This window comes from Megalobrama amblycephala, linkage group LG15, assembly GCF_018812025.1.
Source record: "Megalobrama amblycephala isolate DHTTF-2021 linkage group LG15, ASM1881202v1, whole genome shotgun sequence".
Classification (NCBI taxonomy): Eukaryota; Metazoa; Chordata; class Actinopteri; order Cypriniformes; family Xenocyprididae; genus Megalobrama; species Megalobrama amblycephala.
The window spans coordinates 12,046,970-12,186,253 of record NC_063058.1 but is presented as its reverse complement, the minus strand read 5'-3'; the positions used below and the strand labels follow the sequence as shown (position 1 = coordinate 12,186,253).

At 36.8% G+C, this 139,284-nt stretch overlaps 2 protein-coding genes and 1 long non-coding RNA gene across 4 annotated transcripts; 1 reads left to right on the top strand and 2 right to left on the bottom strand.

Annotated features, from left to right (window-relative positions):
- Nucleotides 1-30,874: 30,874 nt before the first annotated feature.
- Nucleotides 30,875-86,129, bottom strand: LOC125246754. The gene is made up of 3 exons (XR_007179961.1): nucleotides 86,022-86,129; nucleotides 81,054-81,284; nucleotides 30,875-32,136 (listed from the first exon to the last, which is right to left on the bottom strand). It is a non-coding gene; the product is annotated as an uncharacterized LOC125246754 (long non-coding RNA).
- Nucleotides 85,905-119,647, top strand: stra6 (signaling receptor and transporter of retinol STRA6). The gene is given in 19 exon segments (XM_048157751.1): nucleotides 85,905-86,066; nucleotides 92,923-93,011; nucleotides 93,970-94,036; nucleotides 95,937-95,999; nucleotides 96,001-96,020; nucleotides 96,119-96,252; nucleotides 99,997-100,163; nucleotides 100,679-100,804; nucleotides 102,986-103,056; nucleotides 107,179-107,255; nucleotides 107,736-107,797; nucleotides 107,925-108,087; nucleotides 108,784-108,859; nucleotides 110,272-110,405; nucleotides 112,723-112,840; nucleotides 113,076-113,177; nucleotides 114,353-114,516; nucleotides 114,885-115,022; nucleotides 118,698-119,647. Coding segments are annotated over 18 exon segments (2,016 nt in total). The 5' UTR covers nucleotides 85,905-86,066; nucleotides 92,923-92,931; the 3' UTR covers nucleotides 118,952-119,647.
- A 706-nt stretch (nucleotides 119,648-120,353) lies between these two features.
- On the bottom strand, nucleotides 120,354-138,960 carry LOC125246750 (immunoglobulin superfamily containing leucine-rich repeat protein 2-like). 2 transcript variants are annotated; one of them, XM_048157750.1, is made up of 2 exons: nucleotides 138,861-138,960; nucleotides 120,354-123,322 (listed from the first exon to the last, which is right to left on the bottom strand). In XM_048157750.1, the coding sequence occupies exon 2, from the start codon at nucleotides 123,311-123,313 to the stop codon at nucleotides 121,202-121,204; it is 2,112 nt and encodes a 703-aa protein (XP_048013707.1). In that variant the 5' UTR covers nucleotides 123,314-123,322; nucleotides 138,861-138,960; the 3' UTR covers nucleotides 120,354-121,201. The 2 variants fall into 2 exon arrangements, with proteins under 2 accessions (XP_048013707.1, XP_048013706.1); XM_048157749.1 differs by lacking the exon at nucleotides 138,861-138,960 and adding an exon at nucleotides 123,914-124,169.
- Nucleotides 138,961-139,284: the final 324 nt, after the last annotated feature.

Below are 139,284 nucleotides of genomic sequence, written 5' to 3'. Positions count from 1 at the left end.
TCATGCTGTTTTAATTGACACATGAGGGCTGGGGGAAGAATTGTTTCCTGTGAGAGGAGATGCTGCCTGGTCCAGCCGAAAAAAAAGGCCAATGGATGGTCTCCATCAACCGGCTATCCACGCTCTCTTAGACTATTTGAGAGCTGCTGTGTGCTGGAAATGGCTCACCAGACTCCAAACTAATGTCATTACCAGCGGATACGCATCAGCAGGACTAATCCAGATGTTCCGCACAATTACATTACGTTACATTTGGGCTTCTTCGTCTAATCTGACACAGGTCTGCTGGCGCTGATCCATGGCATTGAATGGAGGATTTTCCTGTGTGTGAATTCTTAATTCAGTTATTTTGGAAATAGTAAAAATTGGGTGAATGCAGGAATGTTGTTCAACTGATAAAGTAACACTTTGTTTAATGTATAATGGACCTGCATTTTTTCTTGTTTTACTTGGATATACGTCACATTAGGGAACAAAAGACTATCGTTACCATTTCATGCCGACTTTAAAATGGTTTTGTGTAAGAGTCTAAGCTATTTGGCATCATATTTTAAAGCAACACCAAAAACAAATAATTAGAAAGTGTATTTTTACTTGTATTCACCTTACATGTTTTGTTGTTTTGCTTTGCGTTTCTTTATTTTATTGTTTTGCTTTGCCTTGTTTTTTTGTTTTTGTTTTTTTGTTTTTTTGCTTTGCCTTGTTGTGTTTTGCTTTGCTTCATTTGTTATTTTGTTTTATTTTGCCTTGTTGTTTTTTTGCGCTGAAACCCTATTGCTATTGTAAGGATTTTTATTTATTTACTATTTATGTATTCATTTATTTATTGTTGTTGTGTTTGTTAAATTGCTTTTTTCTTCAGATCAGTTTAATTTTAATTAGTCAGCTAAACCTGAAACTGTAAAAAGTTAAACCAATTCAAATGACATTTTTATAAAAAATTCAAAAATTAGCATTTGCACACAACCCCATATCGTGCTTGTATATTTTGTGCATTATTAAAGAAAGAAGATACAATATAGTACAAAGGTGGCCAAAACAGTAATAATATTTTAAAATAAAAGTAATAATGAGTATAAAAACAATTAAATTGCTGTTACAGGGAATACACATTGTGCTAATGTCTATTCAGATGTTTGCACCGCAGTGTCCTCTTTCATTAAGCCCAGCAAATCTAATCATAACCATTCAAGCATTCATTCTATCTCTCTCCCTACAATTTAAAGGTCTGCCGTGCCCATCTCCGCCCATGGCCAGGAACACAACTCTCCGATCGCTGGGGTAATGAGCGAGGCGAGACAGAGTACACTAAACTATGCACAGTCACACACACACAGTTTCCCTTTACTTAAGATTTGATCATTCCTAATGCATCCGTCGTCCTCCACCTGAGCGCTTCTCCCCAAACACACACAATTGACCTTCGGCACCAGCTCTGTCAAAAACAAACGACCAAGGTGCAAAATCATTTATCACAGTCTGGTTGGTCAGGCGCTCAGATATCCCTAACAACACAGAGCGTGGGTGGACAAGTAGTTATGCAGATTCTCGCTTTATACTTAATTTCTATCCTCCCACACACTCACACACATATCGTCTGATATAACTCCCACATACACTGGCGCGTGTTATCGTCAGCATTCGGCATACCCATATAATGACCAGAATGTCTCTCTTCAGTGAAGGCAGGCAACCAGTTGCAGTGATTCTGGGAGCTGTCCGTGGTGCTGAGACCCAACAAAAGCATCAAAGCCGGGCTGGACTGCTCTCGAAGGGTGTGGGGAGGAGGCACCATGTGTACTTGATTCAATTAGTGAGTTCTAGAGGCCTCCCCTGGGACAGTGAGTGCAGAAAGGGGGATGGTGGGGACCAAAATCTAACAAAAGACAAGATCCAACCCCCTCCATGCCCTGACTGGGTCCAGCTCATTAGTTGAGCAAGTGGGTGTGCATTAAACATATGCCTGTACGCAGGAGCAAGTGTATATGCTCGCACATACATATTCGTGTACTGAATCAATGCAAACATAAGCGTACAGTGTATGCATACACAATAAGACATATAAAAAGACACCAGGGTATTGGCCATGGCATTTCTGCTGCATGCTCAACAGAAATAGTCTCTAAAGCTCATCAGAGCTGCATTTAACTGAATCCGTTCAAAACTTCTCAGCAATATCAAATTCACAGGTTGAGTTCTACGGAAGAAAAATATGATGATTTGAGACCCTTTCAGTAAAGTCACATGTAAAGCTAAAGCACTTTGGGTAAGTTTCTTTGGATTAAAGCCTCTGCTAAGTGCCGTAATTTTAAACGTAATGTTTCAAACGCCTCAAAGCTCCCTTAAATTTATAAACAAACCCAGAAAATACATTTTTACTTTGAGCAAGAATATTTATTTGTACATTTCTCTGGATTAGATTAGATTGTCTGCTAAATGCCATAAATGTAAACATAATGTTTCAAACACCTCAAAGCCACAAAATGATTGTTATATTTTATTTATAAACAAACAAAGATAAAAGCTTTTATTTTGAGTAAGGTTTGCTTTTAAGTTGCTCTGGATAAGGGCACTGTTGTTATTGTTAACTACATTATTTTTAACTATCGAAAATATTTTTTGTTGATTGAAATAAGGCTGAAATAAAATATAAATATAAATATTAGATGAAAAACTTAAACTTAAAAAAAATAAACAAAAATGAGTTCCCTTGCTGACAAAAAATAAGTTAAAGTGCTAAAATGACTAGAAAGCTAAATATTAGGGGTGTGACGAGATCTCGTGGCACGAAATCTCGCGAGACTAATATGTGACGAGATTGGCGAAAAGTAGTCTCGTGATGTTGTCATGACAGAGTGTTAGTGTGATTAGGAAAGAATATGCCACCGCTTCATTTACATTACGCCTCCACTGTCATTTTGCTTTGTATTTGAATAAAAAAACTTTTAATTCAGTTGGATAACGGTCGCCGCCGCTCCATATTTACAGAGTTACGCGCGATCGTGAAAGTGAAAGTAAACGCGAGCGCGCATTCAAACGCGATGTCAATACCCCGCATTTTGAAAGCGGCTCCCTGATAAATGCAAATATCTCTCAATATGAAAGCTATTTTAGGCTGGGCAGTGTAGTTGTAACCATCTCTTAGCTCTGTATCAGAGAAAAATTTGGTCTTATTTGCACTTTGAATATTGAGAGAGTGTGATTATGGTTGCACTTATTGTAAGTGTTACCATAAAAGATGAATAACAGTTTTCTCTTAATCTTACGAAGCACAAACAATAAGGTTTCATTTGCTAACATTAGTTAATGCACTGTGAACTATCATGAACTAACAATGAATGTCTATTTTTATTAACATAAACAAAGATTAATAAATACTGTAGCAGAGATATTGCTCATTGTTAGTTGATGTTGGTTAATACATTAATGTTAATAAATGAGATCTTATTGTAAAGTGTCACTTATAGTTTTTTTTTTGAAAACTAAAAAAATATACACAGTAAAAATAAAAGCTTATTCAGAATATCAAAAAATATATAAGAGTACATAATACTAAAATAACACTAAAGTATCTGCTAAATAGTGTAAATGTAAAATTGTGTCCTAACCTTCTGTGTATATCTGAGTTTTTGTACTACTCACTTACAGTTACAAAAACTACAATGAGCAGCATTTTTTTTTTTTTTTATCACTTACGCTGCATCTGAAATCAAATACTTCCCTACTATATAGTATGCGAAATAACAGTACACCAAAAGAGTAGTTTGTCCAAACACATGATATTCGAAAAACATAAGTCAAAAAGTCCCGGGATGACCTACTACTTCCGGCAAGATTCTGAAGTGTGCATCCGATGGACACTTTACTATCCCATGAGGCCACGGGAGAGGATTTATGAATGGAAGTGAAGCGACGCAACGGTCACGTGACAGTAACATGACGGATGTAGTATGTCTGAATTTCATTTATACTACCCATATTCATCCTATATAGAGCATCCCTTTTTAATGGTCGCAAAGTAAATTCAAATTCAAATGTAGTATGGACTGTTTTCACCGAGCAGTACGGTTCAGTATATTACAGTACAGAATTGCCATTTCCATTGTCAGAAGTTGTGAATGGTACCCTAATTCTGAACCGTACCATACCAATTTTTTGGAATACTTCCATTGGGGTAGCTAGCACAATAGTACCAATAGTACTGGTAGGGTGGAGCTACACTCACTGCAGAATGTTGATTGGCTAACAGAGAATCGTCACTTGCACATGCTATAAGGGGAATGACAACACAATACCATTGCAACACAATGTGTATTTTTTGGCTGTTTTTCCTTGCATTCTTCAGCATTTGCTCAAACAAAACTGCTATATGTCCTCCATTGTTGTTTACTGTGAATGACGTCGATCGCTACTTTCCAGCATACATGCAAGCCGGATCAGAGTTTACCATTCTGAATCGTACTGTACTTACTAAACCATACCGCTCGGTGGAAACTAGCCATTAGACAGTATGCGATTTTGGACGCAGCACTAGTTCCTATTTCTGTGGAATCACTGGGTAGCACCGCCCACTCTGAATTCTCATTGGTTCAAAATTCCAAACTCCACACAACAAACATCTTCTGATTGGCTGTTATTTTGCAGTTTAGCTTGCAACATGTACAAACAAATCACTTTTGTCTGTTTGAACTATCCCTTTAACTTATTGCGTTGCGCCAATGTTAAAGGGTTAGTTCACCCAAAAATGAAAATAATGTCATTAATTATTCATCCTCACATCGTTCTACACCCGTAAGACCTTCGTTAATCTTCGGAACACAAATTAAGATATTTTTGATAAACTCCCATGGCTCAGTGAGGCCTCTATAGCCAGCAATGACATTTCCTCTCTCAAGATCCATTAATGTACTAAAAACATATTTAAATCAGTTCATGTGAGTACAGTGGTTCAATATTAATATTAATTATAAAGCGATGAAAATATTTTTGGGGTGCCAAAAAAAACAAATAACAACTTATATAGTGATGGCCGATTTCAAAACACTCCTTTAAGCTTCGGAGCATCATGAATCTTTTGTGTCGAATCAGCGTCACGTGATTTCAGCAGTTTGGTGGTTTGACATGCGATCCGAATCATGATTCGACACAAAAGATTCATAACGCTCCAAAGCTTAATGAAGCAGTGTTTTGAAATCGGCCATAGTTTTTTTTGGCGCACCAAAAATATTCACATCGCTTTATAATATTACTATTGAACTACTGTACTCACATGAACTGATTTAAATATGTTTTTAGTACATTTATGGATCTTGAGAGAGGAAATGTCATTGCTGGCTATAGAGGCCTCACGGAGCCATCGGATTTAAACAAAAATATCTTTTTGCGTTCCGAAGATGAACGAAGGTCTTACGGGTGTGGAACGACATGAGGGTGAGTAATAAATGACATTATTTTAATTTTTGGGTGAACTAACCCTTTAAAGTAAACTTAAAACACTTAAACAAACAAAGCTTATGGTTTGTTTATATTCCTATTATTTTTAAACCTGCCAATAAAACAACCTTTTATTTTGAGTTTCGTTATGTAGTCAGCATAGTACTTGACGTTTATTGTTGTAGAGTCATGTTACGTTTTTTAAAATTCTTTACAAATACACAGTTGAGAATATAAATAATTGGGGGGGAAATATAGCTTGTAGCTTTGAAAAATGGTAAATGTAGTTGTAAAAGTGTCTGCAGGTGGTTTTCCTGTAAAGCAGGACCACACAGAAGAACCTCCGAGATTCTACACCGTATCGCACAACAAACACCTGTCCGTAGCCTTACATCTGTGTCAGCTGTTGAATCCCTATCACTGCCTTCTCTATCTCAAACCCCTCAGATCCTGTTTCCATTTCTGTCCCACTGTATCTCTATTTCAAAATGAAATGATGAGTTTATATTCCGTATAAATCCAGACTGGTGCTTCACAGGGCCATGGGATGTGGAGACAGACTTGAGTGACTACATTCGCATTCAAGACTCACCCTGCTGGCTACTTCACACACAGCAGATGTCTGTGTTTCTGCATTTGTCAGGCTGTCTGGATCGGTTTGGAAATGACGGCTGAATTTAAGAAGGCATGGGAGCATCTGTTCATCCATTGCGGCATGGCTTTATGCTAAAATATAGAGTCAATAAAGATTCAACGTCTACTGATAAATCACATTGAGCTTAAATATTTTCTTCTTAATACATATAATATGAAGCAGCAAGGCAAGATGAAACTACTTTCTTATAACCAGTGTTGCTTGAGAGCCAGTATACGTTATAAAAGTGCATGAGGCATGGCTGATTAAGTACAGATGTGCATTTAAAACATCTGGATGGTCCTCAGCAGGGTGATGTATGATTATTGGTCTCAATGGAGGACGCAAGGTGCCATGACTGAATTTCTCATCAAGCCATGAATCCATCAGTGACAATTTTGTTTTAATGAAATGCTGGTTTTGATTTGTAAGAGGTCTGTAGAGCTTGAAATAATTTTCAAAGCAGGTGCGCACACACGCACACCTGCCCTCCCGTGGTCTCCTGGTCCTCGGCGGCAATCACAGCGACGGCAGTTGCCAAAGAGATAATTACATAGCGACTGAAGCGCGGCGATCTGTTCTACACTGGATGTGTGAGGAAAAAAAAATGTTATTACAGCGCAACAAGCCTCTTTATTTCAGCGACCAACCAGAAAAAAGGGTTTTGAAAAAAATCATTTTGAGTTTTCAGGCCCACACTTCTGAATAATGGATCTCCCATCCCCCATAATTCTCGGTGCTCTGTTGGTAGGGCCACGAGTATCGATTCACTGTGGGCAGGTGCATGATTTTCGTCCTCTTTCAAATGCTCACATTTAGAAGTATGGGGAAAATTCATACATACATAAACATTAGAGAAGAAAATGGTGGCAAAAGGTTGAAAAACACTGAACAAGTGGCATTTACACCGAGAGTAACATAACCTGGATTTCTTTTCTTTTGCAGAAAAATTGCTCTGTGTGTGTGTTTGGGGTCTAATGGTGCATGCATTCGTCCCGAAGTTACAGGCTATCCACATTCCAATCCAGAAGGGGGCGCGCGCGGTAAATGTATTGTAGCCTAACCACTTTTAACCAGCATTAACCAACAATAATCGCAGTAAGCTCTGTGTTTTGTTATTTTCGATAAGAAACAAAGTGTCATCTTTCAAATTCTGTCGAGTTTATCACGAAATTAAAACAATAAATGCCGTTTTGACGCTTTTTGATGTGGTGTAACAGATGCCATAGGCGCCTCAGTTCTAGCGGCAGCGCGGATCGCGACGCGAGTGAACGCGTTCATCCTTTCCTCTACACTACTAGTTACAGAATGAACATAAATGAACATCTGAAGGTATGTTGAAAGATACAGTACAGCTTACTGAAACTATCATACCTCGTGTAATCGCTCTATCAGTGTTTCAACCGCGGAAAGACGTCAATAAACAGCTTGTAAACAATGTCACGTAGTACATTTACCTCGCCTTTCAGTGTTTACAGCTTGTTACAGTTCGCAAGAGAAATGAACTCTTTCGCTAAAACTTTGCTCTATATTAGCCTATATATTTTACTCAACCTGTTAGGGATGTCTTAATTATTTAATATGTTTAAATAAATCCGTCATGAAAACAAGTTATGACAGCCACTGTGTAAATTATTATATTTCAACAACGAATTGGAGAAACATCATTTTTAAATTAGATATAGAAGTTAATGCAAAAAAATTGCCTCATTTTGCAATTTACATGTTTACACACAATTTATTATTATTATTATTAATTAAGTGTTGATGATTCTATCTAAAAATTAATAGCAAATTAATTTAATAGTCTGGGCTCTGTTGTTAAAGGATTAGTCCACTTTTAAATACACTTTTCCTGATAAATTTACTCACCCCCATGTCATCCAAGATGTCCATGTCTTTCTTTTGTCAGTCGAAAAGAAATGAAGGTTTTTGAGGAAAACATTCCAGGATTTTTCTCCATATAGTGGATTTCAATGGCTACCAACAGGTTGAAGGTCCAAATTGCAGTTTCAGTGCAGCTTCAAAGGGCTTTAAATGATACCAGACGAGGAATAAGGGTCTTATCTAGCGAAACGATCGGTCATTTTTGAAAAAAATACAACCGTTTATGCTTTATAAACAAAATATCGACTTGAACGTACTTTCCGTTTCCGCATTCTTCAAAACACTTACGCTGAATGTTCTACGCCTTCCCTATTCTACTTACGGAACTTCGCAGTTTCGTTCGAAAGTACGTTCAAGGCAATATTTTGTTTATAAAGCATAAACGGTTGTATTTTTTTTTTTAAATGACTGATCGTTTCGCTAGATAAGACCCTTATTCCTCGTCTGGTAACGTTTAAAGCCCTTTGAAGCTGCACTAAAACTGCAATTTGGACCTTCAACCTGTTGGTAGCCATTGAAATCCACTATATGGAGAAAAATCCTGGAATGTCTCTCTCAAAAACCTTCATTTCTTTTCGACTGACAAGAGAAAGACATGGACATCTTCGATGACATGGGGGTGAGTAAATTTATCAGGAAAAGTGTATTTAAAAGAGGACTAATCCTTTAATTGTAACCTTTAATATTATAGTAATGTGCAAGTAAGGGCTCCCTATATAGTTTACAGCATTAGCAGAGAGATTTTTTATCCTTAAGAACATTTTAATTATAATTGAATGAATTTAAAGACAGAGACACAGTTTGTTCAGTAAACCACTGTTTATTAAAAAAAGAAAAAAATACGTTTACGTTTTCTCACCCTGCTGAACCAAACCCGTACTGAACCGTCACCTAAAAACCGATTAATCACGAGTTTTGTATAACTTTTTGTTTCATGCTTTTATTTTAAAGCAAAAAAAACAAACAGAAAATTCAAGATATGATTTAGAGCTAAAAGGAACAAATATATATTTTTCTTCTGCAAAACTAGACTTTTGCTTACACCACAACATTTTCTAGTGCACTGCATTCCAATATAAAATTCCATTTTTTCTCCCTTCGTCCAGAATCCTGTGACACATCTTAAAATTCAGAAATTCCCATGTGTCCTTTCTCTCTCATCTTCCTGCCCCAACTCCACTAATGATGAAACACGCAAGTCAGTGCCCCCCGCCCCTCGTTCCTGGGGGTCTTTGGCTCCTGGGGGCCACGTCTCTCCCTCCCCCCTCACTCTCAGCCAGCAGCAAAGGCTTGAAGTCTCCACAGTCATCTGCTCTCCACAGTTCTTTGTTCATCCGATCATCTGTGTGATATCAGAGCCAGCATTCACATGCAATTAACACCCCGGCACCCAAACCCACACGGTCTCATCTCGCAGGCAGAGATCCGTATTTACCCACTGCACTTGTCGATGCTTGTTATTTTTATGCAAATCACAACAATAATGATATATAAAGAAAGAAAGCAGTGGTAATTTGAAGGGTGTTCCCCTAATTAGTGCTGCTAATTAAGAGAGAATTCAGTGAACAGCTCCTTCATGATAAATACTTTTTGTATTTTCTTCTGGGTGGTTGCTAGGGCATTTCTAAGGTATTGTGGGTGGTTGTTAAAGTGTTGCTAGGGTGATCTGACAGGCAGCTGCTAGGATGTTTTACAGAAAGGTGTTTCCTATGGTGCTATGAATTGTTTCTTGGGCTGGGTTGTTGTTAGGGCACTGCTAGGGGGTTGCTAAGGTGTTCTATTGTCATTACCAGGGCGTTTCTAAGGTATTTTGTGGTTGCTAAGCAGTTGTTAGAGTGCTCTGGAGGGGTTCTAGGGTGTTGCTAGTTGGTTGATAGAACATTTCCTGTTGTGTTCTGAATTGTTGCTAGGACATTCTGGGTGATTGCCAGGATGTTGCTAGGTGGTTTCTAATGTGTTCTTCATGGTTGCTAGGGCAGTGCTAAATGGCTGCAAAGCAGTTGCTATGGTGTTCTGGGTGGTTGCTATGATGTTCTGAGTGGTGGTTACAAGGGAGTTGCTGGTGGTGTTTTGGTTGGTTGGTATAGTGTTTTAGGTTGTTGTCAACATATTACTATGTGGTTGCTAGCCAGTTGCTATAGTGTTCTGGGTGGTTGCTAGGGCATTGTGGGTGGTTGTTAAAGTGTTGCTAGGGTGGATCTGGGTGACTGACAGGCAGGTGCTAGGATGTTCTGGGGATAGGTGTTTCCTATGGTGCGATAAATGGCTTGGGCATTCCTGAGTGGTTGTTAGGGGACTGCTGGGTGGTTGCTAAGGTGTTCTGCATTGTTCCTAGGGCAATGCGAGTTGGTCATTAGGCGGTTTCTATAGTGCTTTGTGTGGTTAATAGGGTGTTGCTAAAGTATTCTGGGTGGTTTCTAGAATGTTTTAAGTAGTTATTAGGGAGTTGCTATGGTGTTCTGGGTGTTTGTGGGGGAATTTCTAAGGTATTTTATGTGGTAGCTAAATTGTTATAATAGTTGTTGCTAGGGTGTTGCTAAGGAATTCTGAGTGGTTGATAAGCAGTTTTTAGTGTTCTGGTTGGTTGGTATAGTGTTTTAGGTTGTTGTCAACATAATGCTATGTGGTTGCTAGCCAGTTGCTATAGTGTTCTGGGTGGTTGCTAGGGCATTGTGGGTGGTTGTTAAAGTGTTGCTAGGGTGGATCTGGGTGACTGACAGGCAGGTGCTAGGATGTTCTGGGGATAGGTGTTTCCTATGGTGCGATAAATGGCTTGGGCATTCCTAATCCGAAATATTTCTAAGGTATTTTGGGTGCTAGCTAAATTGTCACTGGGGGTGTTCTGGATATTAGAATGGTTGTTGCTAGGGTGTTGCTTAGGCATTCTGGATGGTTGATAAGCAGTTTCTAGTGTTTCCTAAGGTGTTTTGAATGGTTACTTGGGTGTTGCTAGGTGGCTGTGATGGTGTTGCTAGGTGATTGCCAAGATGTTCTGCATGGTTGCTAGAGAATTTTTGAGGTATTGCAGGTGGTTGTTAAAGTGTAGCTATGGATGTTCTGGATGATTGCTAGCTGTACAGGGAGTGCAGAATTATTAGGCAAGTTGATTTTCCGATCATATTTTTTTCCCAAGCACATTTTACCAATTCCAATCCACATCAATCTTAATAACTACTATTAATATTGTTTTTAATCATTTATAAGTGATATATAATTGTTCATGAAGGCTGGAAATGAAAAATGCCTTATATTCAGGTGTGCAGAATTATTAGGCAAGTTTTCTTTTACAGGCAAAATGAGCCAAAAAAGAGATTTAACTCAGACTGAAAAGTCAAAAATTATTAAATACTCATGAGAAGGACGCAATACTAATGCAATACTAGAAATTGCAAAGTTAAAGCATGACCAAGGGACAGCAAAATGCTCATTGGGTCAGCGGGGTCAGACAAAAACAGGTGGAAAATAAAAGACACATGTTAACTGCAAAATAATTAAGAATTATGTGTGAAACCATCAGGAACCCTTTAGTCTCCAGCGCCACCATTTTCCAGAACTGCAACCTACCTGGAGTCTCCAGAAGTGCAAGGTCTCAGGATCTCAGAGACTTAGGTTAGCTAAAGAATCCTAAAAAATGACCCGCACTTGATAAGAATCACAAGCTGAAGTGTTATAAAATACATGAAGACTGGGTTTTTATAGGCCTTATAAACCGACAGCTTGAGAGTGACTCCTGAAGGACCAGCACCACATCCTCTTGTACCACTGTTTGAAGAATTTATCTTCCAAAATCTGGCAGTAATTTTTGGAAGATCATTTTTAGTCCATCTCTGCAAGACAGACATTTCAGGATAAGAGATGGACTAAAAGTGAACTCAAACACCTTACTGCCAGATTCTGGATAAATTCTTCAAACAGTGGTACAAGAGGATGTGGTGCTGGTCCATCAGGAGTCATTCTCAAGCTGTCTGTCTATAAGCCCTATTAAAACCCAGTCTTCATGTATTTTATAACACTTCAGCTTGTGATTCTTATCAAGTGCAGGTCATTTTTTAGGATTCTTTAGCTAACCTAAGTCTCTGAGATCCTAACACCTTGCACTTCTGGAGACTCCAGGTAGGTTGCAGCTCTGGAAAATGGTGGCGCTGGAGACTAAAGGGTTCCTGATGGTTTCACACATAATTCTTAATTATTTTGCAGTTAACGTGTCTTTTCTTTTCCACCTGTTTTTGTCTGACCCCGCTGACCCAATGAGCATTTTGCTGTCCCTTGGTCATGCTTTAACTTTGCAATTTCTAGTATTGCATTAGTATTGCGTCCTTCTCATGAGTATTTAATAATTTTTGACTTTTCAGTCTGAGTTAAATCTCTTTTTTGGCTCATTTTGCCTGTAAAAGAAAACTTGCCTAATAATTCTGCACACCTGAATATAAGGCATTTTTCATTTCCAGCCTTCATGAACAATTATATATCACTTATAAATGATTAAAAACAATATTAATAGTAGTTATTAAGATTGATGTGGATTGGAATTGGTCAAATGTGCTTGGGAAAAAAATATGATCAGAAAATCAACTTGCCTAATAATTCTGCACTCCCTGTATTTAATGGTGGAAATATCTGGCTTGGCAAAGGAATTATGTATAATTGCATATCTTGTTTGGTAAAGCACAGAATGATAAGAATGCACAAAAAACATGGTCATGTGACAGATCATATTTGGGAATTTAAACCATAAAGCTGTAACCACTACCAGCTGGTTAGAAATCATCACTCAGACAGAGGAGAGGGATGAGAGGAGGGAGGGAATGACAGACAGATGGAGATGGATACTACAGCTATGAGTGCTCCAGAGAGAGCCAGTAAACCATTCCCTGTCCCCTTCAGCCAATAAAAACTGCTGCATTAAGATAATAATGCTGTATAGCAATTATTAAAGGGCAATAAAACCGCTTTAGAGCCCTCTTCAGGCTATGAACTGTGTGTGTGTCAGTGTGTGTGTGTCCAGCTATGAGGCAGAGATGGATTTTCAAACATACTGAGATATTTTGTAATCCAATAACTGCTTTAGGAAATCTTGTTATCCTGAGGACTGGAGCTTTTATAAACCAGCTAGTGATCCTACTCCAAATCCATTAGGCATGACTAAGAGTGAAATACGACTGGATATTGCATATGGGTCAGTAAAAAGGACTTTAGTATCATAATGAGCTTATACATCGGTATGTTAATTCTTGCTATTTTGGTATTGTTGTAAGTGCAACAGGTTGCAAATCCCCCTCTTTTTTACTGTTCTGCAGCAAATAAAAATAATACCATATACACATATAGACGTTCTGAAAATCTTCCTTATAAAAAAGGGATTCAATTTGAGCTGTTCACTGATTGGTGGAGGCTGCTAATGATCACTAACCTCTGAGCCAATAAGACGAATCACCAGGCTGACAGTGCGCTGATTCTCTGAGGTGGTCAGGAATGAGCAGCCCTAAGCAACAAAGAGTGTTAGACTGCATCAATACAGTGTATTGACAGCGATGAAGAGTTATCATCAACTGTGCATACAAACAATGGGAGCTGCTTATCAATTAGTATAACAGCATATTTCCAATAACGAGACTTAGAAGCATAGATGCATATTATTTAACCATAAACAAACCAGGTAATTTTACTCTCTAATACGATAAAACAACAAAAGAATAAACATTAAAACAACAAAAAATACTTTTAAAACAAAAAATAAAATAAAACAAAACAAAAAATAAACTGTAAAACCAAACCAGAACAAAACATACAATATGCAATAAAACAAAACAAACAAACAAACAAACAAAAAAAAAGAATCAAAAATAAAATGTAAAAAAACAACAAAATAAAATGAAACGTATAGCAAACACAATACATGGCAGATTGTTTACTTCATATCTTAGCCTGGCCATATCTACAACTAAATTAAATTCATCCTTGGCTCTAAGAGTATAAAGACTGCGGTCATCAACAGTTGGCGTGGTTGTTGTTGCCTGCTGAGGGCAGTGTTGTTGTGCAGGGGCTGAAGGTGCGAGTATGCATGGCACCTGCCTGCTGCTCCACGGGTGGAGTTGGCGCTGTTAGCAGATGGCCATACCCTGAGGGCACTCAGAAAACCATGCTTCCTGGCAGTATGCCCTGAAGATGAACTGAGGCTGCTCGCAAGAGTGAATGAGGGATAGTTACTGTAGGTCAAAGGGTATGAGGCAAATCAATGAAAGACCAACAGGCAAACCAAAATTAATAAAGACAAAGTATAATTTTACATTGATGCCAAAACAGGTATCAACTAACAATAGTGGTAAAAAACAACAACAACAGTGCTTAAAACTACACAGAACCTTAGAAACCGCATAGCAACACCCTAACAACCACATAGATCACCAAGCTTAGTGATAAAAACACATAAAACCTTAGCAACCACATAGCAACACCCTAACAACAACCTAGATCACCAAGCATAATGATAAAAATGACACAGAACCTTAGCATCCACATAGCAACACCCTAACAACCGCCTAGATCTCCAAACATAGTGATAAAAAACATACAGAACCTTAGCAACCACATATCAACACTCTAACAAGCAACTAAATTGCCAAGCATATAGTAATAAAAACCACATATAACCTTAGCAACCACATATTAATACCCTAACAACCACTTAGATCATCAAACATAGTGATAAAAATCACATAGAACCTTAGCAACCTCATACTGAAGCAACACCCTAACAACCACTTAGATCAGCAAGCATAATGAAAAAAACACACAAAACTTTAGAAACCACATAGCAACAATTTAACAACCACTTAAATCTTCAAGTATAGTGATAAAAAACACATACAGTACAGTCCAAAACTTTGGAACCACTAAGATTTTTAATGTTTTTAAAAGAAGTTTCGTCTGCTCACCAAGGCTACATTTATTTAATTAAAAATACAGTAAAAAACAGTAATATTGTTAAATATTATTACAATTTAAAATAACTGTGTACTATTTAAATATATTTGACAAAGTAATTTATTCCTGTGATGCAAAGCTGAATTTTCAGCATCGTTACTCCAGTCTTCAGTGTCACATGATCCTTCAGAAATCATTCTAATATGCTGATTTGCTGCTCAATAAACATTTATGATTATTTTCAATGTTGAAAACAGTTGTGTACTTTTTTTTTCAGGATTCCTTGATGAATAGAAAGTTCAAAAGAACAGCATTTATCTGAAATACAAAGCTTCTGTAGCATTATACACTACCGTTCAAAAGTTTGGGGTCAGTAAGAATTTTTATTTTTATTTTTTTGAAAAGAAATTAAAGAAATGAATACTTTTATTCAGCAAGGATGCATTAAATCAATCAAAAGTGGCAGTAAAAACATTTATAATGTTACAAAAGATTAGATTTCAGATAAACACTGTTCTTTTGAACTTTCTATTCATCAAATAATCCTGAAAAAAAATATTGTACACAAATATTTTGTACAATTGTACACATTAAATGTTTCTTGAGCAGCAGATCAGCATATTAGAATGATTTCTGAAGGATCATGTGACACTGAAGACTGGAGTAATGATGCTGAAAATTCAGCTTTGCCATCACAGGAATAAATTACTTTGTGAAATATATTCAAATAGAAAACAGTTATTTTAAATTGTAATAATATTTCACAATATTACTGTTTTTTTACTGTATTTTTAATTAAATAAATGTAGCCTTGGTGAGCAGACGAAACTTCTTTTAAAAACATTAAAAATCTTAGTGGTTCCAAACTTTTGGACTGTACTGTAGAACCTTGGCAACTGCATAGCAACACCCTAACAACCACCTAGATTGCAAAGCACAGTGATAAAAAAACACACAAAACCTTAGCAACCTCATAACAACACCCTAACAACCACCTTGATCTCCAAACATAGTGAGGATAATCACACAGAACCTTAGCAACCGCACAGCAACACCCTAACAACCACAGATCACCAAGCATAGTGATAAAATCCTTAACAACCTTAGCAAAGTCACAAAACAATTATTATTATTATTATACATTATTTACTATTTTTAAAGAACAAATCAAGTTACTCAACCAGGCATAAAAAATTTAACAATGCTCTACCAAAATGCAGCGAATTCGTGTGAGTGTTGCATTCTAGTTCTTCCTAAAGCAGCTGAAATTGGCTTGCAAACAGCAGAAGGGCAGTCACAGATGAGCACTGCTCCCCTGAGATGCTCAGCCCTAAAATGTCATTGGCACTTTGGTCCCTCAGTGCACACAAAGGTCAATAGTGACAGAGATTCCTCACGTCTGCATCGATTCAGTCTACAGCACAATTACACATGGCAATTACGCAGTCAACTGACATTCTAATTATGGAGATTCATGCAGATTCAAAGGATTTGGCTTTGGCATCCAAATACTGTGCAAATATGACTTCTTTAAATCATCACTAATACAGGCAAACCAAGAATGCATTGAGAGAAGTTCAGTTAAAAAGAAATATTTCAAGAAATGCTGATTATTATTCATTCCTTTAAGTACAATAAAAAACAGCTCAATCTATATATATATATATATAGTTTGTGTGTGTGTGTGTTTAATCCACAAATATGTTACATGTAGATATGTAATATGAATCAGGGTTGCTATATGACTATCTATAGAGTGCTGCACATGGAGAGATGCCACCACACTGACTGGGCACAGATGGCACCAAAGCAGAATGGCTGAGCTACTGTATCTGCTCACCTCCACATGCACATGGACACATACACACATGCGCATGTAAACACAAACACAGAAGTCCTACGAGGCATGTCTATATGGTTATCTACGAAGATAATTTTTAAAAAGCAGAAAAAAGAGAAATAAGCACAGATTACATGTTTAAAACTGCGAAGAAGAAAAATATGTGTATTGGCAGGAAAGAGGATGGATGGATGGAAAGGTGTGATCGATGCGGTCAAAGCAGCCCTGGGTCTCGTGGGATACGCTTTAGCTACGAATGACTGAAGAAGATGACACATCTCCACTTAGACCAGTCTGAGAGCTTTGTGTGTGTGTGTGTGTGTGTGTGTGTGTGTGTGTGTGTGTGTGTGTGTGTGTGTGTGTGTGTGTGTGTGAGATGGCAGAGGGAGAGCGTGTGAAAAAGTGTGTTGGCAAAGTCTCATGGGACATGACAGCAGAAGCCTCTCCTCAGCCAGGAAAAGCAGGAAAATGACACAGTTACACACATGGGCAAACACTCCACTGTCATCTAAGAGATGCCAAAACCTGCTTCACTGGAGCCTCTGTGACTCTACCTGACGCTTGCCTGTCCATCTGGCTGTGTGTGTGTGTGTGTGTGTGTGTGACTTCAAGGAGAACTGAATTAGGCTTTAATTAGTTCATTTTGTAATACAGTTCTGGCTAATAAGCCTATAATTATCTTCATGTTATAGCTGATATTAAAATACTATACTATTGACTCAAAAACAAAGCAAAAAAAAACAAAACAAAATGAAACAGCATAAAATAAAACACACACACAATAAAATTCAACAGCACAACACAAAAAAACAAAATGAAAACAGCACAAATTGAAGAAAACAAAAAAAACAAATTCACAACACAAAAAAACACAATGAAACGACAAAAAACTAAAGCAACACAAAAACAAAATTAAATTAAAGCTGCAAGCAGCGATGAAAGGGCCCTCGCACCCGGGCTCACCGCCACCCGTTGGCCTTAGGAAAACAGTGAACAGTGGTCGACATGCATGTAAGCGAATGAATACAGGAGAATTATGCCATTAAGTCATTTTGAATTGCCACACTTCCTGCTGCCAACAGGTGGCACTTTGACTATAACCAAATATTGCGATATAGATGTGTTCAGACCAGGACTGTTATCACGTGAAGTTTGGAGCAGATCGGACATCATATGCCTGAGTTACAACAACTTCCTGTTTCATGGCATTAATCGCATACATTAGCACTTAGCCAAGTGTTGCATGATTTAACGTGTTTCTAGTATGTTTGGTACTTTGTGGCATATTGAAATGTGGTTCTGGGAGGGAATTACAGTGTAAAGCATGCCATTTCCTGTTGCCAGCAGGTGGCGCTATGACTAACTGAATATTGGCATATAGATATGTTCAGGCCAGGACTCTTATCACACATGTGAAGTTTGGGGCAGATCAGACATTGTATGCCTGAGTTACAATGGCTTCCTTTTTCATGGCGGAACAACAGACTTTGTCATGCCGCCACGGACACGCCCTTCAGCGAAAACTCTAGATCTACGCAAATTAACGTCACAAAGGCCTTTAGATTAGACTGACAAAAAATGACATTGATCTGATTAAATCTCTAGGAGGAGTTAATCACAGTGTAAAACATGTCATTTCCTGTTGCCACCAGGTGGCGCTATGACTGTAACTGAATATTGTTATGAAGATGTCTTCAGGTCAGGACTCTAATAAAACATGCAAAGTTTGGGGCAGATCAGACATTGTATGCCCGAGTTACAACAACTTCCTGTTTCATGGCGAAACATCGAAATTTGCCAGGCCGCCACAAACACGCCCTTCAGCGAAAACTCTAGATCTTCGCAATTTAACATCTCAAAGGCCTTTAGATTAGACTGACCAAATATGATGTTGATCTGATTAAAGCTCTAGGAGGAGTTCGTTAAAGTACAACATGTGGAAATGGCAAAAACTGCCAAAATTTTGTAGAGAAAATTAAAAATATCTCACTTCCTGTTGGGTTTACAAACTTTGCACCCGGGGGCTTTTTTGTAGGTATTGGGCTGTTACATCTGTCTACCGAATTTCATAACTGTACGTGAAACGTAGCACGAAGGGCGCTTAATTGAAATTTTGTAGGTGGCGCTATCGAGCCATTTTGCCACACCTAATTCTGAAACCCATATCAAATGTAAATTTTCACCACTTCTGACGCGTGTGCAAAGTTTCATGAGTTTTTGAGAACATTTAGGCCCTCAAAAATGTGATTCATTTTGGAGAAGAAGAAAATTTTGGCTGAGCAATTCCAATAGGGTCCTCACACCATCGGTGCTCGGGCCCTAACAACACAAGAAACAAAGCACAACAAAAAAACAAAATGAAACAAAAAACAAACACAGCACAACAAAAAAACTATTAAACCAGCACAAAAAAATCACAACAAAAACAAAATGAAACAAAAAACAACACAAAACAAAAAAAAAACAGCACAACAAAAAATATAATTAAAACAGCACAAATAAAAACCAAATGAAACAAAAAACAAAAACAGAATGAAACAACAAACAGCACAGCAAAAAATTAAATTAAAACAGCACAAATTAAAAAAACAAATTCACAACAAAAAATAAAATGAAACAACACAAAACACAAAAAACAAACAGCACAACAAAAATAAAATTAAAACAGCACAAATTAAAAAACAAAACAAAAAACTAATTTACAACAAAAAAATGAAACAAAAAACAAAAACAAAAAGAAACAAAAAACAGCACAACAAAAAATATAATTAAAACAGCACAAATAAAAACAAAATGAAACAAAAATCAATACAAAAACAAAATGGAACAACACAAAAAAACAAACAGCACAAATAAAATTAAAACAGCACAAATTAAAAAAAAATCACAACAAAAACAAAATGAAACAATGCAAAAAAAAATTAAACAACAAAAAACAAACACAATGCAATAAAAAAATGAAACAGCATAAACAAACTAAATGCAACAGCACAAAAAGCAACAACAAAACAAGAACAAAAAAACAAAACAAAATGGCACAAAACAATTGTTTTAAAGATTATATTCATATATATTATTTTTCTAATGTGCATTTTTGTCTTTTTTTCCATTAAAAATATTTAAATGATTAATTTAGCACAAAGTAAAATAAATAATTGAAGTTGGGATGCACAATAAATCGAACCATATCAGTTATCTGCTGATATAAAATATTTTTTTAATTTATCAACATACTGGATATTTGTTAGTCGATTTTGGTTATTTAACTGTGCTAAATTGATCATGCTTTAAATGTTTTAATATATTTATAGCAGAAAAAATAAAAAAAATACTCAGGAATATATCTAGTTTGCGGTGTAAATGTAGAAGCACCAGTAATATGTATGATATGGATAAGGTTTAACAAATGGAGTGGAGGGATCTGGGTCAGACAGTTTTAGGAAGTAATGTAAATTTGAGGTCTTTTGGTAAAAACATGGTGAGACAGTATTTAATTTGGCTTGTGAACCTGTGTTCAGTAGTGTGCAGTGAGGGGTGGAACTGTGAAAGCACCATCAGGCAGTTCAGGAAACCAAAGCGAGCTCACGCAGGAGCCTGCAGCTCTGGGAACATGTAGCACTGTGTTGTTTCTAAATGGAGAGCCAATGACAGTATGTTAAAAATATCCAAACCATATTTCTGTGACTGACAGAGACACAGCCTCCATAAGATTGGCTGAGTGTCTTACCATCTCTGCCACACACATGAAGAATTGAATACACGAGAGAGGACAGACCTCCAGCCCTTCAGTGATTACTGTTACAACCTATTCTGATGAAACCATTTGGGAAAGGTGAAGAAGATAAATAAAACATGGATTCATGCTTCCATTTCTCTTGCCTTGGCAACATCTCCACTATTATTAGCAGCATGGTGTGTGTGTATGTGCATCTCAAGACCTGCTGTATAGGGATGGAGACATCAGAGCCCACCTGTGTCAACATCCACACCTTCTGTCTGTGCTGTGGATTGCACCATTATTAGTTTGAGAAAGGGCTTTTGGGCAGCAATAACCCAATACTGTTGTTAGTGTTTAGTATATGATTTAAACAACCTGCTAACCCTGAACGTTGTCGTGTACAGCACCTCACCTACAGACATCGCAAATCATGTGGCTTGATAAAGAGAGGATGCAATTTTTCTAAGAAATCATACTTATCATTTTGACTGGTGGGTGATAAAAAAGGTTGAAAAACACCCTAGAAGCTGAAACAGGGAACTGATCTATGTCTGTCACAAATGGTTGCAGCAAGGATGAGTAGATGCAGGATCTAGAAACAAAAAAACCAAACACTCACAAGAATATTAGCCCACAGGAACAGAACAACCAACTAATACAGATATGAACCGATAAAGAACTGAACAGAACCAGGGGTAAAAAATACACAGGAGGTAACAAAAGAGCTCAATTAGACACAGGTGGTGATAATCAGTAACTAAGGGAACAAACTGGCACACACTAGAAAACTAGGGCTGTGTCCGGAATATTGAAAATGCTGCTTTCGGTGGGTGGATTGCAAAGTAGAGTAGAAAGGCATCAAGGCATTTCTGAATCCAATTTTAGCTTCACTTCCTGTCTCCTGAGATACCTTCATCTAATCGATTTTTGAAGGCAGCATAGATGTATCCTTCGCTGCCTTTGATATCCCACAATCCTGTGCTTTCCATTCTGTGACAGTTAAACTAGAAAAATAAATATGGCATCTGAAAGTTTGTGTGTAAATGTACGCTTTTGACCAACGTTTTCCACTTTTGATGTCATTTCTAGTGAGGAATGACTATTGTAGTAAATAAATATTTGTTTAGTTATTACCAAAGCTCACTGTATTTTGTTATAGATCATGAAACCATTAAGCTGTCTCAGAAGTCTGTCAGAAATAAGTTTCACCTTTGTGCACAAACGCTGCCTGCAAAGTCATTGCCTGATAGGGCAGCGAGGCAACAAATGAGCTACCTAAGTTTTCGGATGCAGCCTATTTCAACCTACAATGACAGGGAACACAGGCAAACAGGAACAGGGAAAACAGAACCAAAACAAAATGAAACTAAAAAGACATAGAAATATCCCTTACAATGTGTAGGACAAGACTACATTGTAATCACCTAGAACATCCTGACAACTACCCAGAAGATCTTAACAACCAACTAAAACACCCTAACAATGACCCAGAATATCTTGGTGACAAGTTTTGCGCAGAAAAAGCAACACTAATTTCAAAATTCCAGCTCTAAAACCTGATTCAATGTTCATAGTGTCTGTGAAACAGCACACCTATTAATATATGTAACAGCACATAAATAGAATTTTATCATTTATATTTTTATTAATTTATTAGTTGCTATATTTCCTGGCAACTGTAAATCACCTACATTTATGCTAATAAAATATGGTAGATGAAATGTTAATTGGGAATATTTCTATAAAAGAATTTACTGATAAACTTCTTTATTTACAACTGTTTTCAAGCTGTTGTCTGTATTTATAATACTCTGTAGGGATGTGCCCAAAGCCGAATACTATGTTTGGAAATAAAATGACGCATTCTACAGAGCCCTCGTCTATCATTCATCGACCTCAAATGTGGCTTATTATCCAAAATGTGGGCTATTCAAGTGTTTGTGCTGAGTGTGAAAGTTGAATAGTAGCACACTTACTGCATGATAGCTAACATGGAGGTGCCGGCGCGATCACTTGCACTTAAAATATTCCGTCACTTTTGGTCATACAGATAAGAGTAATACATCTTTTGAATCTGTGAAGAGTCTACTTTTGTAACGAAGCAGGTCTCAGGGTAGGATCCATTTGCAAGCTTTTATTAAACAGTGTTTGTAGTAGACAGGCAATGGTAGAGCAACAGCAGACAGGTATGGCAGAGAGCAGGCAGAATCGTAGTCGGAGAACAGACAATAGGTCAGGGCGGGCAGGTAACAATCATAAGTTCAAGACAGAGCAAATAATCCAAAGGGCAGGCAGCAGAGAATCATATACAGGGAACAAACAGGGTCAACAACAGGCAGGCAAACAAGATAACAGACGCTCAGAAATGTAACCATAGTAAACAAGACCTCGCAATGAGTGTGAGGAAGTGAATGGCTTAAATAGTCCAGATAATGTGCTGCAGCTGGGTGTGGTGATTACTGATTGGTGAAGTGAGTGCAGGTGATGGCCAGGGAGGATTATGGGAAATGAAGTCCGGGAATGACTGCTCCTGGAGGGCCACTGTCCTGCAGAGTTTAGCTCCAACCCCAATTAAACACACCTGAAACAGCTAATCTAGGTTTTTAGGCATACAGGAAACTTCAGGCAGGTGTGTTGTGGTAAGTTGGAGTTAGTGGTCAGTGGTCCTCCAGGACCAAGTTTGGAGACCCCTGGTCTATAGGGAGCAGCAATACTCATTGCACATTTTACAAGATAAGATATTTGTCAATGATGCTCATGATCTGTTGCACACCAAATCCTCCAGCATCATCTTTTCAGTCACTATCTGCATGTGATTAGTGAAATCTGATGTACTGTAATGTTACAGACTACCGTAGCAAGCCTAACCGCATCCCTTTATGGACTCTGTAGAATGCGTTACTCATTTTCCGTGCCTTTCCGAATTCAGATTTAGGCTTCTGGTACATCCCTAATACTCTGCACCTATTAAATGGTAAAATCACTGTAACAGCCTGTCTGACTTACTGTTTATCTTAAAATCTTCAATGTCAAGAGGATTGTGAATTTTACAGTAAATACCTCAATAAAATAATTAAGTCTGGTCTGCTAACTCACACTCACACTCATTAAACAACCCACCAGAGTCTTTTGCTCTGCTACGACCCCTTCCCACTCAATCTCAGATGGAGCTTTTAAAGTGCTATTTTTAGAATGTGGTGCTGTGAGCATTATCTCTGTTAACTAGCATCATGGGTTTTAAGTGCATTAGCATGTGACACCGTAACACGCATTCGATGCAACTCTGACTCCAACTCTGTTAGCTAAAAAGCAACAATGCAGATACAATGACCATAATTATGGCACTTATGCAGGTACGGTGTGCTGTGCTATTATGCATAAGTCATAATCAGCAACTATGCTACAATTAACAAAACGACCAGCTGGATCTCTTAACGTTATGTCAATTGACTGCATCAACACATGGAAATGGAGAAACAGAAAACAGTTTTCATTTTTGGCTAAACTATTCCTTTAAATGTCAGATTGTATGTCAGACTCATTCTTAACACAGAGCACGGCTGCACATCTCCAGACATATGCGGCAACACGCACCGGCATTTTAAGCTCATCTGCTATTCAATACCTCCTGGCATGGAGTAGATCAATGGAGAGATTGGGTTAATAGGAAATTGTGAGAGGGCATGATTAAGTTAGATCTTCTATCGCAATAACAGAGGGGAGCCCGAAACAGGAAGATGGAGATCAGGTATCTCAATTAAATGGGATCTAATTAGCACAAAATATTTTTACATATGTAATTAAGTCTGGAATTCATTATTATCGTTGGTACAACACAAACAGTTGCAGAATATGACAACTGAAATTCACTGCAACTGTGTGAATGTGATATGACTAGGTGAGTTGTAGCTCAGAGGCAGTGAAGGAGAAGCAGGGTTGTCTGGGTAGAACAATGAGTTTACGCACCGCGGTGGCATAGAGACGCATCCCGGAGGATGCTGCACTGGGATGCTAGGAATAGAAACACAGAGGAGTTGTTTTAAGAGACCTACAAATCAACACGCCTCCATTCAACTATATTTGCATGCTCATTTTTAAGATTTATTTTTGCATAGTGTTTAAGTTATAATAATCAGAATCTGATATATTTAGGTGTAAATATAATGTTTTTGCACATGTACAATGTTATTCTAAGTACATTTTTGAAGTACCATGTAAATACTGTTATATAAATCATCATTTAGTACTACAGTATATGGACAAATCTCACAAAACCAGTCAAAAAACTTTCTAGATTATAAAAGAAAAAAAATGTTTTTTTTTTTAACACATTTTTTTTATTAGTAGTACTACTTTTCTTATTACCAAATGTTACTAAAATATATTACCAAAAATTCCACTCTCTTTTCTGTAATGCAAAATATAATAATAATAAAAATAATATTTAAATGACAAATTATTTAAAACAATTAATTTTACATTACATTCATGTATAATTATACTTTATACATTCTAAAAAATGCTGGGTTAAAAACAACCCAAGTTGGGTTGAAAAGGGACAAACCCAGCGGTTGGGTTGTTTTATTGTTATTTATTAAGAAGTTTAATGAATAATAATTAGAAAATAAACATTTATTAAATTGCTTATTAATAAATGTTCACATTTTGATTATTATTGTTGCCTCTAGTAATTTTGTGTCTGATTTTTAATTTCCAACCTATTTTGGGTTCATTTTAAGCCAGCCATATACAGTAGTACTTTTTAAACAATAGTTGCATTAAAAAATGAGTATGAATAATGGGAATTACAAATAACAAATAATACAAGATCTAGATGCATTATGGTAATAATTTATTGTTTAATAATTTGGGTAAAGTATGCTTGATTGTCATAAAGAAAATAAACACTTTTGCTTTATGACATTATTTTTTAAGCAAAATTTAATTTTATGATTTAGGACTGAAATGTTACTTTTTCACTATATTTTCATTAATTCACTAATATATCAATCACGTATCATGGTTTTACCACCTGATACCATTACTGTACCATGGTATCTCCACCAAAAATGAGACAATGCCTCTACACTGCTTCAGTTTGAAGTAAATAGTTGTCAAATGCCTTATTCACAGAAGCAGAACAGTATATAAACCCTTAAAATATCACCCACCGTATAACAGAAATGATTGTTGAAACACAGTTCCTTATCTTGTATGTGTGTACATCTGTATGCATGTGTGTGTCTGTGTGTAGTAGGTGACACAAGGCCATTGAGCATTTGTGATTACAGCTCAGTGCTCTCCTGAGTGTCCTCCATTAAAACAACACTGAGAGGATCAATGTTTATGAGAGTCATAAAGCATCGCTGGCGAGGGTGGGAGAGCACAGCTTATTCATCAGAGTCACGTTCTCAACCTTGATTCATGACTGGCTACGATTATTCTGAAATTCACCCAATCAATAACTATTCTTTGAGGAAAATATAGAATAAATTATTTCTGTATATGGTATTATTTCTGGTTATTATCATTAACTAAAACTATTAAAAACATTTCTGTTAATTACAAAATATTGCAGTGTCTGCTGCATAAATAGTTAATGTCTTTCAGTCTACGGTCTGTGATGAAGGGAGCTATGAAGAGAGAAGTGCAGCCCAATCATGTGTGAACACATCCGCGCTCTCTCTGTGGGTTTTGGCTAGACGCTGACAGCTAAAGGGCAAAACTCAGAGAGAGAGAGAGAGAGAGAGAGAGAGAGAGGCAGAAATAAGACCTCACAGGACTCAAGAGCTGTCTGTCCTCCTCTCTTTCTGTCTGTCTAGCTTCTCTTGTTTATTTTTAACCAGTCTGCTTTTTTCTCTCTTATACTGTAACTCACAACACAGCACTATCTCTATTTCACTGTCGAAAATTCCTTGCAGACAAAAGCACAGATCTGTTTCCACCATCCTGTCTGTGGTCCTCCACACTGATCAGGTGCTGCCGTATCGGTATCCAACCATAGTCAGTGCTAAATTAATGTAATTCCATCTTCTTTCTGATTATATTTAGATGAGCTTTTTGGTCAATTGTGGAGACTAAAAATTCTGATAGAAATGTTGAATTTGAAGTGTATCCTGCACAGATCTCTAGAGTAAATACTGTGAACAAACACATGCTGGAAGGGGTGCCTTTGTAATGTGAGAAAACACATTTTAAAAGGTGAAAAAATATGCAGAGATTGTAGTTAGAGATTGTGGTTTGGATATATATATCCGGCAAAGCAGAGAGGCTGACGGACAGGGTGACATCCACGGCCCGGAACCCCAAGGTGGAGCTGATGGCTTGTGGGACCGAGGCGGAGACGGGGCATGGCTGACCGGGGTGACAAAGGAGGGAAGGAGAGGCCCGGTGGAGCCGAAGGAGTGGAGGTGCAGCCAGAGATCCAGAAGTCCATGGTGGAGGCAGAGCAACGACTGACCAAGGCTGATCTGGATGGATGAGAAAGGCCGGAGGAGTCCCAGGGCTGGTGGACCACAGCGGAGTCAAGGGAGCACAGAGCTGGTGCGGAGCTGACGGGCTGACAGGTCGAGGTGGAGACAAAGGGCCTGGAGGCCTCACGTCGATCTGGTAGACAGGAGGCCCAAGATGGAGCCACGATCCACATGGAGCAAGTGCTGGGGGCAGAGCCAAGGAGCAGGATGACACCAGCCACTCCAATGGATCCAGGGAACTGGACAAAACCAGCGGAGGTGATGGGACTAGGAAGTCAGGCGGGGACATCGAAAGAGGATTTCCAGACGGAACCGGAGCATCCAGATGGCCGGATGGGACCATCATGGAAGGCAAAGGCTCAAGGGTGGGGACTCGGGAGGGAACTGGATCTGTGGACCACGGATCTATCAGGCAGTGGTCCACTCCAGGCTCTGAGATTGCTTCGGCTTGGGGAAGACCCAGGAAGCTGGCGCCCTGTTCTCGCAGGTGATGAGCCTCTGCAAGAGTGTTAAGTCTTGTTAACTTTTTTAGGTCGGTCATTCTGTCACTGGTCTTAGAATCCAAAGAGACTTGAAACAGGAAATCTCACAAAAGAGTTCTTTAAAGGAGACATATCATAAAAGTCTGTCTTGTTCCATGTTTAAGTGCTATAATCGGGTCCCTGGTGCATCTACTAACCCAGAAAAAGTGAAGAAGGACAACCCAGTAACTTTGTTTTGGTAAGCCTTTCTCTGCAAGCATGTGAAAAAATGAGCCACTCAGATTTCGCTCCCCTAGTGACGTAGGAAGGGGATCTTATTATAATACACTGCTCCTTAATCTGCACGTTTCAACCCATGCCATTTTGTTTTCGCAAGGGACAACTGTGGACCAGTTTTAATGCCATGCCCAGTCAATTCAATGCTAGTTTTTATATTATATTATATTATAATCTATGATCTTATATTATTATTAAATTATCTGGAAATTGAAGCAATAACACACCACGTCTTTATTTTAGAATAAATAAGTAGAAAATTTCAAAGCTCCTCAGTATAACTTCACAATTATTTTGGTGCACCTATAATTAATCAGGATAATATCCCTCTTAAATGGATAACTAACATTCAAATGTAATTAAATTGCAATGCCTAATGCTGAAACAGAGCTTGACTCTTCTGTCGGAGGTTAGGCAGAGGAAATATGCTTTATTCATGCTGCTCTCTGAGCCCCACACAGACTGCGTTTGATGAATTGTGCCTGAGGCGCCTCCAGTCGCTCAATACCGTCAGAGCTGCAGGTATCCTGCACCCTAACCAGGGCCCATGGCGGGGATGGTGAGCTGTGTTCAAATCCTTTGAATGCCTTGGCAGCCTGCTGTTTCCCCTCACTGTAGTGTGTGCTAGGGCTGGATGGCCAGAGGTGAACTCACTGCTAAATGTCAACAGCAGGATTGTGAATTGTTTTATGGTTATATTATATCTGTGTTGAGGTGGTTTCTAGAAGGAATTGCTGCAGTTTTGACTCGCAAGTGAGACGTCTGACTTTCACCATTAAGTCTGGTGCATATCACAGCTTATTCTGGACAAAGACCCCACATAAGGTGTTTTTTGAGAATTTCCACAGGTAAAATCCAGTCATTTCAATTGGAATTCACATGATGGTGAATTTTGCGTAAAGATTTCGCCACAGGTTTCTCAACAGGTTAAATTCGGTCATGCAGATTCACACTGACTTCTGTGGGAGCTGTGCTTTACATCACTACACTAATGACGATCAACAATGGATCTTTTTGCTAATGTGACCGCACCTTCAGGAAGAGACTGTCTGACCGACATATACACAATAACCACATCAGTTTGTGCACTTGATGCACAGGGGATTGTATCTGAAATCAATCATACCACAGTTATAGCATGCTGTGCTGTAAAGTGGTCCATTCAAGTAATGGTGCAGCAGTCTATGCAAGAGCTTGGACAAGAAACGCAGAAATTAATGGAATATGTGTGTAAAGCTGGTCAAAATGTCCTTCCATCCAAAGAAATCATTTCACTGCCGCAAGCAAATGAGACTGGACTGCTGGATTTTACCAGCTCTGTGAATTAGTAAAGAATGCGATTAGAGAGGCGTGATTGGGTAAATATTAATTATTAAAAAAAACAATATAATTAATATTACATAATAATATAAACATTTATAATATTTTATAAATTAATATTTAGTATATTTATATAAATTATGTACATTTATTGTATAAATATTTATAATAAAAATTACAAATATAATATAAATTTATATACTATTTATAAATTATATAAGATGTTTATCGTATTATATAACTTATACTATAAAAATATAATTTGTATAGATAAACAGTTTATATTCTTATTATTATTTATAGTAATAATAATGCTTATCATTATTATTAATACTTATTATTTTATTATTTATTATAACTTATTATTTCTATTATTTATTTAACATATTCAGCTATCAAGCTCATGGGAGACCCAGTTTCAAATCTGGCCCAGGTCCAGTTCCCACCCCATTCCTCTTTCTATCCCAGGGATTTCCAATCCAATTTAAATGTGCTTGGGTATGGCGCGCGCAGGGTGTTCAAGGAGCTACATAGTTGAAAAGTGATCATGTGAAGAAAGATTTCAGAGATAAGAAGGTATCGTCATAATTTACATGTGAACCAGGATAAAAATAGCATTGAAAATTGACCATCTACAGGTGATAGTGGTGGAAAGGCTCCAAATGAGACACAGGAAGCCGATAGTGTCCAAGAAGCTCTTTGGTTCGACCATCCACCAAACTGATCAGTCAGTGAAAGAAAAATTTGTTTCTCAAAAAATAATAAACTGCCCACCTTGACAGCATACTTGGGCATCCATAAAGGATACCTGCAATATTTCCTAAAATATCTTGGATAATTTAGTAAGAATAACAGCCCTCTCTCACTATGATGCCCAAAAGTTTTGCAAGTAAACTTACAATAGGATTTAGGCCAGTGTGTTGCACTCAAATTGAGAAAAAAGAGATGTAAACGGTTGTGACAGGCTGAACTAATTCTGTGTTGACTGCATGCAGCTGTTTTGAGGTTTTCCAGCTATTAAAAAGAAGAGAAAAGAAGGCTGCTACAGGACTGGCTTCCCCATTAGTAGCTGCTTTCAGCACTGTGTTTTTTTTACAATGTGTCAAACTGGCTTTGGCTCGATGTGCTCTCTGAACTGAGAGTGAACTCTTGGATTTGTAGCGCTCCCATTTGAATCTCCTGGCTCCACAGACAGAACTGGTCCTGTCTAAACTTGCCCCTTTTCCTTGTTTTTTCCCCCTTCATGTTTCTGAAAGTTGGTTGTACCACAAGACATATTTGGTCGCACCATATGACTTTGTTATTTGCACTGTATAACAATTGGTTGCAACATATTACTGTGTTGGTCACACCATATGACATACAGTTGTTTGTTGTATCATATGACTTTGTTGCCCGCACCACTTGACATAGTCGCACCATATGACATACAGATGTTTGTTGCACCATATTACTTTGTTGGCCACACCATATGACATAGTTGCATGACTCAGCCAGCGCAGCTTCTCCAGAGCAGCTGCATGAGCGCTGATGACAACACAGCTGTTTCACGATTGGCCGGATTCACCACATGACAATGATCAAGTGTGTTTTGTGTTTATTCTGACACCTTCAGTTCCACTAATGCACACAAATCTGTTTTTATAACAGTTAAAGCTCTTTTCATGTTGTCGTAATGTTATATTGTATCATGTTTATCAAAATAAAACCACTTCAATGGTGTTTAAATAGTATAGGCTCATATTAAACTTTATTCTTGTACAAATAGATGCTTTATTAAGCAGTATATAAAGTAAATGAATAAAAACGTCTCAAAAACGTCTTTGTGGTTGAAAAAAATTGCATTTAATTCACTTCATCTGTGATAAAGTATACAAACACAGCTCAAGCATCACTATGGACTGCATGCAATTTTTTTGTATTTTTGAATATATTAATAGATAATGACATTTAAAGCATGAATACACAATGATTCAATGTCATTCCCTAGTTTTAGCTTCAGGTCTACCTCTGACAAGACAATCCATGCCATCTTCTCCTCTTATTTCAAGGCAAAATCCTCAGCGGGAATCCAGGAACCTGTTTCCAGACTCCACAGCAATGTCTTTCATCTTATATATGCCCACCAATAACTGACTTCATATTCAGCCAATAAATTTCCTTCCTTCTCTGGTGAAGTTTGGCTCACAACCTATGAGAGAGTGGCTAGATGACACTTAAGAGTACAAGAGATGTTTCGGATTCCTCAGCAACTTGCTTGGACAACTCGATCAGAATTCCACAGGCATCCAGAGCAATCATCCCGTCCTCTCTCACTCTTTCTCTTCAGGAGAGCCATTAAGCCCAGTGTGTAATTATTCTGTCACTTAACAGAAAGCATGTGGCTGGAATAATCAGGCCCACACTCCGCAATTATCATCAACACATGGGCCCTTTCAAAACGCTGCCTCCCAGAGCAGGGAAAGCAATTTCAAACGGATAGATTTTTCTGTCATTCTTTCCTTTTTTCTTTCCCAGCACATGGCAGAAAAACAAAAAAGCTTGTCTATTAGAATTCAGTAATGGCCAGTCAAGCACAACAGTGGTTTCCGAAAAAGCCACCGCATTTTTTGTTTTACTTTATATGTAAAGAAACCTAAAAACAAAAATGTAACCACGAATGAAGTTTACATGTAAATAAAAGTAAATAAATATTATATTTGTTACACTTCATTTCTCCCATTTATTTTTTAAGTGGCTCATCCCCTCCTTATATTGCCTCTGATCTGATACACAAGTGCCTTTCAATGTCAAATAATTTCCCAGACCCATTCTGGAAGTTTATTTCTCTAAAAACGTTGCACTGTCAAAAGAGTGCAGAACAGGGTTATGGGTGATGCTTCTCAGCAGACTTATTGTTTCTGTCTTTTTATCCTTTCATCCTGTGGTGTAATATACAGACTGCACCAAAGCCCACACGTCATGACACAATCATTTTATCCTATTTGCTAGTGTTAGCTGAGCAGCGGCTCACTGTTCCCAGAGGTCTCTGCCTTCCCGGAGCTGAACTGAGAGTTTCTCCTCCCATGAGGGGTGGTGTGTAGGTTGCGGTGGGCAGCAGGTCATGGCGTGGCTCCTTCTGTCAACGGGGCCTGTCTACTCCACTCCCACTTAAGGCAGAAAAAATTGAGATTACATTAATCAGTCTATACTTTTAAAATTTTAAATATCTTAAATATAATAATAATAATAATAATAATAATTAATTAGATATAAGTAGTATAATTAATATAATATAATTAATATAAGTAGTAGTTGTTGTTGATGTTGTTGTATACAATTAATTCTTATAATAAATTAATAATATTAATATGTATAACTGGAATATGTATGGAATATGTGGTATATGTATAACTATATTTAAAATAATAATGTAATTGTAAAAGTGAATGATAATTATAAAATAAATATTATTTAAAATGTATAAATTATATAATATTACACAATTGGAAGTAGTAGTAGTAATAGAAGTGGTGGTGGTGGTGGTGGTGGTAGTAGTAGTAGAAGTAGTTGTAGTAGTAGTCGTGATGATAGTAGTAGTAGTAGTAGTAGTAGTGGAAGTGGTAGTGGCAGTAGTAGTAGTAGTAGTAGTAGTGGTAGTGGTAGTAGTAGTGGTGGTAGTAGTAGTAGTAGTGGTAGTGGTAGTAGTAGTGGTAGTGGTGGTAGTAGTAGTAGTAGTAGTGGTAGTGGTGGTGGTAGTAGTAGTGGTGGTAGTGGAAGTAGTAGTAGTAGTGGCAGTAGTAGTAGTAGTAGTAGTAGTAGTAGTAGTAGTAGTGGTAGTGGCAGTAGTAGTAGTAGTCGTGATGATAGTAGTAGTAGTAGTAGTGGTAGTGGCAGTAGTAGTAGTAGTGGTGGTAGTGGTAGTAGTAGTGGTAGTGGTGGTGGTAGTAGTAGTAGTAGTGGTGGTAGTAGTAGTGGTAGTGGTGGTAGTAGTAGTGGTAGTGGTAGTAGTAGTGGTAGTGGTGGTAGTAGTAGTGGTGGTAGTGGTGGTGGTGGTAGTAGTAGTGGTGGTAGTGGAAGTAGTAGTAGTGGCAGTAGTAGTAGTAGTAGTAGTAGTAGTAGTAGTAGTAGTGGTAGTGGCAGTAGTAGTAGTAGTCATGATGATAGTAGTAGTAGTAGTAGTGGTAGTGGCAGTAGTAGTAGTAGTGGTAGTGGTAGTAGTAGTGGTAGTGGTGGTGGTGGTAGTAGTAGTGGTAGTGGTGGTAGTGGAAGTAGTAGTAGTGGCAGTAGTAGTAATAGTAGTAGTGGTAGTGGCAGTAGTAGTAGTAGTAGTAGTAGTCGTGATGATGATAGTAGTAGTAGTAGTAGTAGTAGTAGTAGTAGTAGTGGTGGTAGTGGCAGTAGTAGTGGTAGTGGTAGTAGTAGTGGTAGTGGTGGTGGTGGTAGTAGTAGTAGTAGTGGTGGTGGTGGTAGTAGTAGTGGCAGTAGTAGTAGTGGTGGTGGTGGTGGTGGTGGTGGTGATGATGGTAGTACTAGTAGTGGCAGTGGTGGTGGTGGTGGTAGTGCAAGTGGAAGTAGTAGTAGTGGCAGTAGTAGTAGTGGTGGTGGTGGTGGTGGTGATGATGTTAGTAGTAGTGGTGGTGGTGGTGATGGTGGTAGTAGTAGTAGTAGTAGTGGTGGTGGTGGTGGTAGTGGAAGTGGAAGTAGTAGTAGTGGCAGTAGTAGTGGTAGTGGTAGTAGTAGTGGTAGTAGTGGTGGTAGTAGTAGTAGTAGTGGTAGTGGTAGTAGTAGTGGTAGTGGTGGTAGTAGTAGTAGTAGTGGTAGGTGGTAGTGGTAGTGGTAGTAGTAGTGGTAGTGGTGGTAGTGGCAGTAGCAGTAGTAGTAGTGGTAGTGGTAGTAGTAGTGGTAGTGGTGGCAGTAGTAGTAGTAGTAGTGGTAGTGGTGGTAGTGGTGGTAGTAGTAGTGGTAGTAGTGGTAGTGGTAGTAGTAGTGGTAGTGGTGGTAGTGGCAGTAGCAGTAGTAGTAGTGGTAGTGGTAGTAGTAGTGGTAGTGGTGGCAGTAGCAGTAGTAGTAGTGGTAGTGGTAGTAGTAGTGGTAGTGGTGGCAGTAGTAGTAGTAGTAGTGGTAGTGGTGGTAGTGGTGGTAGTAGTAGTGGCAGTAGCAGTAGTAGTAGTGGTAGTGGTAGTAGTAGTGGTAGTGGTGGCAGTAGCAGTAGTAGTAGTGGTAGTGGTAGTAGTAGTGGTAGTGGTGGTAGTAGTAGTAGTAGTGGTGGTAGTAGTAGTAGTAGTAGTAGTAGTAGTAGTGGTAGTGGTAGTAGTACTGGTAGTGGTGTTAGTGGAAGTAGTAGTAGTGGCAGTAGTAGTAGTGGTAGTGGTGGTGGTGGTGGTGGTGGTGATGGTAGTACTAGTAGTGGCAGTGGTGGTGGTGCAAGTGGAAGTAGTAGTAGTGGTGGTGGTGGTGATGATGTTAGTAGTAGTAGTGGTGGTGGTGGTGGTGGTGATGATGTTAGTAGTAGTAGTGGTGGTGATGGTAGTAGTAGTAGTAGTGGTGGTGGTGGTGGTGGTGATGATGATGTTAGTAGTAGTAGTGGTGGTGATGTTAGTAGTAGTAGTGGTGGTGGTGGTGGTGGTGGTGGTGATGATGTTAGTAGTAGTGGTGGTGATGGTGGTGGTGATGATGTTAGTAGTAGTAGTGGTGGTGATGGTAGTAGTAGTAGTTGTGGTGGTGGTGGTGGTGGTGGTGATGGTAGTAGTAGTAGTGGTGGTGGTGGTGGTGGTGATAATGTTAGTAGTAGTAATGGTGGTGATGGTAGTAGTAGTAGTAGTGGTGGTGGTGGTGGTGGTGGTCGTAGTGGAAGTAGTAGTAGTGACAGTAGTAGTAGTAGTAGTGGTGGTGGTGGTGGTGATGGTAGTAGTAGTGGCAGTAGTAGTAGTAGTAGTGGTGGTGGTGGTGGTGGTGGTCGTAGTGGAAGTAGTAGTAGTGACAGTAGTAGTAGTAGTAGTGGTGGTGGTGGTGGTGATGGTAGTAGTAGTGGCAGTAGTAGTAGTAGTAGTGGTGGTGGTGGTGATGGTAGTAGTAGTGGCAGTAGTAGTAGTAATAGTAGTATTGAGCTGTCAGTCTCATGGGAGATCCGGGTTCAAGTCTAGCCCAGATTTGACTTCCTGTGTTTCTACTATTTATTAAAAAATATTAACTTATTTATTTATTAACTTATTTATTTTAATTAGTTCATTAATTAAAAAAGAAAATGACAAAAAATATATACAATTATTATAGAAGCTTAAAACATCAATGAAAATTAATTTAAAAAGATATGTCTTCACACAACTTTTGAACTTTTAATCCATGGAGTTTATCTGTAACGGAGGCCAGCTAGTAGTTGCTGTGCGAGTAAACGTCACTTCTCTGATCTCAAGAGATGCTCTAGCGACTGATGCTAGACGACTCCCACGCCGGAGACCCAGGTTCGTGGCCCGCGCAGAGCGGGGCGAGTAGGACCTGAGTGAGGGGTTACATATCTAATTTTAATTGGTAAAATGCTCCAGATTTTGGAAGCGTAATGCCTAAAAAAAAGCTTAATCCAACCTCATTCTGCACCTATATGTTTGTATAAGAGATTAGATGTTAATGCAATTCGACCATCATATTTGAATAAATATTTCAGTTTATTTTAATTTTGCCATTACAGAATTAGCCGTCTCAATCCTCTTTCGGGATTATACACCGAGATTGGCAGGTATAAAGTTTTGTAAGTATCCCTTTGCCCTTTCCAGCTTGCCATGCCCACAAAAACATTCATTTGCCTGTTACAAAACACACAGAAAGCTGAATGCAGTCGGCTAATGCTCGCTAATCACACAAATCCGTCCTCTGAAACCTTTGAACTGTTTATTAAAGAAACTCACACACTCCTTTTATAAACTCAGTTAAAATCAGAGGGAACATATACATAAATAAACTGTGTGACAAACCCATTGTAATTTCTTCAACCAGATATCATGTGCTCATGCATATGGTTAATCTGACAAGCACTGCAAGGAACTTCAATGAAACACCCAATTTAGATATGTACACACGCGGCATTGATGTGTGAGCAGCGTGCAGTGGCTGGGATTAGAAACGGGCCAATCACAAAGACAGCTGGGAGATTTAATGAGCCTGATTTCTGCCTGATCAGTTAGACTTAATGCAGGGCACACATCTGAGACAGAAGAAGAAAAGAGGGAAAAGAGTCTAAGTCAGCATCCTAAATGAAAAAAAAAAACACCTAATACATGACTGATTTGGAGAGCATTACACAGGCAGCATCTCACTCCTCACGTGAGACTCTACTCAAAATTGATTTTAATGGACTTTGATGATAGCATGTTGCTAAGCTAACATAAATATTATGCAAAATACTAATAGTTTTTGATGTAATAGTATAATACATTTGTAATAGTATTTGATTAAATATATTTATAATCAGCATTTCTCTTGAGTTGTCCACCATCTTGGAAGTGTTTTTTACTCTTAGATTCTATGATTGCTTTCTCAACAAAGAATACATGCTATGCTTCCTTGTGCAAAGCGTGCATTTGTATTTTAACTGTTGAAATTGACTTTTTCATCTTCTAATCATTTATACAGATGCCATGACGGGGAAAAAAAAAAATCATAGATTTAACAGTTTTGTTCCTATAATGTGTGTGGAGTGCCACGATGTGACCAATTCCATTCACAAACAACCAGAGTCCCGACTGTGAACACGAGAAATCTTGCAAAATCTCTCGTGGTCAAACGTGACTTTAGAGTAAACAAACATGGCAGATGACGGGAGAGAAAAAATGGTGATAATAGTGTTTGTCCTGCTTGATCTATCTAATCAACATGCCATCAGCAATTATCACATCCATCCTATCAGCATGAGAGGAGGCCTATATACACCGTTCAGGCATAGCATTATGACCACCTTCCTAATATTGTGTTGGTCCCACTTTTGCTGCCAAAACAGCCCTGACCTGTCGAGGCATGGACTCCACTAGACCCCTGGAGGTGTGCTGTGGTATCTGCACCAAGATGTTAGCAGCAGATCCTTTAAGACCTGTAAGTTGTGAGGTGGAGCCTCCATGGATCGGACTTGTTTGTTCAGCACATCCCACAGATGCTCAATTGGATTGGGATCTGGGGAATTTGGAGGCCAAGTCAACACCTCAAACTCGTTGTTGTGCTCCTGAACAATTTTTGCTTTGTGGCAGGGTGAATTATCCTGCTGAAAGAGGCCACAGCCACCAGGGAATACCGTTTCCATGAAAGGGTGTACATGGTCTGCAGCAATGGTAGGTAGGTGGTACGTGTCAAAGTAATGGATGGCAAACACATGGATGGCAGGACCAAAGGTTTCCCAGCAGAACATTGCCCAAAGCATCGCCGGCTTGCCTTCTTCCCATAGTGCATCCTGGTGCCATGTGTTCCCCAGGTGCCACATGCACCCGGCCTGTCGCCAGTTCACCATTATTGCTTCCTTGGACCACTTTTGATAGATACTGACCACTGCAGACCGGGAACACCCCACAAGAGCTGCAGTTTTGGAGATGCTCTGACCCAGTCATCTAGCCGTCACAATTTGGCCCTTGTCAAACTCGCTCAAATCCTTACGCTTGCCCATTTTTCCTGCTTCTAACACATCAACTTTGAGGACAAAATGTTCACTTGCTTTCTAATATATCCCACCTACTAACAGGTACCGTGATGAAGAGATGATCAGTGTTATTCACTGCACCTTTCAGTGGTCCTAATGTTATGCGCTGATCGGTGTATATCGAGGGTATGCACGTAACGTCACCGTCGACCGTTAAGACTGAGGTCACGACCGCTAAGTGGCAAAAGGCTAAGTGGCAAAAGACTGAGCGGCAACATTGGTTTTCAGCGTGAATGTCACGAAACACACACAAAACATCCAAAACGGAAAAGAGATTTGTGATTGACTGTACAAATAGCTTTGACCCAAATATAAACACATAAAACACATATAAATGTCAGGAAACACAACTCCTGGCTGCATGTCAGTATCCATGGATTAGGTTTATTTGACAAGTTGTAAGGAACACATTCAATTACAACCTTTAGTGTAATTCGTTAGTTTTACTTGCGTTTTCGCAGTTTCCCCTATTAAATCCAGTCACGCAGCAGGTTCTTTTGCCACTCAGTCCAGCTGAGGGAGCGCATTTTCTGCGGGAAAGTGACGTGGATGCATACCCTCTATACACAGTCAACTAACCTACGTTCCTCGACAGTTTTCAGCATCCCTCCACCACCCCAACTCCTCACTCTTGGCTGGTTCCTACTACAGCCAGGAATATGGGGAGAGTACTCTGGGTCGGGGCCAAATACTGAGCTCGGAGCCCTCTCCTCGGAGAGCATGCCAAATAAGCATACCATTTACTCTATATGACTTACTTGTAAGTGTGAACTTGTGAATAAGGTGTTTAAACAACGATGTGTGTTCACAGTGTGTGAGAACAACCAGCCTATAATGGTAAAAATCCACTAACTTATTTTTTATAATTCCCATAAATCAAAAGCATTTTCTTCAAATGTGCTGATTCAGATTCCCCCCTTCAATTATGTCATTGTAGGGAGAAGCCCCGCCCACAGCCAGTGATGATCTTCCCCATTAGCATAGACAGCAGTAGTTGTACAATTTCTGCACCAAAAAGGCATTAAGTGTTGTGATTTGGGATGTAGCAATGCTCATAAGAGTCTCCATAGACTCCCGCCATCTGAGTTACTGAGGACATTGTGGTTAAATTTCATTTTTGAAGGAAACGTACCGAAGAAAATCTCAAGAATCTTATACATATGCGGCAATCATTTTGAGCCGGACTGCCCCACAAATGAGGGTCTTTTCAATGCTGGATTTTCAAAAAAGTTGATCCTGAAAGATGGGTCAATACCAACGCTTTGTATGCAAACTTCAGATTCAGACAAAGTAAGCATCACACGTCATGCTGTTGCGAGTCCTACCAAATTGCCATTCTGAAAGAGCTTGTTGGCACTCTGTATGGCTAATGTTGCTAAAGATATCATTGCCTGTTTTCACTGATGTAACATTCACATGCTATCAGAATTATCATAAATGTGATTTTCCTAGTTAAAAAGTGTACATGAATGCCCTTGAAGTTGCCCACTTGAATGTGATGTGCTCCTAATCATGACTTCAGAAGTGGGAATTATGACATTTCTGATAGCACATGAAGGCACCAGGTGACCAGAGCTATGTCGTAATTTTTATCCATGCTCACCTTCTGTGTGATTCATAAACACAAATTTATTATGCACAGTACAGTCAGATGACAGATGACTGAACATATAAGGCTGAACACTGCTACTGACAGTTTCTGACATTTTCAGTGTGTGAGATTGTCCAGTTTTGTTGTTGCCAGTATGCTGGAGTACAAGCTCTTGAAGCTCCGCACTCTTCTTGAAAATATTTGTCATGACTAACAATATAGAGGACTAACATAATAGATCCCCTTGAAAACATCTCACACCTCACTCCACATGAAAATCTGATAAGATAAACTGTAGAACCATCATGATAATAGATTGCCGAAAGGGGAGAATTGGGCCCAAAATTGGCCCAATTATCTTGTAGTTAAAGGATAAGTCCACTTTCAAATAAAAAATTCCTGATAATTTACTTACCCCCATGTCAACCAAGATGTCCATGTCCTTCTTTCTTCAGTCGAAAAGAAATTAAGTTTTTTGATTAAAACATTCCAGGATTTTTCTCCTTATAGTGGACTTTAATGGCCTCCAAATGGTTGAAGGTCAAAATTACAGTTTCAGTGCAGCTTCAAAGGTATTTAAATGATACCAGATGAGGAATAAGGGTCTTATCTAGCGAAATGATCTGTCATTTTCTTAAAAAAAAAAAAATTATATACGTTTTAACCATAGATGCTTGACTCGAACTAGCTCTCTTCTTCTTCTTCTTCTCAGTTAGAATTCCAGCAGTGTAGACGCTGCTAAGTGTATTACTGCCCTCCTCAGGTCAAAGTTTGAACTAATTGTTATATACTTGCACTAGCATATTGTATATGACAATTTAGTTCAAACTTTGACCTATGGAGGGCAGTAATACACTTAGCATTGTCTACACTGCTGGAATTCAAATAGAGAAGAAGAAGAAGAGCTAGTTCAAGAAGAGCGTCAATGGTTAAAACGTACATAATTTTTAATTTTTTTTTTTAGAAAATGAAGTCCACTATAAGGAGAATAATGCTGGAATGTTTTCATAAAAAACCTTAATTTCTTTTCGACTGAAGAAAGAAGGACATGGACATCTTGGATGACATGGGGGTGAATAAATTATCAGGACATTTTTTTTTTGAAAGTGAACTAATCCTTTAATGTAGTGTGTGGGTGCCTTTAGACGTCATATAGAATTTAAAGAGACTGTGAGGGATAGACATACATTCTTTACAGTGGCACACTGTATAGTGGTCCCTGTATAATCTTCCTCAACTTACAACTTTTAAAACTGTTTCATGGAGATTTTGACTACTGAAAGTTATTATTTTTTTTCGCAAAGACCTATCAACTGAACAACTGGTATGTTGTTAAACAACAGTACAACCTATTGAACGCACTGTAATTCTTCCCCTCACAACCTTGTTTTCAAAAATTAATCATGGCGCTACCCTGACAAGGTCTATTGCTCAATAAAAACGTCAGTAAGAGGCTCATATTCTGCCGCAGAATTTAGAGGGTTTAGCGCAGGTTATCCAGGTGCCATTAAGTGACTGTAGCTGCTAATCCACTATACGCTATGCAGGTACCACTTGAATCACCTACGCAAATGCCAAAGAGGACTTTGCATTTCAGTTTAGAAAGATCACTTCTGACGTGTTGAATAATCTGCTTCTCTCAAACCCACTCTTTAGATTTGCATTTTTAAGTTTGAAATAACAAGAAAAACAACAGTAGGCGTACCAACAAAATGATTTTCTTTTCAAAGGAAGATTTTTTTTTAATGGGACTTGCTAAAGCATGTGTTGCTATTACTATTCCTCATATTTAAAGTGATAGTTCACCTAAAAATTAAAATTCGGTTATCATTTACAAACCTGTATGACTTTCATTCTTCTGAACAAAAAATAAGATATTTTGAAGAATGTTTTAAATATTTCAGTACGTTCAATGAAAGTCAATGGGGTCCAAAACGATGCTGGACAAAGACTAATCATTCTATTGATTAAAAAACACTGAGACATTAATCAAAATATGCAAATAATGTAAGAGATTTTTCACATGCTGGATGACAAAATCCCATAGACTTGATGTGGCCTCTTTTGACTTGGGTAACCATTCAGAATACTCTAGGCAACCAGCTAGCAACATCCTAACAACCACCTAGAAGACCCTAGCAACTGTACAAAATTAATAACCATTGATAACAGAATTGATAACCATTAAAAACTGTTAATAACCATTCAGAAGCAATCGTACAGCAATGCCCTTGAAAACAATCACATCGTGGCTAAAACAGTTTTGCAGGCAAAAAACTCTCACAAATGTTCATCTTTAAACAAAATATATTTTAAGTAGTTTTTATTTAATTTGAACCTTTGTGCTACTTTTATTAATAGTAGGGAAAGAACTAAAAAAAAAAAATCATGACTAACTTACAAACTAGCATGTGTGCTAACCGCTAAACCACGACTATGACAAGAAAACACGTTTAATGTGCTAAAAACATTCATTTTTGGAACTCAGTGCCACAAAATGACTTCAGTAGGACATTGTGGTTATAAGCCTCATGTGTAATGATTTAAAATAAGTCTGATCAACAGTGAAAGCACTCGTTAGATATGTACACAACCATTTTCATGCTCCAGTTCGCTACGCTACAAGGATGATTCTGGATAACTAGTCATTAAAAGTCTCTCAGGAGGTACAAAAACCAAAAACTCCAGCAATTACTATACTATAAAGAAAAGCAAAAGTTATCGGGCAACTTTGTGAACCGGAAAACAAATACATTTACGAATGTCAATATTGGTGTCACACAACTGCTAGCGACTTACTAGCTTACAACAATAAATATGAAGTCAAGTCTTGTAAAAGCTACTTTAGTCATTGTTCATAAGGGAGCAATAATGAATCACCACAAATAGATTCAGCTTCACATCAAGTGCAGCTTTTAACAACTTTAATTCTTATTCTTCCTCTGCTCTGCTCCCGTTGATGCTGGTTGTTTTAACAAGCCCGCAGCAGTCAGGGCACATTAGCGTCAGAACGAAAGCAGCACCCGGAGGATTTGGCGGTACTGGGAAATCTCTCATTAAAAGTGTAGGCAGTCAGAAGAACTCCCACTGAGGGAACTGAGATGGGGAGGGGCAGACTGTGAGACCACTCATCTCTGTGATTTAGCTCAAATATAATATAAGAAATGCGATAGAGCACCATTATACCTAGATTATTGAGGTTATGATGCATGTATGAATGAAAGTTAAGCAAAAACTGAACTTTTATAGCCTATGACCCAGGTTACTGGATCATAAAGAGATATTTCAGACTGAACTGATATATGAACTTGATAAAATGCCCACAAAGATTAGTTTTATTTGTGTTTGGAACTTTATATAGCTAAATGAGCCAAGGTTGATGCAAAGTTCAAGCTAACAAATGAAACGCTGAATTCTCATTGGTCATAAATTAATTATGGCTATTGACTTCAGCTCAGAATTACATCCATTGCCTTTGTTTGCAGCATTTGAGATTGAAGGCTGGGCTTTTTACGCCTTCATTATGTTAAAATGCTTTTTTTGGATGTGAATTCTAGCATTGCAACAGATATCTGGTTCTATTATTGAGAACTGTGAACAAGCAATTATTAGGAAGGGCAAAATCCTTCAGACGTAATAAGGTCATATATTCTGTTCTCACTAGTGTGAATTCAGGGATGAATCATGAAAATAGAGAAGCATGATACAGTCTCTGACTGTACTGGCTTATATTCACTTATCAGTAATGTTGTGTATTCACATATCAAATGTCATAGTTCAGTCTATCTTTCATCCACTGTCTGGCAACTCCTCCACATGGTTTTTCATTTTTCAAATACCCATCATGAAAATGTAATCAACAGCCCAACATTGTTCCTTACAGTGTACAGAAATTAATAAACACTTTTTACAGACTGTGATGATGAGTTGAGAAACCTAGCTATATATATATATATATGAAGACTTCAGATGTAAAAGCCTCTAAGTGCTGTCTGAAATTTTCTTCTAAAATGAGCATTTTTATCAAGCTTGTATGTTTAGGTTCAGTAATTTCACTTTAATGGCAATTAATAGGTCATTTTCACTTTAGAAAAGGATATACAAACTGTTTTTGACATTTAATTTCAGATAACACTGATTGAGCCAGGATGTGACTTTTGCCATAACATCTGTTAACTTATTGCAACCTTTTCTGCATTTTTACCATGTGTTAAAAAAGTAACTGTATCATCAGCATACATTATGCTATTACATTGTTTACACATCATGGGTAAATCATTAATATACATGCTAAAGAGAACTGGGCCCAATATGGACCCTTGGGGAACACCAGTTGATAGACATAGTGAATTAGATTTATAATTATCAATTTTTTCTTTTTTTTCAATGTAGGTTATTTGAGTGCTGTTTCTCTCACAATAAAGAGATTATACTTACGGTTCAAAATATGTTGCATCCACAAAGATTAGTTTATATGGATTCTATATAGTTAAATCAGCCAAGGTTGATGCAAAGCTTAAGCAAACTAATATAATGCAGAAATTAATATAAATACCAAAACAAATTAACATATAAATAAATAAAATGTAAAAAACACACAAAATAAATAAACAAATAAATAAATAAATGTAAAAATGCATAAATAAACAAATAGAGTTTTCTTAGTTAGGTTTTATATATCACTTAAAGTTATTTTAGCGCTGTTTCTCTCCCAATATAGACTTAAAAAAAGTTTAAAATATGTTGCATCCACAAAGATGAGTTTATATGATTTTGGAACTTAAAATAAAATTTCCATATGAACACATTTATAAATAAATACATACATTTTAAAGGTGCCCTAGAACCAGTTTTTACAAGATGTAATGTAAGTCTAAGGTGTCCCCTGAATGTGTCTGGGAAGTTTCAGCTCAAAATACCCCATAGATTTTTTTTAATTAATTTTTTTAACTGCCTATTTTGGGGCATCATTAAATATGCATCGATTCAGGCTGCGGCCCCTTTAAATCGCACTCTCCCCCCGAGCTCTCAACTATAATACAGTGCATTTACAAAGTTCACACAGCTAATATAACCAGAATGATCGTCATGCATACTGCATGCATGCGTCGGATCATGTGAGTAAAGTATTTATTTGGATGTTTACATTTGATTCTGAATGAGTTTGATAGTGCTCTGTGGCTAAAGCTAACATTACATACTGTTGGAGAGATTTATAAAGAATGAAGTTGTGTTTATGAATCATACAGACTGCAAGTGTTTAAAAATGAAAATAGCGACGGCTCTTGTCTCCGTGAATACAGTAAGAAACGATGGTAACTTTAACCTCATTTAACAGTACATTAGCAACATGCTAACGAAACATTTAGAAAGACAATTCACAAATACCACTAAAAATATCATGTTATCATGGATCATGTCAGTTATTATCGCTCCATCTGCCATTTTTCGCTATTGTTCTTGTTTGCTTACCTAGTCTGATGATTCAGCTGTGCACAGATCCAGACGTTAATACTGGCTGCCCTTGTGTAATGCCTTGAACATGCGCTGGCATATGCAAATATTGGAGGCGTACATATTAATGATCCCGACTGTTACGTAACAGTCAGTGTTATGCTGAGATTTGCCTGTTCTTCAGAGGTCTTTTAAACAAATGAGATTTACATAAGAAGGAGGAAACAATGGAGTTTGAAACTCACTGTATGTCTTTTCCATGTACTGAACTCTTGTTATTCAACTATGCCAAGGTAAATTCAATTTTTAATTCTAGGGCACCTTTAAATTAAGCACAGATGATTCTTAAGTTGGTTTTATGCATGCATAAAATGCATAAAATGATTTTAGTGCAGTTTCTCTCATAATAAAGAGATTATACTTAAGATTGTTTAAAATATGGTGCATTGAGACTCATTGCAGTAAGTTTGACATCAATGAGGTGTCAGATGGCATTAGTTTTCAAGTCATCATTGACGACAAATGTTTTAATGTGTAATTCAAATGAATGCAAGTGAAAATGAGCTACAGCAGAAGGAAAGATTTAAATAAATCAACAGGGAAGATTTAAATTAGTATTAATTTTAGAAAGTCATACAGGTTTGACACAACATGAAGGAGTAAATAATGCCAGAATTTTACTTTTTGAGGTGAACTATCCCTTCACTACATCTCACTGAGGGCATCTGGCAGTCACTTTCTTTCTGTCTTGTAGTACATCAATAGCATGAGCCTCCTCTTGCTGTCCAAGAGATCACAGCTTCTGTTCTGCCCCGGTTTACTTAAAGAGAAGAGGCCGGGAGCATCCAAACAAGGCTGGGGTATAAACCGCTCTTTGTTCTTCTTCTGTAAATAATAATCTTGTTTTCTTTCGTTCCGTCAGCTCCCTCCCCCTCTTGTTTTCTCTGTCTTTTGGCTCCGAGAGCCCAGGTTTGTATAGAAGCTTTCGATTTGCCCCCCCGACTGGCCTTCCCCCTTCCCCCATCTGCCTCAAAGCCAGATGCAGATGAAAAATTTATGGCAAAGTGCCTTGAAAAAGCCCCCTTCCACTCTATTTGAAGTGAAGCTCTTCCTCTGAAGTTGCCTCGTCTGATGACGGCCATCTTTGCTCTTGTTTTCACCCCTCTGCGCGTCAGTCTGATACAAGGCGAGAAGGGTCATCCAGCTGGCATAATTTAGGGAATTGATCCAATCGACTATTGATTGGGTGTCTTTTCAATCAAGTCAGTCGTGATTATTATTGGGTTTATAATTAGTAATGGAAGCAAATCCCCAAGTAAATTTACATAGATAACTCTTCCCACTTCTCCGATTGCGGCCCACTGCATCTCCCCGCAAGGTCATACGGAACGATCCAGATTTATTATTCATAAGCGTCTCATTATTTGGGCATCAGATCAAAAGGTAGAGAAACATTAGCACAGTGTCTCTGTCTTTCTCTGGGAAAAGCCTCCAGCTGCCTAAATGGAGAACAACACTGAGATGGATTTACAATTCAATGTTACATTTCAAATTGAAAGCACTCAAGGCATTTAACGTGACACTCAAAGGGCATTTTTGCATGTAATGGCATGTAATTTTTTTAAAACTAAAAAAAAGGTAAAATGTTGACATCCTTTGCTCTAGCATTTAGAAAAAGATCGTCTTTTATAGAGCTCTGCTGTAAGCAATCTAATTTTAAAAAGAGGTAAGTAAGGGATAATGTACATTCAGACGGTTGTTATCGCAAAATAAACCCTGACAGGGTGATCAGGACCCCAATGCGAAGTGGAGACCTTTTTTTCTGACACCAACTTAAGATCTGACAGTTTTCCTGCAAAAACATTTAGAGCAAAGATCAGATGACCTCGTAAAACACACCCTAAAGGCTAAAAAATACATGAACTGTCAATGTTAGATGGTCTCATCTAGTTCACTGTGAATCATTCATAAGTCTATGCACACAGACGTAGAAGCTGGAGCATCTCTTTCAAGAATTCATGTGCCCAGCCTGGCATGCAGATATTGCCCAATGTGGCATGAATCTTCACTCACACCAGATGCTAAAAGCACCATTACACAGATCACTCCAGGTGGAGGTCAGGTTTATTTCATGACAAACTGAGCCATCATGCTTCAAAAAGCAAAAACAATTACATTTAAATGACCATCAGTTGGTAGTTCAGCAAATTGTTCTTTCGCTAGTCAACAAGACCATGTTTCAGTGGTTCATACAGACCGGTAAGTCTTTCCTCAGATAATATGTAATCTATATTACTAAACAAAACATAATTTACAAAGGGGCGGGGAACGTGATGGCTCATCAGCCAATCAGGAATGAGGAAGTTTATCCAGGTTACTTCAAAGGTCAATAAGGTGTTTCCAAGTTTTCCAACCTTCTCCTTACATAAAAAAGAGGTTGTGGCATTGTATAGTGATTATATTTCCATGGTAAATTAAATGCACCATAAATCAATTTTACTGTATTATCATGTCCTAGTAGCCTGGTAGTGGCATGGTACATGTCTAAAAATGTGCTGTTTTTTACTATCATCATCATCATGATAATATGTCTAGAAAATATGGAAGCTTGTTTCCACCACAGAATTAAAAAAAAAAAAAAGTTAATTGTAACTTTTTATCTCACAATTCTGACTTTTTTTCTTGCAATTGCAAGTTTATATGTCGCAATTCTGACTTTTTTCTTGTAATCGTAAGTTTGTATATTATAATTGTGACTTTTTTTTCTTGCAATTCTGACATTTTTCTCACAATTCTGACTTTTTTTCTCATAATTGTGATTTTGTATTTTACAATTGTGACTTTTTTCCTCACAATTCTGACATTTTTCTCACAATTCTGACATTTTTCTCACAATTCTGACATTTTTTCTCACAATTCTGACTTTTTTCTCGTAATTGTAAGTTTGTATATTACAATTGTGACATTTTTTCTTGCAATTCTGAAATTTTTCCTCACAATTCTGAATTTTTTCTCAGAATTCTGACATTTTTCTCGCAATTCTGACTTTTTTTCTCGCAATTCTGACTTTTTTCTCGTAATTGTAAGTTTGTATATTACAATTGTGACTTTTCTTCTTGCAATTCTGAAATTTTTTTCTTGTAATCCTGATATTTATCTCAGAATTCTGACCTTTTTCTCACAATTCTGACTTTTTGTCACAATTCTGAAATTTTTCTCACAATTCTGACTTTTTTCTTGGAATTCTGACATTTTTCCTCACAATTCTGACTTTTTTTCTTGCAATTGCAAGTTTATATCTTGTAATTCTGACATTTTTCTCACAAAAACATTTAGAGCATTTATATCTCGCAATTAAAACATTTATATCTCACAATTCTGACTTTTTTCTCAGAATTCTGACATTTTTCTCGCAATTCTGACTTTTTTCTCAGAATTCTGACATTTTTCTCGCAATTCTGACTTTTTTCTCGTAATTGTAAGTTTGTATATTATAATTGTGACTTTTTTTCTTGCAATTCTGAATTTTTTTCCTCGTAATCCTGATATTTATCTCAGAATTCTGACCTTTTTCTCACAATTCTGACTTTTTCTCACAATTCTGACTTTTTGTCACAATTCTGACATTTTTCTCACAATTCTGACTTTTTTCTTGGAATTCTGACATTTTTCTCACAATTCTGACTTTTTTCTCATAATTGTATGTTTGTATTTTACAATTGTGACTTTCTCGTAATTCTGACATTTTTCCTCACAATTCTGACTTTTTCTCACAATTCTGACATTTTTCTCACAATTCTGACTTTTTTCTCACAATTCTGACTTTTTCTCACAATTCTGACATTTTTCTCACAATTCTGACATTTTTCTCACAATTCTGACTTTTTTCTCATAATTGTAAGTTTGTATTTTACAATTGTGACTTTTTTCTTGCAATTCTGACATTTTTTCTCACAATTCTGACATTTTTCTCACAATTCTGACTTTTTTCTCGCAAATCGTTACTTTTTTCTTGTAATTGTAAGTTTGTATTTTACAATTGACCGTTCACAAAGACCCGCCCCCTTTAGTTACTGTTGCTATGTCTGACAAGCCATGCCACTCTCATGCCATATATCGTGTTCTCAGAGTAAAAAATACATTGCGGAACACAGATGACACTAACAACGCATCGACAGACAAGACAGAGCAGGTTACTTTTGATATGAAACAAAGTCTCAAATTTTGTAATTTTTAAAGAAATTTAAACAATATACAGTTTTGTGGCTTAATGTGTCATGACAGATCGCTGTAGCGCCTCAGTTCAAGCGGCTCATGAACCGATCATCTCTTCCTACTAGTTCATTTATAGCATCAAATAAACATGAATGAACATGAGTAGGAATGTTGTTTCAATCACGGAAAGACATCAGTAAACACCATTTTTGAAGTTCAAGTCTACCTACGTTATTTTGCTAAATCCCCTGACTGCTTTGTCTGACAAAATTGTGCTTTTTGATTGCTCAGATCGCCTGTCAATCAAACTCCTGGCGAAGGGTCAATTGGGACTTTTTTCTCGCAAATCTGAATTTTTTCTCATAATTGTAAGTTTGTATATTACAATTCTGACTTTTTTCCTCAAAATTCTGACTGTAACAATTCTGAGGGGAAAAAAAAGTCAGAACTACGAAATAAAAAGTCGCAATTACCTTTTTTATTTTTTATTCAGTGGCAGAAACAAGCTTTCATAAGAAAAAGCATGATATTATCATGATCATTCATTCATTCAGTGATACCATTTCAGTCGTATCCAACTCTTGGTGATTCTATGGGCCTTCTTCCGCCATACATGAGAGACTCTCCCATGAATTATTGCCATGAATGTCCAAATAAATATGGTATTATCATGATACTTGTCCAAAAAATAATGTATTAACATGATCCAAAAAAACAAAACAACTAATTTTAATTTTAATGTCCTTTACATGTGATATGAAACAACTGTGTGTTCACACATCTAATATACTTTAATACAAAGAGCTTAAATATTCATGAGCAGCTTATTAATTATTCTATATACAGCCTGTCTAGTTGTGGTTAGACAGATGGCATCTCCAACAGAGCAAACTCATTAGGAGAATTAGGAAAAAGAGAACCTTTACACTGATGGTGACCTAAGATCTTATGAATAATGCTTTAAATTATGACAAACATATCTTGAGGTGACCTGTATTTTGGAAACCTATTATCTCACCCAAACACATAATTATGAAAATAAAGATTGCTTATTCTATATGACTCTTGTCAGGCAGTGTTGAAAGGAAAGAAGTACAGGTACGATTCATGTTGTCTTGAGCAGTGGGGTAATTATGGGGTGTTGTTACTCACACAATAACAAACGGCAGTGGGACGCCTCTGTCACTCAAGGAGGGCAGGATGATGCTCAATGTCTCCGCCCTGAGCAGGCCACACTGAGATCAGGAGAAAGGGATTGGGTGGAGCCTGGTTCAAAACACAGTTTTACTTTTAACACATTAAAAATACCAAGATTTAATAGCTTGATTGTCTTTGCAAGATCATCAGTGTTTACAATCTACTCAAAATATGGAAACTCTAAATTGTTGCTAGGGTGTTGCGTGTCGTTGCTAGGGCATCGTTATTATGTTATGGGTGATTTCTGGGGTCAAACTTTACATAAAACTAGATATCATGGGTGGATGCCAGGCAGTGTTATGCGGTTCTGAAGGTGTTCAGATTTTTTCCCCCATAATGCTAGGCATGGGTAGTTTCTATGGTGTTATTAGGTGGTTGCTAGGGTCTTCTGAGTGGTTGTTAAGGCATTACTATGCAGGTTCTAGGGTGTTATGGCTGGTTAAGGGTATTGCTATGGTAAACTGCATGGTTGCTAGGGCATTACTATGCTGCTGCAAGGGTGTTTTCAAACATTACATATAAGACTCTAACTAGATAATAGGGTGCATAGTTAGTAGTTGCTAGGTAGTTGTTAAGGCACAATTCTATGTGTTTGCCATGGTGTTCTAGGTGGCTGTTAGGGTTACTATGCAGTTGCTAGGGAGTTATGGCTGATTGCTAGGGCCTTGCTGTGCATTTGCTATGGTGTTCTGGATGGTTGTTAAGACATTTCTATGCTGCTAGAGTGTTCCCTTTCGAGGGAACTCGAGCTACGTCGAAAGACGACTCTTTGGGGAATGCCTTTGCATGATGGCGTCTGTAGCACATGTGAAACTAGTCCAATCTTGACTGGTGCTGCATCATGAGGTAGCATGTGACTGTGAACCTCAAGCTATAAAGGGATACTGGAACACAACAGCTTCTGATCTTCAGTAAGCGCTCTGTGTGTGAACTTGAATGTCTTATTTGGCGTTGTCTGTTCCGATATATACTGTATATTTTACTGTTACTGAGCATTTTAAGCTGTGTGTGCCTCCCTGCCCAAGATACATCAAGGGTGGGGACACACACAAGCTTTGTGTTCATTGCCTGGGAGTGGAGCATGCACAGGCAGCTCTCAAGGGGGAGCAGCTGCCACTCAGAACGCTCTGCTGCTGCATAGCTCTGTTTGACCAAGCAGAACAGGCTCATGCTCCTTGCGGTTTGGGGCTGCAGCGTCTCAGATTGTGGGAGCTGGAGCTGGCTGAGGAGCTTGAGATGGCTTCAGCCTTTTCTCAACCCTCACTGGCCAGCTCCAGCACACTCGCTCAGGATACGGAAGCCCGCTTCTTCCACCCAGAGTGAGAGTCCAATGCTGGGATTGTCTAGCTCTGAGGAGATAGACGTCCTGAGTATTGAAGTGGAGGGTTTTGAGGACTCACCACCACTATCCCCATCATATGAGGAGCTGTTGGAAGCTGCGACTCGTGCAGTGGCTAAATTATTGATTGGCCATCTGAGAAGCATGAACCCTTAAAAAGAACAAGCTCGAGGAGAGCTTCTTGCGAAGCAGAGTGCAGCCTCCAGGTCGGGGCCTTGCATTCTTTCCTGATCTCCATGCTGAGGTATTGACATCATGGAAAAAGCCATTCTCCTCGTGTCTCTCTAGCCCTACAGCTTATAATTACTAGTCTATTTTGGGCACGAAGGAGAATGGCTATGGGAGAATGGCTATGGGATGATGCCACGGGTTGAAGACATATCTCTCACCCGATGTTGCCTCATTCCTCAATGCCCTGATACTGCACACCAACCCCTGTAGAACAGCATCCGCTTTGGTGGTCAAGGCATATATGGCAGCGGGTCAGGCTGGTGTGTGCATGCACACTATGTCCATCATGCAAGTATACCAGCCCAACCTGCTTAAAGACCTAGATGAAGGCAAGGGGGTTTGGCCCGACGATATTAAAGTGCTACATCAGGCCACAGACCTGTCTCTCCTGGCCACTAAGGAGACTGCCCGTGCCATCTACCGCTCCATGACAGCATTAGTGGTTGTGGCGAGACTTCTATGGCTGAACCTCTTGGTTGGCCTTCTGGCCTGTTCGGTGACTCCAAAGCAGCAGTCAGTTGCTTTTTAAGAGGTTCATTCCTCACATCTCTAGGTCACGTGGGGCTACTGCCAGGGAGCATTTAACCAGCTCCTCATATGTACAGCAATAAAAAGAAAGTGTTGCCTCTCGAGCCACCATTCAAAAGCTTGGGGGTCGAAGCAACATTCTTGAGAGACTGACCCCCTTACTAGATTACATAGAAGCATGGAAGCTCCTACCCAATGTATCTCAGTGGGTCCTGCGTACAATGGAAAAAGGGTACAGGATCCAGTTTGGGTCCCATGCACCAAGGCTAAACGGTATCTTCAAGACTGTTGTAGACCCCGAGCAGGGTTGGGTACTGGAACAAGAAGTTCAGTCCCTCTTTGCGAAGGGGGCGTAGAGCGTATAACTCCTCCCGAGAGGGAGTCTGGGTTCTACAGCCATAACTTCATTGAATCATTCTTTGAGGAGATTCAGGTTCAAGATGTTAACAATCCCTTTGATTGTGAGTAAAATCAAGTCTGAAGACTGGTTTGTAACAATAGATCTGATGGACGCATACTTCCATAATTCCATCCTTCCAATGCACAGGAAGTTCCTGAGGTTCGCTTTTGGGACAGAGCATTACAATATCAGGTTCTTCCATTCGGCCTAGCCTTATCCTGTCGCACCTTCACAAAATGCATGGATGCAGCACTGGCTCCGTTGAGACTCCAGGGCATTCATGTCCTCAATTATATGAACGACTGGCTGATTTTAGCTCAGTCGCAGGAAATGGCAATTTGGCATCGAGATGTGGCCCTTGACCACGTAAGGTGCTTGGGTTTGAGACTCAATGCCAGGAAAAGTGTGTTATCCCCTCTGCAGGAAACTACGTTTCTGGGGGTGGTGTGGGACTTGACTACGATGCGGGCACAATGGTCTCCTGCTTGTATCGAGTCTATCCTGAATCCTGACTGCAGTTTCCAAGATCAAGCTAGGCCAGGCCATCACTGTAAAGCAATTCCAGAGACTGTTGGGGCTCATGGCAGCAGCGTCCAATGTTGTATCCTTTGGCCTGCTGTACATGAGACCCCTGCAGTGGTGACAAAGGAACAGGGGGTTTTCCTCAAGATGAAACCCGTTCCATATGATCAAGGTTACATACAGATGCCTATATGGAAGAAATCATGGATCCTGTCCCAGGGAGCGCCTTGTCATCAGAAAATAGTGACAACAGACGCATCGCTCACAGGCTGGTGTGGTTAGAGAGGGCTGCTTCAAAAGGGGTCTGTAGAAAGCACACATAAATTGCCTGGAGATGATGGCTGTACTTCTAGCTTTGAGATACTTCCTCCCAGGCCTCAGGGGCCATCATGTTATATCACTCAGGTTGCGCTCTCTGTTCAGACTGGCGCATCAGGTCCTGTGGTCCCAGGGCAATTTGCTGTTGCTCAGAGCGATGTACAACCCGACTTTCAAATCACATGAGCCAATATTTTATTCACAATAGAACATAGATAACATAACAAATGTTTAAACCAAGAAATATTACAGTTTTATGCACAAAATCATTTTTGAGCTCATTTCAAATTTGATGCCTGCTACAGGTCTCAAAAAGTTGGCATGGGGGCAACAAATGGCTGAAAAAGCAAGAAATTTTGAAAAGATTTAGCTGGGAGAACATCTAGCAACTAATTAAGTTAATTGATATCAGGTCTGTAACATGATTAGCTATAAAAGGGATGTCTTAGAGAGGCAGAGTCTCTCAGAAGTAAAGATGGGCAGAGCTGTGAAAGAGTGCGTAAAAAGATTGTGGAATACTTTAAAAACAATGTTCCTCAACATCAAATTGCAAAGGCTTTGCAAATCTCATCATCTACAGTGCAAAACATCATCAAAAGATTGATGAAACTGGAGAAATCTCTGTGCGTAAGGGACAAGGCCGAAGACCTTTATTGGATCCCTGTGGTCTTCGGGCCCTCAGACGACACTGCATCACTCCTCGGCATGTTTGTGTCAATGACATTACTAAATGGGCCCAGGAATACTTCCAGAAACCATTGTCGGTAAACACAATCCGCCATGCCATCTGCAGATGCCAACTAAAGCTCTATCATGCAAAAAGGAAGCCATATATGAATATGGTCCAGAAGCACTGTCGTGTCCTGTGGGCCAAGGCTCATTTAAAATGGACTGTTTCAAAGTGGAAAAGTGTTCTATGGTCAGACAAGTCCAAATTTGACATTCTTTGTCATTCCGTGTTCTCCGGGCTAAAGAGGAGGGAGACCTTCCAGCGTGTTATCAACGTTCAGTTCAAAAGCCAGCATCTCTGATGGTATGGGGGTGCATAAGTGCATATGGTATAGGCATTGGAAGGCACTATGAATGCTGAAAGGTATATAAAGGTTTTAGAGTAACATTAAATGAAAAATATGTCAAAGACAACCACGAACTCTTCAGCAGCTGGAAACCTATATCAGGCAAGAATGAGACCAAATTCCAACACCAAACCTCCAGAAACCCATAAACTCGATGCCCAGACGTCTTCAAAATGTTTTGAAAAGAAGAGGAGATGCTACACCATGGTAAACATGCCCCCGTCCCAACTATTTTGAGACCTGTAGCAGGCATCAAATTTGAAATTAGCTAATTTTGTGCATAAAATTGTAAAATTTCTCAGTTATTTGTTATGTTATCTATGTTCTATTGTGAATAAAATATTAACTCATGTGATTTGAAAGTCTTTTAGTTTTCATTTTATTCAAATTTAAAAAGCATCACAACTTTTCTGGAATTCGGGTTGTATATACCTGGGAACCAGAATCTGGGGGCAGACATCCTGTCGAGACAGGGACTGAGGCCCGGTGAATGGAGACTCCACCCTGAGATGGTGGAGTTGATTTGGAGGAAATTTGTCCAAGCAGAATTCGATCTGTTCGCGTCTCAAGAGACCACCCACTGTCCGCTGTGGTTCTGCCTCGTGCATCCAGCTCCACTGGGACTTGATAACATGGTACAGGCATGGGTGTGGCGCATCTGGCTATAACATTACATATAATCTATAACACACTCTTTTACATTTTGGGAGGAGTAAAATTTACATATGTGGTTTCAACAACCAGATGCATTTACACTTGTCCAGTATTGTCTGGAATGCATCTCAGACCACCTCCTGAAATTGGATTTAAATCCATCTCGAAAGCATTTCGGAGGGCATTTACACCTGGACTTTTTAAGATGGAATAGCTATCTGATCAGAAAAAAAGGCATAAAGTGCCCAGGTGTAAAGAGGCCTTAAAATGATTTAAGTCCCTCCTTCAACAGCATTTTCACCAGTTTTATCACCCACCAGGTGAAAATCATAAATCTGAATGCGTAAAAAGTAATAACACACCTCTCCTCAACCCACACCCACTCTCAGGACAAACTGTGTGGGATGTGATACAAGCCAAAGCTTAATCCTTAGGGTTAGGGGTTTGTTCAATGCAAGTACCACTAATTATGCTAAACGAAGGTTTCTTTGTATAAAGAATTACAAGGAGACCTTGGCTAAGCAAGAACAGATCCATTCAGTCATAATGGTTTCTAAGCAACAGGTAATTTCACAATAGACGCAGCTGTAGTTTAAATGGCTATTCACAGTGGGAGTCGTATGCAGCTCCTCTGGAAGTCAATCTACCCCTGCATCATGCAGCAACCTTGACGCAGTCCACATTCTTCACTGCACTGTGGTAATGACTATCACTTTTCAACCTGAAATAAAAGATAATGAAATCACATCTCTCGCATTTCCCTGAGATTCTCTTAAAGAGAGGCTGGTTCAAGCACAAATCTAAAGTTCGATGGAATCAAGTTTTTTTTCAGGTCTGCCTCAGTTTTTTCATCTTCTTATGAAATAAGCTTCTTAAACGAAGGCAGGGCAAAGAAAACAGTGCTAAAGCCCAACAGTATCAGTAAGCCAGCTGCTACAGTCCGAACGCAACTAAACTAGAGCTCCATTCAAAGTTGCTCAACCCAGAGACGTAATCAGATGGGGTATTTTGCAGCTGAACCTTGGCTTTTGGGTCATGAATCGCCTGCTTACAACATCATGCTCAATGGTCATGTGATCACTTATGAAATGTAATTCTTGATTTCGATTGGTTGATATCATTTCAGCACATTCTTCATTCTTGTGTCTTGCTATGAACACTTTATGCAGACACGTGGTCAAATAAGCCAAATGATTGACTCCGGACTGTTGAATTATTGAAAAATGAATGCATTATACTTTACATTGTGGCCACATTATGACCCTGGGTGAATGAAATCATTTTTAATAATTCAATGGTCTGTTGTCAATTATTAATTTCTTAATATTAATATTGGGATTTCTATTAATCCTCAAGTACATAGAATACATTTTGTAGATATCTGGATGATGGAAAACATTTGTCACAGTTGAGGCTGTAATATTTGACACACCATGTTCAGTTTTCACTGTCTTGTTTAGTTTTAGACATCACTGTCTAATATTAAACCATTTTAATAAAAATCATTATGTTAATTTGTTTTATTACAGGAATGTGTAATAGTAACTTGTACAAGAACTGGATATTAAAACCAACAAAAAACTACCATGGGTTATGTTAGACATTGTACCAGGGTAACACCATAGTGTTTTTGGAGATTTGTTAGCAGTTTTGTACCAAAGAACAATAGTTTTGGTACTATGGTAACACTTTGGAGACTAATATGATGGAAATATCATGGTATTTGTTAAAAGACCACATATGGCAACATTACAGTATGCATGTATTAAAATACTATGGTATTAAATCAGTCAATCAATCAACCAATCAAATAATCAATCAATCACATAAACTTAAAAAAATATCAAACCATTTTGGCAAGTATCTGAGATATAAGATACCCCATCTCTCTTATTTCCTCCTTCACCAAAAATCTCATGTTTCTATTGACAGAGACATGTACAAACACATCTCAAAAACAGTAGAAAATTATATGATTATCAAGAACTCCAGACAGACATTGAGAAATATCAGAGGAAACGTTCTTATCTGACTCTTTCCACTGGACTGATTGTTATGGAGGACGGGTCTGCATTCTCTTCAGCGGTTCAATACAACCCAACATTGACTCAAGCTATCCACGTTCCACGATCTCTTGAGACTTCAGACTAGTCAATAATTCAGAAGCCTAGGCTGAAATGATCTAAGCATGAACAGACAGCAGGAAAAGAAAGAAAATGTGGAGAAAAAAGAAGCGAAAAGGGGTCGTTTCGAAGTAAACAAAGCAAGATATACAGTAGACGATAGACCATGAGCATAAAATAAGTTAATGCTGCATAATGGATATAATTTATAACACATATGAAAAATGAAAAAGAAAACACCAGTCAACGTGATAAATAACCGTCTAATACTCATGATAAATAACCGCCACCTTTAATTTGGTATCCAGCTGCTGACAGCAGTAATTTGAGAAACGAGACATTGTACATGTGTAAGAGTGATGATGTGGATAATTATCAGCATCTACACTTATCAATGCTGCATCAGTTATTAGATTGAGTGGCTGTAAGGCTGGCAGACAAACTTCATTTACTGTTTAATTATTCCACATGCAGTATTAATCCCAGATACAGATAACACATGTAATTTGTTAAATCCTAATTGTTTGCTTAATGTTCTATTCTTGTGTGGTCTGTTTTGCTTGACCATATGAGTGAATAATTAAATGTGTAAGGCACAGCTGGTCTATTAGGGAGGATTTATTGTATTGAGTTGGTGGGTGAATGTCATAAACATGTCAAGAACACATCCAGGTCATATTATCATCATAACCCCCCAAAATATAAGAAAGAAACAAGACAAGGAAGTTTACTTTTAGGAGCATTGAGGAATTTTTTGCCTGGAATTGTGATAGTATTTGCATGAATAAGCATGATTTCACAAAATTATTAATATGACAATGAATAATAATAATAATAATTAAAACTAGATTATTGCCTAATTTATGCTCATTTTAATAAATAATAAATAATTCATTATTATTATTATTATAAATTACTTATAATTTACTAAAATTAGCATACATTTGGCAATGATAGTGATATATTTTAATATATTTTTTTATCATTATTTTTACATATATTTTGATTTAATTAAAGGTGCCGTAGAACGTCTTTTTAAAAGATGTAATATAAGTCTAAGGTGTCCCCTGAATGTGGCTGTGTAGTTTCAGCTCAAAATACCCCATATATTTTTTTTTATAAATTTTTTTAACTGCCTATTTTGGGGCATCATTAAATATGAGCCGATTTAGGCTGCGGCCCCTTTAAATTGCTCACGCTCCCTGCCCATGGAGCTTGCGCTTGCCTTTAACAGCATAAACAAAGTTCACACAGCTAATATAACCCTCAAAATTGTTCTTTACAAAGTGTTCGTCATGCAGCATGTCTAATCGCGCAAGTATGGTATTTATTTGGATGTTTATATTTGATTCTGAATGAGTTTGAGGCTGTGCTCCGTGGCTAAAGCTAACATTACACACTGTTGTAGAGATTTATAAAGAATGAAGTTGTGTTTATGAATTATACAGACTGCAAGTGTTTAAAAAATGAAAATAACGACAGTCTTGTCTCTGTGAGTAAGAAACGATGGTAACTTTAACCACATTTAACAGTACATTAGCAACATGCTAACGAAACATTTAGATAGACAATTTACAAATATCACTAAAAATATCATGATATCATGGATCATGTCAGTTATTATCGCTCCATCTGCCATTTTTCACTATTGTTCTTGCTTGCTTACCTAGTCTGATGATTCAGCTGTGCACAGATCCAGACGTTAATACTGGCTGCCCTTGTCTAATGCCTTGAACATGGGCTGGCATATGCAAATATTGGGGGCGTACATATTAATGATCCCGACTGTTACGTAACAGTCGGTGTTATGTTGAGATTTGCCTGTTCATCAGAGGTCTTTTAAACAAATTAGATTTATATAAGAAGGAGGAAACAACGGTGTTTGAGACTCACTGTATGTCATTTCCATGTACTGAACTCTTGTTATTCAACTATGCCAAGATAAATTCAATTTTTAATTGTAGGGCACCTTTAATATATTTCTTCTTATTGTTGTTGTTGTTGTTGTTATTATCATCTTTATTATATTTGTTGTTATTAATAATTAGTTTTTATTTACCAAAATTTGCATACATTAGGCAGCGATATAGTGATATATTTTAATACATTTTTTCTGTTTATTCTCATTTTAATTATCATCATTCTCATTCTTATTAACTAATTACGAAAATTATCATACCTTAGGCAGTGATATATTTTAACATTTTGTTTATTATTAAAATAATAAATAATACCAATAATAATAATAATAATTTATTATTATTATTATTATTATTATTATTATAATATATAAATAGAAAAAAAGATAATATACAGTATCACCGCCTAATAAATGCCCATTTTAATTAAAAATTATTATATTAAATCATTGTATTACAGGAATGTTTAATGCAATGTGTACATGCACAACCAGAATGAAGGGAAACCAAGAGAGCCAAAAGTTTCCCAAGTTTTATACATTTACCTAATGTAAAGTTATTGTTGAACTCTTGATATTAGAACCAACAAAAAATTAATTATGTTAGACAGTGTACCAGGGCAATATCATAGTGTTTTTGGACATGGTACTATAGTAACACCACAGTTTTGAAGACTAACATGATGGAAATACCATGGTATTTCTTGAAGCACCTTACAAAGACCACATATGGCAGCACTACAAAATGCATATATTAAAATACTTTGGTATTTTAATCTGATCCCATCACTGACCACGGGGTCAAACTAACAGATTATAGAAGATTACCAGATTGTTTGAAGGAGATCCTCTGTTCTCTGATTTTATAGTAGTAACAATGGATCTGTTCAGTTTGTAGGTATTTAAAGACAAACAGAATTAGCTTTGTCAAGCATTGGTATTTTGGTAGGAACTATGGCGAATTTTGCTGAAGAATCACTGCAGTTATTGCGAGCTGCTGCATGTAAAGAATCATGACTATGTAAGAGTACAAAAGTAAACCTTAAAACAAGAAAGGAACAAGATGCTGAGGCATTTAGCTGTTGATAAAAGAAGAACAAAGCCTGATCATGCTGAACACACTCGACAGCGCAGCGCTTTTGAAAACTTGCGCAAACAGCCGAAGGGCCAGAGTGACAGAACGCGACTGACTCGATAAAAGTGAGGCAGACTGAGGCGGTTTGAGCTCCGCGCCTCACGTCTCCAGAGGAAAGAAGTCTCCCAGCAGGATTTAAAAGCCTCGTCTTTATCAGGCTCCTCTCTGCGTACCGTCTTTGAAATAAAATGATACTCGTTTGCAAATCTCTCTGTGAAATTTTCAAATGCCACAAAATGCCATTGAGAAGATATCTTGTAGGGAAGGTTTTGGATTTGTATAGCAGAAAGCTTTCAAAGGGATTTGCTTCTTTTATTGCCATGTTCTGTTCATTAAAATCACACTAGTGGAAATATGGGTATCAGAAACTTTATACTGTAGCAGGCCTTAAACAGAAACAAGAATGAAAGTTACAGTAGTCACCGATCAGGCAAAACATTATGACCACCTTCCTAATATTGTGTTGGTCCCACTTTTGCTGTCAAAACAGCCCTGACCCGTCGAGGCATGGACTCCACTGGACCCCTGAAGGTGTGCTGTGGTATCTGCACCAAGATGTTAGCAGCAGATCCTTTAAGTCCTGTAAGTTGCAAGGTGTGGCCTCCATGGATCAGACTTGTTTGTTCAGCACATCCCACAGATGCTCGATTGGATTGAGATCTGGGGAATTTGGAGGCCAAGTCAACACCTCAAACTCATTGTTGTGCTCCTCAAACCATTCCTGAACCATTTCTGCTTTGTGGCAGGGCGCATTATCCTGCTGGTATTGCATTTAATCTCATTTTTTAAGCCATTTTTCACTTTCAGCCTTTGTTAACAATTAAATATCATTAAAGGAACACTCCACTTTTTTGAAAATAGGCTCATTTTCCAACTCCCCTAGAGTTAAACAGTTGAGTTTTACCGTTTTCGAATCCATTCAGCCGATCTCCGGGTCTGGCGGTACCACTTTTAGCATAGCTTAGCATAGTTCATTGAATCTGATTAGACCGTTAGCATCTCGCTCAAAAATGACCAAAGAGTTTCAATATTTTTCCTATTTAAAACTTGACTCTTCTGTAGTTACATTATGTACTAAGACCGACGGAAAATGAAAAGTTGCGATTTTCTAGGCCGATATGGCTAGGAACTATACTCTCATTCCGGCGTAATAATAAGGAACTAATAAGGAAATAATAAGGAACTTTGTTGCCGTACCATGGGTGCAGCAGGCACAATGATATTACGCAGCGCCTCTCACAAACGTCTCCATGGTTGCAAGGCACGCTCCCTATGCAAGCAGGGGGTCACAACCGCTGCGTAATATCATTGCGCCTGCTGCACCCATCTTAGAAAATCGCAACTTTTCATTTTCCGTCGGTCTTAGTACACGATGTAACTACAGAAGAGTCAAGTTTTAAATAGGAAAAATATTGAAACTCTTTGGTCATTTTTGGGCGAGATGCTAACGGTCTAATCAGATTCAATGAACTATGCTAAGCTATGCTAAAAGTGGTACCGCCAGACCCGGAGATCGGCTGAATGGATTTGAAAACGGTAAAACTCAACTGTTTAACTCTAGGGGAGTTGGAAAATGAGCCTATTTTCAAAAAAAGTGGAGTGTTCCTTTAATATTAACAGTAGTTATTAAGATTGATGTGGTTTGGAATTAGTAAAACATGCTTGGAAAAAAATATGAACAGAATATCAACTTGCACAATAATCATGCAAACACTGTATTTTGTTTATAAAGCCACAGTTTCAAACAAAAGCATCAGAGAAAAGCATGATGTGAAGGAAATAGACTGATAATGGCAGCGTTTAAAGTGCTGGAGTCTCTTTGTTCATGAAATAACACCAGTGGGGATTAAAGCTGCAGATCATGTCTCAGAGGAAATGGCACGTTTGTAACTAACACATTTGGTGGCGGCTCAACAATACGTGCTTGTCTTTCATATCTGAAACAATCTTGTTTTGTATTATAACAAGCAAATCCACTGGCTCAATGCTGTTTATCAGAGATTAAACAACTTTCATAAATAATTTTTTTTCTCCACGGGGGAGCATTAAATATGAGACGGCTTCTGACTGCCTTAAAAACAACAGCAGACGTGACCTCATCTCCATTAGTGGAAGTCACTTCAGATGCTGAAAGGCAATCAACACCTTGCATATAATTAGCAGCAATATGAGTGTTTTACCAATGACTTTCTCTCCAAGGCCTGTTCAGGATCCAGTATTAAAGGGTCATCATCCCCAACTCTGAAACACACACTTTCTCTCTCTCACACACAGCCACACATCACGTTCCTTCCTCTCACAGGGACCTGCGCATGCAAATGACAATCTGTTATGTTACTAATGAAGGGGCTGGGTCATGTGACGTACTCGTATCCTGAGGGTGAAGAGTCCCTGTACGGAGATGGGGGAGGTGCTGTGAATAGGATTGCCTTTAATCCCTACAATTAGATGAATCATTCCCACCCAATTTGTTTTCATAAATGTAAATTTTTATGAACAGATTTACCAAGACTTAATTAAAAAAGCTTGATAAAAGAATAACAAAAGTAGTTCATAAAACTTGAACTCAAAAGCTTTATGTGAGGAACAGAACCAAATTTAAGTGAATACCACATACATTTTCAGACAGACATGATAGATAGATAGATAGATAGATAGATAGATAGATAGATAGATAGATAGATAGATAGATAGATAGATAGATAGATAGACAGATAGATAGATAGATAGATAGATAGATAGATAGATAGATAGATAGATAGATAGATAGATAGATAGATAGATAGATAGATAGATAGATAGATAGATAGATCAAGTCTCTGCAAACTACTGAGTAAGCACCAATCAGAGGCCGCGATTTTATGATGTCATCATGTAGACTTCTTACAAAGTATTTTACAGTATCACCAAACTTCTGTATTTTTGTATTTTGAAAATACTACAAAAATATTTTACAAGGGAGCTGACATTTCTTTGCAAACCTTCTATCAATTGGCCAATTTGATCTATTCACCATTTTGATTAAGATACAAAATACAAAGCCATTTTCATCAACCCTATCAAATTCAAATTACAAAATACTATTTTGTATTTGAAATACGTAATTGAAATACATGTATCATAAATACTGCCCATGCCCTGGCCACAGGTGTATAAAATCAAGCACCTATGGTATTTTGATACATGCATTTTCATCAACCCTATCAAATACAAATTACAAAATACTATTTTGACTGCTTCTACAAACATTTGTGAAAGAATGGGTTGTTTTTCAGGGGTTGGGCTTGGCCCTTTAGTTCCAGTGAAAGGAACTCTTAATGCTTCAGCATACCAAGACATTTTGGACAATTTCATGCTCCCAACTTTGTGGGAACAGTTTGGGGATGGCCCCTTCCTCTTCCAACATGACTGCACACCAGTGCACAAAGCAAGGTCCATCAAGACATGGATGAGCAAGTTTGGTGTGGAGGAACTTGATTGGCCTGCAAAGAGTCCTGACCTCAACCCGATAGAACACCTTTGGGATGAATTAGAGCGGAGACTGTGAGCCAGGCCTTCTCGCCAACATCACTGCCTGACCTCACAAATGCTTCTAGAAGAATGGTCAAAAATTCCCATAAACACACTCCCTAAACCTTGTGGAAAGCCTTCCCAGAAGAGTTGAAGCTGTTACAGCTACAAAGGGTGGGCCAACTCCATATTAAACCCTATGGATTAAGAATGGGATGTCATTAAAGTTCATGTGCACATAAAGGCAGGCGTCCCAAAACTTTTGGCAATATAGTATAGATAGATAGATAGATAGATAGATAGATAGATAGATAGATAGATAGATAGATAGATAGATAGATAGATAGATAGATAGATAGATAGATAGATAGATAGATAGATAGATAGATAGATAGATAGATAGATAGATAGATAGATAGATAGATAGATAGATAGATAGATAGATAGATAGATAGATAGATAGATAGATAGATAGATAGATAGATAGATAGATAGATAGATAGATTTTTACAATGGATAGATTTTTTTTTTTTTACAATGTTACATAATCCATCTATTACTTTATTATGACTGTTTGATAAAACAGACTTCATTTATTTGTTAATTTGCATAATGTCATAAAATGTCTCTGGGGAGAGTGGAAGAATCATGTAACATGCTTCCTGTCATCGATTTCCACGCAACAACAGTAACAAGAAGGTATTATGTTCAGTCATTAGTAGGCTATCCATTTCATAAATGAGAGATTTCACATAACAGTCTGGGTGCCAGCTGTATCATGGAATATAAAGTTCTTCATAAAACCACAAGAGCACATCTGTCCCATGTCCACTGGGCTTTCTGAGATGCCTCATGTCCGGTCAGAGAGATGACTCAGAGACTGTATCATCCACCAACAAAACAATGAGGTCACTCTATAAAGGAACTGTTGGAAACTGTGTATTGAACCAGTCTTTGCCATCTTTCTGAATAAAATGAGTTGTGATTGATATAAAAAAAATTACTATTTCTGCAAATCCTGTACAACAAAAGTAAACAATTTTATATGAATTCTTGTGGGAAGAAAAAGAGTGAGAAAAGCTGCGTCAGACTGTGGGGGATTTATACCGTCACTTTGAAACTTTTATCAGCGAGGCTGCGGTGGGAGAAGTCAGTCTTAAGCAGTTATTCATAACATTCTGTTGCTACTGTATGAACAGTAAGACTATGCTAGGGTGCATTTCCCAAAAGCATTGTTAGCCTAGCATCATAGTTCAATGAGTCGGTGTTTCCCGAAACCATATTAGTTCCAATGAACATTCGCAAAGTTGTGCGGTTGGAAGGACATCTGTGGTTAGAAGCATAGTTTCTTGTTTTTATGACATATGGACTTAATAAATACTTATCTTGAGCTAAATAAGCAAGCTGACATGCAGTACAATGTATATCTTTTATTTATATGCAAATGTCATTTACATCTTTTATTTTTTCAAGATGTAAAGCACCGTTTTTGAAGAGTGCGTATGTATACGCACTCTAGTACGCAAGAATGAGCCTATGATTGAAGCTGGAAATAAAGCAAAATAACTGAGAAAAATGGCAATTAGTCCTCAGATCACAAGTCTGAAATTTATAGCAAAAAATCTAGCATTAATTCAATCTCAAACAGATTCATTATTACTCCACCACCTGCGTGACATCATTAAAGGCACAATATGTCATTTTTCGCCACTAGAGGTCACCTATTCAAAATGAAGGCTTAGCTTGTTGATGCCAAAATTGAGCGTGGAATCATGGGAGATGTTGTCTTCAGCCAGAGGAAAAGGATCCGACTGGACTCGGGCAGAAATCATGTTCATGGATGAGATTATTAATGTTATGAGGCAGCTGGAGCGATTGCTAATGAGAGACAAGCGCGACACATGGCTTGAGAGCAGCCGAACTTTTATTATGCCCCAGTCGCCACTTTCACTTCTTCAGATCAAGTGTATGTGGGGTAAAGCAGCACTGTTTATCATATTTGATACATTTGACTGTGTTGAAAATTATGTTATAACGTTACTCTGAGCGTTCGCTCGGCAGCTGCAATGAGACACTTGTTGCACACTGCAGTAAGCTACAAACCCGATTCCAAAAAAGTTGGGACACTGTACAAATTGTGAATAAAAACAGAATGCAATGATGTGGAAGTTTCAAATTTCAATATTTTATTCAGAATACAACAAAGATGACATATCAAATGTTTAAACTGAGAAAATGTATCATTTTAAGGGAAAAATAAGTTGATTTTAAATTTCATGGCATCAACACATCTCAAAAAAGTTGGGACAAGGCCATGTTTACCACTGTGTGTCATCCCCTCTTCTTTTTATAACAGTCTGAAAACGTCTTGGGACTGAGGAGACAAGTTGCTCAAGTTTAGGAATAGGAATGTTGTCCCATTCTTGTCTAATACAGGCTTCTAGTTGCTCAACTGTCTTAGGTCTTCTTTGTCGCATCTTCCTCTTTATGATCACGGGCATCCAGTATGGTTTTCCGGCCTTGACCCTTACGCACAGAGATTGTTCCAGATCCTCTGAATCTTTGGATGATATTATGCACTGTAGATGATGATAACTTCAAACTCTTTGCAATTTTTCTCTGAGAAACTCCTTTCTGATATTGCTCCACTATGTTTCGCCGCAGCATTGGGAGAATTGGTGATCCTCTGCCCATCTTGACTTCTGAGAGACACTGCCACTCTGAGAGGCTCTTTTTATACCCAATCATGTTGCCAATTGACCTAATAAGTTGCAAATTGGTCCTCCAGCTGTTCCTTATATGTACATTTAACTTTTCCGGCCTCTTATTGCTACCTGTCCCAACTTTTTTGGAATGTGTAGCTCTCATGAAATCCAAAATGAGCCAATATTTGGCATGACATTTCAAAATGTCTCACTTTCAACATTTGATATGTTATCTATATTCTATTGTGAATAAAATATAAGTTTATGAGATTTGTAAATTATTGCATTCCTTTTTTATTCACAATTTGTACAGTGTCCCAACTTTTTTGGAATCGGGTTTGCAGATCGATATTAGAATATCTACAAAATATCGAGGGTAATCGAGAATGATGTTATTGACAGGATACGCACTGACATGGCCTGTGTCCTGGTTAAAATAGCTTATTTCTCTGTATTTAAACATTCATGGAAACATCTGGGATAATGTAAGTACACAAGTCAACAAAATATATAACACTGTTCTAGTAGTTTTTGGATGTTTTAATCCAAAAAATCTGGTAACACTTTATTTTACAGTGTCGTAGTTACACATTACTACATGTACTTATATAGTAATAACAGTAAATTAAGCATAATTACAAGTAACTAAACCTAAACCAAACCCTACCCCTAACTGTAACTCTATAGTAAGTACATGTAGTTAATTAATAGTACTCAGTACTCATTTAAGTAATTACAATGTAACTATGGCACTGTAAAATAAAATGTAACCAAAAATTTTACATATCGTGCCTTTAACTAACATGGTTGAATGACAAATTTGCAAAAATACGGTTTAAGGAGACAGTCGTGACTAGTGTCAGCGATGCATTGTACTATGGTAGTTAAGCAGCAAGTTACGTCATTGTACGGGAAACGGTCCCCTGTAGGCCTCATGGGTGACGTACACTGTAAAAAGTAATACGCTTTATCTACTCAAAATTGTGGCAACAGATTACACGCAATATTATGAATTAAACTCACCATATAAGAATTGAGTTAGAATTAATCAAATTAATTCCTTAAAAGGCAACCATTTAAAATGTGTAAAATTAGCAAACACCATTACAAAAACCACAAACTGACATAAAAAGCAACGATTCAAACTGCCAAACTAAATGAAACACTGATCACCATAATAGTGACCAAACATTTTCAATAAAATCAACATCAACATCTAAACCTCTGTTAATTATTGTGTTTCTCTTTCCTTCAGTGATTCTGCTTGTTATCATCAGGTGTCTTCAATATTGGCAATAAAAAATAAAGAGTTCTTAATTCATCTTTGACATCTGTCTGTTATTCAGATATTTGTTTAAATTTTACTTAAATTTTACTTGTTTTAAATGGTTGACATTTAAGGAATTAATCTGACTAGTTGTAACTCAAAAAAAATAAATAAATAAATAAATAAATAAATAAGAAAACACAACAAAATATTTACACAGTGCCCTATAGGGAAATACAAATAATGTTATATAGAAAGATAATGTGTTTTATCTTTAGTTGCAACTTCATAATAAATCCTATCTTTTTTCTATTGGGAAGCCATGTAAAACAAATTACCATTTTGTAATTTTGTATTATCTAAAATTCCGATCAGATGTTACTAATTTCAGAAAAGTTCTGGGCTCATTTGAAGCTGCTCCCAAAACAAGCTTTTACTGCTGTACTGTGTTTATGTGGTCTGGCCAAAGCCGCAGATCGGATTTGTTGCCAGGCATATCTCTGCGTGATCTCAGTCAGGGAAAGGGAAGGAATAACACCATGCAGTTTTCCTTATGCCTGACAAAAAATAGTCTGAAATTACTCAATTCACACATTACCACAGTTATTAACTGCACTGTGCATTAGGCCTACTTTACTTCCAGGAACTACTATTGGGATTCAAAATCAGTTTCTTAATTCATTTTAATATATTTTCTTATCTTAAAAATGCCTGTATATGCTTATACTAATTAAAATATATTATTTATTTTTTTATTTTTTTGCATTTTTTGACCGTATTTCATAGCAAAACCAAATTGTATGGCTATTTACCATAGTAAACACCATGAAGTACCTTGAAAATACAATGACATATCAATATTGCCATTAATATACCAAGGTATGTATCAAAGCAGTATATCACCTTTTCACATCTGTATTACTACAGTGTCATTGCAGTACTTTTCAAATAGTAAGGTGATAAAAACACTTTGTTCATCTGCATGTAAAATAAACACTGACAAATTATGACCATTTGCCCTCAGTCCATTTACAACTTGTGCAACCAGCCATACGGTGACATCAGTGTGTGTGAGTATTTGTCAACGTGTGTCTTTGTTTTCACAGAGTGGGCCGTAATGGAGGACCACAGTCATTGATCTCCGCAGGGGGTTGAAAGAATGGAAGGTGGGACTCTCAGATGAAACGCATCAGGCTGTCGGGTCATTTGTATCGCGATGACGTTCACAAACATCACGCTGACTGTTCACCGGCTTCAAAGCATCGGTTTCACGTCTGAAAACAGCTGTCCAGGGCTTCTCATGGTCAGACGATTTGTGTTATATTCCTAGTTTTCTGAAGCCATATGATAGGTTTGTGCATGAGTTTTGCTTTTGCAGACTAAAATTAGGCTAGATGCCATTTCAGTCAGAGTAAAATTGACTAAAATGAATAAATATAACGTGACAAAAAATATATATTTTCATCAAAAAGATAAAAGTACGACTAAAACAATCACTATATACTTTCCGCTGTATGGAAAAGAGCAGCGTGAACACTGTTCAAAATATCTTCTTTTGTGTTCTACAGAAAAAACAACGAGTAAATGATGAAAATTTAAATTTCTTGGTGAATTAATCATTTTATGATGATGAACTTCATCTTTAGTCAAGTCTATGGGAAACTCAACAGATTACAATTATCAGTTTATACAGAATTATGTAGTTTCAATCAATTGTTCCTGCCGTCTAACCTTTGTCTGAAGTCTGTCTGAAGACGATAAGCTCCTTCCACAAGGAAAGACTTACACAACACTAGCTTTCTGAACTACAGAAAATTACAGCTTTATGGCTGGTGTCGAAATCCCACAGAGATAAGACGCACACAGCCTTATATCGCCACGAAATTGGGTCTTCTTCAAACACTGACAATAAACTCACAGCAAATTGATGCCAAGATTTAATTCTGACCGTCCCAGATGGCCAAAACAGAGTCCACAATATTGTGCCAAATGAATCATATAGCAGTCATACGTCCAGCCTGCATTGCCAGTGGTGTAAATGAGATTTTGCAAAACAAACTCTTTACAATATTTAATTTGTCCTCTTGCTGGCCTTTTGAATCAAATAAAATTTTATTCTGTTATCATTCTCTCATTATAATGTTGTTCCCAACCAATATGACTTTTTACAGAACACGAAAGAAGATATTTTAAGGAATGTCTCAACTGTTTTTGTACAGTACCCTGACAGCAACATAGTGTTGGCCCAGATCCGGCCCACATCTGGTACATGTGGATTACACGCGGACCAGATGTGGGCCGGACCTGGGCCAACAGTATGTTGCTGTCAGGGATACATACAACGGAAATAAATGGGGTCCAAAACAACAATGGATCCCATAGACTTTCACTGTATGGACAAAAAAAATACTTCTTTTTATTTTAAAGGTTCCTAATTTTGTTTAGGAGGTCTGCTACAATATATTTACATGCAACCATGGTCAAAAACACTTTAATTTTCTCACCTAAACCCCTACTTTCCTAAAGCCTACTCTGCTCTGATTGGTCAAATGGAATGTGTTACAAACCTAAGTAGGTTTGAGCAGGAAGTAAGACTGGAATTACTGACGACTTGCTTCAGGCAGTTTAGAATCCGTTCTTTCTTTTACATGAGGTAAGTAATTTACATAAAACATGCCCAAACCATCTCCATATAAGGGCATTGCGCTTTTCTTTAGTCACTCATCGTCATTGTTGTAAAAAAAAAAGATATTTTTTATCACAATAAAATAGCATCTCTTGCCAGGCTCTAATGCTGACAGGGCAAACCCTAATTAGTGAACATACTCCAAATCCTGCAACAATGCTTCTGTCTCCCTGGTGAGTGTCTGAATGTTCCCGACAGAAATCAGGTTACTAAGGCGCACTATTTCCATCTTGCTCTCTGCCTTTCCTTCAGCACTTAGGAAAAAAAGATGGCAGAGAATGTATATTAGATGGCACCAATACATACATGCAAACCTTGATATTCCATAACTGTACTAATGAAAATATGATAGGTTGAAAAAATTCAGGACTCCCACATCACATACCATGATGATGAACCATGATGAATCTCAATAAGAGGAGCAAAACTTCACATAAATCTCAGATTTATGCTGTCGGAGATGATTAGTGTTTGGATTAGCCCAGTTGGACATTAAAGTTGGCATGAAACAGAAGTCGTGAAAGTCTTTTCTTCCCTATTGTGACGTATATCTGAATGAAACGGCTTCTCAAACAAGAAAAAATGTAGGGCAGGACTTGATTTTGTTCATGGGTAACACAAAAACTCATGGGTAACACAAAAACGTCTGACCCAGGATCTGGGTAACACAAAAACTACCCAAACAATGGGTTATTACGTCTGACCCAGGATCTGGGTAACACAAAAACTACCCAAAGACTGGGTTGTTATGTCTGACCCAGGATCTGGGTAACACAAAAACTACCCAAACACTGGGTTGTTACATCTGACCCAGGATCTGGGTAACACAAAAACTAAAACTGGATTATTACATTGTGTTACCGATCTGGGTAACACAAAAACTACCTAAACACTGGGTTATTACGTCTGACCCAGGATCTGGGTAACACAAAAACTAAAACTGGGTTGTTACGTCTGACCCAGGATCTGGGTAACACAAAAACTACTCAAACACTGGGTTATTACGTCTGACCAAGGATCTGGACAACAAAAAAACTAAAACTGGGTTATTACATTTGACCCAGGATCTGGGTAACACAAAAACTACCCAAACACTGGGTTGTTACGTCTGACCCAGGATCTGGGTAACACAAAAACTACTCAAACACTGGGTTATTACGTCTGACCAAGGATCTGGACAACAAAAAAACTAAAACTGGGTTATTACGTCTGACCCAGGATCTGGGTAACACAAAAACTACCCAAACAATGGGTTATTACGTCTGACCCAGGATCTGGGTAACACAAAAACTACCCAAAGACTGGGTTGTTATGTCTGACCCAGGATCTGGGTAACACAAAAACTACCCAAACACTGGGTTGTTACGTCTGACCCAGGATCTGGGTAACACAAAAACTAAAACTGGATTATTACGTTGTGTTACCGATCTGGGTAACACAAAAACTACCTAAACACTGGGTTATTACGTCTGACCCAGGATCTGGGTAACACAAAAACTAAAACTGGATTATTACGTCTGACCGATCTGGGTAACACAAAAACTACCCAAACAATGGGTTATTACGTCTGACCCAGGATCTGGGTAACACAAAAACTACCCAAAGACTGGGTTGTTATGTCTGACCCAGGATCTGGGTAACACAAAAACTACCCAAACACTGGGTTGTTACGTCTGACCCAGGATCTGGGTAACACAAAAACTAAAACTGGATTATTACGTTGTGTTACCGATCTGGGTAACACAAAATCTACCTAAACACTGGGTTATTACGTCTGACCCAGTATCTAGGTAACACAAAAACTAAAACTGGATTATTACGTCTGACCGATCTGGGTAACACAAAAACTAAAACTGGATTATTACATCTGACCGATCTGGGTAACACAAAAACTACCCAAACACTGGGTTATTACGTCTGACCCAGGATCTGGGTAACACAAAAACTACTCAAACAATGGGTTATTACGTCTGACCCAGGATCTGGGTAACACAAAAACTACCCAAACACTGGGTTTTGTACGTCTGACCCAGGATCTGGGTAACACAAAAACTACCCAAACACTGGGTTGTTACGTCTGACCCAGGATCTGGGTAACACAAAAACTAAAACTGGATTATTACGTCTGACCGATCTGGGTAACACAAAAACTACTCAAACACTGGGTTATTACGTCTGACCAAGGATCTGGATAACAAAAAACTAAAACTGGGTTATTACGTCTGACCCAGGATCTGGGTAACACAAAATCTACCCGAAAACTGGGTTGTTACGTCTGACCGAGGATCTGGGTAACACAAAAACTACCTGAAAGCTGGGTTGTTACGTCTGACCCAGGATCTGAGTAACACAAAAACTACCCGAACACTGGGTTGTTACGTCTGAACCAGGATCTGAGTAACACAAAAACTACCCGAACACTGGGTTGTTACGTCTGAACCAGGACCTGAGTAACACAAAAACTACCCGAACACTGGGTTGTTACGTCTGACCCAGGATCTGGGTAACACAAAAATTAAAACTGGATTATTACGTCTGACCCAGGATCTGGGTAACACAAAAACTAAAACTGGATTATTACGTTGTGTTACCGATCTGGGTAACACAAAAACTACCTAAACACTGGGTTATTACGTCTGACCCAGGATCTGGGTAACACAAAAACTAAAACTGGATTATTACGTCTGACCGATCTGGGTAACACAAAAACTACTCAAACACTGGGTTATTACGTCTGACCAAGGATCTGGATAACAAAAAAACTAAAACTGGGTTATTACGTCTGACCCAGGATCTGGGTAACACAAAAACTACCCGAAAACTAGGTTGTTACGTCTGACCCAGGATCTGGGTAACACAAAAACTACCTGAAAACAGGGTTGTTACGTCTGACCCAGGATCTGGGTAACACAAAAACTACCCAAACACAGGGTTATTATGTCTGACCCAGGATCTGGGTAACACTAAAATTACCAAAACACTGGGTTGTTACGTCTGACCCAGGATCTGGGTAACACACAAACTAAAACTGGGTTATTACGTCTGACCCAGGATCTGTATAACACAAAAACTAAAACTGGGTTATTAAGTCTGACCTAGGATCTGGGTAACACAAAAACTAACCGAAAACTGGGTTATTACGTCTGACCCAGGATCTGGGTAACACAAAAACTACCCAAACACTGGGTTATTACGTCTGACCAAGGATCTGGGTAACACAAAAACTACACAAGCACTGGGTTGTTACGTCTGACCCAGGATCTGGGTAACACAAAAACTATCCAAACACTGGGTTGTTACGTCTGACCCAGGATCTGGGTAACACAAAAACTAAAACTGGGTTGTTACGTCTGACCCAGGATCTGGGTAACACAAAAACTACCAAAACACTGGGTTGTTACGTCTGACCCAGGATCTGGGTAACACAAAAACTACCCAAACACTGGGTTGTTACGTCTGAACCAGGATCTGGGTAACACAAAAACTACCCAAACACTGGGTTGTTACGTCTGACCCAGGATCTGGGTAACACAAAAACTACCCAAACACTGGGTTGTTACGTCTGACCCAGGATCTGGGTAACACAAAAACTACCCAAACACTGGGTTGTTACGTCTGACCCAGGATCTGGGTAACACAAAAACTACCCAAACACTGGGTTGTTACGTCTGACCCAGGATCTGGGTAACACAAAAACTACCTAAACACTGGGTTGTTACGTCTGACCCAGGATCTGGGTAACACAAAAACTACCCAAACACTGGGTTATTACGTCTGACCAAGGATCTGGGTAACACAAGAACTATACAAACATTGGGTTGTTATGTCTGACCCAGGATCTGGGTAACACAAAAACTACCCAAACACTGGGTTATTACGTCTGACCAAGGATCTGGGTAACACAAGAACTATACAAACATTGGGTTGTTATGTCTGACCCAGGATCTGGGTAATACAAAAACTACCCGAACACTGGAAAAACAACCCAAAAAAAAGGCTCAACCCAGGAGTTGGGTAGAAAAAATAAAATAAAAGATTTTTTAGAGTGTTTATAATAAATTACACAGCAATATTAAGAATTGTCAATTTAAATTTCATGTTGATTTTAATATCATATGCAATACCAGTGAAAAAAAGTAACATACAGTGGATGTAAATTAACATAATTAACAAACTCAGAAAAAAAAATATTGCACAAATTATCATACCATTTTTTGAGTCTTTAATCTAAAAGCAGTTATATTAGACACACAACATGGAGCAAATCTTAGCAGAAAAAGAAGTTGAATTTTCTCCAAACTGGAAGAGGCAGGAAAATCAATATTCATAATTGTCCCTGTGTGTGCATGCATAATGTTCCTTATTTGCATAAACATGTGAATATTTTGTTGCTGCTGCACTAGAGAAATATCACTGCAACTAATTTAACTGATGTAGAATGAGTGTTTATGAGTTTAAATGTGAGCAGAATATGAGATTAGCAAAAATCCCAAATGTCACATCTTGATTTAGCAAATTGATTTGCCATTTTCAATATCCTGCATGTTTACTTTTTTTTTTTTGAAAATCAGCAGAGGTATACAACTGCAAACTTAGTATCATTATTGCTAAAAAATAAATTAAGAAAATGCATTACTAGTAAAGATAGTGATATTGTGTTTCATAATTCTCAATTTAACATGTTTAGATTTTTTAATTGAATATTATTTTCTAGTAAATACATATTTTTTTCAATTATAATGATACAGAGTTTATTTTTCAGTACATTACTCATCATTTTTATAATGTAACAAATTAGCTTAAATGACCACAGATTTACCCCCCAAATCTCTCCCACACACGTTCACAATAAAACCCAAATCTATCCATCCATCATCAGCGTAAAACTAAATGCACTAATGGCAAAGGCACATGCAATCAGTCCTCGGCACAGTTTTCACACAAAATACTCCCTGAGCTACAATAAATTTCAGCCATTAATTACAGTACTAATTTGCTGGAGTACATCTTTACAGCCTGTGTATACGCAGCCACAGAACTCTGCAGAAACACCTATAGATCTGATTCTATTTAGGAAAGATCTTATTAAAATGGCTGCAAGCTGTGTTCGAAGGAGCTTAAAAACAGCACCACAGGCCAAGGTCGAGACGACCGTGAAAACGCAGCAAGAGATGGACAATCACCTTACAGAACACCCTCAGTGCTGTAGAGGACGGAAGATGAATGTAAAAAAGTACAATTGACAGGAATTTATATACTCATATATATATATATATATATATATATATATATATATATATATATATATATATATATATATATATATATATATATATATATATATATATATATATATATATATATATATATATATATATATAATGTTTGTGTGTATGCAAGTATTATTTTGGCTTACATAATAGATATTATTAAATAAAAAAATTATGTTGATTAATTAAAGATATTATCATAAACAAATCTAACATAAAATATTTATCTAACAAAAGAATTGTCAGCTTTACTTTAATAAAATTAAATAAAATATTTTAGATATTTTCATAAACAATGTTGCATGTACGTTGCAAGTATGAATTCAGCTTAGTCAAAATAGATATTTTCATAAATAAATTATTCCACTAAACAAAATAAAATAGTTAAAATATTTTTTATTTGAATATATTTTAAATATTAAATAAAATAGTTTAAATGAATTAAAAATAAATACTCTCAAACTAATAACACTACATCAAAAATATTTTAATTTTCTTATTTTAAAAAGTGTAAATATTGAACAGCTATTTTCATAAATGATTCTACTAAAATAAGTTCAATTTTTTTTATATATTTTAAATATTAAATAAAATATTTTAAATAAATTAAATACAAATATTTGCAAACAAATAACACTACATTAAAATATTTTAAATATTTTTCTTCTTTAAATATTGAACATTTTTTAGATATATAACTTTAAATAAATGACCATACATCTAAAATAAAATATTTAAATTCATTTTCATCTTTAGTTTAAAACATTTTTAGATATCCTCAAAAAGATCATTTTAAAATGTGTGTGTGTGTATATACAGTATATACAGTATATACAGTGTATATATATATATATATATAGTGGGTACGGAAAGTATTCAGACCCCCTTAAATTTTTCACCCTTTTGATCTAATACAGTAAATAAAATAATAAAATATAATAATAATAAAATATGACAAGATCTCAGAGTTAAACTGTGTCAGAAAAAAATAACCTTAATTATGTCAGATAACACTTAAGCAAAACATGGTCAGGTCAAAGTGTCTGAATAATTTTTGGCGAATTTTACTGGTAGTCCACTGTATGAAGATTATTTTGGTATAATATGTCACAGTTTACTTGATTTTGCTATCCTCCCTTACACAAATGAACTATAGTGTCCTGCACCCACTAGTAAAATTATATCAAAAATATCAGAATAATTTTTGGTTTGACTGTGTATATATATATATATATATATACGCAAAATATATATGCAAAATAAGTAAAGTCCTTTCTTTGAGATTGTACATGGTTTGAAGTGATACAGTATCTGTGTAGCATGCCACTGTTTTTAATTAAATTCGGCTTGTTCCTGTCATAGTGTCATCATGGTCTGTTTCCTGCCAGTAAGTCTTGGCACAGCAGACGGCATGATGTGTCACACACAGCTCAACTGTATTACAGACGAGAGCCGTGAGTTTACAGGGGGCCCGAGTACACAGCCAAGAACAAAGAGTAATTAAAGAGAACGTCAATTTCAATGTTCTTCAGGCTCTCCTTGTTAAAGTACCTTAACCTCACACTCGGACCATTCACGTGCATTAGAAAAACACTTTCCCTGCAGGTTACCTCAATTAAATTGGTATTTATAGCTCGGTAAAACACAATTCGCAATTTGTGTCAATAAGCAATAATAATGGAATCAAGTTTTTACAAAGCTCTTGTTTGGATATGCTCTAGGAACATTGAGCTGTGGTGCTCATTTGGGAAAAACAGATTCGAATCCAGCATGCAACGTATCATAATCTGATTGACTGTTTAATTATTTCTTATCACCTATCAACAGTCTTGCTTACGCTGAATGTCCTACGCCTTTCCTATTCAACTTACGGAAAAAAACTAAACTGGCGCCGCGTTCGTTCCGTAAGTAGAATAGGGAAGGCGTAGAACATTCAGCATAAGCGTTTTGAAGAATGTGGAAACAGGAAGTACGTTCAAGGTGATATTTTGAGTTTATAAAGCATAAACGGTTGTATTTTTTTCAAAAATGACCGATCGTTTCGCTAGATAAGACCCTTATTCCTCGTCTGGTATCATTTAAAGCCCTTTGAAGCTGCACTGAAACTGTAATTTTGACCTTCAACCGTTTGGAGGCCATTGAAATCCACTATAAGGAGAATAATCCTGGAATGTTTTCCTCAAAAACCTTAATTTCTTTTCGACAGACGAAAGAAAGACATGAACATCTTGGATGACATGGGGGTGAGTAAATTATCAGCAAAAGTTTATTTTAAAAAAAGTAACTCCAATATTTTGTTTACATTTAAAGGTAATGGATTACTCATTACTTGAAAAAAGTAATCTGATTACACTCTCAACACTGCCTATCAACAAAATGGCAAAAAGTCCCCAAAAATGCATCTATAGCACAAACTGAATAAAAATGAGGAGTCTGACATCTCTATCAGCCCAAGATTTAGTAAATCAGGGTGGTAGGCCTACTTAGACAGCAAGATGTGTGCTGTGTTAGTAAAAGAAGCCGTCATATTCTGACAGTGAGAATATGACAAGAGCTGCGCTGTCACACGTCCACGAGCGAGAGTAATTGTGTGCGTATGCCTCTGTGAACGCAGACTGCTGCTGTTTTAATAACCAGCGGAGTGATTTGTACATGTCAAAGAGAGTCTAGTCTGTAGATTCTGACCCAGCTCAGGCTTCATTACACAGCGGTGCGATAAATCCGCACTCGCGCTCTCTGTAACAATGCTAAATCACAGAACAGATCATCCCCACTGACTAAAATTGATTTCCCCTCTTTTATGTCCAGTCACCATTTGTGAAAATCTAATCAACCTTGGCTGTCAAGGCAGCTATATCATGTCTGAAAATCTCTCTATGCGGTTTTAAGCAAAAACAACCACTGACATAGACTTGAACATTAAGATATTTTATATATTCTCTGATGCATTTATCAGTCATATATTAAAACAAAAAAGTAATATTACCACAGTTGAGGATTGTGGTTACACATAATGCAAAGTGGAGTGCTTAAAAATATTGTTTTTAATTGAATGGCAGCAACCACATAATAAAAGACACTAATGTTCAATAAATAATTACATTTATTAATAATAATCACCAAAAAAATCTTCCAGAAAGTAAAATTGCTCATTAGCCTAAAGTTTGTGGTAGCTAATAAATTATATTATATTATATTATATTATATTATATTATATTATATTATATTATATTATATTATATTATATTATATTATATTATATTATATTATATTATTTGAGGTTATAAAACTAAAACAAATGAGATTATAAAACTAAAATAAATATATAAATTATTTATTAAATTTTTTAAAATGAATTTAATTCATTTAATTTAATTTAAAATGAATTAAATCATTTATAATTAATAAAACTATATAAACATACGAATAAAAAACACCTTAAAAATATTGCTTTTAATTGAATGCCAGCAACCATATAATAAAAGACACTAATGTTCAATAAAAAATTACTAATGTTCAATAAATAATTATATTTATTAATAATAATCACCAAAAAAATCTTCCAGAAAGTAAAATTGCTCATTAGCCTAAAGTTTGTGGTAGCTAATAAATTATATTATATTATATTATATTATATTATATTATATTATATTATATTATATTATATTATATTATATTATATTATATTATATTATATTATATTATATTATATTATATTATTTATTTGAGGTTATACAACTAAAACAAATGAGATTATAAAACTAAAATAAATATATAAATTATTTATTAAATTTTTAAAAATGAATTTAATTCATTTAATTTAATTTAAAATGTATTAAATCATTTATAATTAATAAAACTATATAAACATACGAATAAAAAACACCTTAAAAATATTGCTTTTAATTGAATGGCAGCAACCATATAATAAAAGACACTAATGTTCAATAAAAAATTACTAATGTTCAATAAATAATTACATTTATTAATAATAATCATGAAAAATAAATAAATAAATAAAAAATCTTCCAGAAAGTAATACTGCTCATTAGCCTAAAGTTTGTGGTAGCTATTATATTATATTATATTATATTATATTATTTAAGGTTATAAAACTAAAACTATTATAATATATATATATATATATATATTCAGTACTTAAAAAAAGGTTAAAATATAAAAAGTCAACATTTTATTTTAGTTCTATTTTTCATTTAATTTAACTTAATACTAAAATAAAACTAAAACTAAAATAAAATTAATAAAAACTATATATAGACATATTTTAAAACATACTAATAAAAAAACTCCTTAAAAATATTGCTTTTAATTTAATGGCACTAACCATATAATAATAAGACACTAATGTTCAATAAATTATTACATTTATTAAAAACAATCACCAAAAAAAAAAAAAAATCTTCCAGAAAGTAATATTTTTCATTAGCCTAAAGTTTCCAGTAGCCATTCTATTCTATTCTATTCTATTCTATTCTATTCTATTCTATTCTATTCTATTCTATTATGTTAAAATATAAAAAGTCAACTTACTTTATTTCAGTTCAATTTCTATATTTCATTTAGTTTAACAAGTACTAAAATAATTAAAACTGAAACTAAAATAAAATTAATAAAAACTAAATAGACATATTTTAAAAAAAAAAACTAATAAAAATGACAAAAAAATACTAAATTAATTTTAAAACTACTACACTTTGTAAATAGTATATTAATGATACTAAAATAACACTGATACATTCTCTAAAATACCTATATAAGCTGCAGATTTTATATATCCAGATTACATATATTGAGAATAATTTCTCAAATTATTGTGACAAGGAATGTGTGGAAGTGGTGTTTATCCTGACACAAGCAGCAGCCGCTTCAAGCTCTGTGTGTTACACTTGTCGACAGTAATAATCTGCTCTGTCTCCTCAACTGAACAGGGGACTGACAATTCCACCAGCAACACGCATCAATCCAATTAAGCCCTAATTGAGTGTTGCAAGGTCCATTGATTACAACTGCTGCAGAGTAATAGAACGAGCAAGCGCCGAGACGACCTCAGAAATTAGGCACACGACCCTGGAGGTTTCAGGGTGTCAGGTCGTAATGTTGGGGCCAATGAGGGTGAATCTGCTTTGGGAGCCCTGATTGCTTTCTTCTGTCAAGACTCTACAATCATTCAATGTCACATAGATAAGTACCTTCAGAAATGAGATGTTCTGAAGCTGTAAATGAAAGAGGACAGAGAATGATACTTACATGGGTGTGTAAATGTGGTGGTGCGTATTCTATTGGAAAGACTGGCTTGCCACGCAAAAAGGGGTAGGGAATGATCCCGGGTTGTTTTGTAGGTGAAAGAATTTCACTTTGAGGAGAGAGACGAGGACTGTCATCGGAAGTGTGTGATTTAACCTCAAGATCTTGATCTGGATTATCTGCGTTCACACTCTCCATATGGTCTGAATCTGGATCAACCAGGTCCACATTGTCCTTAAAAGGCATAAAAATAGATACTAAATTATAAAATGGTTTATTGTATATTATATTTATTGAATCCATTTATTTTGTGTTTTTGAAAGAAGTCTCTTATGCTCACCAAAATTTGATCAAAAATACAGTAAAACAGTAATATTGTGAAATATTTTTACAATTTAAAATAACTATGTTCTTTGTTAATATATAGTAAAATACAGTTTATTCCTGTGATCAAAGCTGAATTTTCACCATCATTACTCCAGTCTTCAGTGTCACATGATCCTTCAGAAATCTATCAGAAATTCTAATATGATGATTTGCAGATGAAAGAACACCTCACCTGCTTTCGTTTTTGAATCGGACACCCTTCAACTTTGAGAAGAATGTCATGATTTTTGTCATTCTGGCAGTAAACTATAAAAATGTAATGAAATATAGTGACATGTCCAAAATTAAGAAAAGGAAAACTATTAAAAATCAAGTTCTTAGAAATTAACTTTTTGCATTAATGTCAGTTTCATATGGTTTTGAAAAACTTTTATATTATATTTTAAGAAATTTAAATGTAATGACTGTAAAGTGTCATGTGGTGTGAACCATCAAGTAAAAATAACTGTTTTCTTTTTACTATGAATGCATGTGTACACACCTTAATCATAATATTTAAAAATAATGTTAAAACATTTCATGAATTACTAATTCTTAAATATAATTACGTTTTTGGAGAGTTGCACCACATGGCATTTTACACCCTGAACTAACCTTGGCTTAACATAGAAAGGTCTCCATGTACGGAAGAGGATTAGGGCCAAGCAATAATAAAAAAATAAAACCATCTCGAGATTAAAGTTGTTAAATTTCGAGAAAAAACTTGTTAAATTTCGAGAAAAAAGTCGAGATAAAATGTTGAGAATAAAGTTTTAAATTACAAGAAAAAATTTGTTAAATTATGAGAAAAATGTCATTAAATTTCGAGAAAAAAGTCAAGATAAAATGTTGAGAATAAACTCATTAAATTACGAGAAAAAACTCGTTAAATTTCGAGAAAAAAGTCGAGATAAAATGTTGAGAATAAAGTTTTAAATTACGAGAAAAAAGTCGAGATAAAATGTTGAGAATAAACTCATTAAATTACGAGAAAAAACTCGTTAAATTTCGAGAAAAAAGTCGAGATAAAATGTTGAGAATAAAGTTTTAAATTACGAGAAAAAAGTCGAGATAAAATGTTGAGAATAAACTCATTAAATTACGAAAAAAAACTCGTTAAATTTCAAGAAAAAAGTCGAGATAAAATGTTGAGAATAAACTCATTAAATTACGAGAAAAAACTCGTTAAATTTCGAGAAAAAAGTCGAGATAAAATGTTGAGAATAAACTCATTAAATTACGAGAAAAAACTCGTTAAATTTCGAGAAAAAAGTCGAGATAAAATGTTGAGAATAAAGTTTTAAATTACGAGAAAAAAGTCGAGATAAAATGTTGAGAATAAACTCATTAAATTACGAGAAAAAACTCGTTAAATTTCGAGAAAAAAGTCGAGATAAAATGTTGAGAATAAAGTTTTAAATTACGAGAAAAAAGTCGAGATAAAATGTTGAGAATAAACTCATTAAATTACGAAAAAAAACTCGTTAAATTTCGAGAAAAAAGTCGAGATAAAATGTTGAGAATAAACTCATTAAATTACGAGAAAAAACTCGTTAAATTTCGAGAAAAAAGTCGAGATAAAATGTTGAGAATAAAGTTTTAAATTACGAGAAAAAAGTCTTTAAATTACGAGAACAAATTTGTTAAATTATGAGAAAAATGTCGTTAAATTTCGAGAAAAAAGTCGAGATAAAATGTTGAGAATAAAGTCATTAAATTATGAGAAAAAAATCGTTAAATTATGAAATTCACAAATTCATTAAATTACGAATTTGTTCTCATAATTTAACAACGTTTTTCTCGTAATTGAATGACTTTATTCTCATAATTTAATGAGTTTATTCTCCACATTTTATCTCGACTTTTTTCTCGAAATTTAATGACATTTTTCTCATAATTTAACGAATTTGTTCTCGTAATTTAATGACTTTTTTCTCGAAATTTAACAACTTTAATCTCGAGATGGTTTTATTATTTTATTATTGCTTGGCCCTAATCCTCTTCCGTACTGACATCATTTCCTGTTTTGATTTTTTTTTTTTTCCCTGTATGTGTCTGCATGTCAGTCGAACCATATTACTTTGATATGGCAGACAAAAGTATCTCAAATATATTTTTTTTCTAAGAAATAAAAGACTACTTAATGAGATTTTCTGGCTTTTTCATTATGATATCAGGACAGTTGTACCACCCTAATATTTTTATGTTTTGCCCCTGAAAAATATTTATATTCATTTTAATTCAGAAATTAAAAACAAACACTAGAGGTCAAAAGTTAGAATGGTTTCTGAAGGATCATGTGACTCTGAAGACTGGAGTAATGATGCTGAAAATTCAGCATCACAGGAATAAATAATATTTTAAATATATTCAAATAGAAAACAGATCCGCGAAAATGACTAAAAACGCTGTATTATTTATGCCAAGCCAGTAGGTGGCGATGTCACATTGTAAGGAAAAACTATGCCGCCTATAGACTGAACATGTAATACGCATGTGCATGACGTTACTGTTTTCACAAATTCACGCTTTTGTAGTTTACACAGAGCTGTGAGATGTCGTGTAAATGAATGTTTTTAGTTGAAACAACATCATCTTCAAGTCTTAGGAGCTGTTTATATGAAACTTTTCAACTAAAAACGTCAAAAAAAAAAAAAAAAAAGTTATCTCTGTATAAACTACAAAAATGAGAATTTGTGAAAATGGTGACGTCATGCACATGCGTATTATGTGTTCAGTCTATAGGCTCATAGTGTTTCTTTACAAAGTGACATCGCCATCTACTGGCCTGGCATAAATAATACAGCATTTTTAGTCGTTTTTGCGGATCCATGTGAATGGGGATAGTTTTGACACAGTTTTGTTGTCTGTGCGCGAAAAATGAAAATAAATTCTTTTCCATTTTTAGTACGTTCCTTGATTCTCTCTACACAATCAGAGAAGATAAAGAAAAACAAATGTGGTGAGAAAAGTTTACATTAATTAATCCAATTATTGCTGGTTTGTAATGCATATATAGAACATACAGTGCATATATAAGTTTTGTTCTGTTGCTATAGCTACAGTCAGAAGGCCAATCTGCTTGCCTTAAAGAGTAAACAGATGTTGCAAGGTTATTTGTTCCCAGAGACAATTAAAAGGCACTATAAAGCTTCATCCTGTGGTCTATATACCATGTGTTTGTGTTCAATGCAATAAAATACAAATGTTTTGTACAGTTTGTACTTCTGCACAGAAAACTTTAATCCAACTATATCCAGTACTATGTGAATGCAGAGCAAAGAATGTATCAATTTCCCTTGGTGATGTTTCGTATCAGTGATCAAAGGCCACTGCTTTGAACTTCAGCCAAGAGGTGTCCTATCTTACAACAGCACTTTCCTTGTGTCTTTTTTCTTTCGAAGTTCGTTACCAAGATATTGTGGCCACTGCAAAAAAGGGTCAAAGTCTGCAGAGGCATGTAGTGTTCAGACAAAACCTTATCCACTTTCATAACATTGAACAAATGGTTATTGCAAAGTTAAAGTGGGAGACCCAAGTGTGTGATACATACAGTATAAATACGCTTTGCTGAAGAAACTTACGGAATATACTGGATATAGAGGAATTTTGCACTGCAGAGTGTCTCAAGGTGGGAGAGAACTTTGGGATCTCTTGGAATCAAGGTAAAGAGTGTGTGTTTTTTTTGTTTGTTTGTTTGTTTTTTTTTAATTGAAAAAAAATATTTTTGTATAGTATTTTTTTATATACAAATTTAAAAAAGGAACAGATTGGATATTGGGAAACTTGGAAAATGTAAATAAAAAAAAATACTTCCTTACAAATAATATAAAAAAAAAAGCTAAATAAATGGATCTGTGTGTGTATATATATTTAATTAAAAACTAATATTATGCATTGTAAATTATGCAAAATTACAGCATTTCAATGGTAGTGTGTTCTTGTTTTATATATTTAATATGTTTGTGTGTGTATATATATATATATATATATATATATATATATATATATATATATATATATATATATATATATTATACACACACACACACACACACACACACACGTCGAAATATATTAATGGCAATGAAACAGTTGCATAAATTATCGATTGTCTTGTGTATGCATGCACGTGGGCCATTGACCAAAGATGCACAGTATGATGGATCAGTTCACACAATCATCCATAATTGTTCGTAAAGGTCAGGTGAAAGAACGTGTGCGCACGCGCCATCTGATGTCTGGAGATGGTAACAGGTAATTTGTTATCAAAATAATTTGCATTTCACACGAGCCATTGAAAAACACGCTAGTAAAAACCCTTTACTGCGCCATTCATTCATAAAATGCGTTACTCAACTTTCGATGCTAATAAACATAAGATAACAAATACAATGCAATCTTAACATCCTCAAACACTTGTTAATAAACAAAGCAATTGCAACGTTTGGGCGTGTAACAAACCCCTTGCACCTTGCATGAGCCTCGAGAAGATCTAGATAGTGGCGTTTAACTATTTCACACTCTGAACTTTGGCGTCGCACCGTTTGTGCTACAAACTCAAATGATGATCGAGCTATTACTTTTCTAAGGGATCACACTTACAATTTTCGACGATGAAACGTTGAGAAAATCCCATGCACGGCGAAGGTGGGACCTGAGCCATATCTCCAAACTTAGGGGTTGGCTTTTTGTGACTTTGTGACAGAAAACGCCACCTTAAAGACGCCCGTGGTGAAAATCAATTTTTAATGTTGTTCATATGTCTATCTGGTGTTTTAAACATGCTTTAAGACAAACCATGTGCAAATTCATGTCAACACAATTGCTGAGTATTTTTTTTAAAAACTGCAGTAAACCAAAGACAGTCTCAAACCCGCGATTTGAAATCGCTGGTGTTTCTGACATCACAAACTACCTTGTAACCAATCACATCAACGTGCTGGTGGGCTTTAGCATATCATTAACTGACCGCACAAGGGAGTCTCAAAAGAAGGTTATCCCGGTATATTTTTCTGTTGATATGAAAAATCGGGTAGATTTAGCAATATGGCGGATGTATGCTGCATTTTACGATGTTATGATGCCTTTCTCCACAGACTTTCTGAGTTGTTTAAAGCGTTTCTAAGGACACTGATTGATAAAAGACAGCTGTCTGCCTTGTGAATGTGAACATGGTTTGTGTAACATTAGCAAACTCATAATTAGCTGTTTGATAATGTAGTGAAGCAAAACACTAATCATATTAATTACAGTTATGTGTCCGACCATGTAAAAAGCGATACCATTATGCAGTAAGTTGACCAAGTGGATCTCATCTGAGCTCGTGCGAGTGAGTGGAGGCGGGGCTAATTAGCATATTCATAGCTCTGTGTATATTAAATGAGGCAAGGGTGTAGAGTTACATTAAAGCTATTTTACGGTATTAAGATATTTTTTTACAGGGAAAAAAAATTTAAATATGTAATTTTGGTGAGCAAAGATGAGTTTTAAGGATTAAAATCATTGACTACAGGGAGACTTTAACACTGCATAGCAACTTGCTAAAAGCCTCTCAGAATACCTTAGCAATGTCCTGGCATTGTGGCGCCAGGTATCATTAGAAAATTGCATTTTCACACAAGATGAGTCCAAAACAATAGTATGCTTGTTTGTAATTTATAACACACATATTTTGCAATGAATATGTCAAGAATGAAAATTTAACATGCTATTTGAATTAAAAAATTAATGCGATTTGGCAGATTGTCAAGTCAATTTTATTTGTATACCTTTTCTCAATACACATACTGTTTCAAAGCAACTTTACAGAAAATCATGCTTTAATAGATATATAATATCTTCATTCCTTATAATCACATTTAGCAGATTAGAGCTTAGCGATACTAGTGTACATTTTGCAATGATATAAAGAATCATGCAGTTAAGATTTGATATAGACTAGCTATATATGTTTTATCACCTCAGGATAGGTTTGACATTCTATTTCTAATGCAATTATGTAACAATGACATCCATTTTTTTTCTAATTTTTTCAAAAAATGAATAACGATAGCAAATCATTGTTGATGGCCTTGATGTAAGCTAAAGCCTATTGGCTATTTTAAAAGGGGGAGGAGCTGTCCGATATTTTCTGTTTCCGATAGTAATGGTGCGTTCAAGTCCTCCTGGGAAGCTCATATTTATGAGTTGGAAAGTTGTAACAAAGACTATAGATTAACACAAAACGCATCACTCGTATTGTTTTGAATAGGCGAAAGTGCAACGCGCAATATGGCGGAATAAGTCCTGCCTTCTAAATAAGAGCCAATCGCCGATTGGAAAAGTCATTGCATCACTGCAGCGGTCGTTAGAAGCTCCGGTTCCTATAGAAACAGTCAGACTCGCGCCTCCGAAATGAGGCACAAGAGACCCATACTTAGGTCTGCGTATGCGCATTAGCTTGATCCAGCCTAAAAAATACATTTTTTTTGTCATGATTTGAGTGTTTAGAAACAAAATTTATGAGATGTTGTCAGATTTCAATGGTGATTTCAAATATGAAATTTAATCGAAAGCTTGGCAAACAGCTTTGGAGAATTTGATGTTTCCCCATACAAAGGGATAGGAGCTGCACTTGAATGCCCGAGAGACGTTTCAAAGGTGACCGTCGAGTGAAATGACTTGTCTTAAAGGGACTTTGGTCGTAATTAGGATATCAGGTGCATTCAAATCACTCTGGTCTGCGGAAGATGGACAATGTGCCTTTTCTACAATAAAAACAGCAAGGTTTTTTATCTATACCTTTACAAAATGACAAAATAACTAGCATATTTTGTACACAGACCTTATTGTAAATTTAAAGAAATGCACATTAATTTCATACATTTCATTTTTGGGTGGCGTTTGTGTACGTTCAATTTGTAAATATGATCTTTCCAACATGATTTGAACGCGCCATAAGTAAACAGAAAAAAAAGACACTTCAGATAGGCCTATTAGTTGGTGAAAGCTATGTGGCCCCCTTTTATGATTTAAAGAAAACAAACAGTTATATTATTTCTAATATAGGGGTAATGAGTGTGTTTAGATGTGCCATTTTCAGTTCTCTCATGTACTTTATCTTCATCACCTCCAACTGCGTCTCTTTTGTATGTATATTCAGTTAGAAATTCATTGTCAGCCAATGTAATGGCAGTCTCGGTTGTCACCTGACCTTCTTTATCATCTAAAAGCTTTACCGTCAACGGCACGGTCATGTTAGCACCATGGAGACTGTTTTCTCTGTAAATGGTGACTGGAGGTTTTCCCCAGAGCCCTTGAGCGATGGTGGCTGATATGAAGTCATTACAGGCAGCATCCATCTTGTGTTGTGTGCTCCATGGCGTTGCCTCCTAAATCAGTTTCATCCTTGTTAAGAGCTCCTGTGGACACTGACAGGATCCCATTTAGGTTTAACCATGCCAGAATGAATCCTCTAAGCACACTACACCATTTCAAAGGCCACCCACAATGGTGGTCCATGATATTGATGGGCTTTGCAGTGTAATTCTGTTGGGGTCGTTTGTTACAATAGCACCAGTCCAGTATGTAATATGGTGTGAATGGTGCGGTAGGAGGGATATCACACAGATCAAGCTTCTACATGTGTCGCTATGAAAATAAGTATAGCTGTGAGATGGCTTCATGGCTCCAGTGAATGGTGCACTATATCTTTTTCTTTTTGGAATAGCTGCGTTGGGTTCTTTGAAATAAGAGAGGAAAGATTGAAAATCTAGGAAAGGAATTAGCCTCATATCTCTCAGGTAGATCCAGGCAGATTCCGTAATCCATTGTCTTTGTTATTTGGAAATTAGATGCGTCAGAACCTTCCACACAAAGGCGTTTAATGGAAATAACCGTTGACCTTTTCCCAACCAGATATAAGCAAACTTTCAGGCACATTTCCATGATGTAATCAGAGCTCTTCAAAGCATTCTTTGTTCTGCAACCGTTATTTGTCAATCCTGCTTTGTTTTAGTTTATTTCCTGATGGACGAATGTGGTTTGAGAAGTTCTCAGCATTGTTAAAAATGGATTTGTGTTTTTTTTTTTTTTTTTTAACCGTCTTTGACTGTAATCCCTGCAAAATGAGTGAAACAATGCAGCCGAAGAATCCCTCATACTCGTGAAGGGGCGTGGTCAGTTTGTGGGTGGAGCAGTGGGTGTGACAATACATCTTACATCATAGCAGAGCAATCATTCATAGAAGAGCTTAACTGCCGGCAGTGAACACAGTGAGATGGCACAGTGAACTCTCTTTGTAGTGCATTAATGCCTAAATTGAATTATATAATTAAAAATTAAATGTGGATTGTGCATCTAGTTTGATCTTTAGTTTCATTCACAATCCCAGAGCTCTTTGAAATGGATAAAAGTGGTAGCTAAATATTATAAATAAATTTTTTGAATCTGACAAAATGATCTGTGATCGGTGTTTGTATGCACGTTCATATCATAAAAGTGGTCCCATACCACATTGCATCTTATTAGCTCCAATAATATGACCTGAAAAATGACAATGCAGTGGATTTAGCCATCTTAAAGAGTTAGTTCACCCAAAAATAAAAATTAATTTACTCCAACTCCAACTTTCATTCATGTTCGAGACACAATTTAAGACATTTTTAATGAAATCTGACAGATTTCTGATGCTCCAGGCAACCAAAACTTTGACGCAACCAAGACTTGTACAGATTGTAGTACTTGAGTAGGGTGGAATATTAAAGGGATAGTTCACCCTAAAATAGAAATTAAAGGCCCACAGAAGTGTTTTGAAATGCGTAGCATTATTCAATATGTTGACGTAATTTCCACTGAAACAGGAAGACAGGGTGGGAAATATCAAACAGCTCCTCCCCTTTTTTTAAAATAGCCAATAGCGTTTTGTTTATATCACAGCTCAGCCAGAGCTGTTGAACTTGGTAAAGCCTCATTTTCCTTCTAATTTCTAACCGTTTCTCCTCTTAAGGTATACTCACACTAGACACAGTTGCCTTGAACCGAGCCCGAGCATGATTTTCCCCTTCCCCACTCCCCCACTGTCCTGCACTCACACTTCACTTAACGTTCCAGGCCGAAGCACGCTTACGTCATATGCGATGCAACTTTTTGAATGGAAGAAAACAGGAAGAAATGCGCTTTCGCTAAGATACTGCCTAATATATAGGCTATTTATAATTTATGCCGCACAGCGATTTTCAATAGTATCAGAGGATTATTACAAAGGCAACCGACATTAAGGGAGGAAATTGTAGCTTTACTCGCAAACTACAATTCCTGTTCATCAATAAGGTGAGAATCAGATCCGTTATAAACCCAAATACACTTGAATTAATTACATGAATTGATAAATGTACTATCAAAGTAGTAATAAAGATGTTTGCCATCATAATGATGACAGTAGCGCACACTAAAGTAGTAACTGTTCCGTGCTCTGGCATGGTTAGCGCTCACACTGCATGCAAACCGCACTCGAGCCCAACCGAACCGCGCTCTGGCCCACCTCTTTCAAGCCGGCCAGGGCCGGCTAAACGAACCGCACCCGGGAACGGAACGGGCTTTGGGGTTCAAACGCGCTCGGGCACGGTTCAGAGCGCCTAGTGTGAGTACACCCTGATTCTCCTCCATATGGCTTTAAAATATAGCAATCTGTGAAGAATTCAAATAGCTCCGATGCGTTTCGTGGTCTGTGCCGACTCGCGCATATGATCCGCTCTGTGTTATTGTGTCTCTGGACTGTGTGCACGCTGCAGCATTTTCGTGACACTAATGTGAAACCAGATTTCATTCACCTCAATGGAAAGCATATTTACACTGTCTGAATCGTTCCGAATCTCCTATATAGTATGTGCCATTCACCATGTAGAAAATAGTAAATGAACAAGTGATCGATATTTAGCTTTGTATAATGTAGGGGGCGGGACGCTTTAGATTCTAGAGAGCATTTGATTGGACAGAACATCTGATGAGAAGCTGAAGTGCAGATTTATCCATATTGGCGGAAGTGAGAGACTAAGTTTTGAATGCTTATATCTTCTAAATACGAATTGTGTCATTGTTTTGGAGCACACCAGCTTATAGATAACAGTAAGACTTTAACGGCAACTTTAAGTCATCATTTACTCACGCTGGTGTTGTTCCAATGCCCTTCTTTCTTTTATGGACCACAAAAGGAGAATTTTTAAAAAATGTCCATATAATGGTAATGGATAGAAACCAGCATCAAGCTTTAAAAAAATGTTCTGGAGGTATACAATATGAAATTTAATGTATTATTTAACAAAAATCCTAACCTTGGTCGTTGGTCTTCTCTGCACGGCTACGTGACATGCTCGTTTGTGTGACTCAAAACAGATTTTCGCCCAGAAAAACAAAAAATTTGTAAGAAATCAAGATGCACAAAAACGTCAGAATACTTGGAATTTATGACACTTTTTTAAAAGCTTGATGCTGGTTTCTATTAACTGCCATCATATGGACGAGTGCAAGCAGGACATTTTTAAAAATTCTCCTTTTGTGATCCATAAGAGAAAGAAGGGCTATACAGCATTAGAACAACACCAGGGTGAGTAAATGACTTGATTTTCATTTTAGAGTTAACTTTAACATTATACTGTATCATATTAATTAAATATTCTGGGTTTTTTGTTGTTGTTGTTGTTGTTGTTGTTGTTGTTGTTGTTGTTGTTGTTGTTGTTGTTGTTTTCAGTTTTTTTAGTGCTGGCAACTACAGCTGCTGTTATTTTACCATAAATTTTTACAGAGTAATTTAGAAAGTGTAACACAAACTGCACCTGACTTGATTCTTCACTTGCCTGTCAGTTCGTGTGTGTGGTTAATGGAAATGATTTCCTTATACCTCACACTTTGAGTCACCTTTGGGAATCTCCACAGCCTGATAACTAAAGCTCACACACATGAATTTCCCTGTTATCACTCTGGAATATGTCAGCATTCGGCTCCCACACAGTTCCAGCCTGCTTTGGCTCAGTTTTATAAGTCCAGCACTCACTCAACCAGCCACAAGACTGTCCACCTAATCCCTCTGAACTACAGGTGGCAGGAGAGATCGGCTGCCCCATCTGGAAATCTGGAAAACTTCTCTCTGGATTGATTTCAACCCCCTTCTCTTTCTTTCTCTCTCTCCATTGCTTTCCTCTCTCTCCTGGTTTCCAGTGAGGTGGTAATCCCCAATCTGAAAAGGAGATCCAAGCTGAAGTAAAGACGTTTTGGGTTGGCATGCTACAGAAAGGGACCCGTCACATTGCTCCTCACAGCTCTCGGCCGCAGTGGTAACACCTGAACAAGGGGGCTAAAAGAAGACGTAAAGAACACAAAGGAGCGGTTTCCAGCTGCCAAACTTTGGAGGAGACTTTATTTTTCCCCCCAAACCTGAATGAATTTGTATCCCGCAGGAGTGTGAAAGAGTGATTTCGGCTGCTCTCTAAGTTATTGGAGCTCACTGAAACTTCTGTTTCATCTGTAGGTTGGCACCATGAGTGCTGAAACTGTGAATGACTATGACTACTCAGATTGGTACGAACCAAATGCTCTGCCAACCAAACCTCCTGTCGAGTAAGTACTCTTAATTGGTGTTTTATAGATGTTTCCTTTGGGTCATTTTAAATTTGATCAAAACTTTGTTGTGATTCATTATATGTGGAAAAAAATTGCAATTTGAAGGTCTTTCACTTACATTTGTAATACATTTTTCCATCATTATAACTGAACATGTAAAATGTATACATTTTTTGAAAGAAATTAATACTTTTATTCATCAAGGATGCATTAAATCAGTCAAAAGTGACAGTAAATACATTTATAATGTTACAAAAGCTTTCTATTTCAAATACTTATATTTTTATATATATATAAAATATGTGCATTCATGGGTCTGCTGGGTTTAGACATTAACTTAGCTTTGTGATTTTAGCTAGATAACATGGGTAAGTTTATCAGATATTCATTATATATTATCTTTATATCTTTATTGCTGCTTGTCATATAGTCTTGTTGCCGTCCCATAATGCACTACCCAGAACATTTATGTGGTTCCAAGTCTACAGGTGTGCAAACATATCTGATTATATTTCAGCAGAAAGTGGATATACACATCCATCACTGCGATTCATGCAGAGATTTTCTTTTTGATCTCATCTTTGATTCTTTTCACATATGCAAGAGACTTTTTGGCAACAAGACACCAAACTGTGAAGATAGGGTTACTTCAATGCGTCACCAGGACTTCTTGTGTTAGTAAAATTGAATGAAATAAGGATCTAGAAGTTCCCTAATTCCATCCCTGCATTCCAGTTTACTTGGAAGTGTGATCGGATCCATGCTCTGGCGTTTCGCGTCAGTCACATTACCTTCGCCAATCGGTTTAAATGAATAATCTTCACTTGAAGAGGTTCAGTAAAAGTGCTCTTGTTAGTAATGGTCTGTTGCTTAGGAAAGGAGGGGAGGAAGGCTGAGTAATCGGCCTGGATCTCACCAGCTTATGATAAATACTTTGTGTTTGTGAAATTTTCAGAGTTATCCCACCATGTGACCCCACAGCTGAAGAACGACTCTTCCACATTTGCATTGCTGCAATATCTGTGAGTTCCCTTCAGATGAGACATGCTTGTTTCTTTAAATTCTCAATTTTCTCTTTTTGTCTTTTGCCTCTTATTCTTTCGCTATATTGGTCTGTCTGAAATTCAGTATCTTTGAGTACTTGGAATATTGTAATCAGTCAGTACCATGGTATATGCATCAAAGTACTAGTGATACACCAATATATGTGACCCTGGACCACAAAACCAGGGGTATATTTGTATCAATAGCCAAAAATACGTATTTTATGCCAAAAATCAAGTAAAGATCATGTTCCATGGAGATATTTTATACATTTCCTACCGTAAATGTATCAAAAATTTATTTTTGTGAGTGGATATGCATTGCAAATGACTTCACTTTCTTCGCAAATTTAAAGGCGATCTTATCAATATATATATATATATATTTTTTTTGCACCCCCAAATTTTCAAATAGTTGTATCCTGGCCAAATATTGTCCTACCCTAACAAGCCATACATCAATGGAAAGCTTATTTATTCATGTATAATGTATATAATGAGATGTATAAATCTCAATTTTAAAAAAAAAACTGACCCTTATGACTGGTTTTGTGGTCCAGGGTCAAATATCTTGGCCAGAATAATTAAACTGTCAATATTTAGATATTCTGAGATGCACTTTTGTGTCAAAATCTAGAAATAGCCTTGGATAATAAACCATTTCTGATTTATTTATTTATTTGTATGTTTGTTTGTTTTGGATGTGATTCTGGAGTAAATCATTTGTAAAAGAACTTCTAATTTTGGATAATCAATAGTAAATGTTTAATTTATTTATTTATTTAATAATAAGTGGGTGTCTCTTTTGAATTATGCCAATAAATAACTACCCAGAACACCCTAGCAACGTCTTAGCAACCACACTAAACACCCTAGTAACATCTTAGCAACCATCCAGAACACCCTAGCAACAACATATTGACAACGAATTTCCAGTGTTATTTTAGTATTATTGATATACTATTATAGTTTTTATTCATATTTGTATGAGTTTTTATATTTATAATTTCTGGTTTTATTTTAGTAAAAATCTTATACATTTGAGAGTGTTTGTCATTTTATTAGGTTTTTTAAAATATTTATAGATAGTTTTTATTAATTTATTAATTATTTAAAAAATTATTTAAAAATTATTAAAAAATATTAAAAAATATATGTTTTTAATTAATTTTTATTAATCAGTTTTAGTTTTTTTAGTACATCGTACAACTAAATAAAAATGAGAAATGTTGCATTGGCAACTAGCTGAAATAAAATAAGATTAAGTGTTGTGTTTTATTTTATTTCAACTAACAGAAGTTATTTTATGCTTTTAGTTTTAGTTAACTATTATAGCCCTCCTAATTTCTACATATAGGTATGAGCATTTGCCATTCAACACCTTATATAAGTTGACCACTGCAAAGTACTGTAGTATTTCCACCTGATACCATGGTACTGCCATAGTACTTGTGTAAAAAAACATTTAAAAAGTATGCAACACATTTGTTGTCATTCATTTTGTAACTGCCAGACTTCCCACTGAGTTGCTGGCCTTTTCCTTTCTTTGATATTTATACAAAAAGCCACATGCTAATTGACTATGATGGACTCATGTGGACTCAGATGTCACCTTTAGGCCGTGACGCTTCCTAAAAGTGTTACAGGTCACTGCAGGTCCCTGACCCCAGGCCACTTACTCACACCAGAAACAGAGGCTTTGGAAATGGGCTCTGGCCTTGTTTCATAGGGGTCTGTGCTTTCATTTGAACCAAGAAGCTGTGATGCGGAAGAGGTTAACAAGAGGTGGACGTCACAGCTGCGCCAGGCTCTGGTGGGCCATTAGAGGAAATCAGGGAGGTTGTAAGACTGACAGATTGTCTTCTCTTTATGTCCAAAGCTGGTGGTCATGCTGGTTCTTGCCATCCTGGCCAAACGACAGAAGTTGGGTGTCAATCAGAGGGGGACTTACAGGTTTACTCAGGTCAGTTTGACATCTGCCAGTAAACAACCACCTTAGAACATCCTAGCAACACCCTGGCAACAACCACCAACATCAGTTTTTGTCTGTTTTTATTTTAGCCCAGTAAACTTTTTAGACCACACACAACACAAGGGCCTTGCTGTAGCGGTGTACGGCGTTCTCTTCTGCAAGTTGGTCGGAATGGTCCTCAGTCACCAGCCACTTCCTTTCACTAAAGACATCGTGAACAAAGGTACGATGACTGGATTTCTTGCTCGATGGAGAGATGACAGCTCTTTTGCCAGGCTGTCATTTAGTGTTTTGTTCTTCCCTCATATTTAAAATACTTAAAAAAATATACAATATTTTCCTCATATTTTGATGGTTTAATCAAACTTGTAGGGTCATTAGAAACAAATGTCCCCTTCCGAACATCACTTTTGGCCACTACTGAGTTTACTTTCTGTGTTTTATTTTTTCATGTGGCCTAGTGGTTAAGGCTCAGGACTGGCAAATGGAAGGTCGCTGGTTCGATTTCCATAAGGAACGAGCCTTGACCCACCAACATTTTGCACTTAAAGGATTAGTTTACCTTTAAATGAAAATTACCCCAAGCTTTACTCACCCTTAAGCCATCCTAGGTGTATATGACTTTCTTCTTTCTGATGAACACAATCGGAGAAATATTAATAAATATCCTGATACATCCAAGTTTATAATGGCAGTGAGCAATACCAATGATTATGAGTTGAAGAAAGTGCCTTCATCCACATCCATCCATCATAAACGTATTCCAAACGGCTCCAGGGGGTTAATTAAGGCTTTCTGAAGTGAAGCGATGTGTTCGTGTAAAAAAAAAAAAAATCATATTTAAGTTATGAAGTAAAATATCTACACAGCAAATCAACTGTATTCAGGTCCCTCTCTATGTAGTGTTAAATTAACACCGAAGCAGAGTTAAAGGTAATGAGATAAGTGATTAAGTGATGATTGAGCATTAGTGATGAACAACTGCTGTTAACCAGCAGATTCACTGAAGGTAAATACAAAAACTACAACTGACTTCCAGCCACAGCCTAAGATGAACTCAACTGAAGATACATTACATTAAACCTCTCAAGATCTGATTAAACAACCCCACAAACAGCATGTTATCTCATTAAATTGAACTCTGCTTCAGTGTTATTTTAACTCCATGTAGAGAGGGACCATATGTTCTCTGAGCAGAGTTGATTTAACTCAGGATTTTGCTGTGTAGTTTCCGCCAGACCGCCTTCCATATTCAACTTAAGAAGAAAGCGCAAAGCTTCTCTCAGTTCAAAAAGCTTACGCTACATCCTATGCATTCCCTATTCAACTTATGGAAAAAGCTTAACTGATGTGACGGCAGTTCAGTTTTTTTCTTCGTAAGTTGAATACAGAAGGAGGTCTGGCGGAAGCTAGATATTTTACTTCATAACTTGTTAAATATGGATATTTTTTTTACACAAATGTGCTTCAGAAGGCCTTTTTAACCCCCTGGAGCCGTGTGGAGTACGATTATGATGGATGGAAGCACTTTCTTCAGCTCATACTTGTTGGTATTGCTCACTGCCATTATAAAGCTTGGATACGTCAGGATATTTATTAATATAACTCCGATTGTGTTAATCACAAAGAAGAAAGTCATATACACTTTGAATGGCTTGAGGGGGAGTAAAGCTTGGGGTAATTTTCATTTGAAAGTGAACAAATCCTTTAACCCCAGGTTGCTATCGGAGAATTTCACTGTTCTTTGGCAACATTGTAAAGATTCAAAAAGAATAGATTCTTTTCTATCATAATGTTAATCAATGCTGTAAGATTTCAGGCCACCAAAGTGTTTGGGAAATTCACCGGTTAGGAGGGATATCTCATGGGGAATAGTGGCTCACCTTACTATCAAATGAACATTGAACACTCTCCCTATTCACAAGATGGCATCTATCCAAAGTAGGCTCAGTTCACACAAGAGGATGAAAAGTAGCACCCTACCTGATCCTTTTTTTCCCCCTCTGAACTGCTAGTCCTTCTTAGTTGTTTTGTAATTGGATTATCGTCTGCATTTTTTGTTTCTTTGGCAAACAGGGCCTCAAACATTATAAATAATGCTGTATTTGCTTTATGTAACTATTTGGCGCTTTAATAAGTGAATTTTGACACATAAGTCTGGATGAGCCACCATTGTTATTCCCCTAATTCTCTATCATATGACATGTTTTGCTGTTTCCAAAGTATAAAAATCATGATCAAGTGGCAAGTTGTCATTTTACTCAAAGTAACTTACAGTACACAATCCTCCTGGAGCAATCTGAGGTTAAAAGAATGAAAAGAAATTAATTCTGCCATCATTTACTCCCCCTCCTCTTCTAAATGTGAGTTTCTTTCTTGCGTTGAACACAAAAGAAGAACTGCTAAAGAATGACAAAAACCCCTTCAAGGAAAGTCTGTTCACTTGGCGGCCATACTTGCAACGCCTCCGGGCAGCTATTTCGGGCATCCAAGACCAAGTCCTGTCTATTTGAATGAGGGAATCCTGAAATCTCAAAAACTGCTTGCCAAACTCACAATTAAATTACATATTTCAATTCAGCAACAAAATCTGACATGAACTATCCCATAAATTATGTTTCTTATGCTCAAATAGCATTAAAAAAGCTTATTTTTCAGGCTAGACGAGTCAATGCGCATGTGCAGTCCTATGCGCGAGTCTCAGGTTACTGTGGGAACCAAAGCTTATAACGGCAGCTGCAGTGACGCAATGACTTTACCAGTCAGCGATTGGCTCTTTTACTTAGAAGGCGGGACGTATTCAGCCATATCTTTCTATATCTATATAAATGCAAAAAATGGCATAAATAATAACAGTAGTCAGTTCTGCTTTTCGATTATCAGGCACAAAAAATTTCTATCGATCTGTCATTCATAAAAAAGTAACACTGCTCAGTCTTCAATAAAAGAAGTCCTTATGACCGTCACGCAATATTCCAAGCAATTCAGTAGTTTTTTATGAGGAACAGGTCCAAATTGAAGTCAATTGACACTAAAAATTAATTTATATAACTGTCTTGCTCAAGACACATTGGTGAGATCTCATAGATCACACAGTAGTGGGTTTGAACTAGGGCTGGGCGATATATCACATGAGATTGTCACGCGCATTTAGATGGAGCGGCATTTAATAGAAAGAACCGTAGATCACTGACAAGCTACGCAATATCGTGTTCATTATCGCAGATGAATCGCCTTCGATAATGAACGTGATATTGCGTAGCTTGTCAGTGACCTACGATTCTGTCTATTAAATGCCGCTCCATTTGAAAGCAGGTGATGGCGATTTAGCGGTAATCAGGGAACCGGCTTTACTGACGAAATGCGCGTGACAATCGCATGCGATATATCGCCCAGCCCTAGTTTGAACTTACAACCTTTCGACTTCCAGCCTAGATTTTTAACCACTGAGCATATTAATACAAAGGTAAATATCTATATTAGAGAGTACTGTGCTCTTTTATAGGGAACGTTTACACGACACCATTTCGACTAAAAAACTGAAAACTTTTTATGCATTTTGGCTGTTCATTTACAAGGCAATGGCGTTTTGGAGGCCTGAAAATGCTTGAAAACGGGATTCAAAGTGCAACTTTTTGAAAACGATACCTTCTCTGTGTAAACTACAAAAACGCGAACTGTTGAAAATGGTGATGTATTATATGTTTTAAGCATTACGTGTTCAGTCTATAGGCACGTAGTGTTTATTTACAAAGTGACATCGCCATCTACTGGCCTGGCATGAATAATACAGCGTTTTAGTCGTTTTCGAGGATCGTTTTGACAACATCGCCTGTACGCGAAAAAACACAAAGGTAGAACTTTTCTGTTTTTAGTACATCGTTGTCATGTAAACGTACCCTAAAGCCAGTTCGAGAGCACAGAGATGTTTAACTGGACTATAATATTTTGTTCTCTATTTCTGTAGAGTTATGGCTGATCCTGGCTCTGTTGTACTACCCCGCTTTGTACTACCCTCTTCTGGCCTGTGGTACGCTGCATAACAAGGTTGGTTACGTTCTGGGCAGCCTGCTGTCATGGACACACTTCGGAGTTCTAGTCTGGCAGAAGGTGGACTGTCCCAAAACACCACAGGTACATGTTATTATGGATCTAAAACATTGCCTATAGAGTATTTCAAGCATGGGTTCTTACTTTACTTTCCCACAGTGTTTTAGAGGACGTTGAATAAGACTCGCAGATAAGTTCATTAACCTCATCCGGTTTTGTTTCTGTTGTCCTCGCGTCTCTTAAATGAATGGTCAAACTTCAAAACAATTTGTTCTGCTTCTGGGGATCTCACCATGGAGCTTTCCTTCAGTTAATCACTTTAGTTTCTGTCAGAACTAAAGAAAAAGTACCAGTAGCAAGAAAACAAAGGGATCAAACTACAAAAACTGGCTGGGTTCTTATTGAAAGCCGTTTAATTATTTTAGGGCAAAATAAAGAAAGACTTGTATGGTTTGTAATATAAATTCTGAGCAATGTTTCTTGATTGATTTGCACAGAATATGTGTGAAAGGAATTGTGGGTAATATAGCCAGACAAATTACTGCAAACATTTGATGTTATTTGAAATTGATTTGTCTGTTCTTTCTCCATGTCTGCAGATCTATAAGTACTTTGCGCTGTTCAGCAGTCTTCCTCAGATTGCCTGTCTGGCCTTTCTTAGTTTCCAATACCCGCTTCTTCTGTTCAAAGGCTTACAGAATAAAGAGACAAACAATGCCTCTGAGGTAAGACTGTCAAGGAATTATTACAAAATACAGTAAAGGATGAAAAGAAATGAAAGGATAAAAAAAAATCTTATAAACATATTGTTTCTTCTTTATTGTAATCTGAAAATAGTTGTATAATCATGACATTTTAGACATGCCCTTTGGAAAAATTAATTATAAATTTTGGGGGGAATTGAACAACATATTATCATTTTTATGTATCATTTCATTTCATCCTTCCATTTTTGTTTTCATTCTTTTACTGTACTTTTATTTACTGTATAATAAAAGATTATCCCTTAATAATGTAATGAGGGATATGTGTTTTTTAATATATATATATATATATATATATATATATATATATATATATATATATATATATATATATATATATATATATATATATATACAGTACAGTCCAAAAGTTTGGAACCACTAAGATTTTTAATGTTTTTAAAAGAAGTTTCGTCTGCTCACCAAGGCTACATTTATTTAATTAAAAATACAGTAAAAAACAGTAATATTGTGAAATATTATTACAATTTAAAATAACTGTTTTCTATTTGAATATATTTCACAAAGTAATTTATTCCTGTGATGCAAAGCTGAATTTTCAGCATCATTACTCCAGTCTTCAGTGTCACATGATCCTTCAGAAATCATTCTAATATGCTGATCTGCTGCTCAAGAAACATTTAATGTGTACAATTGTACAAAATATTTGTGTACAATATTTTTGTTCAGGATTATTTGATGAATAGAAAGTTCAAAAGAACAGTGTTTATCTGAAATCTAATCTTTTGTAACATTATAAATGTCTTTACTGCCACTTTTGATTGATTTAATGCATCCTTGCTGAATAAAAGTATTCATTTCTTTAATTTCTTTTCAAAAAAATAAAAATAAAAACTCTTACTGACCCCAAACTTTTGAACGGTAGTGTATAATGCTACAGAAGCTTTGTGTTTCAGATAAATGCTGTTCTTTTGAACTTTCTATTCATCAAGGAATCCTGAAAAAAAAAGTACACAACTGTTTTCAACATTGAAAATAATCATAAATGTTTATTGAGCAGCAAATCAGCATATTAGAATGATTTCTGAAGGATCATGTGACACTGAAGACTGGAGTAATGATGCTGAAAATTCAGCATTGCATCACAGGAATAAATTACTTTGTCAAATATATTTAAATAGTAAACAGTTATTTTAAATTGTAATAATATTTCACAATATTACTGTTTTTTACTGTATTTTTAATTAAATAAATGTAGCCTTGGTGAGCAGACGAAACTTCTTTTAAAAACATTAAAAATCTTAGTGGTTCCAAACTTTTGGACTGTACTGTATATATATACATATTATATATATATATATATATATATTAAAAAAACACATAAATAATGATAATTGTAAAAAAAAAAAAAAAATGTTTTTTTTATAATTGTGTATGCTCACATGTACATAAAATATATTGTCATTAAATTAGTCATTAAATTGAACATTTTCTTGAAAATGGTATAAAAGTTTTCAAAACCACATGAAGCTATTATGAAAACAATACATTTCTATGAACTTGCCACATGTTTTAAGCTAGATTTAAAAAATGTTTTCATTTTCTTTATCATGGACACTCTTATTTGTCATGGATCTATTTGTCTTATTTGTCACTGATCCATAATTTTTCCGTGCTGTACAATATGCGACCCTGTCAGAACAGACCTGTGACCCATTTTAGGGTCATGACCCACCAGTTAAGCACCACTGTGTTAATTCATAATGAGGGACTTAGCAACATGGAAAGGCAAGAGGGGAGTTTGTAAACTCGGCACCTGCATTCCAGAGGTCTAATCATTGTAAGCAGCTCAATGGGATTGGGTTATGTTTGACTCACAGAGGACATTACACAAACAGCGTGCTGTTTTCCCACACGAAACGCACAATGCCAGTGCTATTCAGCTATAATCGCAATGACGAATAAGTTTGGATGAAATAAGAGGAAAATTCCCTCGCAAAGCGTCTAAACTGCAAATAAACGATTTGACAAATCTAAAACATTTTTCAGAATTACCTATTTGTATATAATGCAAGCAAGCAAAGTTTTGGTTATGTCAAGCTGTATGATAGACACTGTTTTAGATTTGATAGATTCCATACAGAATGAATGTTGCTAACAAATGATTTTTTTCCCCCACAGGACCTCAGTAGCAGTTATTACCGAGATTATGTGAAGAAGATTCTCAAGAAGAAAAAGCCCATCAAAATCAGGTGAGGCCCACTTTTGTGGACACCTTTATTTAGTAACCCAAAGGTTTGAGAAATTAAAACCGCAGAAATTATACTAGTAACGCATAACAAGACTTTTACAGTGAGCTGACACTATCCTTGAATATTGTTGCACATTATTTTTATTTATTATTTTCATTATTACTGTCACAGCCAAGAAGTAAAACTTTAGTTTGACCTCCTGAGGTTAACGTTTTCTGAAGGTTCAGCACCTTCTTGGACGGACCATTTTGACCTTGGACAAGACATTTTGACCTCAAGAATTGTTTTTTAATCATTTCACACCCTGTTCTGTTGCTTATTAATGGAAAGTGCCAGTTATAATGCTGACAGCATGTAAATTAATCTTGTGAAACCGTTTTGATAATGGAATGGATTCCAATAAAGGAAAGGAAAGGTGAGGTATTTTCTCTCAATGCAAGCAGAGCACTGCACAATAGCCATGTAGATGGGCTATTGTCCAAAGACTACTTCCTTCCTCATTTTCATTGACAGACAATGAATCACACCTTCTGTAAATTGACTTATGCAAAGAGTCGTAGATAGTGATCAGACCACTGCCCTGCAGGTCTTTAGAGTCTCAATCGTGAGCTAATGTCATTCAGTCTGTCTGTACTGTACAGATGCTGATCTTCTTCATGCAAAAATATATCTGGAATGTCATTGAAAATAGTCCTGTGAGCCACGTGAGGAAATGTTTCCTGTTCCATGGAAACTCCTTTGTGTCTACATAGGAAAGCAACTTTACGTAACTTCACTTCCCGAGCTGGCCAGGGTCTGTCCTCGGAGCGCGTACACTGCAGTGGGTGCCGCAGGATTCCGAATTTCATTCATAATGCCATTCAATGGCAATCAATGGCGAAATTCTTGGCGTCAAGGAGGTTGAGCCACATATTCCTCAGATCTCCCTCAATGTGTTTGATCCACATCTTCTTCGGTGCAGATATTTGCACCAACCAGACAGCCGGTTGCTGCCGCCAAAGGAACCGATATGGCATTCCACAGACCATTCGATTGGCTGAACCACCAAAACCATCCGCCTTCGCTGGATCGCTTCTTCATTCATTGGTTCATTATCTTCATTATCTTCGATAATGAACGCGATATTGCGTGGCTTTTCAGTGATCTACGGCTCTGTCTATTAAATGCCGCTCCATTTGAAAGCAGGTGATGGCAATTTAGCGGTAATCAGGGAACCGGCTTTACTGACAAAATGCGCGTGACAATCGCATGCGATATATCGCCCAGCCCTACTGCGAGCAGCAGTTATTGAGGTTCAAGTGCTTTAAGGCCTTTAAGCACGTGTGAAAAGGTATTGTTTTAATTAGCAAGCCTGTAACCATCTCGATCATAGATGGAAAATACCATTTACAACCAATACAGGCAATTTACCTATAGGAAATATATAGTTTTTAAAGCTTTTTAACAGTTATGGAGGTTGAGCCAAAAGCCTAGGACTAAGTCGCCAAAGTTGGTTTTTGAAATAACATTTAACGAACGATTCGATGGACAGAGGCGGTCCTAGAGGCAAAGTTGCTCATAATGATTAGTTCTACCATGTGGTCCGAATGTTGTGGGCGTGTGTGGAAAAACTGTGCAATACACAATCTTTTAAGCATGTGAAAAACGCGAAGGTGACCCCAGTGGCTGATTTCTTTCGAGTTTCTCACAGGCCTCTAGGGTTGTGAGTCGAACAGGCCCAGAGAGTTTCGTTGCGATCGGTCTCCTTGTCTGATAGCTGCTCAAAATTCATTGGCCGATGGTGGACATGTTTTTTGAGATATGTCAATGTCCTCATAAACAATCGTGGCATCTCAAACAAAGACACTGTATGCCAATTTTCAAGTCAATCGGACTAGCGGTTTCGTAGTTATAGCCGTTTTTTAATAATTATTGACTGTCAGGCAATTTTACTGCACTAGTTTGGTTCCGATGGGGCCAAAAACCTAGGACTAGTTCGTAAAAGTAGGTTTTTCAAAAAATCAAAAATTTCAGAAAATTTCACAATGAGCGAAATCCAAGGCATGCATTTCATCTTGAGTCAAGGATTCCAGTGATACAAGACACTTGAGTCTATGCCTAACGGTTCATGAGTTATACACGATTTCATACTTTTCACCACTGTAGCGCCCCCGTCAGGCCGATCGGGGTGAGTCTTGGTGACGTTGTAGGAGGTGTGAGTACTACCAACCCTCAAAGTTTTAAGTCTCTATGACTTACAGTTTGGTCTGCCTGATCACATTTAGGGGAGAATGCTGATACCTTGGAAATTTTAACAATTACAATAGAGTTTCAACGCTACGCGCTTGAACCCCTAATCAGCCGCAGGCATCACATTTGGAAAACTTCAAGTTCATCTCTGGCTTTAGCAAGGTCTAAGTATGCATGTAATGAAGGGATAATATCCTTTGGTAAATATGGCAATTATCTGAAGGAAGGTATAGACATTAGCAGCCATCTTTATTGTGCATTGTGTTTTGAACTTTAGTTTTTGCGGTAGCTCTGGATTATGGCATCGCTGTCAAAGAGTAGTTAGCTGGATTTACCTATTGTAGAGTTAACGGAAGTTATCATGAGCATTGTAATGTTTGAAGTGGATGTCATAACAACTGTCAGTAGACCGGGAAGATTTTAAAATGAGCGGTTCATTCATAAATCCGTAAGATCTTACCTTCATGATGTGGAAATACAAACTGGAAAACAGAACACAATGAGTGCAAACTTCACATGTGCCTTAAATACCAAGAGGCCATGAGGTTGAAGATCTGGACTGGTTGTTCAAAGGTTGTAGGTTCGAATCCCATTAAAAGCCATTGTGCAAAGTAATATTTGTACTGTAATGGTGCTTTTCCACTGCATGGTACGGCTCGCTTAAATAGTACCACCTCGGTTGAGGTTCCAAGCGTGCCGTACCGATACTAAATTGTGACGTGAAAACTCTGCAGATCACTGATTGGTCAGAGAGAATAGCAGCATCCGCAGAGACACTATCAGCGTCATTTCATTTGCGATACGAGACACCAAACCTTTTAGATTTAAATAGTCAGCAACAACCACCGCAGTATTTGTTTGCACAACTTTTTTTAAACTACTTGCTTTAAACGGCCGACATATGCAACTTGGAAAAAGAAATGTCTGTATCGTGGTCAATAGACAAGGTGGCGGCACAACTATAATGATCAATCTATAATCCCACCCACTTTTCGAACCGCAGTGGAAAAGCAAATCGAGCTGCGACGTACCACACAGTGGAATAATGAAGCGAGCCGAACTGAGCTTTAGATCAGGGGTGTCAAACATACGGCCCACAAAGGTGTCCAATCCGGCCCGTGGGATGATTTGAACTATAATAAAAAAATAGAGATGCACAAGTCCACTGGTCATAAATCTCTATATCAATGCTGTTCCATAAGCGCCACCTACTGTCAGAGAGTGAATTTGCATTTTCATTCAGTCCATCTGCTGATTTTGTTTTGTGCAGGTGTCTTATGTAGCATAATTTCACAAAGCTAAAGTCAGACCATGCTGTTTTTGCTTTTAATCTTGAAATTATACAATAATTTAAATTAAAAACAACTGCTCATGCTCATGTGCATAACATCTTTGTTGGGATTGGGATAAAAAATGCAGTGTTTGCCTCTAATATCAAAGAGCTACACATATTTTTTTGAACAAATAAACAACAAATAAATTTGCTTTTAAAAAAGAAATTGGAATTGGCCATGAATAATCAAAATAGGTGCATCACTAATAAAAAAAATATTTTAAAAAGCATTATTTTAAAAATGTAAAAAAAAATTGCTGTAAAAAGTTTTAAGGAGCAGTGTACTAGTTTTATTGCAAATTAATTTGTTGTTCATATGGTTAATATTAATGCAACTATCAGCGCACTAAGGTTTTTATTATTATTATAATTATTAATTCGGTCCGCACATGGTTATTTTTTTCCAATCTGACCCTCAACCTAAAATGAGTTTGACACCCCTGCTTTAGATAAAGGCATCTACTAAATGTCTAATTGTGCATTCGAAAGAAAATGAAGGGGTATTATTATAGAATTATATTAAATTGTGTTTTCTTGTTGTTGTTTATGCTGCTTTGCAGTTCCAGCGCATCAAAACCCAAACTACTTGAAAGACTCAGAGATGCTGTCAAGTCTTACATCTACACACCAGAGGATGGTAACTATTACATTTGAATGTTTTTGATAAACCTAAAGTTATGCACTAAAAAATATACACTATTGTTCAAAAGTTTGGAGTCAGTTAGAGTTTTTTATTTTATTTTAAGAAATTCATAAATTGATCAAAAATGACCAAATAAATTCCAAATAAATGTTGTTCTTTTGAACTTTCTATTCATCAAAGAATTCTGAAAAATGTATTGATGATAATAATAAATGTTTCTTGAGCAGCAAATCATTATATTAGAATGATTTCTGAAGGATCATGATCACTGAAGACTGGAGTAATGATGCTTAATAAATTACATTTTACTACATATTCAAATAGAAAACAGTTATTTTAAATTGTAATAATATTTCACAATATTACTATATGTTTGTTCAAATAAATGCAGCTTTGGTGAGCAGTAGAGACTTATAAACCAGAACTTTTGAATGCTTGTGTATGTATTAATTTATTGTGTTTCTTTTCCATCAGTTTTTAGGTTCCCGTTGAAACTAGCGATCTCTGTGGTTGTGGCGTTCATTGCTCTTTATCAGGTAAACACATGCCTGTTTTTGAGTTATTTCGGATAATTAATGCACTTCTAATTCATTTAACGTGGCAAAAGTATCATATTAGTATTCCGAGTCATTTTCCATTCTTTCAAATCTCCGAATCTCTTAGATGGCGCTCTTGCTGATCTCAGGAGTGCTGCCCACCCTACACATCGTCCGTAGAGGAGTGGATGAAAACATTGCCTTCCTGTTGGCTGGTTTCAATATCATCTTGTCAGACGACCGTCAGGAGGTGGTCAGGATTGTAATGTACTATTTGTGGTGTGTTGAAAGTGAGTCAGTTGTCTTTTTATGCTTCTTATACTTAAGCCTACACAGAATCTGTGCCCACAAATTCAAGCAGAATTCAAACGCACATCATTTATTAAATTCGACATACTTCCATCCCCTTGTATAAGCAAAGTGATTCATTGAAATACTTTTTTTAAAAATCTAGTTCACAGAAATCCTGCTGATTATCCACAATAATCACAAAAAAACAAGTGTACAGATTTCATGTGGGCTTCGCAATTACCCTCTGAAGCCTTTTTAAGGTTGTATTCATTTAAAGTGCCCCTGTTATGCTTTTTTAGATATATTACAGTAAGAAAGCTGGAGTAATCTGGATCAGTGCAGTTGGCTAGAACAGGTTAAATGATGATCTCTGATAAGCTAATGTATACAAACACAGCCATGCAAATGTGAGCTCTCTGTTGATTCACTTACATTGATCCAGACTGTTAGAGGTTTGTGTGCATTCAGTGCATCTACTGCATGCAGTCTAATCATTCGCATGCATTCACTTTCACTCAGCTTTAAATACCCATGTAAATCAACAGTTGAATAATGAAGCAGTCAGCAAAGCCGAGTGCTGAACTGTAGCAAGACTCGTTTTCCAATCAGTCAGTGGGAAAAAGTGCTGAGGTCGTGAGTACATACTTGTGCTTCTGACATTGACTTTCCGGCTCATGTGATTGTGTTTATTTCAGTTTGCTATTTGTCAGCGGTGACCCTGGCCTGCCTGGTCAACCTGTTCATGCTCATGAGGTCCATGGTCCTGCACAGGTGATACTAAAAACTATAGATGTCACATCCTAATCCGTCTTTTTTAGATGTTAAAATACTTTTTCCTATCCCAGTTTGAAATGCTGAAACAAATATGTGTAAGTAGAAGCAAGTTTACTAGGTAAATTTTATAAATTTGGAGTGAGAAATGGACAGAAAAGACTTCAGAAGTTTCTGAGGTCAAAATAGACTTTATGATTGCTAATTGATTTATAGCACAGTATAGTTTTTTTATTTTAATTTTATATATAAATGATATGTTTTATATTTATTTAATTTAATCAAACTACTTAATTCCAACTTTTTAAATTCAGAAACAAATTATCAAATTAAAATTTTAAAATTTCAATATTTTAAATCAAATGTATTTATTTTGCAAAAGTAAAAAACAATTGTAACTTTTTTATTTGATTTAATATTATAAATATAAATATTTATATTTATATTATATGTATTAATATTAAATATTATGCATTTCATATAAAATATTTTAAAAATGCATTTTTGTTTTATTTATTTAATTTAATATTATAAATATAAATATTTATATAATATATATTAATATTAAATATTATGTATTTAATATTAAATGTATTTCTATTTATTTAATTTAATATTATAAATATAAATATTTATATAATATATTAATGTTAAATATTATATATTTAATATTAAATCATTTAAAATTTATTCTTTGTTTTATTTATTTGATTTAATATTATAAATATAAATATTTATATAATATATTAGTTAGATATTATTTAATATTAAATATATTAAAAATGTATTCTTTGTTTTATTTATTTGATTTAGTTTTATAAATATAAATATTTATATAATATATATTAATATTAAATATTATGTATTTAATATTCAATATTTTAACATGTATTTTTCTTTTATTTACTTAATTTAATATTATAAATATAAATATAATAATATATTAATATTAAATATTATGTATTTAATATACAATATTTTTAAATGTATTTTTTTGTTTTTTGTAATTTGTAATTGTGTATGTATAACTCTAATATGTGAGTAACTCTGCCAGTTTAATGACATATTTCCTCTTTTTTTTTATTGGTCATCACACACATATGTGAATGCATTACTAATAATTTTCTCTTTATCATAACTGCGTCTATTATGAATAAGAGCTAGCTAGAGGTGTAACACTGGAAAAATCATTTACTAGGCTAATGAGAAAGAGGTAATTACAGTCAGGAATACCAGATTAAAAATAATGACTTTTCAAATTGAGTTTTTAAATGTCATTAAAGGCAATTTGACTCTGTGACATGCAATTCCATCTCAGTTCCTTCTTGATAAAGAAACGTCCCCATTACATGCATTTGCACAGATGCTGTGTGTCTATTAAAGCTCTGAATGGTGTCTCTGTGTTGACTCAGGTCTAACCTGAAGGGACTGTACAGAGGAGACATCTTTAATGTGTATAACTGCCACAGGAGTATTCGACCGTCTCGGCCCGCGCTGGTCTGCTGGATGGGCTACACCAGCTACCAAGCTGCCTTCATTTGTCTCGGTGAGACCACATTTCTTCTCTGTATTGCATGTAAAACCTGTCTGTTTGAGAAACTGTCTCATTCTCAAGGTATAATTATTTGCATTATAGTATAAATGTATGAGAATAAATAGATCTGAAAGATGATTTGAAATATGTTTTTTTTAAGACTGACAGTAAAACCTTTTATTTACTTTATTATAAACTTAGCTTTCACCTGCTAACTGGAGCCTAAATTTGTGTACTGGAGCAAACAAAACTTGGATTGGCAAACAAATTCCCTTTTTTATGTATGTATGTAGGGCTTGACATTAACTTTTTTGCTCACTAGCCACTGTACCTAATGGTTTCTGGAGTTACTAGCCACTCAGCATTTTCACTGGCCACAATTTTGACATTGATACCATAGGGAAAAACTGCCATATTTTAATATTATCTCATAATTTGGCAGCAGGTATATTAGGCTGCTGTCACTTTAAGACCTGACGCTCGGATCTATTTTACTGTTACACATGTGTTTTCTTTGTTTAAACTGTTTACATTAAAACATAACTGACCGTGTTTACGTAAATACTCACCAAGACTGTCATTTTGACATCATTTTGTGTATTTCACTGTTTAAGAGCGATAAGCAGGAAAAAGAACTCAATTCAGTACTGAGAGGCGGCTTTAACTGGTGCTCTTTGGGTGTGAGCACAAAAATCTCATGAAATGTGTAAAATTATGCGCAATACCCACAATTCCACATCGCAATTCAAGCCCTGTAACACCAACAATATTCATCCGGAGCAAATGAAACAAGTGAGTGAGGGGAGGCGGGTTTGTGTGTCGATGAGAAAGAGAAAGAGCAGCTGGTATCGTGTATCTATTCTGAGCAAAATGAGTATTGGAAGCTTTTCAGATATTTCAGTATCGTTATATATTAAAAAAATCAATATTTTTGACAACACTATATTGCACTTAATTTATTATTTCAGATGCCTTTTTAAAAGACTACAATTTAAAAATGTATATTTTATATTAAATTCATCCCGCCAAAGTAGCTAGTACGAGTGATTGTGTTACACGCCACTGCTGAAATCCACCCGCATTTGGCGAGTTTGCGGGTGTTAATGTCAAGCCCTGTATGTATTTATGCGTTTATTTTTATTTATTTTATTGATTGATTGATTGATTGTATTTATTTTTTATTTATATATTTTTTTCATTTATGTATTTATTTTAATTTTGAAATTAAAACTCCATACTTTGTACATCAGCAAGCAAAAAAAAAAATCCATCATACATGATGAAAGTTATTCTTTTTTGATAAAACAAATTTCTTTAGATTAATGTATACATCGAATATCCAAACAAAATACTAGGAAACACTTATTTAAGGGTTAGTTCACCCAAAAATGAAAATAATGTCATTAATTGCTCACCCTCATGTCATTCCACACCCGTAAAACCTTCGTTCAACTTCGGAACACAAATTAAGATATTTTGATTAAATCCGATGACTCAGTGAGGCCTGCATAGACAGCAATGACATTTCCTCTCTCAAGATCCATAAAGGTACTAAAAACATATTTAAATCAGTTATGTGAGTACAGTGATTCAATATTAATATTATAAAGCAAAGAGAATATTTTTGGTGCAACAAAAAAACAACTTTTTAACAATATCTAGTGATGGCCAATTTCAAAACACTGCTTCAGAGCGTTATGAATCTTATGAAACGAGTCGAATCAGTGATTCAGATCGCGTATCAAACAATCAAACTGCTGAAATCACGTGACTTTGGCGCTCTGAACCACTGATTTGATTCGTAAAGCTCCGAAGCTTCATGAAGCAGTGTTTTGAAATCTACCATTACTAGATACTGTTAAAAAGTCGTTATTTAGTTGTTGTTTTTTTGGCACACAATAAATATTCTTGTCACTTTATAATATTAATATTGAACCACTGTACTCACATGAACTGATTTAAATAGTACATTAATGGATCTTGAGAGAGGAAATGTCATTGCTGGCTATGCAGGCCTCACTGAGCCATCGGATTTCATAAAAAATATCTTAATTTGTGTTCGGAAGATGAACAAAGGTCTGATACGTTTGTACGTGGGTTGTCTTAAAGCATATTGAAAACACCACATAGACATATAAACAACATTAAAAACTTGATTTTCACCACAGGGGGACTTTAAATAATTAAAAGGTTATGTATTAATATAATATTATAAATATAATTTTAATTTATTTTTTCATTTTTATTTATTTTTCAAGTGTAACCCTTCTGAACTAATATCTTGTATATGAGCATGTCTGATTGTGACTCTGTGTGTCTTTGTGTCCAGGCATGGTGATCCAGACTCTGGTGTTCTTCATCTGCATTCTGTTCGCCGTCTTCCTGATCATCATCCCCATTCTCTATGGAACAAATCTCATGCTGTTCCATATTATCGGCAACATGTGGTGAGTGGCCTTCACTCTTCTCACTTTAGATGATGACGGTGACCTCATCGCATGTGGCCTTGAGGAAACCAACATCCCCTCTGTCCTCCTTGTGACTCCAGGGTCGTGACCCTGTAAGCCACGAATGTCTACTAGAGCCTTCCTATCAGTCATCTCTAATCATATGCCATGAAGCCGAGCAATTAGATAAGTGCCTCTTAAGATGGTTCTCACTGACATATTCTCTTTGCTGAAGGCCTTTCTGGTTGACGCTGTTCCTGGCTGCGCTGATCCAGCACGTGACTTCCAGGTTTTTGTTCATCAGGAAGGATGCAGGGACAAGAGATCTGAACAACAGGTGCGAATTCATGTTACGACACAGCCAAAACATCTGGCTCTTACTGGTTATTGCTTTTAATGTTAGTGTAGCGTCTACATACACCATCTGGCAGGCCATGACTGATTGGCCAACAATAAAAACAATCTACCTTTCTGTATATCGTTGATTATGAAACTTATATTGAGTAACAGTCAATAAAAGTGTATTTTCATGCTTTGTTATCATGACATTTTTTCTTTTGTCAAATCAACTAGATAATTAATGCCGTTCAAATAACATAATATTTTGAGTTACTGTTAATTAAACTAATCGCCTTCATTGTATTAACTCAAATTTTTAAGGCATCCAGATAACTTACTTTTTTTAAGTTAAACCAACAATTCTAATATATCTTACTTTTTATTATATAAAATTAATTATAAATTATTAGTTAAAATAATGTTTATATTATGTTTATATATTTATATATATATAATTACATAATTTAACTCCTTAATTATGTTTATTACTTACCTTTGTTTTATTAAATATAATTAAATGATCAAATATGTTATATTATATATTGTTAATTATATAATATATATATATATTATATATATAATTGAATTGTTAGTTATATAATATAAATATCATATATATATATATATATATATATATATATATATATATATATATATATATAAAATATGTATATGTATATGTATATGAACAGCCATAAATATAATAAACATAATTTGTAATATACACCCTTAAATATTACGTTATTAAGGCAAAATCTGTTTATTTATTTACATACATGCACACCAAAAATAAAATAAAAATGATCAAATATATTATATATTAATAAATCTATATTACTACTTCTAATTATTTCTTTCTTTATATATTTACCAATTATGTATGTTTTGTAATTTATTATATATATATATATGTACACTTAGACACCAGTAAAATCAAATTATCAAATATATAGTATTATTTTTATAATATGATTTATATTTAAAAAAAAAAAATATATATATATATATATATATATATATATATATATATATATATATGTATGTTATTTTATTTTAATTTTATGTTTATTTATATGTTTAATACTATATTACTTTATTATGTAAATTCAAAAGAACAAATTTATGTATACATTTATCTTCATTATATGAATTAGATTTGGTGTTTCTCTGCAGAGGGAGTCTGTTTCTCCTCAGCTACATGTGTTTCCTGGTTAATGTCATGGTTGGTGTGGTAGTGGGCATTTGGAGGATAGTCATCACTGCCCTTTTCAACATAGTCCACTTAGGACGCTTGGACATCAGCCTTCTGAACCGCAGCGTGGAGGCGTTTGACCCAGGTACTGCGACTGGATTCAGAGCGAGAGTGCACTCGTTTACAGCAAAACTACCCCCCAATGTATTGCTTTTATAGAATGAAAGTAACTACATGAAAGAAGACACCGAGGCATAATTATATATTTTTTTTTTTTACACATTTTTAAATATATATTTCATAGAATCAGATTTAAGCCGGATTTGTAGTTATGCAAATAGTAGCTATACTTCTACCATATACTGATGTTTCTGATAAAAGTGCCACACCGAAAATCGATTGCTACCTCAGATAATAGAAACCTCTGCAGTGTCAGATGTTGGATGTGATTGTAATTTGGATGTAGATTGCCTCTTGGTTGTCAGGTTCACACCCCCTGTGGTCTCTCCGCAGGCTACCGCTGCTACGCTCATTACCTGAAGATTGAGGTCAGCCAGTCTCACCCCGTGATGAAGGCCTTCTGCGGACTGCTGCTGCAAACCACAGGTCAGGACAGTCTCTCCGCACAGAGGATGCGAGATGCCGAAGAAGGTCTGTGGTTTTATTTCTTTATTACTTAAGTTCATGACAACAAAATGATTACATACCATTTGCTTGAGAGCAACCTGTTCCAGAGTCTGGTCTCAAACTCAAAGCTTTTAGGCTTATTAATTTAGACTGAGGATGTGGTTACTGTTTTAAATCTGCGCTGTGTTGATTCAGTTTGAGCATTGTCAGCGAAGTGTATGTGTACAACCACCTATTATTTATACTAATAATTACCATAATTATAAGTTATATAATAATAAAATAAATAAAAATAAATAATAATAAAAACTAAATGTAAAAAATGTAAAACTTTATACACACACACACACACACACATATATATATATAAATGTTTGTGTGTTTATCAAATATGTTTGTTTTTATACATGTGTCAGTGATGTGACGGGTCATTTTTTGTGTCAAAAGGTTCAGTTTAACTGTCCAAAGGCCAACACAGCCATTTCATTTGTGATTAAAATATATAAAAATGTAATAAATGTATATATTTTTTTATTCTGGCATGATTTTATAACATCGAATATCAACATAGTGCAAAATGGTATTAAAATTATGTGTAGAAGTCGTTGTTTTGTTATGAGAAAGAATGTCCGGAAAAATGAAATTCATTGATGTCATTCGGAGTAACCAATAAAAAGGGACCATTTTGGATCAAGTCTTGCAGTCAGTATCATGTGACAGGATGTGACATCATTCAGACACCTGCAAAGTAACTAACTCTCTTTTAACTATTTGACAAATTAATGTTTTCTCTTGCTCATACGCATTCCCGAAACATCAGGTCATTCGGTACAACCACTAATACATTTATGGAAAATGTTGTAATATTTTAAAAACTTGTACTAAATATAAAATGTTTAACTTTTGCTAGCTAGCTAGATATCAGCCTGTTAGCATTGTTTGAAAATATTGTCATTTGGTAAAACCAAATTTTGGTTAAACCAAATGACTTTTTTAGTGACAAATTTTGTCCATCTTGTAAAAAATAACAAAATCAGTGTTAATTGATTATAAAACCACATAATCTCATTGTTAACGCTTAATAAAACTTCTTATAAATTATTATTATTATAATTGATAAAAAAAGAAATTAAAATAAATGATAAAAAAGAAATGTAAAACACACACAAAAAAAACATAATTTTTACACATCCAAAATGATTTGTACTGATAAATAATTATAAATAATAATGAGTATTGTGTGTGTGTGTATATATATATATATATATATATATGTTTAAACTGACTATGCATAAAAATTAAATGCATAAAAATTGCATTAGGATTATTATATACTATAGGTAAGGGATAATCCACGGCTAATTACTATAATAATAATAAAAAATTATTAATTAATAAAAAAAAATTAAATAACTTATTAATAACTTTGTTTTATATCCAAAAATAAATTAATTATTAATCATTTTGGTTATTTATTTATATATTTAATCAGTTATTAGTTGACTGTGATTGATTATACTGCAGTTGTTGCAGACTATAAACAGATTGACCTCCCAGTACCCGGTAGTGTTCAGACTAATACCATTTTTAAAAGAACAGACTAATTTCATCTATTTTTAATGCATTTCCAAACAGAAAGCAGTGCAAAATGATGTTGGATCATCTGTGTCAAATCTCTGACTGAAGCCAAGATTCATATTGATCTCTGTTTGATTTCTCCTGGGTGATTCATGAGTATATGCACAGACGGCTGGTTCGTCTTGTTTTTAGAATAATTGATTCATCATGTTGCCTCGCACGCAGCAGGCGAGCGTTCCCGCAATGATTAAATTTGTCAGGATAAATTGGGCCCTGATGTGCAATAACTCACCTCGGCCCTGCTACTGCTCAATCAGACATGTCATAGAGTACACGTCTGGGTCCATAGTGTGAACGTCCTCCGTAAATTCACAGTTCCTTTCATACAGCTGAGCGGAGATAAAATTAGAGCTTTATGTGTGTGTCTTGTCAAGTCAAAGCTGTTAGGGCTGGACAGATCTGCCAGCTTTAGGTTTTTGCAGGATGATGGGCAGCAGATGGTGTATATTCCACATTATAAAAGCCCTGTCTTTTGTTGATTTTACACCTACAGATGTGATGCTTTTTGCATACAAAAACTGGAGGAAATCATATTTGCATGTTTGTATTTGCATACAGTAATAATTATCTGACAAAAACTGGTCTGTTACACTGACTGAGCTCTGTAATTGACTGTTTCATATGTGTGTGGCTCATAGTTCTTACACTCTCCATATGGTAATTGCACCTCACATGTTTCAACTGTGATACTGTGGTTTGCGGTTAGACCTACTTTTACAGTGCTATATTGTTATGAAGTACCGCTCTTTGGACAATATTTATTTGCATTAACTGTGTTTATTTTAGATGTTTTAAAGAATGGGCAGTCTTATTGAAATAAAGATTTGCTTTTTAATAGTTTAAGACGGAAAGAGTACAAATTCCAGCACCGCTTCTGGACAGCAGTAAACCAGATAGCACAGTCTCTAAGATGTCTGCTAAAGAGCACTTCTTCTGGAAAATATCTGTTGAGTATAAACATCTAATAAACGTCTCAGAAAAGGCAGTTTTGCACACATTCTGAATCATAAACATCTTAAAGACATTTTCTAAATGTCTATTTAACGTCTGACAGAAAACATTTCACAGACATGTTGCAGATGAGTCCCAATCGTGAACGAATGTCTATTGTGAGTCGATTCTTTTTAATTAATTAGAAAACAGTACAGTACTGTGCGACCAGTGTGGTTCCCTGACGAATGACTCTTTATGAGTCGGTTCATTTCAGTGAATCAAAACATACAGTACAACGCTACCAGAGATGTTCAATTACTGAACAAATGACTCTTATGACCAGGTTCTTTGTTGTGAATCATAAACAGGATGTATGTATGTATGTAGAGCTGTCAAGCGATTAAAATTTTTAATCTAATTACATGATATGGCAATTAATTAATCTAATTAATCACAATTAATTAATCGCAAGACAGTTTAAAGTCATTATTGTGTAAAGCATCAAGTAGACATTACAAAAAAGTAGCTTCAGAAAGAAATATTTCATTTGATTCAAAATAGAATTTATTACACAAACTTTTGGACCACGAGATTGAGTAAATGATGACTGAATTTTTATTTTGGGGTGAACTTTACCTTTTAATGTTTTATTTTTATTTATTTTGTTAATTAATGTGGAAATATGAAATTATTTTTAAATTAAATTATACTATAAATAAGAAATTGGCAGTAAATGTCTTAATGGTTCAGTAATTCATTAATTCGATTCATTCATTCATACATTCGATTTGTTCAAACGGCTAATTAATTCAGGAGTGAAGTAAATGGTTCTCCTTATGAAGGTTCCATTGAATCATATGCTGTGTGTGTGCGTCTGTGTGTGTGTGTATATATATATATATATATATATATATATATATATATATATATATATATATATATATATATATGCATATATATATATATATGCATATATATATATATATATATGCATATATATATATATATATATATATATATATATATATATATATATATATATATATATATATGCATTATCAGTAATGACTGGAAGGGACTAAGCTTTTTCAATATGTTGACTCTTTCTTATGTGTTCAACATTTAAAGGTATTCAACTGGTCCAGCAAGAGAAGAAACAGAACAAGGTGTCCAACGCCAAGCGGGCACGGGCGCACTGGCAGCTCCTCTACACGCTGGTCAACAACCCGTCCTTGGTGGGCTCCAGGAAGCATTTCCAGTGTCAGAGTTCTGAAAGCTTCATCAACGGAGCCCTCAACCGGACCTCTAAGGAGGGCAGCAAAAAGGAAGGCAGCATCAAGGAGCCTAGCAAGGAGGCAGAAAGCGCCGCCACCAACAACTGAGGACTGAAAATCACAATGCGGAGAAGGAGATCACCCCCCCACACCCCCACACCCCCAGCCTCTTAATACTTAATGGCTGCTGGCCAGATATTGATGATAGTATTATTTGCTTTGGTGTAGCAGAGAAGCACATGTGTTTTAGCCAAGTGCACTTACAGCTCAGTGCCTCAGGAAGAACTTCAAGCAGTTGTAGTTAATGAATCCTTTGCACATTTGTGTGGATGGATGGATGGATATGCTGTGTCTTTTGTTGCATGTCTGAGTGAGACTGTCTTTCCGTCTTGGACTTAGAGTATCAGGAAATATAGTTTGGCACTGAACTCCAATCTAACCGCTTGATGCGAGGTTAGTATGTGTGACTATTTATGAATGTACAGGTTCTGCTCTTTTGCAAATTGATGAACTATTCATTTCCACTCATTTTTGCACTCATTAGTGTGACTTTTAGCAGTGGTGAGAATGTTCTTATAGTAAACCAACAGATGAAACCAATAATGTCCATTATGGGTTGATTCTTATCAAGACAAAATCTACTGTAATTGTATTGCAATTGTTTTTCATCTCTGACAAAATAGAAATACAATCTGTCTCACTGTTACATTTGACACTTAATTTTGATATTTCCTTCTATTATGTCTTATTCTGCTACCTGTGGCATATTTGTGATTGAAATTAAATAAATATTAAAACTAAAAATCTGTTCACTGTGTTGAATTAAGGGAAATAGTGCCCTCTCCTGCGTCGCGTACAATCAAACGCATTATTTCATTTCCTTTCCTTTTTTTTTTTTTTTTTTTTTTTTAAATGAAAGCCATTCAAATTATAATTCACTTTCACAAAATATTATGCTTTAATTTCAGTGCCGCAATTTTGAACACTGTGAAAAGATTTTCGTTCGATATTCATTTATAGTGTTATTGAATATTTAAAATAACTACTGCGAAATCATTCATTTGTTTTGTCCTTCAGTTTTCTCAAGCAAGTGAATTCATATATCCATGACGAAAAATAATTAGATAAAATGATTTCGTGGGTTTAAATGTGTCTAATAAATATTTATAATTGTCCTATAGGTTATATTCAGGCTCTCTATACACTTATTTTCAAATATTCGTTTCAGGAAAAACAAAAACTAAATGAATCATACTTGCTCGGACACTTTAATTCTGAGAATTAAAACAAAAGCAAAAAATAAACGTGAGTGTTTTACCTGTTCTCCTTTCGGACGGCGTTTCGCAAGACATTTCCTTGCCAACGTTCAATATCCAGCGAACACACAAATTATTTATGATTTTATCATCATAGTATAAGTTGTGTGTTTTTGTGCTGAAAAGCTTGCCCACATTTAAGCTATAAAAACACTTTTCTATATTTGCAAATAATTTCCCATAGGCTACATTCGTTCGTTCAATATTTTATTAAGGTCACGTACATAAAATCATATCAAAATCTTTAAAAGGTTCGAGTATTTTTTACAACATCATTGGACAGCTGGACACGAAACAAGCCACTATGCGTCAATTTACTGGACACTCGATGTCGGATCGACTGATGGTAAAAACGGACCATTTATATTTATAAAAAAAGAGAGAACATTTTCTCAGATTACTTGGCTTACATCACAAATTGACATTGAATATCTACAGTCTATAGTACCCTAATAAAACACACTTGAAAATACTTTTGTGTGACATGCCACGAATAAAGGCTATCTCGAAGAGAAGAAAGGACACGTTCAGTCAATTCGTAAAGGCGAGAGATATTTGTAAAGCACCCGTTCGCAGAAAGAGATTAAAAATCACACATTTTTGGGATCCCACATTACACTTAACAAACTCATTTTTTTGTTCAAGGTGACCTGGTTCGTTTTCCAGACACACACATGCTGTGAAAAGAGTAACAGGGTGACATTTCCCTCAGAAGCGCTCGATGTCCACTATATCGATGACTTAAAATGGATGCTAGGCTACTTGAGACAATGTACGATTACGAAAGTGACGAGACTTACGGAAAGTGAATTGTAGCTATTATGAGGTTTTTCTTTTGAAGATAGATTTGTTTATTAAGTCCAGTCCGCTCGATAAATCTCAAAATCCTATTTGTAATAATGAACACTCATCGTATGCACTTACTGCTAACTTGCTGAGGTAAAAATGAGCGCGCGATAATCAGCGCGTATCTGTATTACGTGAGATGACAGTCCGTGTTCACTTTTGTATTGTGTTTCGGAGCAAATGAAGAACAAACATCTCAACGGGGTTGTTTGTAATTACCGTTGATCTCCGCAGATATGTTTACGGCTTCAGCCCCAAGCGGCAACCGATCGCTGTATTCGGATCCAACTTCAAACTCCTCCTGCGTTTTGGATTGTGACTCGGGAATGGACTCAGTCACCACGCTGCCCTCGATGTCCTCACCATCTCCATCTCCCTCCTCACCATCAGCCTCGCCTTCACCCTCTCCCAGCTCACTCGGGTTAAAATTCTTCTCAGATCCCACAAAAGACGCCCGGTGGTCGAAATCCGTTGCTATGTGCTTCTCCATCTGATCTGGGTTTTGTGTCTTCATAATCAACTTGTAGGTCTTGCCTTGATACGTGTAGAGCAGATGGCAGCAGGTGGCTCCCATCAGGGGCACGGTTGCCAAACCTAGCAAAAAAATGCTAACGACCACTATAATAAACAAAGATGGGATTTTCTTCCGGGTTGTAAAGACCACTTGGACTTGACAGTCCTGGCCTCCATAGGTGAGGCACAGGGTGTAATTAGTGCCTGGCTTGAGGTGCTGAAAGCGATAGGCGTTGACGCCATCCTCTATTTTGGACCACTGCACCACTGAATGTCCATTGCCAATACTGACGCAAAGGTACAACATGTCCTGGACTGACTTTTTGGTGGATGGCTCCTTATTCACAGTTTGGAGGTCTTCTTGTTGACTGAGGTGAATGTTTGACTTTGCGTTAGCCATCTGGAAAGGGTTCAGCTGAACTTTGGCCTCAGTCTCTGAAACTTCCAGAGCGATCACCCCGAAATCAAACGTGTACTGTTTGAGTTCATCCAAGCTGAGGTTGAAAGCATGGTTGGAGATGTACTGCGTACCATCATTTATTCCACATTTGCCAACAAACGGCAAACTATCGGTCCCTTCTTCCATTTTCTCTTTATGCACCACTTGCTCTTTAGATGTTCCTGGTGAAAGGCTCTTTGTCTTCTCCTCAGATTTAATAACGCTGTTTTTGGAGCCTTTTGAACCAAGTTTGTCTTCTGGTAAATGGCTGGGTGATTTTGTGTCAGGCATTGAATTGATGGTGTGCTTTTTGGTGGCTGCGACAACAAGTCTCACCGAGCTCTCGGCTTTTCCCATGTCATTGACAGCAGAGCAGGTGTAGTTGCCATCTTCTTTCTTGCTCAAGCGAGGGATGATCAAGGTGCCATTTTGAAACACAAGAAACCTGGTGTTCGTAGGCGGCCCATTAATTGGAATCTCAATTTTTTCGACAATGGCGGGCAAAGGGAATGTAATTAGTTGGTTTCCAGCGAATATTTCCCATGTGACATCAGGTTTAGGGGTTCCTTTTGTTTCACAGTGTAGCGTGACCATATATCCCTCATAGAGTTCGGTTTTTTCAATGTTTGGCTGATACGTGATGGACATGGATGGGGCCTTGCAATCCAGTTTGGGCATGCTAGTGACTTGTGTACCTTTGAGGTGGGAAGGAGCATCGCAGATAATGTTGTTTTGGTCAGGGATTGAGATTGAGGATTTGATGATCCAGTCCCTAAGCCACTCAAGCTTGCAGGAGCAGATGAAGGGGTTGTGGAAGATTTGGAGGTGGGACATGGCAGTCAAAGCATTAAACGTTCCCTCCACGATGGTGGTAAACTTGTTATTGTTAATACGGACTGAACGCAGGTCCTTCAGGTTGGAAAAAGCATTTTTGGGGATACTGACCATCTCATTATTGTTCATCTTTAACATCTGCAGGGCAGTGAGATTGGTCAAGTCCTCCCATGGAAAATGCACAATTTTGTTGTAGCTAATGTCCAAATTTCTCAGCTGAATCATCGGAGCCAAGGTGTCCCTCTCGACGGTGACGATTTCATTGTGAGCCAGCCAAAGAGAGGTCACCTGGGTCACATTTATAAAGGTTTTGGATTTCAGCACTTTAATCTTGTTAGCTGAAAGACTCACGGTGGTCACATTGGATGGCAAGCCCATGGGTACTTCCAGAAGGTCTTTGTAGGCACAATCTGCAAACTGGTGGTTATATTTATCAGAGCAGGCACACTGCTGAGGGCAACAGTGCACACTGCCAATCACTGCAGTCCCCAAGGCAATAAGCATCAGGTATTTAGTTGCCATTTTCAGCTCCTGCCAAGCACACATGAAGATGCAGATTAGTACAAATTATTTATGTGTTTTTCACACTCAAAGAACAAATGTAAATGAAATAAGAGTCATTTAAAGTGATAACCTGAACTGACAACTTTGCAAATGATGATAATGATGATGATGATGATGATAAAAGCACTTGACGCTACATCATAGGATCAAACACGTTTATTTTGAAAAGTTACCAAAAACCAAATGCTTTTTATATTATTATTTAAGTCTCTCTTTTTTCTCGAAAACAAGTTCTTGAGGACTAATTGAGATGAAGATAAAAGACATCTCGAGCGTCTTGCTGTTACCGGACGACTGAGCAGCAAAGACTCGAGAACGTGACGCGCGTGGACCGTGTTCGCTGTCCAGCGTGCTGAAAACGCGCTTCATTTTATACTAAAACTTCTTTGTGTTGCGAATGTCTTGAACATCTCGATATTTGTAGCGACTTAACTATACAAACCTTACAATCTTTTGATGCAAGTTCAAAGAAACAACACACTTTTACAGTTTATTCGCTCTTGTTTCTGTCTACACTCTGGAAAATTGTTGCTTAAAAACTTTCTCATATTGCCTTACCTGTAAGTGATATATTCCTAACACTCGCGCGGATTTCAGTCAACACGACACTTGATGAAATTTAAAAGCAATATTTAATGCTCAGATGTCAAATTATCCCAAAACATGATGTAGCCTTTTATATCCCGCTGGAAATCTCTGCTGTTTTGGTTCGCAGACGGCAGATGATACATTTTAGTGTCCGTGTGATGCTGAGCAGTCCAGAGGCTGTTTTCTCATCGCGCTTGAGTTTGGACAGAATTCATTGCGCGCTCCCGCCTCCACAGTGGAAGGGGAGGGATTGTGAACGCGCAGCCTCTCCCTTCAATTCCGCATTAATGCCACAGGGACTTTGCCGTCCAGATGAAGGTTATTCATAATTTAGATACACTTGATAATTTATATCACACGACCTATGCCCTTTGTCTTCTCGATGTGATTATTACCGATAGCCACACACTTTTTTTCCATATATAAACTATAAAAAGTATTTTTTTAAAGATTGCATACAAACACAAACACATTTATTCACATTTGCTTTTGTCCAAGTGAATTGACAGGTTTTTTAGAGATGGAAGAAGTCCATAAAATACTCTATGTACAGTATTGTCAAAAAACACAATTTATTTTTTGCTTTTTTGTTCATTAAGAAAACAAAAGAGAATGACAAAAAAATGAAGTCTAAATATTCTTGTCTAGTGACTATCTAATTGTCAACGAGGAAAAGAAAATCATTCAAAATTATATTTGTAATTATGTTTTTAATGTAAAGCATATTTTGTCACTGTCTGTACAGTTGTCTGTTAATATCTGCTCTTTTCCCTAAAGGTGATTATGCGAACATTTTGCTGCTGTGAGCGAACCAGACATTAAAAACAAGTGAACTGAGCTGCAGAAACAATAACAGCGTGATGAAGCTCAGAAAGAGCTGAAAATTCTGTTTGTAACTGCGATGACTTTAGTGAAAGTTGCTTAATTTGATGACAAGTCTTCGCAGGGGGACCGGCTTCTCAAGAAACGACACTAAAATATAATTATAATGTGAAAGCACTTGGCTTTGAGGGACACGGATCTTGTTTACGTCTGTTCATTGCCTTTTATTTTGTTGCAGTTTGCGGCGGTGAAGCCTGTCCTACCCTTTTTATATGCTGCCATCTAGTGGTCATTTTAGTCACACTTATTTTTGCTGTTGCTCGTCCGTTTTATTTTTTTAAACAATATGGGATTAAACACTTTCTGGCATTTTAGGGGAAAAAACTATAATGCATTGTGTGAAAATAAAAGGCAGTGTCTAGTAACCAATAATGTGCTATTGTTGTTGTTTTTTTTTTTTAACTTGACCTTCATTTTTCCTTTCTGCTCTCCGCTCCATAAATCGGTCTATTTTAAACACACTTCAGTATGTCTTTTACATAATCATAACTAAACAACTTTATCTAACAGTTTTTCCCATATTGCATCTATGTAGGGGAGAGTGGGTTAAGATGAGCCATTTTTTACTTATGTGGTCCTCGAGATAAGGGAAAATGAGGCAGAATTACAACGAAAGTATTTAAACTTCTTCTAAAAAAGTGTTCTTCTGGCTCAATTTACCCCAGGTTAGGGGTAAGTTGAGCTGAGTCAGTAGGTGGGTGTAAACTGACCGTCTAACTGAATCTGAATTAAACCCATGTGAAATTTTAAAGATAATGTACCTATTTTAAAATATTCTTATAAATATTCTTTGTAAAAAATATTTTACAAATATTACTTTTTTTAAAGTTAAATTAAACATCATAAAACCAACCAAATGAAATTGAAATTTCAGTATGTTTAATTATTTGCATTACTGAAACAATATGTTGAACATCAAAGTTGTAACCTTCCCATAAACAGACTAAACAGAGAGTTTGTTGAGTAAAATTAAATAAAAATTAAATAAGAATGAATTAATGTCACTGAAACTAATAAACATTTTAGTCAAAAGGTTCTTGACATGGTAGTTTTTCTGCAATGTCGACCATGTTAGGCCATTAGAGACTACAGGTGGAAAGATCTATATGATTAAACATCCTCTGGTTCGTATCAGAGAAGGATTTGCTGTACTTGTACACTGTTCCTATCAAATAAACCAGTTGCGTAATATTACATTGAAATGACACCAGTTTATACTTCAGATTTAACTTAAATACATTACCTTATGGTGAGGTAAGTTAAAACGCTGGCTCAGTTTACCCCACAGCATTTGCCCCATAGCTGCCATTTTAGGAAAAGCTAGCTAGCTTACAAATTCAGAATAATATTTAGCTAAATGACTTGCATAGTTTTATACGTTGCTAAAACACCAATATGCATCATAAATAGTTTTAGACCTGGACCTGCTTTGTTGAAACAGCCATTACATTTGTTATGTTAAAATTTTACTTTGACAAAAAAGTTTTTAAAGTAAATAAGCGACTTTCACTCCTCCCATGTGCTTCTCGTTTTCACAGTCTGGCAGAAATGACGGGTGGTTCTAAAATATATGGTCACATGACAATAAAATGATACGGTTGCTAAGATACAGGGGGTGGGTCAACTTACCCACTGGCTCATCTTACCCACTCTCCCCTACTAGAATTTTGTATCACGATCAATGATATTATTAGATTTATTTATTTAGTAGTGTTTACCTGATAAATTAGAAGAAGATATTGACTTTGTATCTCATAAAATAGGCACAACGTCCATAAAACTACAACAGAATGCCTTAGTAACTTTATATGTTGTGCTGGCTTATACTGACACCTACTGGTGTGGGTGCAGCCTCAGACAAAAGCTAAACTTTTCAGTTACAGTTTTTCTCAATCTATTTGACACATTTCTCCAAATGAATGTAGTTGCTCTCAAAACAATTAACAGCAAACTAAACACACTCTCATGTTAGCAAAACAGTTCAGTATTCACTATATAATAAAGCACTGCAGTTTATTCTAGTAATGCATTTATCAAAAATAAATACTAACAAAACTACAAGTGTGTTCTCTGTTGATATAACAAATTCAGCTATAGATACACAAATACATGAATGAAAATACATGTTTTTCGTGTTTTTTAATCATGTTCTTTGAAGTTCAATCAATAAACTTTATAGATCTTGCCTCTCATTTACATCTGAATTTCATCAACATCACAGCATATATTAAGACTGAACGTTGGATCCATCCTTGTGCCTCAAATTCTCCACAAGCCTCTTCCATCACTTGAAGAAGATTTACTTGGTTGTAAGGGTTGTGATTATATACCTTCCATCTCCAAGAGAAGAATATGCTGGAGGGAACACCATCCTGAAATGTGGGTGATGCTTAAACCACTCTTGCACCAGTGCTGAATGGTGAAAGTGGACAATTTCGCTCAATTTGCTCCTGATCACCCTGCAGAAAGTGGATTTCATTGATGGAGTTTAAAAAATATAGGAGCCTTTCAGTGTTGTGCGTCCCCAAGACAGCGTTGTGTGCCACGCCACCAGTGGATTGGAGCACTTGTTGTCCAGGGACATTGACTGTGGCACAATTCTTATATTGGGCTAGACTCTCTGTCCAGCTTATGTCAGGGAAAGACCATTATTTATGACATGGTCAACTAGGGTGGCTCTGCTTTTATTTGAAACCCATCTGTACCCTCTCCCACCTCTACTCCCTCCTCTTATATATTGCTCTCCATTGCTTTATTATTTTACTTACCTTTAAATTATTACATTTTATCAATAAATAATATAATTTAAGTGCAGCTCAAAATATCTCACATTGGGTGTCTCTGCCGACCTCTTGTGGAAAAAATAATAATATAACAAGATATTTCATTACTCTTGCCACTAGATGGCCTATGGAGCAAATTAACTGTTCACCTGGGCCCTAAAGTCAGTTACTTCAGATTTTCTCTTCAGTATGCATTCAGGTACATATTTAGACATTATAAAATAATATTTTGATAAAGTTTAGCATTTTAACCTTTTTTTTTTTTTTTCTATACTGAAGTTTCTGCATTGTAAATGTGTTCAAATCTAACCACTTCATATCTGTGTGCAGCCTGCATTATGACTGATTGATTGTATTGTATTAAAAAAAAAATAAATAAATAAATAAATAAGAGTTTTGGGTCAAAATGACTTGAGGTGAGGATAATTATATGAAATTCAGAATAAACAATTAATGCAAATACAATAAAGCTAAACCAAGCTAAAACAATAATTTAAATAAATGTATAAGCAGTTCAAAAATGTAAAAAACATGCAAACTTTATACAACAAATAATCAAACCTGTATAAGTTTCTTTTTTCTGAATATAAAAGTAGATGTTTTTAAGAATGTTATTACCAAAATTAATATGAAATATATAGCTGCAAGCAGCGATGATGGGCCCAATCCCGGCACCAAGTCAATGGGCACCGAAACAGTTTAGTAACTAACATTCTTCAAAATATCTACTTTTATGTTCAGAAAAAAGAAACTTATACGGGTTTGTAACAACATGAGGGTGAGTAAATGATGACAGAATTTTAACCTTAATCCTTTAATATTTTTTATTGAAGTCATGTTTACTGGGTCATGTAGCCTATCACTCTGCATATACATGTGAACTAAAATGATTTCAAGTTGATTTATTTATTTGACAAGTGATCTTGTATTGTAGTGTGATAATGAGCTATATAACACAATCAAAATCTAGGCAGTATTCTGCATCTGTAAACTTGGCACATACTATAACACACAAAAAAAATGATATTTTCTGCATAATCTTACAGATGGGCCTAACTCAAATCAACTTAGGAAAAATGATTTATTTTTAATATTATCATGCATGCTCAATTTATTAAAAGCAAAACTAAACCATTTATTTTACATGTTATTTTGTAGCCTACATCTGTTCTCTGATAGCAGAATCTTTGCAAAGTTTGCATAGTCATGACTATGTTGCTTAAAAACAAACATCTAGACCTACTGTATAAGCAACACAGGACAATTGTATTGATTAGTATTATTTCTCAATATACGTGAACATGAATGAAATTAAATATTTTCTTTCATCTGTATCTTTTCACGTGTATCTCTGTGGTGAATCAGTCTCTGTGATCATGATAGGTCGCTCATGAACTCATACGTTCATTGCGTTGGTCATAATTTATCTTTGGCTGCATTATGACTTCTTAATAATTCGGAATATGATCAAAGATTGCATATGTGGATGTGTTTTGAGTGAAAGTCATCAAATCAAGTCAATAAAATGATCTGATCTGCATAAAGTTACTTACACTACACACAACACAACTTGTATAAAGAGAGCTTATTTTATGTATAGATTTAATCAAGTGCGTGAACGCAGACAGAGTGACGAATCATTAATGAACGATCATCACTACTACTCGCACTCCTCTGCATTGGTCATCGAGTAATCTCATCATGAGAGTTTAAAAAGATATTGCGGCACAATAAATAAGCCTACTCTTTTCATCGCCACAGCAAAAACTGCACATTGCATCTTGTTTAAATAAATTGTTTGATGCGATACGATTTCAAATTTAGGGGGGCCGGGGGCACTAATTTTATTACAGTCAATTTTATTACAGTTACTTTTCTTAAATTAGACATCCTTGATGACATACAAATCAAATGCAACCTCCGGAGGATGCAGCCTTCAAATTGAGATGCAGCTAGCGATTTTAGATGATTTCAAGACACATTCCGGTAGGGTTTCCACCCGTCTCGTTAAATAGTCGATTGTCCCGTATTTATGAATGAAATTATATGTCGTGTTTCAAATCGATACACAAGCATAATCGGACCCAGCATTATAAAGTTAGTTTTCATGGTGAAAGATATTTGATTTGAAATTTGCCTATGGTGGGAAAGGGATCATGTAAAAAGTCACCACATTTACCATATTTTTACCATAGTAACTGTTGCTCGACCATGTCGTGTAGTTAATGCACAGTAACCACAACATAATACCATACTTCTCCCACCGTAACTGTAGTTTTACCGTAGTATTTGTAGTTAAATCACGGTAACCGCAACACATATCATGCTTTTACCACAGTCACTGTACTTTTAATGTGGTATTTGTAGTTAAAGCACAATAACCACAACACTTGGACTAAAGCTGTCCCATTTAAGTGGGGCACTAAAGACCACCTGGACTTGACAGTCCTGGCTTTCATAGGTGAAGCACAGGCTGTAATTAGTGCCTGGCTTGAGGTCCTGGAAGCGATAAGTTTTGATGCCCCCCTCTATTTTGGACCACTGCAACACTGAATATCCTTTGTCAGTACTGACGCAAAGGTACAACATGTCCAGGGGTGACTTTTTGGTGGACGGCTCCTTATTCACAGTTTGGAGGTCTTCTTGTTGACTGAGGTGAATGTTTGACTTCTGGAAAGGGTTCAGCTGAACTTTGGCCTCAGTCTCTGAAACTTCCAGGGCAATCACCCCGAAATCAAAAGTGTTCTGTTTGAGTCTATTCAAGCTGAGGTTGAAAGCATGGTTGGAGATGTACTGCGTGCCATCATTTATTTCGCATTTGCCAACAAATGGTAAACTATTGTTCCCTTCTTCCACTTGCTCTTTATCCACCATAGTGAGATGTGTTCTGGGTGGAAGGATGTTTGTCTGATATGTGATAGACACGGACGGGGCCTTGCAATCAAGTTTGGGCATGCTAGTGACTTGTGTACCTTTAAGGAGGGAAGGAGCATCACAGACAATGTTGTTTTGGTCAGGGATTGAGATTGAGGATTTGATGATCCAGTCCCTAAGCCACTCAAGCTTGCAGGAGCAGATGAAGGGGTTGTGGAAGATTTGGAGGTGGGACATGGCAGTCAAAGCGTCAAATGTTCCCTGCACGATGGTGGTAAACTTGTTATTGTTAATACGGACCGAACGCAGGTTCTTTAGGTTGGAAAAAGCATTCTTGGGGATACTGACCATCTCATTATTGTTCATCTTTAACAGCTGCAGGGCAGTGAGATTGGTCAAGTCCTCCCATGGAAAATGCACAATTTTGTTGTAGCTAATATCCAAATTTCTCAGCTGAATCATTGGAGCCAAGGTGTCCCTCTCGACGGTGACGATTTCATTGTGAGCCAGAAAAAGAGTGGTCATCTGGGTCACATTTATAAAGGTTTTGGATTTCAGCACTTTAATTTTGTTAGCTGAAAGACTCACGGTGGTCACATTGGACGGCAAGCCCATGGGTACTTCCAGAAGGTCTTTGTAGGCACAATCTGCAAACTGGTGGTTATATTTATCAGAGCAGATACACTGCTGAGGGCAACAGTGCACACTGCCAATCACTGCAGTCCCCAAGACAATAAGCATCAGGTATTTAGTTGCCATTTTCAGCTCCTGCCAAGCACACATGAAGATGCAGATTAGTACAAATTATTTATGTGTTTTTCACACTCAAAGAACAAATGTAAATAAAAGAAGATTCATTTAAAGTGATAACCTGAACTGACAACTTTGGAAATTATATGATGATTGTGATGATAATAATAAAAGCACTTGACGCTACATCATAGGGTCAAACAAATTTATTTTGAAAAGTTACCAAAAAACCAAATGCTTTTTAGTATTTTTATCTCTTTTTTTCTTTTGAAAACAAGTTCTTGAGGACTAATCGAGATGAGTGAAAATAAAAGACATCAAACATTTCGACATCCTCAAGCATCTCGAGAACATGGCGCATGGATTGTGTTCGCTTGACGCGCTTGACTTTATACTAAAACTTCTTTGTGTTACAAATGTCTTGAACATCTCAAGATTTGTAGCAACTGCTTCTTAATTATACAAACCTTACAATCTTTTGCTGAAAGTTTGAAGAAACAACACACTTTACAGTTCCCTTTCAAGGAACTCGCGCTGCGTCAATGACGCTTCGGGAACGCCTCTGTGTGATTGCGTCTGAAGCACTTGTGTCAACTAGTCCAATAGAGAGTCCACAGGCGGGTGACGTCACAACCAGGAAAGCATAAAAGCTTTGTGCCTCAGCAAGCGCTGTGTGTGAAACTGTTTGTCTTTGTTGTTGACTGTTAATATATCAGTCACAAACGTAATATATTTTCAGCTCAGTTTTTCAGTTCTCAGTAAAAAATAAATGTTAATACAGGGGGCTGAAAGAGCATGGGTATGTGGCAATGCCGAGGGCGGAACAGATGCTTGCGAGCTATCTGTCCTGTCATGGCATCATCCCTTAAGGCCAGATATTGCCCTCCAGACTGGTTAGAACTACTTGGCACTTGTGGGCAAGGCATATACGGCAACAGGCAGACCTGTTAAGAGACCTAGAATATCCTCCTCTCCAGATCCAGATCTCTGGGGCTGCTGGGCGGAGCTAGCCTGGTAATACCAGACTCTGCTACTTCACTTTGCTTCGTAGACAGAGTCTGGAATGGCATAATAGAGAAGTGTTTTCTCTCTCGCTAGGTCGCGCTTGTCTGAAGTTTAAAATCATTGGTTACCCGTAAGCCAATCAGATACGTTTAGTTATGACGTATGTTATGCCGCATCGAAGCACAGACATCATGCATCGAACTCAAATCTATGATTGAACTTCCACTGTAAACCTGTTGTAAACACATGATGATGCGAGCGAAATACCGTTTAAAAAAAAGAGTTGAATATTCTCCATAACAGAGCGAATTGCATCCCGTGTCTCGTTTCCCATTTCCGCGGTCGTTTCGGTTTTCGATTTCTCTAACCTACAATGTAAAACTCGGCGCTTAGCATCTCCGTCACGGCTCTCAGCCCGCCCTCTGTTCGTTGATTGGCCCGGCTGTTTCCAGACCGGTGAAGCGAAATGAAATTGAGCGGAAGTAGGAAGTCTGACGTAGTCAGGCTAGGGCGGAGCAGCCAAAGCCATTAACTAGCTCCTTGTACATAGTAGAGTGTTGCTTCCCATGCTCCCCCTCAGAAAGATTAGGAACCAGGACGGCATTCTCAGCCGAAGCCTCTGAAGCAGAAGATGGATCTGAGGACCGTTGTTCATGCGAAAAAGGCTTTGGCCAAAAAGAAGTCCTGATGCCAGAAGTGCTGGACTTCAGAGGGAAGGCCCCTTCGGGGGGTGAGGGGTGTATGGGTAATGGTTCCCACCTCATTATACTGTGCCCATTCCTCCTCTGTGCACTCAGGAGACCGTTCTGCCAAGCCCGCCTCCCTCGGTGCTTCGAGGCACAGCGGTTTCCAGTGAGCTCATGCCTTAGGCACAAGACAGTGCATCAGAGTCAGTCCCTCGACGCTGTGTCGTCGGGATGCTCGCATCCTAGGAAGAGGGAAATAGAGAAATCAGCTGGGTTGTTCCCTGCCAGTTTGCTTCAGGGCACCAAGCTGACTACTTGAAGAACACCAGAGGCCAGTCTTAAGAGGCTGGTTCTCTTTGTAGAGACTTCTGCCAGTTGTGTCACAATGTGTCCTACAGACAGTAGAAAGAGGCTACAAAATCCCATTTGTGTGTCATCTGCCTTATTTCAATGGGGTTTTACCACTGCGGTCGGCCCCTGAGCAGGCTCTGGTAATGGAACAGGAAATAAAAACTCTCTTGGGCTAGGAGGCCATATAATGTGTTCCTCCACCAGAGGCAAAGTCAGGTTTTTTTAATAGCCGGTACTTCATCGTTCCAAAGAAGGATGGGGGGTTGCATCCCATCTTAAATCTGCACAATCTAAATCGCTCAGGCAGATTGTGACTGAAATCAGATCTGAGGACTAATTTGTCACTGTAGATCTCAGGACGCATGCTTCCACATATCCATTCTTCCACAGGGAAGTTCCCGAGGCTCGCTTTCAGGGGCAAAGCGTTCCAATATTGGGTTCTTCCCTTCGATCTAGCTCTATCAACCTGCACTTTCACAAAATGCATGGATGCAACACTGGCTCCACTGCGACTCCGGGGCATCCACATGACAATTGGCTATCTTAGCACAATCTGAACAGATGGTGTTTTGGCATCAAGATGTTGTACTCGCCAGTATGAAAGAGTTGGGCTTAAGGCTGAATGCCAAGAAGAGTACTTTCTCCAGCACAGAGAAACAATTTTCTAGGTGTGGTGTGGGATGATGCAGGCATGTCTGTCTCCTGCTCGTATCGATTTGATTCTCACAGCCATATCAAGATAAAGCTAGGCCAGTCACTAACTGTCAAACACTAACTGTTTTTGAGACTATTGGGTCTTTTGGCCTGCTGTACATGAGACCCTTGTAGCGGTGGCTCAAGACCAAAGGGGTTTTCCCTGAGGGGAAAAAACCCATTCCGCATTATCACAGTCTTTGCACCTTGATAGTATGGAGGACGCATTGGTTCTTCTCCCAAGGTCCCCACTGTCATCACTTCATGCTCACAACAGATGCTTCCCTCACAGGCTGGGGAGCAGTTATGGAATACTGCTCAGCTCAGGGTCTGTGGAGGAGTCATCATCTCTCATGGCACATAAATTGCCTGGAAATGATGGCTGTCTTCACAGCGTTGAGGCATTTCCTCCCAGACCTGAGAGGCCATCATGTACTTGTTCGCACAGACAACACATCAGTGGTCTCTTATATAAAGCATCAGGGGATCTGTGTCCATGCCCGCTATGCAATCTGACACACCAGATCCTCCTGTGGTCCCAAGGAAAACAGCTCTCCCTGAGAGCAACATACATTCCAGGGTACCAAAATTTAGAAGCAGAAATCCTGTCGAGGCAGGGGCTGAGGCCCAGAGAAAGGAAACTTCACCCGAGATGGTGAAGCATATATGGGAGTTTTTCAGCCAAACAGAAGTAGATCTGTTCACGTCTCAGGATATGACGTACTGTCCACTTTGGTTCTCCCTCACATACTCTGGGGCTGGGCGTTATGGTACAGAGATGGCCGAGGCTATGTCTGTATGCTTTCCCCCTGATTCTTTTGTGCCCAGGAGTTCTGGAGAAGGTTCGCTGGGGTGGAATAAGTCTACTACCAGTAGTGCCATACTGGCCGAGCTGACTATGGTTCTAGGACCTGGTGTCCCTCCTCGATGGCTCTCCCTTGGAGATTCCGGTCAGGAGGGTCCTTCTTTCTCAAGTGGGAGTCATGACCTTTAACCTCCGCCCAGAGATATGGAACCAGTGGGTTTGGCCTCTAAGGGGACCCAACTCATAGACTTTGGTCTCTCAACTGAGGTATGAGATATTTCACTCCAAAACTCCTTCCACAAGGAAACAGTATGCATTGAAGTGTTTTACTTCATGGTGCAGATTTTGACTGTGGGACCCAGTTAACTGCCCTATTGGTACAGTGCTGGAGTTACTGCAGGTTTGTTTTTCCACAGGGTCATCATTTTCCACATTAAAGGTGTACATGGCGGCCTTAGCTGCCTACGATGTCTCTTTGGGTGGTGGATCCCTGGGCAGAAACCCATTGGCCATGTTTCCTCCAGTGTGCTTATAGGCCAGGATTATATTATATAGCCTTATTATATAAGAAGGTATCCCTACAGGATGTGGTATGCTGCAGGTTGGTCCTCTCCACTCACATGCGTAAGGTTTTACAACCTGGACCTGGGCACTGCCCCAGGTTTCACAGGTGCTCATGCCTTAGTTGTGCTCTTAGTATTCACACATACAGGCACTTGTAAGCATGGCATTTGGCATTATCATTCCCAAAGCGTCATTAGCCGCTTGTCCTGAACCCAAAGAAAAATCTGCTGCACTAGGCTGTTTAGGTGGCGCAAATGCAGACCGCCCTGGTGATTTATGTGGGAGATTGCTGCTATGTTGTCCATCCATACCAGGATATGGCAGCCTTTCAGCCTTTTACTTTTAGTTTCTGTAGTGAATAATTGACTGACGTTTGAGACTTCTTCACTCTCACGCAAAGTTTGTACTTTGTTTGTATGATATCTACTAGCTCGCCTTCATGGTTTAAAATGGAAATATTTTCATTATTGCGACATGGCATTGTAAGGAACCCCCCACCGGCCCAAAAACGGAATTCGACGGTCTGGGCGAAGGTTAACGCGTGTATGTCTTTTCAGCACCCCTGTTAGGTTCACTTAATTTCACTCTTTTAATCTGACTCCAATTTCAAATGATTATTAGTCTTAGGTTGTGTTTCCAATTAGAAATTAATCATTAGTTATGTATTCATTTAGATATTTGATGATTCTGGGTATCCCATACTTTCAATTATTCATTCATCAGGGACCCAATGCCGCACATAGATACTCGCCACGGGATTGGCGGTAAACTCATGGACATAAACTCGCCAGTCTGATCTTTGTCAGAGGGTGTAATAAGTTAGCTAATACCTTAAGTCTGTTGCCTACTGCTCACTCGAACAAAAGTGTATTTTAATTTAGCCACTCCCATACACCTTGCTAAATCAGCGGTAAACAGAAATCAAAAGGTCTTCAGATGAAGTGCCTACTGCTCTTTCATTCATGCACCTTCAGTTTGTTCTACCCTGGACACAGATTTACGGTAGCATTAGCCTCCCATAATTTACTGGTAATAATGATATCAGGAGAATCCAGAGTATATCAAATATAACATTTTATTTGTCAGGTAAAAGTGTATAATGCCAATAACACAAATAACCAATTAGAAGCCAATTCAGAAATCATAAATACATAACACCAGTTGCTCAAAGATGACTCTAAGAGTAACAATTGCATACACACACAGTGGTGGATTAGTGTTTTTAAGACACTTGCCTATCACTGTATGGGGGCCTCTGGCTACAGAAGATCCCGCATGACTGCTTTGCATTTTACCTTATATACTAAGAACAGAACAAAAGGATTGTACATTTTTATTACACCAACACCTGTTTTGGGGGAAGAGGAGTGGGTTTTTCAACACACAAAAGAAAGACAGAATTCTCCTTAGTTTTCAATCTTCTTCATAATACTAGTGACTGCTGTGAAATTGAGACCATTTTACCAATCACTCTGAGACATTTAAAATGATATCAAACATGAAAGGAAAAAACACTAGATACACAAGTTATATTATATATAGAATATGCCTTCCTGGAGAACATTCAGTGACTTGAGTCAGGGGGAAGGAGGGTTTGTGTGTGTGCAAACTTAAACTTGTTTGCTTAAAATTTCTGCAAATAATTTGTTGATGAAAAAAAAAAAAAAAAAAAAAAAAGATTTTAACTCGAGAGGCTGCATCCATGCACTTTGTGTATTGGTAAGCTTTGTCCCCCAAAGCGAACCTCAGGACTTCCTGTGTCGTGGCAATATTTCTATGTGAAAATATGTATCTTTGAGGTCAATTGTGAAGAACAATGTTCAATGTTGAATTTGCTACACAATCACCTTGATAGTTAGCATCTTGAAATTGAGAGTTCTGACTGATCGGTTCAAGCCTCGAAGATCTAAAATCGGACGCAGTGCCTCATCTTTCTTGGGTACAGTATATATGCCTGCGCTGGTTTTACAACATGGAGGGTGATGAGTAAACTGGATTCTGTATCCTTTTTCTACTGTTGTTAGAAGTAGAGATACCCGGCAGTAGCTTCCACGTTGCCAAGTTCTCTGAAATGGGTACCAATTTTGATACTTACCGTTGAGGGGGTGCTGGGTGTTCCATGTCCTGGGCAACAACAGGAAGTAACGGAACACCCAAAACTTCCCTGGAAACCACTGCCCCCCGAGACACCAGAGGTGGCGGAGATGGTACAGTGGTTTTGTGAGGGTGCTGGGAAGGGGCGGGCTGCTTTAATTTCATGCTCCCCGTCCTGAGGGGAATTAATAACAATCTTTTGACAAATAAAAAAAATTATGAGCGCTCATAATTTATATTCTTTTATAATAATAATTAATAATAATTCATAATTAAATAATTAATAAATAAAAGCATACAGCAAGTTTATTGCAAAGCCCATTTACTACTCCCAATCTGAAAAGTAATGAATAACTGACCAAAAATATTCTACAAAATAAAGTTGTAACATGTATGTTCTGTTTTGGTTCTGTTTTCCCTGTTCTGGTTTGCCTGTGTTCCCCAGTTAGTTTCCTTGGTTGTTAATTAGTTCTACACATCTTGATTACTTTCCCCATGTGTTTAAGCCTTGAGTTTCCTCCGGTATTGTCTCTATTTAACATGGTTGTGTTAATGTTTTTCGTACAATCTCTGATCTAAGTTTTCAGTGGTGGATTTAATAAAGACTTTTTTTGTGCTTTACTCCTTTCATAGTGTGCATTACTAAAGCCACTTTATGACAAAAGCATGACAACAAATTCAACGTGCACAGACTCAATATTTTGCACTATGTGTCCACTTCATCTGAAGTAGTAGGCTATTTGAAAGATACTACTACTACTTGAACAATGCAAATTCAAGCCTCTGACTCTAGCCAGCAAACTTTCAGCTACTTTTCTAAAAGTGATGATATATAATCAGACACATTCAAAAACATTATGTTTTTATTTTTGCTCTGTTTTGATCAGCTTTACACGTCAATGGTAAAAGTAAAATCTGGTATCCCTTACAAAAAAATAAGTATACTTCAAGTTCATTTTATTATAAGTATACTTAATATAAGTAAAGTTTAAGTATGTTTTAAGTGTACTTTAAGTATACCAGTATCAATGTACCAGTAGTATACCTGTAAGTGTACTATTTCATTACTACTAGGGATTAAATTGGCCCACTTTTTAGAGTATAACCGGACGCGAAGCTCAGCGACACGTCTTTAAAATTCGAACGCGTTGTTTTCTATGAGTGTACACACACCGGCAGCGACATTCGGCGCCTGTCCGCGGCGCCCAGAAAACGACAGAAAACAATGCGTTCGAATTTTAAGACGTGTCGCGGCGCTGAGCTTCGCGTCCGGTGTGCGAGCCCCTTGAAATTATGCTTTTACATAAGTGTAACGGTAGTAAACTTTGATATACAACTAGTTTACAACTATGTTTTTAATTTGTACTGTGTGGTAGAAATTCCTCTACTCACCTGACTTAAGGGATTAAGATCTTTAGTGTTCCACTAACCTGCTGCACAGCAGTAACCAGACAGACTCCAGACAATGCCTTTGAATATGCTTTAATCACGGCCAGGAGGTCCTCGTATCAATCACAGATAATCCCCCCAACAAAGAGAGTACAACAGTTTTTATAGGAAAGGAGCATGGGTTAGGATTCATTACATAATTTTTCTACAGCATGATTGGTTCTTCACAGGGGCGTTTCTAGGTTTTAAAAACATCAGGGGCTGAGTCGAAAACATCAGGGGCTGGGTGATATGATAACAATTTGCAAGAGCAATTTTTTTGCAGTATCTCTCAAATCTCTTCAGTTTTGCCATATGTTGCCATATAAGTTTTACCCCTCTATAATTTCACAGTCTTGGAGGTAAAAAAAAAAAAAGGTAAGGCGCTGAGAGGCGGCTGTAACGCCACAGACATGTGCGGTGTAA

Excerpts from the sequence above, each read along its gene's own strand:
- LOC125246750 (XM_048157750.1), bottom strand. The coding sequence starts at position 123,313 with ATGGCAACTAAATACCTGATGCTTATTGCCTTGGGGACTGCAGTGATT.